This window comes from Bos indicus, chromosome 11 (genome assembly GCF_029378745.1).
Source record: "Bos indicus isolate NIAB-ARS_2022 breed Sahiwal x Tharparkar chromosome 11, NIAB-ARS_B.indTharparkar_mat_pri_1.0, whole genome shotgun sequence".
Taxonomy (NCBI): Eukaryota; Metazoa; Chordata; class Mammalia; order Artiodactyla; family Bovidae; genus Bos; species Bos indicus.
In genome coordinates, this window is record NC_091770.1 from 100579981 (window position 1) to 100684300 (window position 104320).

General features: G+C 50.1%; 2 protein-coding genes and 1 pseudogene across 4 annotated transcripts; 2 read left to right on the top strand and 1 right to left on the bottom strand.

Annotated features, from left to right (window-relative positions):
- Positions 1 to 18144: 18144 nt before the first annotated feature.
- FUBP3 (far upstream element binding protein 3) lies at positions 18145 to 67767 on the top strand. 3 transcript variants are annotated; one of them, XM_070799428.1, is made up of 20 exons: positions 18216 to 18298; positions 19195 to 20048; positions 30057 to 30162; positions 41449 to 41482; positions 43824 to 43873; positions 44209 to 44280; positions 45674 to 45731; positions 47743 to 47905; positions 48715 to 48813; positions 51436 to 51540; positions 52542 to 52644; positions 53676 to 53776; positions 56009 to 56150; positions 59921 to 60081; positions 60842 to 60915; positions 61238 to 61318; positions 61456 to 61532; positions 64107 to 64178; positions 65378 to 65505; positions 66403 to 67767. In XM_070799428.1, exons 5-20 carry the CDS (start codon positions 43861 to 43863, stop codon positions 66409 to 66411), a joined length of 1458 nt encoding a protein of 485 aa, XP_070655529.1. In that variant the 5' UTR covers positions 18216 to 18298; positions 19195 to 20048; positions 30057 to 30162; positions 41449 to 41482; positions 43824 to 43860; the 3' UTR covers positions 66412 to 67767. The 3 variants fall into 3 exon arrangements, with proteins under 3 accessions (XP_019826583.1, XP_019826584.1, XP_070655529.1); XM_019971024.2 differs by lacking the exon at positions 19195 to 20048 and having other exon boundaries at positions 18145 to 18298; XM_019971025.2 differs by lacking the exon at positions 19195 to 20048 and having other exon boundaries at positions 18145 to 18298; positions 41452 to 41482.
- Positions 67768 to 73340: 5573 nt separating this feature from the next.
- LOC139186052 (U6 spliceosomal RNA) lies at positions 73341 to 73441 on the bottom strand (annotated as a pseudogene).
- Positions 73442 to 87205: 13764 nt separating this feature from the next.
- On the top strand, positions 87206 to 102112 carry PRDM12 (PR/SET domain 12). The gene is made up of 5 exons (XM_019969768.2): positions 87206 to 87438; positions 89186 to 89376; positions 90904 to 91059; positions 99594 to 99705; positions 101709 to 102112. Exons 1-5 carry the CDS (start codon positions 87216 to 87218, stop codon positions 102110 to 102112), a joined length of 1086 nt encoding a protein of 361 aa, XP_019825327.2. The 5' UTR covers positions 87206 to 87215.
- The last annotated feature ends 2208 nt before the right edge of the window (positions 102113 to 104320 follow it).

Sequence of the window (104320 nt, forward strand, 5' to 3'; positions counted from 1 at the left end):
ATGAGGGAAATTGCTCTAAATGTGAATCCACCTGCGAGCCTGGGGAAAGTGATTTTGATCCTCATGAGCGGACAGCAGTAGTCCTTCTGTGCACAATGTTTTCAGCCTGTCTGCCTTCCAATCACTCCTAAGTAATATGTTTCATTTGGTGTGACTGCTCACAGGGGCCCTGCTCCACCCCGCACTGGCTGCAGAAGCATAACATTTCAAATCTTATCTGAACAACAAAATTCTGTAAAGCAATTATCATTCAATAAAAAAATTAATTAATTTAAAAAAATCTTATCTGCTTTTCATCCGTAATAAGCAAAACAGGTTTCAGGCTCCTGCAGCCATCTTGCCCAGCACTGAGACGCAGCTCTCCCCAGAATAACTTTGGGCCAAGCCCATTACTGAAGAGACATTAGTTGGCCCAGAGGGATGGACAAGAGAGAGCAGGAGGCTAGGAAACAGCATTTCTGGGTTCAAACCTTGAGTCCTCCACTTCCCAGCTGTGTGACTTCAAGCAGGTTGCTTGTCCTCTCTGAACCTCAGTTCCTCGTCCATGGAAGAGAGGATGAGGTCTTTGCCGACCCATGGTTCCTTTAACTCTGATTTTCCCAGCAAAGAACCAGTAGGGGGAGTTCTTGGTTTATTCCTTACCACCCGCCGTGACAGGGCTTCTCTGGTGGTGCTAGTGGTAAAGAACCCACCTGCCAATGCAGGAGACATAAGAGACACTGGTTTGATCCCTAGGTCCAGCAGATTCCCTGGAGGAGGCCATGGCAACCCACTCCAGTATTCTTGCCTGGGAAATCCCATTGTCAGAGGAGCCTGGTGGGCTATGGTACATACGGTTGCACGGTTGAAGCAACTTAGCACATGCCATAACAAAGGATGCAAAAGTCAGCTTCCATATTTGCACACCCATGTTCATAGCAGCGTTTTTCACAGCAGCCAAAAGGTAGATACAAGTGCCCAGTGACAGATGAATGGGTAAACAAAATGTGGTAAGCACACAGTGGAATGTTCAGTTCAGTTCAGTCACTCAGTCGTGTCTGACTCTGAGACCCCATGGACTGCAGCATGCCAGGCCTCCCTGTCCATCACCAACTCCCGGAGCTTGCTTAAACTCATGTCCATCAAGTCAGTGATGCCATCCAACCATCTCATCTTCTGTCATCCCCTTCTCCTCCTGCTCTCAATCTTTTCCAGCATCAGGGTCTTTTCAAATGAGTCAGCTCTTCGCATCAGGTGGCCAGAAGTATTGGAGTTTCAGCTTCAACATCAGTCCTTCCAATGAACACCTAGGACTGATCTCCTTTAGGATGGACTGGTTGGATCTCCTTGCAGTCCAGGGGGCTCTCAAGAGTCTTCTCCAACACCACAGTTCAAAAGCATCAATTCTTCTGCGCTCAGCTTTCTTTATAGTCCAACTCTCACATCCATACATGACTACTGGAGAAACCATAGCCTTAACTAAATGGACCTTTGTTGGCAAAGTAATGTCTCTGCTTTTGAATATGCTATCTAGGTTGGTCATAGCTTTCCTTCCAAGGTGCAAGCGTCTTTTAATCTCGCATTGTAGGCAAACGCTTTACTATCTGAGCCACCAGGGAAGTCTAAATATAGAATATATTTATATAAATTATATATTACATTTATAAATGTAAATATAAACATTTGGGAAAGGGAATACAATGATGGAGGAGATTTCAAAAATGAATAGAGGGGACTTCCCTGGTGGTCCGGTGGTTAAGAATACACCTTCCAATACAGGGAACCTGGGTTTGATGCCTGGTTAGGCAACTGAGGTCTCCCATGAAGTGAAAAGTGAAAGTGTTAGTTGCCCAGTTCTGTCTAACTCTTTGTGACCCCATGGACTGTAAGCTCACGAGGCTCTTCTGTCCATGGAATTCTCCAGGCAAGAATACTGGAGTGGGTAGCCATTTCCTTCTCCAGGGGATCTTCCCAACCCAGGGATCGAAACTGGGTCTCCTGCATTGCAGGCGGATTCTTTACCAGCAGAGCCACCAGGGAATGCCCAGTCAGGGAATGCCACCAAGATGCCCCATGCCTCTGGGCAACTAACCCCACAAGCCATAACTAAAGAAGACCTGAGAGCCACAGCAAAGACCCCACCCACCACAGTGAAGACCCAGTACAGCCAAAATTTTTTAAAAAATTGAAGAGAGCTGCATGTACAGATCTGGCTGATAAAATTGAAAATCTGGATGGAATGAATGATTTATGACTTCCAAGGCATTATAAAATTACCAAAGTTGACTTTTAAAGAAGTGAAAAATCAAATAACATATTAACTAAGGAAGAGATAGATAATTTTCTCAAAAAATTCTCTCCCTGGGAAAAGTCTCCAGGCCCTGAGAGTTTTATGTCTGGATTACTTCAGACATCCGTGGAACAGGTAATTTCAAGATTCAGATTCTTCCATAGCAGAGAGAAGAATGGAAGAAGCCTCCCAATTTATCTCATGAAATTTGTATAACCTCATTACCAAGTGGTGATAACACAGCACTGAAAAAAGAAAACCAGAGACTATGTCTCTTATGAATATATATGCAAAAGTCATGAAATAAATTCTGACAATCCATATATATTATGGTCATAAAATCAGGATTTGGCAACAATCATTGCTACTTTTCCTTTAATAACTTGCTACCTGTGCAAATCAGGAATTCATCTTCAAAAATTTCTTAATACATTTTTATTGGAGTATAGCTGATTTACAATGTCGTATAAGTTTCTGCTGTGCAGCAAAGTCAAAAGGTTATACATATACATATGTCCACTCTTTTTTAGTCTCTATTCCCGTATAGTTCATTACAGAGTATTGAGTTCCCATGCTATGCAGTAAGTTCTTATCAGTTATCTATTTTATACACAGCAGTGTGTACATGTCAATCCCAATCTCCCAGTTCATCCCTCCCCTACCCCACCTTTCTCCTTTGGCAATGATAAATTTGTTTTCTATATCTGTGACTCTATTTCTGTTTTGTGAATAGGTTCATTCGTACAAATTAAAAAAAAATGTTCAGTGCTTTTATGCTTAAAATGCTTAAAAGCATGTCTATATTGAAAATAGCATGAAAGGGATATAAAAATGTGAACTATAAAGTTGGTGTGGGGACTTCCCTGGTGGTCCAGTGGTTAAGAATCTGCCTTCCAATGCGGGGAACATGGGTTCGATCCCTGTTTGGGAAACTAAGATCCCACTTGATGCACAGCAATTAGAGAGGCTGTGACTACTGAGCCTGTGCTCCGAAGCAAGGGAAGGCCACACGTCCCAACTAGAGAAGCCCACGCACCCCACAGCCAAGACTCAGAATAGCCAAAATAAAAAGAAAGAAAGAAAAACAAAATTTGTGTGATAGCTCATCTCATGTAGACACAGGCGCTGCTGTGGAGGAAGCTTCTTACTATTTAGAGATAAAACCAAGGCCGCAGGGATAAACCAGAAGGATGTAGAGCTGTGCCTTTTCATAGATGTTAAATGCTAAAAACTCCTGGGAGAAGTAGAAGGCTATGAGGACTGGGCTGTTGCCGAGAAGCCTTGCTTTATTTCCTCATGTGTTTATTTATTCCCATGGGAAACCTAATTGAGCATCCACTCTTCTTCCTTCTGTAAAAATAATTCCTGAGCACTTACTCTGTGCCGCACACTGTTCCAGGCACAGGCTACAGTGTAAACAAGCCCCTGCCCTCAAGCTCCCACTCTCAGAACCCTCCAGCAACAGAGGCAGGCCTGGCTGGATTGGGAGCACCTTCCTGCTGCCGTGCTCCACGCTCCACCCTCCTCGGTCTCTGCTACAGAGTGCAAGTGCTCACAGATTGGGGGTTCAGTCCTTAGGACACAGCCCACAGCCCCCTCAGTGATGCCAATCCTAGTAATGGGCACTTCCGAGCATCCTCTGGCCATGGTTTGCCCGAGTGCTCTGTGTGCATCCCACGTGTGCTCCATAGAGTCTCTGGGACATGGCCATTTTCCAGGAGGGACATGTGGCTTCATCAGAGACTTAGGGGACTTGTCCAGGGTGAGTCAGTTATTAAGGGGACAGAGCTGGGACTGGGCCAGGTCTGACTCCAGAAACTGTGCTCCTAACCACTGGGTAACCCGGACTGCCTCAGTCCAGGTAGGGCATCTGTTGAAGGTTTCCAACCAGCTCAGGGCCTTTGGGATTCACTTTTCTTTTCTTTTCACTCTCTAGTGCATTGTCCAGGCTTCTCACTGCAGTGGCTTCTCTTGTTTCGGAGCTCAGGCTCTAGAGTGCGAGGGCTCAGTATTTGTGGCACACGGGCTTAGTTGCTCCAAGACATGTGGGATCTTCCCAGACCAGGGATTGAACCCCAGTCCCCTGCATTGGCAGGTGGATTCTTAACCACTGGGCCACCAGGAATTACGCCATCTGCTACTCAGACTACCGTATCTCCTAAGAATGTTAGGAGAGTGGTGGGTATGGGGAAAGGAGGAAGGAAAAGAAGGAGAAAGAGAGATACATCAGAGAAAAGAGGTGCTGGGAATCCTATGGGGTGAAGCCACAAGAATCCCGAGGGGGACTTCCCTGGTGGTCCAGTGCAGCTGCGATGTGCTCACCTTGTACTGACCTTGGGCAGATCCCTTTAGCTCCCCGAGTCTCAGGTTCCTCATCTGTAACATGGGAATAATTAATAGCACCCAACTCATAAGGTCATAAAACGTAGATAATGTAAGTAAACGATTTAACACAAGGCTGCTCCTAGTTCAGTAAACTTGACAACACCCTCACCATCATTATCACTTCTTACGATGAGGGGAAAATGACAGGTAAGTGTTCATTTCCATCCTTTTGTTATCTGACCTCCAATATACATTTTTCACCCACTAAGATATTCTCACTATGCCTTAAAGAATAACATCTTTTCTCAAAATTGATTTCTAATTGGGAACTGTTTTCAATGTCTTGTAATAACCTATAATGGAAAACAATCTGAAAAAGAATAGATTTCTATATGCATGTGTGTTAACTGAATCACTTCACTGTACATCTGAAACTAAGACAATCTTATAGATCAACTATACTTCGATTAACAAAGAAAAAGAAATTTTTTTATTATATGAGCAATTCACAAATACACACTGCTTGTTTTTCAAAAGCTACCATTAGGACTTCCCTGGTGGTCCAGGAGTTAAGACTCTACCTGCAAGTGCAGAGGACACAGGTTTGAACCCTGGTCCAGGAAGATCCCACATACTGCAGAGCAACTAAGGCCAGGCTTCCCAACTTCTGAGCCCATACGATGCAACTACTGGAGCTGTTGCACCTACAGCTCACACACCACAACTAAAGAGCAACCCCCACTCTCCACAGCTAGAGAAAGCCTGCAGGCAGCAATGAAGACCCGGGAGAGCCAAAAAGAAAGAAAATTCAAAAGGTGGTGTTATCGGTAAGACTGAAAAAAAAATAGGTGAAAGTGAAAGTCTCCCAGTCGTGTCCAACTCTTTGTGACCCCTTTGACTATATAGTCCATGGCATTCTCCAGGCCAGAATATTGGAGTGGGTAGCCTTTCCCTTCTCCAAGGGTTCTTCCCAACCCAGGGATCGAACCCAGGTCTCCCACATTGCAGGCGAATTCTTTACCAGCTGAGCCACCAGGGAAGCCGATTTTACTGACTGTCCTGTAGGTTCTCCCATCTCCTCACACCTTCCCTCCCTTCCCCATCCTTCTCTAAAGTGTGCGACCCCATAGATTGTAGCCCACCAGGCTCCTCTGTCCATGGAATTCTCCAGGCAAGAATACTGGAGTAGGTTGCCATTTCCTTCTCTAGGGGATCTTCCCAACCCCAGGATCGAACCCAGATCTCCCACAGTGCAGGCAAATCCTTTACCATCTGAGCCAACAGGGACACCCACCATTCTCCAAAGGTAATCTCTATTATCATTTTGCTGACTCTCCCTTGGGTGATTTTTTTCCTTGCATTTGCAAGCACATATACTTATCCTTTGAAATAAACTGGGTGGTTTGTGTGTGCAGTACATCTGATTTATTTTTACATAAAGGGATCGTACAGATCATATTCTTCTACTATTTGCTTTTTTTTTTTTTTTTCTCAGTAACACCTCTTGATTCACTGATATCAGTGAGAAAGGAAGGAGGAGAGGAGAGGGTTCCCAGGTCTGGAAATTTCAAGACCAAAGCCTGCAACTCGGACTAGTCATTTCACTGGGGCACTTGAATTTGCTGGGCTCGCCTTTGCTCTCCCCGTGGCTTATCTATTTTATCTTTACAAACAAACCACAATTGTTCTGTGTCTGAATCACCTGCAAGCCTCAGGTTCTGAAACATGAAAACATCTGTCTCTCCACTCTGTCAGGCCAGACTATCCATTAGACCTTACCAGTGGGAGGAAAGCTTTCTATGAGCAGCATTTATTTCTTCTTTACAAGATTATGAAAAGACAGCTCAGGGGCTGTGGGTACGCGGCCCAGGCCTGTTGTCAAAGCCTCTTTTCTTGAGCCCCAAGTCTTCGGAAGCTGTGATGATCAACAGGAAAAACCAGAAAGACATGTGTCACTGGGAAGCATGGAATACTCACCCAAGGGTTAAAAAGCAGCCTGTGCTTTGACCCTGGAGTCAGACCCTGTCCTGCGGATTGTGGTGAGAAAGATAACCCACCACCTGGCTTTTAGGACTTTTTGACCTTTAAGGCAATCCCAGCCACTGATTTTGTTTCCAAGATGAAGCGCCCTTAACCAGGACTGACATTTTGGTGAAAATGCAGCCAGGTTACTTCCTGCTGCCACATGGGGTAGAATTTTCTTTGGAAGCATCACATTTTTCCTGCTTCATGGCAGCCTGGTTCTAGAGAAGTGGTCATTGTTTTTCCCCCTGGCCTCCAAATCCAGAGCTGAGCCAAGTACAATACCAAGCTGAAGAGCAGAAAACCGGTATTTCTAAGATGGAGGTAACATAGGAGCAGGACACCCATGTGACTGGGAGAGAGAAACCTGCCTGCTTGCCATGTGACTGGGAGAGAAGCCTGACAGATATTTCCAGGCTTCACTAGGTTCAGCACACACACACACACATTTAACTCTATCCCTAATCTGTAGGAGCTAAAGACTTGAGAATCTCTAGAAATCTCCAGGTAACAAATAGAGCATATGCTCTGACAGTAACTGCTCTTTTCCTTTATAACCAGCAAGTGGCCCCCTCCCACCCCCACACCAGATGCCTACTTTATCCTTTGCAGTGTTCATCACTGCTACCACCGGCACTCCAGACCATTTCTGTCAGCTGACTCATGTCTCTTTCCCATCACAGATATCAACTATAGGCTTTCTTTATGGTTTGGTGATTATCTTCTGTCCTTTGTGACTCCTTCCTGGATTTCGTTTCCAGGCCCTGTCCTAACTATCTTGTTCCTGACACCATGCTGTCTTGGTGAGGATGGATTATTGCAGGAAGGGCCTTTCAGAGGCCATACCTCAATAATCTATACACAGGAAGAGCCTTTGTTGGGTGGATGAACAGATGGAAGGAAGGAGGTTTAATGTAACAAACCCTGCTGCTGCTGCTGCTAAGTCACTTCAGTCGTGTCCGACTCTGTGTGACCCCATAGACAGCAGCCCACCAGGCTCCCCCGTCCCTGGGATTCTCCAGGCAAGAACACTGGAGAGGGTTGCCATTTCCTTCTCCAATGCATGAAAGTGAAAAGTGAAAGGGAAGTTGCTCAGTCGTGTCCGACTCTTAGCGACCCCATGGACTGCAGCCTACCAGGCTCCTCCATCCATGGGATTTTCCAGGCAAGAGTACTGGAGTGGGGTGCCACCCTAATAGTCATTAATTACTCTCTGTGCAGGAAAAAAAAGTTTCACAGGCAATCAAATGATTTTGAGAAAGTCTAGCCAGGAAAGAAGCTGTCTGTTCAATGCATAGTTAAGGATGAGGAGGGCTGAATGTGTCTAGTGGGGTACATGTATTTTATTGACGTATAGTTGATTTACAATGCTGTGTTAATTTCTGCTGTACAACAAAGTGACTGTTTTATGTATCTATACATATACATACATACACACACATATATATTCTCTTTCATCTTCTTTTTCATGATGGTTTATCACAGAATGTTAAATATAGTCCCTGAGGGCATGTATATTTTTGAATGCTGTCTGAGCATGACCCATTTAAATTCATCTTCTTTCAATCAAATCTGTTTCTTCTCTCACACACTCAAACTGTTTTGGGGTCACTATTTTTAGTGGACAAGAGTTGTTTTTTTTCCATTGTAACCACTTTTCTTCTGGTATCAGCTATATTTTCTTCAAGCCCTTCATTCCCTTCTCAGGTCTACGGCTCTGAGATCTCTGAGATCTTAAAACACTATGGCTGAGATCTATGGCTCAACTTTCTTCCTCCAAGATGGCTGATGTAATCTTTTTGTCCCAGCGTATTATAACAAAAGTTTCAAATAGACCAAAATTGAAAGAATTTAATAGTGAACAACTATTAATCCCACCTCAGTTTCTCCTATGAACATTTCACTACATTTGCTTTATCTCCTGTCTATTCACTTACCTGCCCCTCCATTAAGCAATTAGTCCATCTTATTTTTGTTGCCTCCCAATGTAAATTGAAGACATCAATACATTTCCTCATAAACCTGTATCATTCAATACATTTCTTCCTAAATGTGTATCATTGATTAGAGTACAATATTTGTCTGCATGCTTTTTCTTTCATTATAAAATTTACATACAATAAAATACACCAGTATTGACACATGCTAAATTCTGTACATATTGTGCAGCCCCAATTCCTATGAATATACAAACATTAGCATTACCCCAGAAAGTTCCCTCATTCTCCTTTCCAGTCAACCTCCAGTCAACCTCCATCCTCCTTTCCAGTCAACCATCCATCCAATTTCAGAGGCAACTACCATCCTGATTTTTCCACTTGGGCTGTTTCCAGTTTTAGGCTATGATGAAGTTATTGTGATAGTTACTGTATAACTTTTTTTAATGGACACATGTTTTCATTTCTCTTAGGTAAATATGTAGGACTGGAATTGCTGGGCAAAAGAGTGGGCATATTTTTAATTTATTAAGAAACTTCCACTCTTTTTCTTTGGTTGTACCATTTTACAGTTCCCAAAACCATGTGTGAGCATTCCAGTTGCTCCATACCTTGTCAATATTTGATATCTTTTCAGTTACAGTTTTAGCCATTCTAGCCACCCAGCCATTCTGGGTGTGTAATGGTTTTAGTTTGTGTTTGTTTAATGACTAATAATGTTGAGCACATTTTCTGGGGGGTATTGATCATTTATTCATCTTCCTTTGTGGTGTGTCTAATTTTCTTTTTACCCCCTCAAAAAGATACATTCACTCCAATGTTCACCGCAGCACTATTTACAACAGCCAAGACATAGAAGCAGCCTAAGTGTCCACTGACAGATAAATGGATAAAGATGTGGTATATTTATACAAAGGAATATTATTCAGCCATAAAAAGAATGAAATAATGCCATTTGCAACAACATGGTTGGACCTAGAGATTATCATACTAAGTGAAGTAAGTCAGAAAACAAGACAACTATCATATGATATCACTTACATGTGGAATCTAAAAAAATTATTCAAATGAATTTATATACAAAACAGAAATAGACTCATAGACATAGAAAACAAACTTATGCTTACCAAAGAGGGAGGAGGGGGGCTAAATTAGGAGTTTGGAATGAACATATACACACTGCTATATAAAATAGATAACTAACAAGGATCTCGATGAAAGTGAAAGAGGAGAGTGAAAAAGTTGGCCTAAACTCAACATTCAGAAAACTAAGATCATGGCACCTAGTCCCATCACTTCAGGACAAATAGGTGGGGAAGCAGTGGAAACAGTGACAGACTTTATTTTGGAGGGCTTCAAAATCACTGCAGATGATGACTGCAGCCATGAAATTAAAAGACACTTGCTACTTGGAAGAAAAGTTATGACCAACCTAGACAGTATATTAAAAAGCAGAGACATTACTTTGCCAACAAAGGTCCATCTAGTCAAAGCTATGGCTTTTCCAGTAGTCATGTATGGATGTGAGAGTTGGACTATAAAGAAAGCTGAGCGCTGAAGAATTGATGCTTTTGAACTATGATGTTGGAGAAGACTCTTGAGAGTCCCTTGGACAGCAGGGAGATCAAACCCTGCTGGAAGGACTGATCCTGAAGCTGAAACTCCAATACGTTGGCCATCTGATGCAAAGAACTGACTCATTGAAAAAGACCCTGATGCTGAGAAAAATTGAACGCAGGAGGAGAAGAGGATGACAGAGGATGAGATGGTTGGATGACATAACTGACTCCATGGATATGAGTTTGAGTAAACTCTGGGAGTTGGTGATGGACAAGGAGGCCTGGTGTGCTGCAGTCCATGGGGTGGCAAAGAGTCAGACCCAACTGAGTGACTGAACTGAACTGAACTGACCGAACAAGGATCTACTATACAGCCCAGGAAAACTATACTCAATATTTTGTAATAACCCATAAGGAAAAATAATTTGAAAAAAGTAGATACATGTGTATATATAACTGAATCATTTTGCTGTACATCTGAAACTAACACAACATTATAAATCAGCTATGCTTCAATAAAAAAAAATTTTTTAAGGAAGGAAATTCTGACACATGCTACAGCATGAAGTAGCCTCTAAGACATTAAACTAAGTGAAATAAGCCAGTGACAAAAGAACAAATATTGTATAATTTCACCTAAAATAGTTAAATTCATAGAGACAGAAAATAAAGTGGAGGTTTCCAGAGCCTGGGAGAGGGGGAAACAGGGGATTTGTGTTTAATGGGTACAGACTATTCATTTGAAAAATGAGAGACTTTCTGGAACTAAAGAGCTTTTTGATGAAGGTGAAAGAGGAGAGTGAAAAAGCTTGCTTAAAACTCAACATTCAGAAAACTAAGATCATGGCATCTGGTTCCATCAATTCACGGCAAATAGATGGGGAAACAGTGGCTTTATTTTCTTGGACTGCAAAATCACTGCAGATGGTCTCTTCGGCCATGAAATTAAAAGATGCTTACTCCTTGGAAGTAAAGCTATGACCAACCTAGACAGCATATTAAAAAGCAGAGACATAACTTTGATGACAAAGGTCTGTATAGTCAAAGCTATGGTTTTTCCAGTAGTCATGTATGGATGTGAGAGTTGGACCATAAAGAAAGCTGAGCACCGAAGAATTGATGCTTTGAACTTTCATGTAAGAGAAGACTCTTGAGAGTCCCTTAGACAGAGGGGAGATCAAACCAGTCCATCCTAAGAGAAATCAGTCCTGATTATTCATTGGAAGGGTTGATGCTGAAGCTGAATTCCAGAAGTTTAGCCACCTGATATGAAGAACTGACTCATTGGAAAAGACCTTGATGCTGAGAAAGATTGAAGGCAGGAGGAGAAGGGAATGACAGAGGATGAGATGGTTGGATGGCATCACTGACTTGATGGACATGAGTTTGAGCAAGCTCTGGGAGTTGGTAATGAACAGGGAGGCCTGGCGTGCTGCAGTCCATGGGGTGGCAGCTGGGGTCATGACTGAGCAACTGAACTGAACTGAACTGAGATGTTCTGGAGGTGGATGGAGGTGGTGGTTGCACAGCAATGTGAATGTACTTAATATCACTGAACCGTACACTTAAAAATAGTTTAAATGGGGACTTCCCTGGTAGTCCAGTGGTTAAGACTTTGCCTTCTGATGCAGGGGGTGCAGGTTGGATCCCTGTTTGGGGAGCCAAAAAAAGCAAAACAGAAAACAGAAGCAATATTATAACAAATTTAAAAAAAGACTTTAAAAAATCTTTTTAAAATAGTTTAAATGGTAATATATGTAATCACAATATAAAAATTAAATATTTATTTTAAAATTGATCAGATTTCCAAAACTAAAAATAGTGATATAAACAAGTGTCAGCCAGGAGGAAGAGTAACAAGAACTCATCTGCGGCTGGTGGGATGTGGGTCCTCCTTTGGAAATATTGTCCACGTTGGAGAGCAATTGGGCTTCACCTACCAAAGCTGACGAGGTGTATTCCCTATCACTTCCCCCAACTCCCAGGAATTTCACCCCTGGGCGTACATCCTAGAGAATCTGCCAAACACTACATAAGCAGACAAGTTCAAGAAAGCTCATTGCCACATCATTTTGTCACAGAGAAAAGAAACATGGAAACAATTTAAATGGTGATCCATAGGACAAAGAATATATAATTTCTGGTTTATTCATATAAGGGAATCACAGAGTGGAAGTATCTAAAATATGGCTACATATTTGAACTTGCATACACCTCAAAAATACATGTGGGGCCAAAAAAAAAAAAAAAGACACAAATGACAGAAGGATATATAGAGCGTGATACTATTTATATAGTGTTTAAAAGCATTACACACACACACACACACACGAACACAGTGACCATTAGAATGGATTTGTATAATGTTTAAAGGCATTACACACACACACATGAATACAGAGACCATTAGAATGCATATCACCAAGTTCAGGAAGGCAGTTACTACTGGAGAGGGAAGGAACAGGCAAGGATCCATGGGGGCTTACACAGGGCTCTTCACTAGTAACTGCAGTGCTGATTTCTTATGTTGACATTAGGGACATGGATATTCATTACATTATTCTATATAATTTTTGTACGACCCAGATAATCACGATGGTGTGATCACTGACCTAGAGCCAGACATCCTGGAATGTGAAGTCAAGTGGGCCTTAGAAAGCATCACTACAAACAAAGCTAGTGGAGGTGATAGAATTCCAGTTGAGGTATTCCAAATCCTGAAAGATGATTCTGTGAAAGTGCTGCACTCAATATGCCAGCAAATTTGGAAAACTCAGCAGTGGCCACAGGACTGGAAAAGGTCAGTCTTCATTCCAATCCCAAAGAAAGGCAATGCCAAAGAATGCTCAAACTACCGCACAATTGCACTCATCTCACATGCTAGTAAAGTAATGCTCAAAATTCTCCAAGCCAGACTTCAGCAATATGTGAACCGTGAACTTCCTGATGTTCAAGCTGGTTTTAGAAAAGGCAGAGGAACCAGAGATCAAATTGCCAACATCTGCTGGATCATGGAAAAAGCAAGAGAGTTCCAGAAAAACATCTATTTCTGCTTTATTGACTATGCCGAAGCCTTTGACTATGTGGATTACAATAAACTGTGGAAAAGTCTGCAAGAGATGGAAATACCAGACCACCTGATCTGCCTCTTGAGAAATCTGTATGCAGATCAGGAAGCAACAGTTAGAACTGGACATGGCACAACAGACTGGTTCCAAATAGGAAAAAGAGTACGTCAAGGCTGTATATTGTCACCCTGTTTATTTAACTTATATGCAGAGTACATCATGAGAAACGCTGGACTGGAAGAAACACAAGCCAGAATCAAGATTGCCGGGAGAAATATCAATCACCTCAGATATGCAGATGACACTACCCTTATGGCAGAAAGTGAAGAGGAACTAAAAAGCCTCTTGATGAAAGTGAAAGTGGAGAGTGAAAAAGTTGGCTTAAAGCTCAACATTCAGAAAACGAAGATCATGGCATCCGGTCCCATCACTTCATGGGAAATAGATGGGAAAACAGTGGAAACAGTGTCAGACTTCATTTTTCTGGGCTCCAAAATCACTGCAGATGGTGACTGCAGCCATGAAATTAAAAGATGCTTACTCCTTGGAAGGAAAGTTATGACCAACCTAGACAGCATATTCAAAAGCAGAGACATTCCTTTGCCAACAAAGGTTTGTCTAGTCAAGGCTATGGTTTTTCCTGTGGTCATGTATGGATGTGAGAGTTGGACTGTGAAGAAAGCTGAGTGCCGAAGAATTGATGCTTTTGAACTGTGGTGTTGGAGAAGACTCTTGAGAGTCCCTTGGACTGCAAGGAGATCCAACCAGTCCATCCTAAAGGAGATCGGTCCTGGGTGTTCTTTGGAAGGACTGATGCTAAAGCGAAACTCCAGTACTTTGGCCACCTGATGGGAAGAGTTGACTCATTGGAAAAGACTCTGATGCTGGGAGGGATTGGGGTCAGGAGGAGAAGGGGACGACAGAGGTTGAGATGGCTGGATGGCATCACTGACTCAATGGACATGAGTCTGAGTGAACTCCGGGAGTTGGTGATGGACAGGGAGGCCTGGGGTGCTGCAATTCATGGGGTCTCAAAGAGTCGGACACGACTGAGCGACTGATCTCTCTCTGAAACATTTTGTAATAAAAATAATAGATCAGAGATTAAGATAATATGATGGGACATTGCCAAAAGGGTCTACTCATTAATTTACAGAAATCGTTGCTCTTTGAACGTGTACTTGGGCTCAATACTGGAGACACAGGGGCAAACGTGGACATAGCGCTGCTCTCTCTGCAGTGATGGTCACGTGGAAGCATTAGTCAGATCATCAGGTGAATGAATGTATGATTTAAAATAGGTGCTTGGATTTCCAGAAAGCGGATTGAGCATTTTCTATGGGGAGTCTAACTGGCCCAAGAGGAATGGCTTAAAGATGCTGACACTGGGAGATGCCCAGTTGGACCATTCTACACTGAAGTCCACAGTCAACAATCCTCACCTATGCTCACTTAATCACCCACTCAGAAGCATGAACAGGCCACCATGTATTCCCAAACATTTGAGGAAAGTCTGCACCATGAAAGATAGGGGCCATAATGCCTACCTACTTGATTGATAGATAATCACATACATACATACAATATGAAAACAGTGACCTGTAAGCCACATGAAATGTGCAATGAGAGTAAACTTTTATTTAAAGACTATCTTTATCATCCTCAGGGAGACAGGAAAGATATCCTATCCAGGAAACAAGAACAAAATGCTACTTTTTAAAGAAAGGAATGTTGGGAAAGCACGGAAGAGCTCTTAGGAATTAAAAACGTGAAAGCATTGATGAAAAACCCTACAGAAAGACAGGAAGATCACGTTGAGAGGAGATCTCCATAAAGAAGAGCAAAAGACAAAGAGCAGGGAAACAGAAAAGACAGAGTGGGAATGGCCTATTTACATGACAGTCTCATATGCAATGAGTAACCACAGAATATGTGATTTTTTTTTAACCTCCGAGAATCTTCTTCCTACCCAATATAAGCAAAATCATTCCCATTCATTAATTTCAGAAATATTGAGAGCCAACCAAATGCCAGGCATTGTGTTAGGTATTAGGGAGAACGATGAACAAGACGATACAGTCCTGGTCTCAGCAGAAGTGTTTTATTCTAGTAAAAAAAAAAAAAAAAAAACAGATAGTAAGTACACAGTGATTTAAAAGCAACTGCAATACAAGCTAGGATGATGAAGTCTAGGGAGTTAGTAGAACATAGAACACTGACCTGACTAGGTCTGGGTCATTCTCTTTTTTGGTGCCCCCAGAAATATTGAGAGTTGTCCAAAGCTACTCAATCACTAAACGGGAAGAATGGGAACCTCACTATCTTATTTAGGCATTCTGTGGTCTTTGGAATAAACCTTGAACTGTGTCTTATATTTGGACCAATCATCCTGTTTTCATTCAAAGGGCAAGCCAGCTGGAATTTGGATGAATCAACACGGTACTCAGTCGTATCTGACTCTGCGATGCCATGGACTGTACCCCACCAGGCTCCTCTGTCCATGGAATTCTCCAAGTAATAATACTGGGATGGGTTGCCATTTCCTCCTTCAGGAGATTCCAGACCCAGGGATTGAATCTGGGTCTCCTGCATCTCCTGCACTGGCAGATGGATTCTTTACCACTGAACCACGGGAAAGAAAAGTGAAAGTGAAGTCACTCAGTCGTGTCCGACTCTTTGCGACCCCACGGAATGTAGTCTACCAGGCTCCTCTATCCATGGGATTTTCCAGGCAAGAGTACTGGAGTGGGTTACCATTTCCTTCTCCAGGGGATCTTCCCAACCCACGGATCAAACTCTGGTCTCCCGCATTGCAAGCAGATGTTTTACCATCTGAGCCATCAGGAAAGGAACCATGGGAGAAGCCCATAAATCAACGTACTCAGCTCAGAATTTTTAAAAATATTCAAAACACAAGTATCACTGATACTGGGTCAGTAGAGCTATTCACATTTGGGAAGGTTGATGCCATATCCTTAATTTTTGTAAGAATAAGAAAGTTAAAACACTAGCAAACCCAGGCTGGACCACAAATAGATGTGTTGGCCTGCCTCATAACAGCACTTAAACAGCAGTGACACAGCCAGCTATGTGATTTCCAACATTTTGGCCAAAAGTGATCATCTCCAATATTGCAATCTTGCCGAATTCTTTTATTTTACCATAACCTGTGGAGAAGGAAATGGCCACCCACTCCAGTATTCTTGCCTGGAGAAGCCCATGGACAGAGGAGCCTGCCTGCCTCCAGTTCATGGGGTCACAAAGGGTTGGATGTAACTGAACAACTAACACTACACACCATAACCTAGCAATTCATCCAACTTGGTTTTATTCAATTCAAAATAAGTTTCTAAGTACCTAGGGATACAGGGAGAGATAAGACTCAGTCTCTGCTCTAAAGGGACTCATAGTGGAATAGTGAAGTCACTAATAAAGGAAGAATTGCTCTTGGATTATTGGCCAATTATGTCTCTTACTACTTTGCAAAACCTACAGTCTCCTATTAGTTTAACAAAAAGGCTCAAGAGAAGTCACACTTGATTTTTTATCTTTATTTTCCCTTTTTTAGTGCTCATCTTCCTTCATAACTTCAGATAGTGCACACAATGGTTGACAACATGACTCTCCATTAAAATTCAATTCCTTAGCACTATAGGGCTTGGAAATATTAATCACGAGGGTCATCTTGTTAGGCCAAAGAGGGGCACCCCAGTTTGGACCTGCCACTGACAAGATGGGACTTCCCTGGTGGCTCAGATGGTAAAGAATCTGCCTGCAATGTGGGAGACCCAGGTTCGATTCTTGGGTCAGGAAGAGCCCCTGCAGAAGGGACTAACTACCCAGTGCAGTATTCTTGGGGCTTCCCTGATAGCTCAGTTGGTAAAGAATCCGCTTCCAATGCAAGAGACCCCGGTTGGATTCCTGGGTTGGGAAGATCTGCTGGAGAAAGGAAAAGGTTATCCACTCCAGTTTCTTGCCTGGAGAATCCAATGGACAGAGGAGCCTGGCAGGCTACAGTTCATGGAGTCACAAGACTCGGACACGACTTAGTGACTAAACCACCACCGCCATCACCGACAAGATGCGTGTCAAGCCCCTAAATCTTGTTTCTTTGCAGGGGGAGGACGTTTGCTCATTTGTAAAAATCCACCTCAAAAGCTCAAGATGTCCCAGTATTAAGATTCCGTCCCTCGCTTTGAAATATCCGTTATCTAGTTACTTAAGCGTTCCAAGAAGCCCTCTAGCAATACTGTTTTGACTCAGCAAGCAGTGAAGCAACGATGGTCCGGTGCTATTTCCTGTTTCCCCTGAGCCCGAGTTCGTGAAGGAATGTGTCAGAAGACACAACCGCTGGCTTCCACAGAAGCGTCCTTTCAGAGCCGTGTCGCTAAGCAATGCCAGGTGTGGCATTAGCTCATCCTACTGCAAACTGATGACGCTGCAAGAACTCGGGCCCAGGATTCTGCAAACGTGGGGCACTGACATTTTTGTGGTGCTGTTGCTTGCCCTCCAGCCACCCTCTGTGTCCTCACGGTGCCATTTCAAACCGCTTAGTCTCAATATTCCTAATCGATGGTCACTTTCTGAGAGGGACAGCCAGGGTGCCGTCTAGGGAAAGCCACGTCACTCCCCTCTGGGTTTCCAAACAGCCGACAGCCGGGCATCTCGGACCACAGACACACGCCTCAAAAAGTCTGTCACGACATCCTCGAAGGCCCTAGATGAAGTCGCGTCTGGAAATGGCCAGGGAGCGACCGGTCCCCTCAAGACCAGACGACAGGACCCGCCCCTCCACTTCCGGCCGGACCGCGGTCACGTGCCCCGACCCAGCCCCGCAGACGCGGCTCCTCTCGCGTCGGCGAGCGTCCCGGCTTCCCTTCCGCCGGAAGTGGGGCGACTTTCCCTTTCCGGCTACGGGTCCCCAAGTGGAGCGGGAGGCCGGACAGGGGAGCCGAGCGGCGGTGGCGGCGGCGGCGGCGGCGGCGGCGGCGGCGGCGGCGGCGGCGGCGGCGGCGGGCGGCGGCGGGGGCGGTAATGGCGGAGCTGGTGCAGGGGCAGAGCGCTCCGGTGGGGATGAAGGCTGAGGGCTTCGTGGACGCTCTGCACCGGGTTCGGCAGGTACGCGCGCGGCCAGCCGGCGGGAGCACGGGAGCCCGAGGCGGGGCCGGTCGGGCCTGATGGGGAGAAGGAGGGGGGTCTGTCCTGGGGGCGGGACGTAAACCTGGGCTGACGCCCCAGCTGGGCGCTTCGGCAGTTTCTTGGGACGCCTGCAGCCGGGAGGAGCCATGGGATGAGGCACCAGTGGGAGGACCAAGGCCCAGACTGTCGGGCGGGTCTCCTAGGTTCCCGCAGCTGCTGGGAAAGGGTTGACCCAGGACGCCTGGGCCCTGTCGCGCCCTCGCGCCGGGGTGGGGGCTGGACCCGCAGCGCAGCCAGCCTGGGGTTCTGAGGTTTACAGGGGTAGGGAACTGGGGGGCTCACGGAGTGAACCCGGGTCTGGGCAGAAGGGGCCTGTCTCAGGCCCAGTAGCTTCTTAAAAGTGGGGAAACAGCCTGTTTAGACTAGGAATTAGAGGGTAGTTTACTTTTGAGGGCGCTCTGGGAGAGGGAGGTTATTAAGTAGATGTGGATGGTCCATAAGACATAGACATTCCTTATGGGCAATAGTTTTTCCTCTTTCAGGGAGCATGTGATAATGGAGTCATTCCAGCAGTGAAATTTGACCATCTGACAATGTCGTGCATTTTGTCAGAGTTAAATAAACTGGTTTTTAAGAGGTTTGCAAGCTTCCCTGGAGAATGAATATGGGACCTGCCAGAAATACTCTTTGGTTTCTGGTATGATGCTTAGAACAGAACCTGTATTGTGTGTGAAACTTAGCGATAAGTTAGCTCTAACACTTAAACTTCTTTGCTGAGTGTCTCATACTCATCATCTCTTCCTATTTAATTGTAGGCATACTAACGAATTCTTTAAAAGTTGGGCTATAACTAATTACTGCTTGATTCCTAACAGAAAGCTACAGGACCCATTGTATTAGAAGAAAGTCTCAACTTGGTCGCTTGAAGATATGGTCTTTACACCTCTTTCCAGTATTCCAGGGGAGGGAACCCTACCTGTTTCCCAGATACTGACTTTTCATTTTAATACTGATGCTCCTGTAGACATTACATTGGATCCCAGAAGTTTCCAAACCTGTGGTTCAGCCTAAAATTTTATCCGATGACTTGTTACTTACTGCCTAGGCACCAAGCAATATGCTAGTGAGTATCCATCTTACTTAGACTTCAGAGCCAGCCAGTGGCTGTAATGGATGAACAGTGCCATCCAGCTCCCCTTCCACCACTCTGCTTGCCGGCGTGTTACACTGCTCTCTACAGTACAGGGTCCTGAACCTTGTTTCTCACTGGCTACTAATATGTAATGGCTTTTCACTCTGTGCTGATGTGTGACAATCACCTTGTCGGCCTCTGTATCCAGGAAGAAGTATAGTCACTACCCTAAAGAGCTCAGATCCTCAGTTTGCAGAAGGCCTATAGTTGAACATAAAATGAATTTTGAACCTTTGAGAAGACTTTCTGCTTCTCTTGAGCCAGTGGTTGAACTCGTATTCTTGGACAACCTGCTCAAGAGGGAGAGAGACCCTCTGTTTATATGCTGACCTAATGTGGATTGTTGAAGCAGTGGTGTTTACTACTAGCAGAGGAAACTTCACTGGAACTGTTCCCAGCTCTGAAATGCACCATTGACTGGAGCAGTTGTAAGCCCAATGGAGACAGTGCTGTAAGTGTATCACTTCTGAATGTTAACAGCTGGAGGTCGATACTATCTCCAAGGACTGATGGCCTTAAAAACTAAAGAAAACACAGGTTTGTGGCTAATTTTAGGTTTATTTATAGATTTGCATTGGGCACGAATGGGATGTTAGAAATCTAAAATATTGTGTGCTTACAGTAAAGCTTACCTCAAAGGGCCTCATACTATTTGGGTATCTGATGGTGGTGTTTCTACTTTGCCATTGTATACACAGCATGTTACAGAGGTGTGATCTCTGCCCCACCACCCCCACCTCCCCACCCCCCCAGTAATTGGAGATAAAAGACAGTGAATTTCTTTAAATGATTGCAAAGCTTTCCCTTCTCTCAGGTACCCTTGTAAACACCAGGGTCTGTTGGTAAAGCCCTCCTAAGTTAGTCAGGGAGCACTGAGCTGTCTGATGCTCAGTTTATCCAGAATATCACAGTAGAGTCTGAGTTGACCCTGCTTGGATTTGAACCTGTGGTTTCTCTTCAGTCTGGTATGTGGAGTCCAGCACCTAATCCACTAAGCTTCCCTCCTAGCCTCTTGAAGCCTCTTTTCATATCCTTTGGACGCTTTCCAACAAAGGGAGCCAGTTGTTGCTGTTAGTTTGCCCTGAGCCTGGCATTCCTAGATCTGAAGGGAATCTCTGAAGATGTCATATAAAATTTAAAATCTCTGCAGCAGCATGAAGTCCAGTGAGTTAATAGTGTTTGGCCAAAGGGCTCACATAGCCATTTTGTAGGAAAGTACACACACATGTAGAAAAGTGTTGCAATTCGATCCCACTGGTGAAGATCTAAAACTGCTGGATATTAAAAAAAAATCATGTCCAGTTCTCAGAAGTCATTGATTGGTTAGCAAAATGAAAGTGTGTCTTCCGCTCATTGTTTAGAGAGCACAGGGTCCAGATAAGAATGGGATGTGGACTCAAAGCCAGGTTATCCTGTACTGTGGCCCCACTGCACCTCTACCCTGACTGCTGTCTCTCAGGCTTTCAAGGGAACTTCGTGGAAATGATGGACAAATTAGATGCAAACCTGTTTTGTCTTATTTCATTTTCCTAAAAATATAAAAGCATTCCTGGAAAGCCCACTGTGATGATTCAGTAGCATCCATGTCCAGGTTCATCCATCTGCATGTTACCAGGACAGTGTCACACCACTGTGTCTTAGAGGTCCCCAGCAGCCTTCTATGAGCTGGGCCAACCGCCTGCCAGTCGTCACCCAAATAGACATTCTTTTGCCAGACTGCCAGGGCTTTTTAAGGCTTTAAGGTCCTATTTTGCCCTCAACCCAATCAGCACCTCTGCACTGCATAACTCGAAAGGGTTCTGTTCCCATACATACAGCATATGTATGGTGGCTGATGGCATTGGGCATCTGGGTGCTTCTCCTTCCAAATGATTGTGACCAAACCAGTGGAGAGTCTGTGGAAAGTAACATTTTGACCAGTTTTAAGACCTAGGACCCATTCCTTACCAGCACTTTTTCTGGGAGCTGGTGGGCGGCACGGAGCCTCAGAAGTTCCACAGTCCTCCTGGACATGCTTTCCAGTGCCACCAGTTCACACTTTGAGCCTGAGCAGTTGATGGTTCGGCCCTTGTGCTGTGGAGATACACTGCGTGTCCTTTAACAGACTGTGTGTCCATCATTTAAAGAAAAGGCCTGTGTTCATTTCCCGCTGCACACCCCTTGAGAAGGGACGCCTTTGCTCACCTCATGTGTGATGTATGCACCTCACAACAGAGTCATGGGTACTCAATGCTCAGTTGCTGTGAGTTTACTCCACTGAGACCATCTCAGGAATGCCCGCTGGTTGAGGAGCTCAAGTCATCGTTTCACAAGGAACTAACTACGATGTGTGCATTCTTTTGAACTTTCTCAGACATGTGAAGAAAAGCAGTATCTGCAGGACATCTGTGGGCTGCTCGGTATTTAGAGGTATATAGAGGACCCTACAGGGAGCAAGTTCTTGGGTAAGGGTTTTCATGATGCGACTGAGCCCCTTTGGGTCACCAGACTTCATCTTTGGTGTTGAAAAAGGGTAGATAAAGAATGCATTACACTGGATGCCTCTTAACACTGTTCTCATTTTCAGCTGAGGCTTCTTTATCTTTCTTGTAAAATCTGTCAGCCCATGTGTATCATCAAATTAATGTTTCTGTTACATGTCCCAAATTCAAATTTGCCTAGACCAGAGTTTTCAAACTGGTGGCCTGTGGACTGGAGAAGGCTCAGAGTGGTCCTGCAGGCCTGTACTGTTTGACCACAGGGGTCCACCACTTGATAACCAGAACAATTCCATGCGAAAATGGAAATTTCCAGCTCAGCCTTGGCCACACTGCTCCCATGTTCTGCAGTGAGCTGGAGCTGAGTAGCAGGAGCTCAGTAGCAGCTGCCCCTTTGGACGTGATATTGACTCTCTGGTTTGCCTGGGTTCCCACCACCTTGCTTTATGCTGCCCATTGGATTGCCTGATCAGCAGCTTTGTCCCCTCATCTTTGTCCAAATTGTAAGTCCATACTGTTACTTGAAATTTCTAATGGCGAGAACTCTGGGTGGAGAGTTAGGACATCTGAGTCTTTTGCAAATAGCTACATGACCTGGGGCCAGCTTGGCCTTTCCCAGCGTTTGATCTACAAGCTGTTCATAGGTCTTCCATGGAAAGGGCTCATGGCCAGAGAGGTCTGGGGGATACAGGGTTAAATAAAGGTGAATTGGCTTCTTCACTTCAGGACTTGTCGGAGCCCTTGTTGTTACGCTCAGTCTTGACTAACTCTTTGCAGCCCTCTGGCCTGCCAAGTTCCTCTGTCCATGGAGTTTTCCAGACTCGAATACTGGAGTGGGTTGCCATTTCTTGGAACCCTAAGTTTGCTTCTATTCATAAGGTCATACTAGGGTTTGGGATATGCATTGTAAATATGCCTAAGAAGATCTGTCACTTCTTACCCTCTTTTCATGAAACCAGATCACCTCCTGTGGATCAGACTTTAGGAAACATTAAGCTAGATAATCTCAATGGCCCCTTCAAGCTCACAAACATTCAGAGCTTCTGTCTAGCTAGATCTGAAAAAAATTTTGATGGTATTATTTTGATTCTTTTCCTTTCTAATGTGTTGTGTTGGGTGTCTATTCAAGGTTCCCCTCTCCCTAGCTTTTCTGTGCAATTCTTTCACTCTGTTAAGAATCATCCCTCTTGAAAATGTTTTGCGTTTAGAGTTCAGTTACAAGGATACTTGGGAAAGAATAGCCAATACTTTTGGAAGCATGAACTGCATTTTTATCCTAATGTCAGATGATAGCAAATCACTTGCAAGACTGAGTAGCGTTCATGGAAATTGTGATGTAATTCAGATTGCCTGCCATTATTTGAGGATCTGCTGAGTCCAGGGCCCCTTGCTGGGTGCTGGGCCATTGTAATGATTAATAAGACAAGTTTACCACTGGTTTTATCATACCAGTATCAGCTCCTCACGACAACCAAGTGAAATAGTCAAGATAAGGGTTATAATTCCCATTTTATATTTGAAAATAATAAGCCAAAGGTAGATAAAGCAGTTTTCTCAGAAGCACGCAAATAATTAACATACGCAATAGTCCTTGGACCCTGTCTTCTGCGTTCTAAGAGCGACTTGGTTCCTTTGTAGTGGTAGTTTGGTAGTTTTCAATTTCAATGAGAATTCTGCAGCAGGGTCTTAAAGCATTGAAAGCACGCTGGTGCAATTAGATGGAAAATAAGGAAGAGAGGGCTTCCCTGGTGGCTCAGAAGGTAAAGAATCCATCTGCAAAGCAGGATACCTGAGTTTGATCTCTGGGTCAGGAAGATCCCCTGGAGAAAGGAATGGCTACCCACTCCAGTATTCTTCCCTGGAGAATTCCTTGGACAGAGAAGCCTGGTGGGCTACAGTCCATAGGGTCCCAAAGAGTCAGACATGATGGAACAACTAACACTACAGGAGAAAAGTAATGGTCATGTCATCTTTAGGGCCTTTGAGGGGGGCTCCTAGCTGGAAAAGTATTTTGGCCTAGAGCCTCAGCTGGTCATCGTAGCATTTTGCCTACAGGAGGCTTCTCTATATTAAATTTAGCAAAATTTACTGAGTACTTTCTATGTGCCAAACATTTTGCTGTGTGTTAGGGAGGTTCTTTAACTTTTTTTGGAGCGTGGAACTTTACAAGACTCCTGAAAACTTTGAACTATGTCTCAGAAATATTTAAATAGTTCTGTCTTATTTCAGGAGGTTTATGAATTCTCTAAAGCTAACCCCTGGAGCTCCCAGTCAAGGGACCTTTGTCCTTGGAGTACCAGGATGATTGAGAGGTCCATGCCTCAAAGAGCTCCCTACAGTGAGGAGAGTATAATCAATAACTTCCTCCATGAGATCAAACCACTTAAAGGTAGTTTACACAGTGCTTTGCAAACAGATAATAGAGTGTTTAATTCTCACCAAATGTGGGTGGCCTGTATTGTCAGGAAAAGCTACCAAGAAGAGCTGATATCGTATTCGATTGTTTTGGTTAATGCCAGTTAATAGGGCAGGATCAGACAGGGCCCCACCTCTAATGACAACAGCAGTAGCTCCCATTCAGTGAGCTTGTTGTGGTGTGTGCCAGGCAAGGACTTTGATACAGATTCTCTCATTTGATAGTTGCGGAATACACAGGAGGTAGTGAAGTGATTATTAAGATGACTGGATTCATTCTATATGAGTTCCAATTCTGGTTCTGAAAATTACTCGGTTAATGACTTTGGACAAGTTATCTAACATCTAAGCCTCAATTTTTCTCATCTGTAAAATGGAGGTCGTGGGTGGTGGTTTATATGTATACACACATACATATAAAACCACCATATAGATATATGTATATATTTATGGAATAGCTTGGGAGGTAGAGGTGGGTAGTGACTGAAAGGAGTTTGAGACCAGCTTCGAGGGTACCAGTCATGTACTGTTTCCTGATCAGGATGCTAGTTGCACAGGCATTTTTGTATATGAAAATTCAGGTTAACAACTTGCCTATGTACTTTTCCGTGTTATTATTAATTCAATAAAGGATTAAAATAGCAAGCACTTCTCTTTCCTTACGGTGTGCCCAGCATTGTTCCGGGTGCCTTACATTGTTATCTTGGTATCCCCTTGGATACAGTTCCAGCAGATTGGCTCCAAACCCCATAGAATTGAGACTAGTAGCTACTTTCTGAGGTCACTGAGGATTAAATGAGGGCACCATCAGACACTTAGTACACAGCAAGCTTAATATACAATCTGTCTTCGTAGTAACCTAGATAGTGGTCTTGACTCTATCCACGGCTCTAGACCCTGCTCTCTGGGACTTGCTCACTCTTGGCCACTGGGTTCCACTGCTCTGGCCACATACTGTTTTCTTCCAGCTGTGGGGAGTAGAGACTTTCCATCCAGCCTGTGAATTCACCAGGGGTGAATTCTCCAGGGCAGGGCCACTCGGGGCGACTTTAGAGCAGAGGACGCAAGTTGGGTTCCTTCTCTGCAAGTGGTGGTGTGAGCTGTCACCTCTGCTTGCTGGCCCCATGAGAATCAGCAGTGACTCTTGAGTAGCACGGACACAGCGTGTGGATGACTTGCTGCGGCTCAGATGGCCTTGCCTGTTTCCCTTTAGTGTGAAGTTTTACTGAATGTGAAGTTGTGAAAAGAGACACAGCTTTCTGTTTGGATTTATAGGGTGAGCTACTCTGATGACAGAACTTAAAGATGTGCACTGGGGTTAACTAATTGCCCTGGTTCTAAGTGAACCTTCAATATTCTTTTTACTTCATATTTTAAAATCATTGTAAAATTTAGATTTGCTTAAAATGTTTTGAACATTCATCCATGCACCTCCCCAAATTGCCTTGTGCTCCTTAGAAAACAGTGGTTTAGTTCGCCCCTGCATTTTTCAGGGAGCAAGCCCACTGAAGGTGGACCACTGAAGGTCTTGCCCAAGGTCGTACACTGGAAGGCCAGCTGGAAAGGCCGGATCATGACTGACCGCCGGTCCAGTGCTCCCCTTCGCGTCTCCACATTTCCACTAGCGGCTGGCAGTGGAGGTTAAGTGTCATGGCATTGATTTATAAATATTTCATCTATTATGGTGCTTAAAATAGCACAGGTAGTGAGGTAACCCACTCTTGCCGCCTTCCCTCCAGAAGGGAGGAAAGTGAATCAAGTAGCAGAAAATCAGTACCAGCGTTCCCTCAAGGTCGTGCTTTCAGATAAGCGTTGGCATGGCCTTGTTCTTGGAATATCCTGGCTTCTGTGGCTCTTTTCTGACCTACACCATTATTAACTGAAGATGTACCTTGCTTCCCTTAAGCAGCTGCTGTTCAGGATGGTCAGTTACAGGCATGACGAATTGCTGGAGTTCTGTGTACTGGAGCCCATTAGGCTTTAAGTCCTCGGGGAGTGACTCTGGTTAAGAAAGCATTAGGTGGAAGTAAGAGGGATAGTTAGCCTAGTGCTGTGATTAGTAGCATGGACTCGAGTCAGGCAGCCTGTGCTTCAGCAATGTTTCTGCCACTTAGAAGATGTGTGACTCTGGGCAGGTCACTCAGCTTCTTTTGAGCTTCGCTTTTCCTTGTCTTGAAATGGAAATAATACTGCTAACCTCCTAAAGAATCATCGTGAGAGAAAATGAGATGGCATCTTTAAACTGCTCTTGGAGTGCCTGGACATAGTAAGCACTCATAACACTTAAACTCTTACTATTTTAGAAGGCATTTAAAATCACTTCTTAGAACAAGGTTGCATTTGTTTGAATAAAGGAATACATTGTTTCTTTATTGCTGTAAAGAGATATTACAGATTATTGCAAAATATTACATTATAAATATAAAAATTACAAAGTGTATTGTAATATACAATGTAATATCAATGTAAACTATGAAATAATTGTGTATTATAATGTTCAAATACTTCTAACGTTTGTTTAGCCAGGGTTCAAGTGCAGTTATTGACTTCAGGGCTACAACTCTTAACCATTATCCTGTACTACTTTTCTCTTAGTGAAAATTTCCCAAATTTATAGCTGCCCGAAGCAAACATGATTTAAAAACAAATCTGAAATTCTCAGTCATGTTTTAGGAGGCTTGTTGACTTAATCAAAGGTAGGAGCAGAAAAGCTACTGTAACGTAATGATTTAATATCTCAGCTTTGGCAGAAAGTGACATTCTGGCAATATGTGAAACATAGTATATAAATTATAAGGAAGGCCAAGGACTCAGGAATAACATCTTGGCTACTTTGGAAGGAAGGAAGAAGCTCTGGGAGCCAAGAGGCATCAGCAGAAGAGGGTAGAAAGGGACTTCCTGGTGCTGGAGTGGTTTAGATTTTGCCTTCCAGTGCCAGGGTTACCAGTTCGATCCCTGGCTGGGGAACTAAGATCCCACTTGCCTCGTGGCCAAAAAACCAAAACATGAAACAGAAGCAATATTGAAAGAAATTCAGAAAAGACTTGAAAAATGGTCCACATTAAAAAAAAAAAATGGATAGAGTGTGCCAAATATGTAGAGCTTATCCTCTCTTTGAGAGTGATTCGGCATGCATGCTGTTGAGGGACTCCACTGATACTCACACCCTTTTCCCCTGTGTTTCGGGGTCCTCCTCACTGTCTCTTGCCAATATTTTGGTCTGTCTTTAAACCAATAATCTTGGAAAGCCCCGCATCGGCCATGTACCTGCTCAGTCCATTGTGGCAAATGAAAGGGTCTCCATGGGGGCATAAACTGCTGCAGTATTCTCGCCTTTTAATCACTTGCTTTCCCAGCTGAGTCCTTAAAGATAATTTTTGCATCTTAAGTAGCCAACTTTCCACTAGCTTATCCAAAACAAATATGGAGAGCAAGATTGTGAGTTGGTGGTAAAATGCTGTTAGGCAAGATTTATACAGTATTTTGTTTTAGAGCAAATGGCCACTTGCCTTGAAGTTTGAATATAGGAGATGAGGTTTCTATCAGCAGTCTCTCTTAACTTTGAGTGTTTAACTTAAAATAATACTTTAAAACAAGCACCTATCCAGGCTACCATCATCTGTAGCCTCGACAGGGCAAACTCTTTTTTGTTTTTTAAGTCCAGATATTAAATTATATACATGTATATGCTCTGCACAGCATATGATCTCTGTGAAATGGGTGTGGCTGTGTTCTAATGAATCTTTATTTACCAGGATAGGTAGTTCATCAGCTATGGCTTGCTGACTTCTGGCCTAGAATAATTCCTAAATGGCCTTGCTACTTTTGTCCCCTTTGAATCTATTTTCTTTGTCCAAGGGAATCTTTTAAAATCATAAATTAGCAAGTTACTTCTTTTACTAAGTCTTGTAGTTGCCTCCCATCACCCTTTATATAAAACCCAAGCCCCGGATTTCTCTGACAGTCCATTGGTTAGGACTCCACGCTTCCACTCCTTGGGGCACAGGTTCAATCACTGGTCAGGGAACTAAGATCTTGCAACCCAAGGGGGTGCAGCATTAATTAATAAATTAATTCTCTATATATACATATAATTCAAGCCCCTTCCAATGACCTCTAAAGCCCTACATGAACTGGCCACTGCCCACCTCTTGGAATACATCTGGTTCCTTCTATTCTAGTGACATCAATCTCTCTTTCAGGCACACACCTGCCAAGCTTGCTCTAGCCTCAGGGTCTTGGAACAAGCTATTTCCTCTGCCTGTAATGCTCTTCCTCATCATGCAGGTCTCAGATGCCAGCTGCCTTCCCTGGTCACCCCATTTAAAGCAGCACCTCCTGAAGGCTCTGTGTGTCCTTGCCTTTCAGTTAGTATTGTGTATCAGCAGCTGGAACGATCAGCTTATTGATTAGCTTGTGTACCTGTGACTCCCCCCTGACTCTTCACCACTGAGCCTGGGACATAGTAGGCCCTCAGCTCTTTGTTGGGTGAGTTGCCTTGTCTTACAGCTCTGATATTTGCGAAGTGCTTTCTCATGTGCAAAGCTCATTTGTGTTCAGAGTATGTTGTTATCTTTCCAGAAACTACAAAGCAGATGGTGTTATACCTGGAAGGTCTTAGGCAGAGAGGAAAAGTACTTGCCCGACATCACAGAACTAGTAAATGAAAGGATGAGACCTGATCCAGGGTACCTAACATTAAATTCTGCCTTAGGTTTGCAGTATCGTGACTGTCTTTGGTTGTTTATTTGTCTAAAGTACTTTATGTTGGTTCCGGAAGCTCTCAGACTTCTGGGCACATTTGGACAACCTCAGGAAAACTACCTCTGAAAGGCTCTGCTCTGGGACATCTGTGCTGGCTGTCCCTTAATCCACCCTGGCTTGTTAGGCTTAACTGAGGGACTAACATCAAGAGCAGTTGCAAACATTCCATTGATTGAATCAGAGTTAATTTATGTGACCATGACATTTATTCCCTAATTCCTAGTAGATACATGTAGGAAGCTGTCCACAGCATCTGTTTCTGGTGGAAGTTTAATAGCTGTGTTCTGTTCTTTAACTGACAGGTAAATATTAAAAGTTAAGTAGCACTCACAGGTTATCTTGATTTCTCCAGTGCAGGAATCCTTCCAAACTAGTCTGGACAGATGGTCACCCCCCTGCTGTTTGGACTTCCAGTGAAGAGCAGCTTGTTTTATGTTTCCATGTATTCCATCATCAGTTTATAGGGGTTGAAGTTTTAAGATGACAAACATTTCTAAAGAGCTGTCAGATTTGAACAAATTCATGGCCTTTTAAATATTGCTTGGGAATTTGCTCCTTAAGGAAACCCTGTGTTAAAATATTTTGAACAAAGTTCTTCATATTGTTGGCCTGCTTTTTTCCTTAAAATGTGGTATAGCTGTATTTTTTTAAGTGATGACTTAAAAATTTGCTTGTGGAAGACACGTTTTTGGAAGTATCATTTCAAAAGACACCTTATTACTAAGACTAAAAGAAAATTCAGGAGTGCAAAGTCCTTGTCCTGTAATGTTGTTTTAATTAATCTCCTTCGGGTGGAGAAATGGGGTAAAGCCCTTTAAAGAAGACTGTCTTCCTCCCTTGATGGAGCCATGACTTGTTACTGAGTATTTAAATCTGGTTCTCTCTGTAGATTGCTGCTAAAATTGACTCAATCCCTCACTTGAATAACTCCACACCTCTGGTGGACCCCTCAGTGTACGGCTACGGAGTGCAGAAGCGGCCCTTGGATGATGGAGGTAAGTTGCCGTAAACGCCCTGGCCTTTCAGGTGGTGGTGAGCCTGCCGCTTCAGTTGAAAGCTGTGTCAGCCATTTCCTTAACAGCTTTCTCCAGCGTCACTCTAAAGTAGAGTGGTTGAGGGGAAATATTTAAGATGATTTTCTCAGCAATTCTGCAGCATTTGAGTTCTTATTTGCCTTGATAATACAGGAAATCTTTTCAGCTGGGCGAGAGGGTAAAAGACAGTCTTAAAGCATCAGCTTGGAAGTAATTTGACTGCTTGGAGTTTTGCTTGATTTAGCCTCTGTTATTCTAGTGCATATGTAGGAATTGAAGTTCCCACTTTTCTCCAAAGAAAAACTGAGATTGGGGCATGGCTCTGAGGAAGCTATGACTACATACTGACCTTAAAGAAAGGAAAGAGGAGTCATGACCTTCCTTCAGTCTCTCTGCTGGGTTTGTTTGTTTGTTTTTCTTCTTCTTCAGCACTCCCCTTTATAACAGGCTCTTGCTAGCAGCATCCATTTCCCTTTCATTCATTCCTTTGTTTATTTCACTGGTTTGTTTATATACCCTACTCATCCCCAGAAGGATGTGAGACACTCAGAAGTGCGTATTACCAGCACTTTGGCTAAGAGACTCAGATGGGTTTCTGCAGAGCACATGGACTTCCTTTATCATGTTTCATCTCCCGCAAAGTAGGACTTGAAGGGACCCTGTAATATGCCAGTTTACGTGTGAATGTGCACGCAGTGGCTGGGCCAGTTCTGCTCTCCCTGTCCTCAGTCTGCACGTGTGCCAACTGTGTCGGGATGTTCATATTTCTGTGATACAGCATTAAATGAAAAAAATCAAGGTCTGCTGCTGCTGCTAAGTCACTTCAGTTGTGTCCGACTCTGTGGGACCCCACAGACGGCAGCCCACCAGGCTTCCCCATCCCTGGGATTCTCTAGGCAAGAACACTGGAGTGGGTTGCCATTTCCTTCTCCAATGCATGAAAGTGAAAGTGAAGTCGCTCAGTCGTGTCCGACTCTTCGCGACCCCTGGCACCCACCAGGCTCCTCAGTCCGTGGGATTCTCCAGGCAAGAGTACTGGAGTGGGGTGCCAGCAGTATATATTGTGTAATCTTCTTTTCTTAAAAAAGTGCATGTTTTATGTTCTCGGAAAAAACATGTAATGTGGCATGACTGATTGCTCTGGTCTCTGAGGATTCTAAAAGAGCTCGGCCATGGGTTTTATAAGCAGAGTAATTGTATAGACTCTCACAGTGCAGATTTTAAGGGCACAACACTCAATTTGGGTATCGAAATTCTTGTCTATTTAAGAAAATTATCAGTATTTATGATCACACACACAAACTCTTCCCCAAGGCCACTGGAACTAAGGTGACCATTTACACTGCTCCTCTGAAACAGTACACTGTGGTCGTCTTACGTTTGATTGGTATCAGTGATATCTTAGGCTAAATATGAGTGACTTCATTGTCTGCATTTTTGCCTTAGCAGAAAGCTGTCATGCAAAGTAACCTTTTCTACCTTTTCGGGGCAATCATGTTTCAGTTTCCCTTACAGGACATCAGTGTAAAAATAACACGAAGTATACAACTCTGAGCATATGTATCGTTAATGGACAGTGTCTCTCAGGCCACCGTTTCTAGAAATGGAGATCAGTGCATTCCACAACTCTCAGCCTTGTTTTCACCTACTGCATGGTGTTCAAGTGTAGAACTTGTGCTTACAGAGAATAGTATGGCTATGTCCTTTGCCTGATGAGGGCCTAAAAATTGGCAAATGGAACCTTTAGCATCTTGCAGACTTTTTTTCTCCCAGTAAGAGATAAAGGTTCAGTCCTTGGATTAGGAAGATCCCCTGGAGTAGGAAATGGCAACCCAGTATTGCCAGTATTCTCCAGTATTCTTCACTGGAGAATCCCATGGACAGGAGCCTGGTAGGCTACAGTCCATAGGGTTGCAAAGTCGGACACGATTGAGCAACTGAGCATGCATGCATGCAATCCTTTGCACACCCTTTTGGAAGAATGTAGCTAGTAAGTCACCAGCAAGTCCAGACTCTCATTTGAAACTCCAGTCCATTATTATATGTATATCGTCACCTCTTTTTTGAGAACCATAATTTTTTGCATGTCTGCCTTTGGGGGACTCAGTTCTTATGATCAGAGAATGAATGCAGTTTCTCTCCTCCTCCAAAATGTTAAGTCTACTTTTAGTAGGAAAGAACTGAGACAGTACCTTTTCACCTGGGCCTGGGTTCTCCCTCATCCACAGGCCTGTGTCTCTTACCACAACAACGCACTGTATTTTGAACTACAAGAGATTTCCCTCAGCACTGCAATTTGATAAAATTAATCCTCTCTTCTGTTTAGATAGCAGAATTTTTTTTTTCCCCAAGTTGGTCTCTGTGTAGAATTTGAGATGTGCTGAGGACAGAAATGGTATGGACCTAACAGAAGCAGAAGATATTAAGAAGAGATGGCAAGAATACACAGAAGAACTGTACAAAAAAGATCTTCACGACCCAGATAATCACGATGGTGTGATCACTGACCTAGAGCCAGACATCCTGGAATGTGAAGTCAAGTGGGCCTTAGAAAGCATCACTACAAACAAAGCTAGTGGAGGTGATGGAATTCCAGTTGAGCTATTTCAAATCCTGAAAGATGATTCTGTGAAAGTACTGCACTCAATATGCCAGCAAATATGGAAAACTCAGCAGTGGCCACAGGACTGGAAAAGGTCAGTTTTCATTCCAGTCCCAAAGAAAGGCAATACCAAAGAATGCTCAAACTACCGCACAATTGCACTCATCTCACACGCTAGTAAAGTAATGCTCAAAATTCTCCAAGCCAGGCTTCAGCAATATGTGAACCGTGAACTTCCTGATGTTCAAGCTGGTTTTAGAAAAGGCAGAGGAACCAGAGATCAAATTGCCAACATCTGTTGGATCATGGAAAAAGCAAGAGAGTTCCAGAAAAACATCTATTTCTGCTTTATTGACTATGCCAAAGCCTTTGACTGTGTGGATTACAATAAACTGTGGAAAATTCTGCAAGAGATGGAAATACCAGACCACCTGATCTACCTTTTGAGAAATTTGTATGCAGGTCAGGAAGCAACAGTTAGAACTGGACATGGAACAACAGACTGGTTCCAAATAGGAAAAAGGTACGTCAAGGCTGTATATTGTCACCCTGTTTATTTAACTTATATGCGGAGTACATCATGAGAAACGCTGGACTGGAAGAAACACAAGCCAGAATCAAGATTGCCGGGAGAAATATCAATCACCTCAGATATGCAGATGACACCACCCTTATGGCAGAAAGTGAAGAGGAACTCAAAAGCCTCTTGATGAAAGTGAAAGCGAAGAGTGAAAAAGTTGGCTTAAAGCTCAACATTCAGAAAACGAAGATCATGGCATCCGGTCCCATCACTTCATGGGAAATAGATGGGGAAACAGTGGAAACAGTGTCAGACTTTATTTTTCTGGGCTCCAAAATCACTGCAGATGGTGACCGCAGCCATGAAATTAAAAGACGCTTACTCCTTGGAATGAAAGTTATGACCAACCTAGATAGCATATTCAAAAGCAGAGACATTCCTTTGCCAACAAAGGTTCGTCTAGTCAAGGCTATGGTTTTTCCTGTGGTCATGCATGGATGTGAAAGTTGGACTGTGAAGAAGGCTGAGCGCCGAAGAATTGATGTTTCTGAACTGTGGTGTTGGAGAAGACTCTTGAGAGTCCCTTGGACTGCAAGGAGATCCAAGCAGTCCATTCTGAAGGAGATCAGCCCTGGGATTTCTTTGGAAGGAATGATGCTGAGGCTGAAACTCCTCACGCCTCATGCGAAGAGCTGACGCATTGGAAAAGACTCTGATGCTGGGAGGGATTGGGGGCAGGAGGCGAAGGGGACGACAGAGGATGAGATGGCTGGATGGCATCACTGACTCGATGGACGTGAGTCTGGGTGAACTCCGGGAGTTGGTGATGGACAGGGAGGCCTGGCGTGCTGCGATTGATGGGGTCGCAAAGAGTCGGGCACGACTGGGCAACTGATCTGCTCTGCTCTGAGGCGCTGAGGGAGAGCTGGCATCTGGGTCCTGCCCCAGGCTGTTGTCAGTTCTCCCCTGACAGGGCTGAGGTCACTGGGCCAGTTCTGTCCTCGTGAATAAATATGTGGATAAATAGAGCCCATCATGGAAAGAGATGCTCATGTTTATCAGACAGCGTTCTAAGGATCACAGTCTCACTATTTGTGAGGTAAAAGCTTAGAAAAGCAGAGACGACCAACAGGCAGGAATCCTGGCACTTTTTTCTTAGCCATAAAGATTTCCCGGGACTTTGCAGTTTTTTTGTTTGTTTGGTTTGGCTCGGAAATTTTTTGACAGAAGTTCAGCAGATCGCTTCAGCAGTGTGAACTTGCTAACTTTCCTGTGGAGCCGGGTTCTTTGACCTTTAGGAGGTTAAAGTGCAGTCCCCTAGAGGTTTTTTGGAGGTGTTACTTGGGTCTGTTTAAAAGTACTGCAACTCATAAGTCAACCAGAAAGAACTTGAGCTTAGGGCTAATTCGGGACTCTGGGATATGCAAGCTCATGTATGAACGGGAAGATTTTCAACAGTGCTAGGCAGTGAAACAGAAAGAAAGATTTGTTCCTGATGCGGAAAGCAATCTGGGGTCCTTGTGTTCCAAGGCAGTTTGGAGGTGTCCGTCAGACTGCCGGTTTAGGAGCCACTTGGAACCCAAGAGCTTCAAGCCCAGCTTCCAGGGCTGGCCTCGGTCCGTGGCCTGGGAAGCGCAGCACTCTGCTGTCCTCCAGCTTCAGGTCAGGTCCTTTAAACTCTGAACATCTTCTGTCGTGGCACCCACGCTTTCTCACGGTCTTTGAGGTGTGCCTACCGATTCGGGAAGGGCCCCGCAGGTCTCCATGTGACAGCGTTCCCATCTAGTACTTTCTTCAGGCTTCCGTTGGACTCACAGAACCAGTTCCATCTCTGGTCTAAGAGTCGTGGCCGCTTCCGATAACTGGGGGCCCAGCCCTCCCAAACGTGACCACCACCTCCTGCCCTCTAGGCTGGCTCCCCCATTCTGTGCTCTGGCCGCCTCCTCACAGGTCTTCTCTTTGCCTAGCTGACTCCTCAGTCTTGGAGCGGCCGTGGCTTCCTCCTAGAGTCCTGTCTTCCTCCTCTTCTATGATTCTGTCCAGTGTCCCACTCCGGCGCCGCCTCACCTCTTTGGTTCCCCCAGCCCTCCTGGTCACCCCACCCCATTCTCACACACCTGCCTCGGGAGGGGGTCAGAGACAGCGCTCCGCCCTCACCTTCGCCCTCAACTTTGACAGCAGGTCGCCTGTCCTCTTCCTGGGGCTCGTCCCGTATGCATTCTTTAGGAGGCAGAGACTGTCACCTCCTGGCTCCTTCCAGATTCCGCTTGCCATGGTCAGAGAGATGGTTTCTTGATTTCCCTGCCTCGCTCCTGCAGTGAGTAAACGCTCCATGTCCAAGTTCTCCCTCTGCGCATCCTGTGATGAGCATGTAGGAAATTTTGTGAAGAGTAAGCTCCAAATTTAAGAGAAGAGAACTAGGTAAGTGATTTAGAAGTGCAGATTTCAGTTTAATCTACATCAGAAGTTGGCAAACTTTTTCTCAGGTTTGTAGGCCATAGGGTCTCTGCACCACTCACTGAGCTCTGCCATTGGCACTCGGAAGCACTTGGACCGCTCCTAAACAAGTGAGCGGGACCGTGTCCCCTAACTGGTTGTTTACAAGAACGGGAAGCCGGCCCTCCTCCGGCCAGCCTTGTCGAATAATTAACTCCAACACTTGCTTAATCCTCAGTTAGGAAGGGGTGCGGGGGATCCCCCTCCCTAGTTTCCTTAAACCTCCCTGTCTCAGATTCCCCTATCCGACTCCTGACTGCCAGAGAAAGCAGGTGATTGCTGGCATTTCTGTGGAGCTGTCGACAGATGGACGAGACACCCCTCCCACTGTCTCCTCCGTGTTTCCAGGGGCAACGAGAGCATCTTACCCAGGTTTTTACCCTGGGAGAGATTTAGGTCCTCACGTCCCTGTGAGCTTTTTAGTTGAATCAAAAAGACCACACTGTCCCTGTCTCTTCTGTGAAGAGTGGCACCAGAATTAGAACCTGGGGTAAGTAAAGAGCTGTTCCTGCCATTGCAAGGGGCGGGGCTGGGGGGGGTGTCACACTAGAGATTTTGAAAATATGCCTTTGGTAGGTAAACCTCTGGTACTTTTGTAAGACCATTTTAGATTCACCACCATTTCTGTTCCTCGTGTGGTATGAAGGAAGGAGAGTTTTTAGGTGCGCTGCCAAATGAATCATTTACGGGAAGATTGGAAGGGGTGTGTGTGTGTGTGGTCCTTTCCAAGTTTCATTTCAGCACTGGTGGCATAAGGCAAGGAGAAGGAGGAAAAAACAGTGAGGAGGAAAGATTGTTTGAGGTCCCAGGCTTTTCAGAGAGAGAAGAGGGCTGAGAGGTGCCTGTGCTTGGGAGTGGTGAGGGCCGGTTCTTGCAGCCGCCTGGCTGGTGTGTCTAGACCCCTGCCCCTTCTCCTCAGGGTGGAGCCGTCTACTTTGCACAGACAGGAACATGTACCTCGGAGCTGCTGCTATTTTCCCCACGTCAGGGGGGTCATAGTGGATGCTGCAGGTGTGAAGAGCGGAGACTAAAACTTGGTTCCTAAGAGTCGCAGGGGAAGAAATCAGGGGTGTTAAGTAGTAGTCTTCAGGCCGAGGTGTGTGACGTCTGCCCGGGGTGGACGGGCTCACGGATCCTCCTCCAGCTCCTGCGCCTCTGTGCACCCTCTGCCCTTAAATGGATGGGTCTCTGAGAATCGTGTCTGCTGGGGACTCCACGTGGGACCTTCCCCTTTCCACACCCTTTCTAACAGCACCCTTCTTTACTTTGTGGTGGCTCATCACCAGGAGAGGCAAAGTCCTCAGACACCTCAAAAGGGGTGAGTCTGTGGGCCTTCCCTGGCGGTCCAGTGTTTAAGAATCCACCTGCCAGTGCAAGGGACGTGGATTCCATGTTTCCATCAGAACTAGTCATTGCACACTTACTAAAACGTGTGTAACTGTGTTAATAAAAAAGTTTATTAAATACGTATCCCAAATACGTATACACATATGGTCCCTTCTGTTTTCTATTTCATTTTGTAATAAAGTTGGTTGTGCCCCCTAAACTGGTTTCATTACTACTGGACGAAATGGAAATAAGCCAGAGTGCTGTAAATAAGCATCGCACACTTATTTTTCCTCTTAATTTTTCTCCAGAGAGCCCTGGCGGGGCACTGGCTCTGGGGAGGGGCGCAGGCGCACGCCTCACACCTCTGTGCCCTGGAGACGAGGGTAGCGGCCGCTCGTCGTGCGCCGTCTGCTGTCCTCACCAGACTCTCAGCTGGTGTGTTTGTGGCTGTGTGGGCCTTCGTTGTTGTGCTCGGGCTGTCTGGCTGCAGAGAGCAGGGGCTCGTCTCCAGTGGCCGTGCCCGCGCGTCCCGTTGTGGTGGCGTTTCTTGTGGCTCGCGGGCTCTAGAGCTCGGGCTCAGTAGTCCTGGCACACAGGCTTGGTTGCCCCAAGGCACGTGAAATCTTCCTGGATCAGGGATCAAACCTATGTCAGCCGCATTAGCAGGCAGATTCTTAACCGCTGAACCACCAGGGAAGGTGGAACTCGAAACTTCTTGAAGGCAAATATGACCTTGCTCACCATTTTGTGCCCAGGACCCAGTGTGGCACCCAATACCCGAAAGGTGGTACAGGGGTCACCTGGGCATAGGCATTCACTCACCTGTGCCCTTTGCTGAGGCACCTCCATCAGTCAGATGAGACTGGTGGTAACAGCCTCTGCCTCCCAGGGCACTTGTAGGACTGAATGGGCTTGTATCCGTGAGGCACCTAGAGAAGCACCCTCGGAGACTAGTGCTGGGCCTTTCCCATCACGGGGCATATTCAGCTGCAGCTGAGAGTGATATTTATTATTGAGATAAACTGGATGTACACTCACTTTTAAAAAAAATACTAATTTGCCAAATTAGTAGCAGGTTACTTGCCTAGGGACTCCCAGCTGAATTTAGCCTGTCAGTGTGTTGTGGGCCCTGGGGCATGAGCTGCTGCATTAGAACACAGGAAGCCTTTGTGTTGTCCTTGGGAGAAGAGCTTTTTCAAGCTGCTTTGAAAACTGCAGAAGTGGCCGCAGCTAACTGCTGCTGTGGCTGACACTGGTCAGAGTTGCGGAGTCGGGAATCCAAGCCCGGGCGCAGGATTGCATTCTGAGGCTGAAGAGGAAGGTTTGGTTGATTTATCTTGCCAGTCACTGCAGCACTGTGGGCATGTCCTCCCTGACCTGCCCTCTCACCCGCCCCGGGTCCGCTGCTCTGCGTGCGTGTTTTCGGTGTTACAAGCGATGCCGGGCACTGGGCCCCTAGGGCTATTTTGAGGTGGGGCTTGGGGATCTAACCATTAAGATTGTGTGTACTGTAAAGCCGGGTGTATTCCCCAGTGATATTTTGTTAGCACTTTTATGGAGCGGGTCGGGGGTGGGGGGTGAATGGAGACTATTTTTCCTCCTCTCTAAGGTGAAAAAAATGTGTCCAGTGCCTTATTTTTTTCAAAGATCATGACTGAAGTTGGCGGCGGATGACTCTCCAGAAAGGAGTTCTCATATTTTCTCATGGATGCTTCTCTGGGAAGCTTATCTTTGCATTGCCCAGATGGCCTCCCACTGTACAGCGTGCAGGATAAGTGAGAGCCGCACCTGTGTGTGTGCCTGCACACATGTGCCAGGAAGTCTGGAGGCCAGGTGAACCGTGGTTGACCAGCATGTGCCATTAAGAGGAAGTAGGACTGATTTTATTCAGCATTTTTCCTTTTTTTACAGTAAAATGACTATAATTGTTAAATCGAGGTTGTTCGACGTCCCCATATGCCTCCCTCGTCTGACCCTGTTCATCCTGAAGATGAAGAAAAGCCCCCCCGTTTGTTTGCCATATGAGTGTGGCCAGTGTCCCTTATCTAACTGCTGGCTTTTATTTTTAGGCACCAAATGGGAATGTTTCAGAAGGGAGTGAAACTTTAAATCACACTTTTTCCTCCTTGAGCTCTGGCATTTGCGTGGAGGAGAGAGATGATCCATGCTGTTAAATAAGAATTCAGCAACTTAAAGGGTTGGGTGTGGATGTGAATTTGATTTCACTCTTCAGTGGGGGGCTCCCAGCAGCCCGTCTGTTGGTGGGATGACAGTGTGTGCCCTCGTATTTTCCATCTCTCTAAGCACCTCCACTTGTCGCCAGAGCAGTTTGCTGTCAGAAATGATACGGTGTGCGTGACACCCGTGACACATACTTTGCCAACAAAAAGGAATTTCCTTTTTTTGATGAGAACAAAATTTCAAATGGCTTTTGACCAGGAGCCCTCCGAACGTCCTCGTGAATCTCATGAAGTCCTCTGTGGCAGTGTCACCCTCACTGTGCTGCCGCTTTTCTAGCTGAAGTGTCGGGAGACCATCAGCCTTGTGACATCTCTCACCAGATAGCGCGGCAGACCCTGAGCCAAGGTCCGGCCACGTGGCCCCAAGCAGGGACTAGTCCCCATTCTTCAGTATTTGCATCATTTCAAGACATTTCAGTTTCTTTGTCCTCACTGGTTACTTTACCCCTAAGAGAAGGAGTTCCGACCGTGAGCAGGGATGCTGAGCATGACCCTTAAATAGGAACAGGTGACCAGACTCAGCGGCACTGTGTCTTGGACCTTCTCCTCCCATGTGTTGTCTTCCCGCCTGCTGCCTTTGCTGTGGGTGATCCTCTCTCACAGCGTCCAGGGCCTGAGTGGGTGACGAGGACTCCTCTCGAGCTGGTGCTTGTCCGCTTTTCACACGGAATGGGAATCGTGGACGCGGCCTGTGCGGAGTGAGGGCATTTGTCATATTCAGACTGGAAGCACAAAAAGAAAATGTTTAAGAGTCGATAAAAAACAATGCTGTTATCTCTGAGATAAGGAGGGTAATGGTCTATAAGGTCAGGGTTTTGGCTGTGGACCGTTACTGTGCCATTGATCAAGGAGAAATGTGGTATTGACTCAGTAGCTTTGTGTACTTTTTTGCTGTGTGTTTCTCCAGGCTTTCTCCTCTCCTTTTAAAACATCATGATCTGGTTTCTTTTCCTTGATTGTTTTATGACCAGCTCCTCTGCGGTCCGAGAATGACAGAGTTAAGTTCAAGCAGAAAGAAGAGCTGTTGGAGCCCTAGATTTCAGATGTCAGACGTGTCCCTCTTTGTTCTGAGGCTGATGTGATTGATTCTTCCCCACTTAGCGTGTATCTGTCCTTCTTAAAACTTTGCCGGGAGACATAGTTTTGAATGCTCTTGTTAGCATTTTGTAAGATTCATTCAGTTCCTTGTGATGCACTTGGGATTTATACTTTTTCATTGTCTGTTGACTGTGTTTCCTGGGCTGCATTTTCCAAAGAGAAATACCGCAGATTCATTTTTTGCTGATGGCTGGTGGAGACACTCATCAGTAGCTGAAAGAGGAGAAATGAACAAAAAGCATAGCTGAAGTGGCGTTGCAGGAGTGTAACTGCAGACTTGGTTTTCATAATTAGAGCCTGTTGGGCATTGTTGTCTCTGTGAAATGGGCTTGAAAGACAGTTGCTGACTCCTAGCGTCCGTGGCGTCCAGACTGCGAGGGTGGCTCACCGAAGAGGCCCCAGAAGGGAGGAGGCCAGCTCCTCATTCCTCTCCTTGAGATGCTTATGCTCTTGGGAAGGTAGGCAGCGTCGGGGGTGATGCCCCGTGGCGTGGCCAGCAGGAACATATGTGCACGTTCTTAGCGACTGCAGCTGCCACGGAGCAGTCCTTAACAATGCTTCTGAACTAGGAGGTTAAATCTTCTCATTTGTTTTAAAAAGGGAAAGAAGGGACCCTGGCCATCTTTACATTGAGTTTGGATCCCAAGCGGGAGGGAGGTAGGAAGTGAGAGGGATTTAGCAAGCAGGATTTTCTCCCAGGCTGCTCAGCATGTGGACACACAGATCAATTTCTTATCCTGCGTTCAGCTGGACACTGGGTTAGAGACTGTTGATCACGACATCCCCTCCTGTTTCATATCATGTAACGCATTCATTTCAGCCACTGAGCCTAAATTACTGTTTGCTTTCTTTCTGCCTTTCTTTTTTTTCCCCCTCTGAAATGGTAAGAAGTCGTGTAAGGATGAAGTTAGTTTATCCGTGCTAATGCTTTGATTTTTCTTTTCTCTTTCTCTTTGCCACAGTAGGTAACCAGTTAGGGGCCTTGGTACATCAAAGGTAAGCGGTGGGTTATGTTTTATTATTTATTGATCATTTCTAATTGTTTATTGATCCACCATCTGTACTAGAGTGTTAGAAAGTCAGAGGTTGAGAGTGTGAAAAACCATGGGCTAGATTTCTTTTTAAGACTCAACTTTTTTTGTAGCCCTTTCCAAGACAGTGTAAGCTGAAGGGATAAACTGATACTTGGTATTAAAAATCAACCATTATTGTAAAACTGAACTTAAAAGACTTCTGGGATGTTGGAGCTGTTCTTTCTGCCCACATATGTTGAATTTAAAAGTAGAGAATGTGAAAATTATCCTCCTGATTTGATGGTTTTCCCCGTGTTCTGTGAATCATTCACCTCTTTGCTTGAAAAAAGCCATGCTAAAGAAGTGTGACTTGACTAGGCTTTCCCAAGATGAAGCTCATGTTGCTCCGGGAGTCAGGGCCCAGGATGTGGGAGTCTGGGTGCCCCCCCCCCCGCACTAGTCAGAAGCCTCACCCCAGAACCTTGGATGGGTGCCCCGTTGATTTCCCTTCCTCAGTTTCCCCCGACCACCTTCCCATCAACGTTGAGGATTTAGAGAGATACAGAGACCTCTGGGCTTTAAAAAGGCCAATCTGTAAGACAGGATATTTGTGGTCACAATGTTACCCTTCTAAAAGAACAAAATATACAGGAAAACCACAGGGGAGGGCTTCCCTTCCCTAAGGGGTGAAATTGTATGCTGCATGTTGTTACTATAGCATATTATCCTTAACCTTCAGCCCTAGTGATACAGTTAAGAGCCTCTTTATTCTCTGCATATTGGGAGTTTCTAGACATCACCAGGCACTATCCCAGTGACTTTTTTGTTGTTTCTTTATTTGCTTCGTTTGCTTGTTTTTTTTTTTTTTTTTAATGAATTGAAATACAGTCATGTAACTGAGGTTGTGTTAGGATCACAACTTTCCTATAAAGCCATAGTTCGTCAGGATTTTACTTTGCAAAGCTTTACTTTACTTTGTACCTTAGAGCAGTTTCAGCGTTGGGTTTGTAATAAGGCCTTGTCTTCCCGAAAGCCCAGGGCAGCTCATCTTAACTACATTTTTCCCTCAGAGAGAGTCTGCTAAAATTGTTCTGCGAGCCGAGGAGCTGCCTGAGTTTTTGAGTGGGGCTGGTGCTGAACACCTTCTAGGACATTCCCCAGGACTGTCTCCCAAGAGTAGACAGCTCTGTGCTGCGTGCGCAGGCAGCGGCCTGGTGGCTTCGCATCCGGGAGCATGGTTACCCTTCACCACCACCAGGGGACGTCCCAGCAGGGCCCTGGGTCTCTCGTCCAGTAGACCCTTCAGGCCAGCTGAGGCCTGGCATTGGCGTTTACAGTCTTACTGCTGAGGAAGCCAGGATTCACGTGTCCCCAGAGATGTAGAGAACCCTCGTGCATGTGTAGCATGAGGATGAAGGCACGAGAAGCCGGTGGGCTGCAGCGGCGGCGCTGTTCATGCCGCTGCGTCTCTAAGTGCTGTGCTTTCCCTGAGCACACGCACTGGATCCCGTGCTTTACGTGATGGGTAAAGATCCAGCTGTGTGAGGGAGGTTTGAAAGTGCTGGCTTTTTTTTTTTTCTTTTAAACTACTTGCATTTAGTTTTCCTCCTAAGGTAAATGTTTAGATTTAATTGCTTTCTGGGGTGTTGGGCAAATTGGATATTGTCCACAACACACTATATGGCAAAATTCGAAGAGTTGTTTGAAAGAACCAGTGCAGCGGTTGTTGTTTTTTTTTTTAAAGGCACATAATGGATGGGGTAGCATTTAACAGAAGTCCCTTGCGGAATAAGCAAGGTAATCATTCTGTACTGGTCAGCACCAGTTAGGCCTCAGCAGGACACTGGTTCCATTTGGGACGTCTCATCCCAAGAGGCAGATAAATTAGAGGGTGGCCAGAAAGCAGTAAAAAGATGGGGAAACAAGGACTGTTGACAAGTAGCTGTCTCTCTTCATCTGGGAGACCAGAATCGAAGGCTAAGCACACCCCACGCCTCAGAGGACCTTCAGGTGTTCAGCATTGCTGAGGGTAACTGTAGAAAGAAAAGTCAGTTGTTAGTGGAGCTGATGGTTTCATGAAAGAGGTTTTTTGCTCTGACATAGGGAAAGGGGAGGCTTGGGTCTTTGCAAGAAGTGATTGATCAAAAGGGTCTTTAGGGGGACCGCCTTTGCAGATGGTTGTAGACTTGTTGGCCATGTTGGCATGATTTATTTGACACCTCTATCCTCTTAAGATTGCCAATATGGGAAGTTTGGGGAGCCGAAAATGATTGCAGAATTCTTTATTCTATGTATTTTTCCAAAATGTTCTCTGTTGTTTTTAGGGCAGTAATAACAGAAGAATTCAAAGTGCCTGATAAAATGGTTGGATTTAGTAAGTACCCACGTCATTTCCTCTTTCCCTGATTCCTGTCCCTCGTGTTCCCTGTAATCCCCTTCGCGTGTCTGTCACGTGTAGTACAGTGCTTTGCACACTGCTTTCTCCGGAGCCCCGAAGCGGGCTCCACGCGGGGTGCTGGGCCGTGGGCTCCCCACTGACGTCAGCTGGGGTACCTGTCTTGTCTGCTGTGTTTCACGCACAAGTCCTGTGGCTCGCTGGTTTGCTGTGCCGCGAGCCGAGTATAAATGTTTGTTGAGTTAATGAAGTCGTCCGTGCAGGGTTAACTGTGGAGTAAGGGGTGCATCCTCACCCGGTTTCATTTGTTTCAGTTATCGGCCGGGGAGGTGAGCAGATCTCACGGATTCAAGCAGAATCTGGTTGCAAAATTCAGATTGCGTCAGGTAAGGGCTGCTTTTTTCATAGATCTCAGTGTGGTAAAAACCAGACTTCATTATAAAGTCAGATGTAGTACCTCTGCCTGTTGCTTAGGAGCCTATAGGGGCTTGGTAAGTATACGCGATGGCTGTTTTCCCTGCAGTGGAGCTGGCCTCCCAGGTGAGAACCAGAAAAACCAGAGCAGAAGCAGGTCCCGGCGAAGCCGCCCATCTGGCGTCTGGGGAGACAGACCCTCTGCGGCTCTGGGCCCAGTGTGGTCCCTCCCGAGCACCTGCTGGTCCCGGACCTCTGTTTTCTGCACCAGAATGTGATGCCAGGCAGAGTGGGGCCTGGGGGAGTGCTGCTGTGGCTCTGGGCTCACTGCGGGGGTCTGCTCACCACTGCCCTGGAGTCGATGGTCCCTGCCCTTCGTGGAAAGGGGCCGGCCAGAGGCTCTGGCTCTGTGAGCACGTGTGAAGCTCAGCTCAGGACCTTCCCCACGTGAGATGGAGAGACACAAACAGGAAGAAGAGTTGTTACTTTGATTTATAATTTCATCATCTGAGTTCGACCACTTTCCACAGCAGAGGACAGGATTTAGAGGACATTTGACGACGGACATGTTTGTTATTTTAAAAGATACTTCTACCGTGTCTCGAGGGCAGTTGCTGCTGTTAGCCATTTGTCTTTCATTTTTTGAATATGAATTTTCAGAGGCAGGTTTTTGTTGTTGTTGTCTGTTTGTTTTTAATTGGAGGAAAACTGCTTTACAATGTTGTGTTGGTTTCTGCCATCCATCACCATGGATCAGCCATAGATGTACACATGTCCCCTCCCCCTCGAACCCCTCTCCCGAGGCAGTTTTTATTTTAGGAACAGAATAAGGGTCCTGTGTGGTGTTGCAAAGTAAGGTTTTTTTTCCCCTCATCAAATGGCCCAGCACCAATTCCGCTTGGATGTCACTGTTCCCTTGTAATATTTGTGCGATTACTGGTAATAACTCTGACATGCATACCATTAAACCCCACACGAGTGTGCCTCAGAGCTGCCGGCAGGTACCCTTTAAACTTCCCTGCAGGTGGACAAACTGAGGAGCAGTGGGTTCAGTGACTCTGGCACTTACTAGCACACTCATGGGGCAGGTACGAAGCTGAGGCTGGTAATTGGGACCAACACAGAGCCCACGGCTGTGTCCTTCCCACTGCCCCCTGCAGGACTTGTTTTTATTTGGAGAATCCAGGCTGGAGCTCCTAGCTTCATATTCTCTCCGCAAGCAGGAGCAGACTGTTTTTCTGGGAGCCGGGGCTTCTGTGGGGCTGGTGTAGGAACCAGCCCGAGAGACAGTCTCTGCACAGAGGCAAAGGCGCACGGTTGCCTGATGCCCACCAACACACCTCGTCTTCTTGATTCTTCTTGTAGAGAGTTCTGGGATTCCAGAGAGGCCCTGTGTACTTACCGGAACCCCAGAAAGTATTGAGTAAGTTTATTTTATTTACTTTCTCCTTTTCACTCTTCTTCCTCCGTCCCCAGCCGGGGAGAAATGGAAGGGCAGAATTGTTACTGAATACTGTCGATCTGTACTGCAGTCTGGCTGCGAAACACAGATGCTTCCTCAGGGAAGGATCTGGGAGGCTGCCACGCCAGGGGAGTTGTTCTGTTATTTTAAACACATAAGGTATCACCGATTTTTTTTCAAACCCTACAGAATTTCTCACAGCTGTCATAACACCTGCTTCCTAAAGCAGGTCCTCCAGAGTGTCCGTTCACCCTGCCTGAATGCTCTCATTAACTCACTTCTTCCTTGTTAATAACCTCCTTTACCTGAGCAGGTTTGGATCAGTTAAGCCTCTCTCACTTTGGGAAGCGTTGAGAAGCCTGGCATCACGTCTCTTGCCTGGGGCTGGTCCCGTCGCCCTTCTGCTATCTGTGAACCCAATGAGTCTATTCTCTTGGTGGCCATTGCCCCACTCAGAGGGCCCTGTGGACCAACCAGAGGGTGTTTTGCCTCTTGGGGCCCTTAGAGCAGCCTTGGGACAAGCCTCACTCTCGTACATGCATGCCCAGAGGCCTGTACCACATGCGAGCCTCCTAAGTCCCAGAACCTCCTGGGAAGGGGGAGGTGCTCACCCCAAGTCTGCTCCGTCTCCTCTTTCCATCTACCAAGCAGCGTCGCGTCGGGGGACAGGGGTGCCGAGATTATGTCTGGCTCAGTAGGTAGGGCTGTTTTATTGTTTCCCTTTCTCAGGGAGTCTAGATGAGTTTAAATTCTCTTGTTCTGCTGTAACATCGCAAGCAGTGAACCAGAATAAACACCACTGGCAGGTGTGCATTAGAGGCAGGCAGGACGCTTTTGCTGGAGTCCAGGCGTTTTTCTTCCAACGCAGGTCAATCTAGTGCACAGGCAAAATACTAAAAGGCTGCTGTAACTGAGAAGATGCCCACGGCTGGCTCTACACAGAGGCTCAGGACTGCAGCGGGCAGCATCCATTTCCTGCTGTTCGCCTTCTTCCTCCTCTTCTAAACATTCCTGCTTCCTGTTCTGCCCAAGCAGTCAAGGCAGCAGGGTTATAACTTGAGTAGAAAACCTTTTTTTTTTTTTGCTTCAGTGCACAGTCCAGCCAGCCTGTTCAGTAGCTATTAAAGGAACCACAAAATAGATCATACGTGGTGATTCAAAGAACAAACACTGCAAATAACAGCCAGGGGAGATTCTGGTGCAGAAAAGGAGGTTGGCCCGACAGAGGACCTCAGTAGGCTGGGTTGTACTACTTCACCAGTACAATTTTCCTCCCCCCGTCTCCAGGTACATCAGCATAAAATTCCAGGGGAATGCAGGCTTTTGACCATCGAAAAAGCCCCAAGAAGGTGTACATGGCCATGCAGTTGCACCAAGGCCCTGCCTCCTTTTCTTCCCCACCCTTGAAACTGAGCTAGTGACTCCTAGCCCTAGCTGAAAAGTCACCCAAGCAGTCTGGTTGGTTATGGAGAAGAAATTCCGAGTTTGAGGATTCAGATGACGACTACTAACCCTTGCTTTCTTTCTTTCATCCTGTCTTTCTCCTTGCTTTCTCCTCTGCCCTTATTTAACCACCGTCCGTTGAGCGTGTGCTCTGTGAGGAGGGTTGTGCTGGACTGGGGCGCAGAGAGACGCAGGGGGATCAAAGGTAGGCTCTGCCACCAAGGCCGCTGACATTCGAATAGGAGACAGGCGTGTGTGTGGCATGCACACGAGACACGAGGGCAAGCGGAGGGCAGACGTGGAGGGGCTGTGGCGGGACGTTGCTCTTGTGGTGCGTGTTGCTTTCAACTTCAGCCCAGTAGCCTGGCGGATGGCAGAGCCCTCCCGGGTAGTGGGGGCAACAGCTGGAGTTGGCTGGAGGGCAGCCTTGACCCCTTCTTGTGTTTCCTGGGTGCTGTTTGTCCCTTCCTGGGCGCCCGGAGCGTTCACTTAACCACTGGTTCTCTTGTGGTTCTTCTCCCTCCCAAAGACAAGCCAAACGGCTCCTGGGGCAGATCGTGGACCGCTGTCGGAACGGACCCGGCTTTCACAATGATGTTGACGGCAACAGCACGGTCCAGGAGATTCCCATCCCAGCGTCGAAAGTGGGTCTGGTCATCGGCAAAGGCGGGGAGACGATAAAGCAGTTGCAGGTGCATGACCCCCGGCCAAGCAGCACTTCAGCAGGCCTCCACTTCCTTCGTCTTCCCAGCTCGGGAGGTTTGGTCATGGCTCTGGCTTGCCCGAGCTGGGCTGGCTGTGCATCACGGCGCAGGGCTCCCCCCGAACCTCTGCCCAGGGGCTTCCACACTTCTGAACATTTACTGTGGCCAGGCTTGATGCCAGCTGTGACACCAAGGCCTGGGGTCCCCCGGAACAGGCAGCACCCACTGTGGCAGTGAAGCCCTGTAGAGACTCAGATGAAGACCCTGTGTCCAGAGCTGGCAGCACTCCTGCTCATCAGCTGTCAGGCCATAGGTGCAGCCGTGTACTTTGCTAAGGCTCAGGGTCCTCGTCTGTAAGAGCAGGGAGGCGCTGCCCTCACTGTTGTCGTGAACTGAAGTAGTACCCGTTATCTTTATTTATGTGGGACCCTGAGCGAGGTGCCCACTACTGCGTAAATGCTTCATGAACTGCTCTGAGCTCCAGATTCCCTCATCTGAGACATGTGGGGCCAGGCGTGCTTTAGGATTTAACACCCCCAGCAAGTTCCAGGGCTGCACCGCGTAATCAGATAGAGATTTCCACGGCTGAGCATAGTCACAGTCACTGAGAGGAGGACTAGAAGGATGCTTCCGTGAGTTTGAGTTCGTTTTGCTGCCAGATTTCGTTAGGAACAAGCTCTTATTTCAGGGCTCAGGGCCTTTGAAGTTGCAGGTCGGAGTTGTGGCTTATGTGCTGTCTCAGAGCCCAGTTCTCGGAGGCAGAAGGCTTTCTGCTGAGGACCCATGTGCCCCCACAGGAGCGGACCGGTGTGAAGATGGTCATGATTCAGGACGGCCCATTGCCCACAGGAGCAGACAAGCCCCTTCGCATCACCGGAGACCCGTTTAAAGTTCAGGTAGGAGAGAAACCGTGGGTCAGGCAGGTCCCAGGTGTGGTGGCATCACTTGGTGGTATGCTTGTTGTGTTTTTGTCATTTGGGAAATCATAAGGGGGGTGGTCCTTGATTTAAGGTAAGCTATGTTCTCACTCCAAGTTTGAGGGTGAAGAGAACTGGGTCATTCTGCCCTGTACCAGGGCTGCTGGACACATGTGGCTGTTGGAATCGTTCATATTAAATAAAAAATGAGTCCTTTATTTACACAGGCCGTGTTTCAAGTGCTCAGAGCCAGCCCGTCCATGGAGGCTGCGGCAGGGGCAACGCATGCACAGAGCTTGTCCACAGCACAGACAGTTTTGTTGGCTGAGGCAACTCTGATCCGATGCAGTTTCTGGTGCTGACCTGTAGTCAGCTCAGGTGCAGGCTCCCTGTGGCTTTTATTTGTTCCCTCAACCCATTTCAATAAGACAGCTGGCTGAGGTGGGAGGTGACTAAAAAGATGCCTGGACCACGGAAGGCACGTGCATGCCATCATCGCAGGCGCCCCATGTGCCTCCGAGGATCGCCCCCAGTGCTGAAAGCGGGCAGGGGCTCAGGTCTCAGTCACCCAGGGGCTCTGCCCTCCAGCTCTGTGACTGTTGGCAGGAGTGGGCGTGGGCGCGCGTCTGTCCCCGAGAGACATGAACGCTCATTTTTCTGCCAGCCTTCACTGCACTTTGAATCTCTCCAGAGCAATACATCTTGGAGAGCCAGCCTGGCAGCAACAGCTCTCCTCTGTAGGGGCTCTGGGGCTTCGAGCTGGCCAAGGCTACCAGTCTCTGACAAAAGGTTTCCCCTAGTTCTTAACATGGTCATTCAGCTGAGCTCAGATGATAGTCCCTGGTAGATATCATCTGATAATACTTTTTTCTGGTCAAGGTCTTCATATAAAACAATGATTTGAAAACAGGATTGAGGTGATTATGGTGGCTGCTCTGCTTAGGTTCCGGTCAGCAACACGGCCCTTCACGCCCTCCCTTCACTCAGCCCCGTCAGGTCCCCCAGAGTTTCCAGCCTCTTTAAATGTAGAAGGACTGTATCTAACCCTTCTGCACTTGGCTCATCCAGTCCAGCCTGTGGCCTCCACTGCTGTGCGTCGTAGAGCTCTTTGGATGGAGGGAAGAACTGGCTGGACAGGAGAAAAGCCACCTCCCAGAAAACCTCCACTCTTTCCTTCGCTAGTGGAACATTTGGCTTTTGTCTTTTGTAGAAAAGATACCTGGGCAGAGAGCTTATTTCATTGATGAATTTGCAGGAAAATTATTATAATGGAAAGTTTTTAGTATTTATTTTTTAATTTTAAAACTTTATTTTTTTATTTGGGAGAAGCTGTCTGCTGTATTTAGGGTAAACTGTTCTTTGGGTTTGGTTTTTTTTTTTAATTTTCCAAATTTTTTATTATGAAAAACTGCAAATATAAAAGTTGAAAAGATGGTGTAATCAACATCTGAACACCCTCAACCTGCTTATACCATTTATGTGTGTGTGTGTGTATTTTTTATTTTTTTGCTTTACCATTTGTGAGTAAATGGCAGGTACCATGTAACTTTTCTGGGCTTCCCAGGTGGCTCAGTGGTAAAGAACCCCCCCACCAACGCACGAGATGAGGGTTCAACCCCTGGGTTGGGAAGATCCTCTAGAGACGAAAGATGGCACCCCAGTTCCAATATTCTTGCCTAAAAAATTCCATGGAGAGAGGAGCCTGGCAGGCTACAAGTCCATGGGGTTGCCAAGAGTCAGACGCAACTGAGCACACGCATATGACATTTTACCTCTAAATCCTGCAGTATGTATCTTCTAAGAATAAAGCGTCCTTTTTTATTATAAAGCGGCCTAGGAAAATAATAGTAGTACCATGACATCATCTTACAGTCAGTCCGTATTTCGATTTCTCCAAATGTCCTCGGACATTGCTGTTTTGGTTTTTCTTGTTGTTTGATTTGATTTTTTCAGAACTCTGATCCTTTCTGGGTTCCCACAAGACCTTGACTTGTTACATGTGGTTGCTCCTTCGCCCCAGCTCCTCTGGGACTGGTGCTGGCCCGGGTGGGATGGACTGACTTAGGGACCTCCGCGGGGAGAGGACCCTGGATGTGCCTTAGAGATGGTCAGGTGTGGGGCGTGGGCTTGCCAGTTGGGAAGAGACACTCGAGCTCTGCGAGCCGGCAGGTATTTGCAGGCTCCCAGGCTGACCTCTTCCCTTGACCTCCCCAGAACTTCTCTGCTGAGAAAGCTACCCCACAGTCAGAGCTCTCGGATACACCCTCTCCCCACAAGAAAGAGATGGCATACTGGAACATAGTGGGACAACCGTAATCGAGTTCTGACCCAGCCCAAGTGTGCTGACCCACTTGCGGCTGTAGCAGACAGTGAACCCTTGTCTGTGTGGACACTTGAGATTTTATATGCACGCCATGCTGCTCGGCAGCAGCCTGCCCCTGTCCCAGGTAACAGTAATAATCATACAACACAGTGAGTTTTCCCACAGCTGAGCACCTTCTGAGGCTTTGAGCCTAGCGTAAGAGGGTTTAATCTTTCACCTGGGGTCATGTGTTTTTTCAGGATTGTTTTCCTTAATGCCTTTTATCTGTGTTTATGCAGCAAGCGAGAGAAATGGTCTTAGAAATCATCCGAGAGAAAGACCAAGCTGACTTTCGAGGTGTGCGCGGTGATTTCAGCTCTCGAATGGGAGGAGGCAGTATAGAGGTATGCTTGAGTTACAGGTTAGTAGGCAAGCTTAAGGTTGAAGGTCATGTTCTATTAGCATTCAACCTTGAGCAAGTTATTTAACGCCTATCTCATCTGCAAAACCCGACAAGTATGCTTGCTTCCCTGGGGGTGTATGGAACGAGTGTCAGGTGTAGTGAGGGATGCCAGCTGCGTGCATTTCAGGGACTGGGGTCTTTCCCCCTGGCTTGGGGTTGTGCTTCAAAGCTTACCCCACTGCCCAGATAAAGACCAAAGTCCAGGTTTTCGCGGTGACCTGTGTTGTGATGGTATCTAACCGCTAAACCTATTTTGCTGATGAGGTGGAATGGGATTGTAATATATCCTTGATGTTGCTACAGCATGAGTGGATCTTGCAAACATGATGCTTGATAAACTCAGCCCAAATGCAGAAGGTCAGATATCATATGGTTCCACCTACATGAAGCGTTAGACTAGGCAGAGAGACAGAAAATAGAATAGAGGTTACCAGGGCAGTGTGGTTTCACAGATACTGACTGCTTATTGGGGTGATGAAAAGGCTTGGGGCATAGGCGTCGGACACTGTGATGGGGTTTAGTGCCATTGAAACGCCGCGTTTACATCGGTTAAGGTGATAAGCACTGTGTTACGTGTGTTACCACAAAAGAGTGAAGGACCATGTACCAATGTGTGTGGTGCATTTATGCTTATTTCATAGAATTTGGAAGATAAAGTTTTAATCTTAAATATTTTTTAAACTCTTTATCAGGTTTATTCTTGCTTTACTTCATTTTTGTAACTATTTTTGATCAAGTCTCATACCTGCTAGATGCATTTAATGGACAGGAATACAGTCATCAACCACAACATTTTTCCTAAGAGGAAAAAAAATATGCTTTATGTATCATTTCCAGGAATATGTTGTAATAAAAATGGTATGCATACACACTTACACCAGACTTGCAGAAAAGACAGGTTTGCAAGGAAATGCTGATGAGGTTTTGTTTCTCTGTGCTCAGGTGTCTGTGCCTAGGTTTGCTGTCGGGATTGTAATAGGAAGAAACGGGGAAATGATCAAAAAGATCCAGAACGATGCCGGTGTGAGAATTCAGTTCAAACCAGGTTGGTTTTGATGATTCTCGAAATCTTCAGCATTATGAAGAAGTAGAGAACACCTCACAGAACAAGGACTTTGTTTTGTTAGCCCGCTGTGTGTTCTTTGCTCTCTCTCTCACCTTTTCTCTCGTTAGCAACGTTCTGTTACCAGATTTCCAATCCAGTTTCTCCTCCGGCCCTCATTTCTTTCTGTGGATTTGCTGGCAGGGTCACCCTTCATGTACCAGAACACGCTAGCCCAGGAGTGTCCAGGCCTTTTTCTTTTTTTCTTTAGACCAGTAAAAGTTAAGGGAGTGGGGTTCAACATTAGCATTTCCAGCTTTTAATTTGCCAATTAAAGATTTAAAAGCAAACACCTTATTTTTTATTTCATAACATTAAAGATAAAACCATTTAAAAAAAAATCTTGGCCTTCCCTGGTGGTCTAGTGGTTAAGGCTCTGTGCAGGGGGTCCCAGGTTCTATCCCTGGTCAGGGAACTAAGATCACACAAAGCCCCGTGGCATGGCCAAAAAAAAAAATCTTAAGGACAGTTCTTTAAGTGTTACAAATTTACTTTTATGAGCAAAGTTATCTACAGTGTCTTTATTTTCCTCATCGCATGAGGAAAATCTTTGGAAAATATTGCCATAGCTCAAGTCTATTTTCAAGTTTAGTTTCTGTAACTTTTTTTTTTTTAACATTTATTTATCTGGCTGTGCTGTGTCTTAGTTGTGGCATATGAGATCCAGTTCCCTGACCGGGGATCCAGCCTGGGCCCTCCGCACTGGGAGCATGGAGCCCTAACCACTGGACCACCAGGGAAGTTCTATGATGCCCCTTTTAAATGGCTGTAATTGCGTAATGAGGTTTGACAGAGACCGTGCAGAAAGACGTAGCCGTACATGTTTCCCTACCTAAAACGTGTCCTAAATGTAGAGGTGTGTTCTTATCATCCCTTCAGTGGTGGTAGGAACACTGACTGCAAATCAGATTGATGTTTGTTTCCTTCTGAAGCAGGGCTTTTCCTAATCCCATCTCTCCCATCTTGTTCCACAGATGACGGTATTAGTCCGGAGAGAGCTGCACAGGTGATGGGACCCCCGGATCGATGCCAGCATGCAGCACATGTCATCAGCGAGCTTATTCTTACAGCACAGGTGGGTCTGGCTCTCCAGAGTTCTCCTGTCTCACCCTGGAGAAGCAGCCTGGAGCAGTCGCCCCCCTCTCAAGTCCCATTTCTAAAAACCAGTACTCTCGTCATTTACCTCCCTCCAGGATTATAGCCAGTGGCTTCTCTCCGTCTGTCTTTTAACTGCCTTCATTTTATTTTTTCCCTGCCAGTTTATTATTCTTCTACCTGTTTATTATTGCAGAATCTAGATTGTCTTCACAAAAGTAAGTTCCTGACTGTTTAAGCTACTTGGAGGATTCACAGTGTAGCTGGCCAGGTTTCGAACAGTTGGGCACACCTATTATAAGACAAGTCAAATCTACTCTTAGCTTTAGAAGGCACTTCGTGATCTGCCAGGATTTTAAAGCTGTCTTCAGGCACCACAGTCCATGCTCATATTCACATTTCTCTGGAATGAGAGCGGGCTCGTGTGACACCTTCCCCCCTGTGTTACACACTGCTCTGGGGAGCTACTATAGCTGGTGGTCGGCTGTCATGTCATGTCCCCCAGGTTTGTAGGAAAAGTCAGAGCAGTAGGAGCTGAAGAAAGAAGCAAGAGGTTAGAAGCCATCATCCCAGCTCTACCGTCTTTCATGTGGCCTTTGGCAGCCTAGCCATTGAGCCCCTCTGGGTATAGTTTTCTCAGCAGCAAGCCAAGGAGGTTGTTTGTACCTGGTGGTACACCCCACATGGTCCCGAGTCATCTGGGGGTATACCTGCTGAGGTTACAGATTTATGGACCACCCCCCACACCCGCCCCACCCCAGATTCCTGAATCAGAATATCCAGGAGTAGCTTGGGCTTCACCCATAGTCCCCAGGCAGTTCTTAGGATGAGGCAGGTTCAGAGAACAGTCACGGATTCCTTTCTGACATCCTTCTTCGTGGTAAGAACTGATGATCCCGGAACTGCGAAACTGTGAGATGAGGAGGAGACAGCCTTGTCTCCCAGAGCCCGAGGCGTACCCCTTTTAGCAAGTCGGCTGTGTGTGTGTGTTCTCATGTAGATCCCTAAATCACCTTGTTTGCTGGTCGTCTGTCGCTCATAAAAGCAGAGTGCCGCAGGAGGCATTCGTCAGTTCGGCTTCCTGCTGGTCTAGATTCCAGGTAGACATTCAGTTCACTCTTGGCCGACGGCATCCGGTTCCCTTACTCTGCACTGTGTCACGGGTCTGTCGAGCTGCCCCTTCCCTGAAGGAGCTCTCAGCTCCACCGGGTTTGCCATCAACATTGAAAAGGTTTTCAGGGCTGCCGCTCCTGAGTGCCTCACAGGATAGAGGCCAGAAGGGCTGCTTCCCCCTGGAGAGAAGGGGGTCTTCCTCTCTTGGCCGCCGGATGTGGGCCTTCTATCTGCTGGGTGAACGGTGAGAGCCCCTCCAGCCCCAGACACGGGCGGGTGTGCCTGGCTTCCCCTCCGTCTTTTGAGGAGTGAGATAACCAGTTTTGGTTGGTTTGCTCTTGTTTTTAATCCTTTTATTCCTTTTGCTGGTTGGATTGCAAGGTGCCGAGCTTTAGCCGACTCTTTGTGACCTCCATGGGCTGTAGCCCGCCAGGCTTCTCTGTCCATGGGGCTTTCCAGGCAAGAATACTGGAGTGGGTTGCCATTTCCTCCTCCAGGGGACCTTCCCACCCCAGGGACTGAACCAGCATCTCTTGGTTCTCCTGCATTGGCAGGCAGGTTCTTTACCACTCGCGCCACCTGGAATTGCAAGGTATTCTGATTCTCAGAGCAGTGTCTGAATTGTTCTTTATAGCAACCTTGTCGGGGGAGGGCCCGAAGTCACGCTTGCCACTCACGTGTCACTTTCAAAAGCCCACACGTAGCTCTTCAGCATCTAATATCAGGCTTCTGGTAGGCTCAGCACTGAGAAAACCAGCTCCTGATGCCTGTAGACTGGGGCCCAGTGATTAAAACTCCCGGGATCAGGGCACTGGGTTTCAGACTTCAGAATTTATACCTGACTGCCTGTTTTAGTTGGGTGTGTTTGTGCTGTTTATGTAACCATGTGATTTGTCTGCACACATCTCCGTGAATGTTCCTGTGATTTGTGTTAATTCTGGTTTTAAAAGAGCACTTCAGAATCTGAAATGTGGGAGAGGTGCTCAGGTCCTAATGTGTGGCTTTGATTGCATCCTGTCACTTAGCCTCCTCCCCAGAGAGGAAAACTAATCCTGGAGGCAGCGGCAGAAACGTCACTTGAGCTCTGCTTCCTTCCCAGGAAAGAGACGGCTTCGGAGGCCTGGCGGTGGCCAGGGGGAGAGGCCGCGGCCGTGGCGACTGGAGCGTGGGGACCCCCGGCGGCATCCAGGAGGTGACCTACACTGTGCCGGCCGACAAGTGCGGCCTCGTCATCGGCAAAGGTAAGCCGTGCTGTGAGGGGTTGGCGCTCCCCCTCTGGCAGCTTGGCCTGAAGGCAGACAGGCCACACGTCCAGTACCTCCGAAGCACGAGGTTCACACCGCTTTCTACACTTGACCAAAGGGGCCAGGCGCAAGGCTGCCGCGGCCTTCCAAGGCACCCCCCTTGCCTGGGCCTTCTCACGAGCCAGGGCACAGCGAGTACTTCATCACCGTGTGGAAACAGATGTTATATAAGGGAGACCGGCTGCCTGTTGAAGCAGCCTGGGTTGCTGGAAATGCACAGGTGAGGGGCCCCTGAGTGTTTGTCAGTGGACTGATTGGGGATTAACTCACTTCCAGGGAGCTTGGAGGAAGCATTCAGATCATTTCCGCCAGCGAAGAGTGCGTTCCTTTTTGCCTCACTGGATGTGGGTGTTTGGTCTGCACTGACACGACGCGTGGGAAAGGCTTTATCTTTTCAGCGCGTTCACCGCAAGTGACAGACACCCTGTGGAGGGAGACACACCTTGACTTGTCAGTTGTTTCTAGGTGTTTTAGAGAACATTGGGTCAGAAGCCCTTGTTACTGGCTAAATGTGGCTCCTTCCTTCAGTGAAAAGCAAGGGAGAGGGCAGACTGGTTTCTGGGCCATCTGAGCTGGCAAGAAAGGCTGCTGAGAGCAGGTCTGGGGCCTGAAGCAGTAGGCCCGGCTTCTCCACCCTCTAAGCAGAGCCCTGAGCTGGCAGGAGACTTGTTCAGCGTCGGGCTTTCTGTTTGCTTCTCAGTTCATTCCTTTTGTATGTATTTGACAACATATGGAAGATAAAAATACCATTTTCTCCCAGAGTTTCCCCAATTTCTGTGATCACCAGGCATCTTGTAGCTGTTGGAGGGGTGCTGGCATCCCACGGAACACGGCCCAGGGACATCTTCACCCCCAGAAAGCCGAGGCTGCTGTGGCCAGTGCCCCCGAGCCGGCCTTCGGTCGTCTCCCAGAGTCTGTTCTGGGCCCCGCTCTCGGACGCTGTGTGTTTTATGCTCTTTTAAAACGTTTTATCTCCTGTATCTGTGCTGTCACTTGGTTATTAGCCTCTCAGAGGTGGGAGGAGTGACGTGAGTTTGTTCTGATTTTCTGGCAGGGCGTATTCATGCTGGGAGGTGTTCAGTGGACATTGTTAGCTGCCCAAATGCTGCGATCATTCAGACATGTGACCCAGACTGTCAGCTGGCCTTCTGCCATGACGTTAAGTCCAGCTGACGCCTTGGAGTTCGAGAGTCAGATCTAGGTTTTTCTGTGCTTTTCGAGAACCGTCATGTCAATGAAGGTTTCACGGAAAGTGTCTTTTCCAAAGCTGGCGGAGCCTTGCTGCCGGTGCTGTGACAGTTGCTTATAGTCAGTGACGCCTCGGCGCTCACAGGACGGCCTCTCTGTCCTCTGTCCTCTATAAGGTCCTCCTGAGCGATCCCCAGAGGAAGGAGGCGGCAGAATGCAGCAGTCACAGACGCTGTGCCCTACCGCTCCAGGAGCAGCCTCAGGAAGCCAGGATGTATTTCACTGGGGCAGGAGCTGGGGTCTTTCTGTAACTCCCTCCCTGCAAGGGCTGAGTCTGAGGTCTTCCTGTTTTCTTGGGAAAGGCGCCAGGGTGAGGGGCGCCACACGCAGGCAGGCCTGCTCCCACCCCCCACCCCCCACCCCCCACGACAGCCCTTGGACAGACGCTGCGCCTCCCTGGGCCCCTGCTGGATTTCCATGATAAATACAGCAATGGTGACAGATAGTGTGGCCAGCCCTGCTCTTGTCAGCCAGGCCTTTTAGCAGGTTTGATTAATTGCTTTACGATTTCACGTCCGGCCGGGGGGCCACTGGTGGGTCGCTTCTGCCCCCCATCAGGTGGAAGAATGGAGCAGGCTGCTGAATGTGCCTGGAGACAGCCACCATGTGCCAAGCTGGTGACCTCATTTTGCAGGAAGATGAACTTAAATTAACTCCTTCCGGCCCCTCGCAGTTTTTCGGTGCCTCCTCACTGTATTAGCATGCGCCCGGCGCCTCGAGGAAAAGTCTAGGGCTGCAGGCCCGAGTCCCTGACCTGAAGGAGGGCCTGGCAGGGCCTGCAGGTTCTCAGTCCCAGGCATGCACGCCCTTTCGTGCTCTTGCCTCCGGGACCAAGCGGTCTGGGCAGAAGTGGGGTGTGCAGTAGAAGGGTCTCCCACCTATTCTTAGCTCTTCATCACTCCCCCAAACACTCTTGCCTAGGAGCGAAGCTGCTTACCTTTCACGATGCAGAGAAGATAAAATTCACAACCTGTGGGTAAAGGTCAGTAGTTCGGGGGCCGGGAGGGGCTTGTACAGACCCGGAAGTAGAGCAAAGCTGCTGAAGACTACAGCTAACCTAACCCTTGGCTAGCGCTGCCCCCAGGAGCACGTGTTTGCTCAAGGCAGAAAATGCAGGGACGCTGTCCTTACACTGTCGCGGATCTTCAAGAAAATCATCCATTCAGCCTTTGGGTCAGCTGGGCTTCTCTTTTTATGAATTTCCTTTTAAATTGAGCACCACCCTAAACCCAACTAGCATCCTGCCCAAACTGATGCTGAGCCAGGCTTTCCTGAATGCCCACAGCCGCCTGGTTTCCTTCCTGTGATGCCGAGGGCCGCTCACGCTGCCTTCAGGGAGAACGGCAGACCCAGGCCCCGTCTCTACTCCTGGGCCCTCGTAGACTCCCCTTGTGCTTTCAGGGTGAGATGAGCCGGTGCAGGCCGAGCCTGTTGGCCAGGCCCCTGCTCACCTTCGCCTTGATGCTTTGTGTACACGTGGCTTTCCAGCCGTGCGGGTGAGGGGCAGGCTGGGGAGGGAAGGGTTGTGGACACGTTACAATGAAATGACAGTTGGAGGTTAGTTTTGACTCTGGGTGGGGAGGGGTGACACAGAGACTGGCCTCTAGTCTTCGCTTTGATCCTTTGGGGCTCCCTGGTACCCTACTCCAGATTTTATACAGACTGTCCTCCTCCGGTTTTATAAAATCCTGTGCTCCAAATTCTCCTTGTATTCTGGCTTTACCCTACCCCAAAGAGCAGAGCGGATCTGTAAGTTCTGTGAAATCTGAAAGGAAGAATCAAACCATTGTTAATGCCGGTGGAGCTTTTGTTACGCAAATTTCATTAAGAGACTGGGACTCTCCCAGGTTTTCAAAGAGTCCAACTACATTTTCATTAGCCCTGCTCCACCCAGGCCTCTGTGACCCCCATCCTCAGCCTGCCTCTCCGTCTAGACCCGCCCCCACCCACGGTGAAGACAGAGACTTGAGGAGCGACAGGATGGGGGTATTAAAGGCCGGATGGGCTCTGGGTGTCGCTGGGCCTGTGGCTGTCAGTTTGACCTGTGGAGGGAGGGGACCAGCCCTGCGGTGACACCGCCCCCACCCCCCGCGGGGCCGAAGGCCCCCATTGTGCCAGGGAAGGGCCGAGCGGGAGGGAGCGCCTTCCCCAGCTGAGCTCATTGTGTGTAAATCTGCAGTCGGGCGCCTCAGCCCAGGACACAGACGGGGACCAGTGGCTTCTCTGTTGGGGTCCTTGCCTCAGCCTGGCTCAGAGGGCAAGACCAGCTTCAGGGTTTCACGCGTGAGACAGCCCTAGTTTTGACTAGAACCGTTCTCAAGCATAAGTGGACAGGACTTGTCAACTCCTAGGACGAGCGCTGGTGGGTGGAAAGCTCCCCCTGCTCCTCTGTGAGCTCCAAGCTTGGGGTTTGCCACACAGTTGCCCGCTTACCCTTGTGTCTGTCCTGCCGCCCACAGGGGGCGAGAACATCAAGAGCATAAACCAGCAGTCGGGAGCACACGTGGAGCTTCAGCGGAACCCCCCTCCCAGCACTGACCCCAACCTGCGGATATTCACCATCCGGGGGCTCCCTCCGCAGATCGAGGTGGCCAGACACCTCATAGATGAGAAAGTCGGCGTACGTACGTGGGCCCTGCAGCCTGGCTCGGGAGTCGCGGGGGTTTCTTTTGTCTGTCCGAGGTACCTGCTTCCCCCCAGAACCTCACACTTCCCGGGCCTCTGGGTCCTCTGGTGATGCAAGGGCCGCGGCCCCCTCCCCCGGTGCCGAGGGGCAAGGTCATGGTGCAGGGACACGGGCCAGGCCCAGACGCGCAGGGCTCCCCTGGCCACCGCTGCTCAGGCCCGAGCCGCGGCCCCGCAGGCTAGAGGAGCAGCCGGGCGGCAGCCTCCCCCAGCTCTGTCCCCGGACCCCCACGGCCTCGCCCTGGCGGCCAGCCCCTCAGGCCAGCCCCTCAGGCAGCGTTCATTGACTCTGGCTTTAGTTTCAGGCGCCTCAAAGCAGATAAAGAAAGGGAGTGTTGATGGAGGACAGATGGGCCACTGCTCACCTCAGAGGGGCCGTAGAGTGGCAGAGAGAGCCGTGGGCCGGCCTAAGTTGACGGGAGAGTCCAGCAGGTTGGTCCCTCCCCCAGGGCGGCACGCCAGGGCAGGTGCGGTGGTGCAAGACTGGCGGCGTGGCGCATCGGCCACCGGAGGGGCAGCAGCCACCCCTGCAGTCAGGCCCTTCCGCGGGGAAGGAAGGCTAGTGAGTGCCGCAGGGTGCCTTTACCCCACGAGTCTCTGTCTTCCCGGAGACTGTGGCTCGTCCCGGGGCGGGCCTGGGCAGAGGGCACTGGTGCGGCCGGCGGGCAGTGAGAGTCCCCTCTGTGCCCTGACAGGGGACCAGTATTGGAGCTCCTGGACCCTTTGGACAGAGCCCCTTCAGCCAGCCGCCTGCCGCACCTCATCAAAAGTGAGTCTTCCGCACCCATCTGGACTGCGAGAATTCCCTGCCCACCCAGGAGGCCCTCCTTTGCCGCTGCTTCTGGGGATGCCAGCCGGAAGCCCGGGGTGTGGGCAAGATGCATCCCTGTCATCCCTCTGGCCTGTCCATGGCTCACTGACCAGCACTGGGCTGAGGGCCTGCCCAGAGGGCAGAGGGTCCCCTGGCCCACCAGCATCCCCAGGGAGGGCTTCCCGCCCTGAGCTGGGTCAGGGAAGGGTGTCTTTTGTGAAAGCCCTTCGTATGTTGGGTCCTCAGCTCTTGTCTTTATCTGTTTCCCACTTTCTTTCAGCACCTTTCCTCCAAGGAGCTCAGGGTGCTTCCCAAACATTGCTGCTAAAGTGAACGGAAACCCCCATAGCGCCCCTGTGAGGTGGGTGGCCGCCTTTACTCTGCTCACTGGCTTCTCCGGAGACCTTGGTGCTTGCCTGGGGGTGGGAGGTGGGGTGGGGACGCTGGTGGGGAGGGGGTGTGGTCTGCCCTGGAATGAATGGCCCTTGTCCTCCGCAGTGGTCCTCCCGCCTTTCTGACCCAGGGCTGGGGCAGCACCTACCAGGCGTGGCAGCAGCCCACACAGCAGGTTCCAAGTAAGTGATTCAGGAGGAGGCAGGACCCCCGCTCCCAGACAGGCCTCCTGGGGCCTCGGGCACATCTCCAGCTGGGCGGGGACACAGGGCCTGACGACTCCTCAAACCTTTCTGTCCCACCAACCCCGTCCTCCTCCGGGCTCCAGTCTTCACCCCTGTTCCCTGCCAAGGGTCCAAGAGGCCTACGGCTTGGCCTGAGTGCCCCCGCCCCGCACCCCGCCTCCCCCGCACTGGGTGCCCACCCGCTGTCCCCTCTGGTCTCCAGGCGGCTTGGCCTGAGTGCCCCTGCCCCGCACCCCGCCTCCCCCCCACTGGGTGCCCACCCACTCCCGCGCTCTGGTCTCTAGGCGGCCTCCTCCCTGTCTTCTTTTCTGGCACCATCTTAGGAAGGGACTCTTTCTATCTCCTGAACTTTCAGAAAACACAAAGAGAATTTGCTGTCTTAAGAAAACTGATTGTAAAAGAGAAAGGTTGTTGGAATCATACCCACGCCCTCTCTCTAGCCCACATCAGCTTCAGGAACTCGTTCTTGAGTTCAGTTGCCGGGAGAGCTTATTTTTCATAGGCTTCCCCCCCCCAAAAAAAAACCAAAAGCCCCACGAAATTGCTTACCTTAGGTTCTTTTTGTTTTGGGACATCTGAAGGGCCAGCTTGGCGGTATTTGGAAAGCGCTCTTCAGCGCGTCGGCAGGCTTCCCTCGGCGCCAGGCCACTGGACATGCTGCTCTCAGGAGCTGGCCCCGGGGTTCCACCCCTTCCCCCCTGCCCCCCAGCAGAGCACTGGCTGTGAACCCTGCCCCAGGCACCTGTCAGATCCATAGCTAGAGAAGCACCCAGGAGTCCGGAGCCTGGCTGGATGGCCTTAGGCGTGTCCCCCTTTCTCTGGGGCTCCATTTCTTTTGTCAGTGAATTGAAAGATTTGGATTTGATTTCTAAAGCACACGTGAGCTCTGACACTGCATAGCTGTGTTCTTTACCTTCTCTTCTCTGGCATTTTCTTAACAAAACGTTTTAAACGTGCAGAATATCCTTAAGAACTCCACCACGAACACCTTCCCACCACCCAGGTTCTCCCCTCCCCATTGCACAGTGCTCGCTCACCCCACAGCCCAGCACATTTCCTTTCCTCCTGTTCCATCAGAAGGCACCCCCAGCATGGGAAGCGGCCTGGGTCAGGGCTCTCCCGTGCCCATCACCCAGGACAGAGAACCCGGGAGGAGCCCCCGACTGTGGGGAGACTGTCCCGTAAAGCTGCAGGGTTCACGTGCGTCTCCGAGGGGGTTGGGGTTCCTGCAGAACCCACCCCGCTGCTGCCCCAGGCCCAGGTGGGTAAGGAGTCAGCAGAGGCACTCGGGCCGAGTAAGCGGAGCACAGCTCGTCCTGGTGTTTCGCCGGCTCCATCTGTTCTGTTGCTTGTTTACTCAGGAATTGAGAATTGATTTTGGTCCATCTTGTCGAGAAGAAAAATCCTGTTGCCCACACCCTCCACATCTGAGCGGGGCGCCCCCACTGACCCGTTCCTCATGCCTGGCCTTCTCCGATCTACGGCCTCCTGTCATCAGCACCCAAGTCCGAGTCTGGTCCTGCCCCAGTAGGGAGGGGGCTCTTTCCCCAAACCCATGCCCCTCTCAGTCCTCAGTAAATTAACTCGGGGAAAGCATTTGACCATGAAACCTGATTTTGAGTACATTCTTCCTACCTGAGAATGTCCTTCCTGCCTGAGAATGAGATGGTTGGGTGGCATCACCGACTCAGTGGACATGAGTTGGAGCAAGCTCTGGGAGTTGGTGATGAACAGGGAAGCCTGGCGTGGGGTCGCAAAGAGTCAGACACACCTGAGCGACTGAACTGAGCTTCCCGCCTGCTGCAGGCGGTGATTCTAACCGAAAGAAGGACATTGGTGGGGCCTTCACAGGGGGACACACAGGCCAGCCCTCAGCAGAAGAAAGGTCCCGCCTTGTCTGTGGTCAAGTCTAGTAACCACCCCCCACCCCATGCCCCAGACAGACTGCTGCTGCTCTGCGCCTCCCCCCCCCAGCCTTTCCACACCCAGTAATTCAGAGAGGAGGGCGGGGGCCCCCCCTACACACATCCTCTGCCCCCCAGCCCACCCTGGACAGCGCGAGGCTGGGTGGGGGTCAGGTGTGCATTTTGGCGTCAGCCCCTCGCTGCGTGTACTCCATCTTGTCATCTTGAACATAGTTTCTGGAACTTTCCCTATGTGTTTCCTGTAATTTTCTCCTTGTCCAGAGGCAGCCATCAGTCTTTGAACAGTAAGGGCAGGGGAAGGGAGTGGTCAGTGCCATTTGGACTCTCTGTCCATCTGAGGGCCAATCCAGGGAGCTGCAGACAACGCTCAGGGCCTCAGGTTCTGGCCCCGGAAGCCCAGGTCTCTGACCCACGGGAGTCGAGGCCGCTCCTGCTGCTTGCCCTAGCCTCGCGGGGCTCAGTGGCATCCTCCCTCAGGCGGCCTGCCTCCCTCCTCCCGGGCCAGTGAGCGAGAGTGGAGAGCAGGGCCCGGAGCCTGTGGGCCGGGGAGCCCGAAGGCCTGACTGCCTTTGTGTTCTCCGCACAGGCCAGCAGAGCCAGCCGCAGAGCAGCCAGCCCGACTACAGCAAGGCCTGGGAGGACTACTACAAAAAACAGAGTGAGTGCTTCGGCCTCTCCACAGGGAGGCCCCGGCGCCGGGGCCCACGCCTGCGGGCTCCAGAGCCGTGGCTCCCGTCACCTCGCCGCGTGCCCTGTGTGCGTCCATCTGGGCGTCTGCCTGTATCTGCTCCACCTGCCCCAACCCTGTCAGCGAGTTGCGCGGGCGTCTTTGTCTTCCTCCCCTGCTCGATCTTCCCTTCTGGGCTCCACATGGGGCGAGCCTCAGCCTGGGCTGTCCATGTGAGGACCCTTGGTTAGGCCCAGGCCGGCCAGGGGCCGTCAGCCATCTCGCCACCCAGCCACTGCCCAGCTCTCCCTGGCCATCACGGGGCAGGTGAGGCAGGGAGGAGGTGAAACTGAGCGGGACCTCTGAGGCTGCAGTAGGGACTGAGATGTTTTCTTCCAAAGTAAGCTCCTCGCTGTGCCAGTTTTCTCCACTAACCCAGTTTTTTTAAAAAGAGGAGAAAACTTCATAACGGCAACCCTCCCCCCAATAAAAACTACCTCGAGTGAATCACTGAAAATGAGTCCTGAGCCCTCTGTGTGCATCCCACAACTGCTGAACCAGCGCGTTCAGGTGTGGTCAGAAGAGGTGTCTCGTGTCTTGAGTCTGAAGGATCTCACTTGCTGCTTGGAAGAGCGCGGCTCGGACACTGTCAGAGAAGCAGTCATCCTGTGTTTGCGATTGTTACCAGGCCCATAGCCCTTCTAGGGGCCGGGGCAGGGGTCAGAGGGGTCACCGTCCCCTGGAGCAGCTGGTGAAGGCACCTGTGCCCAGTCTTCCCAGACCCCCCCAACCCCCACGGTCCAGATCCTGGACCCCCATGGGCTGCGATGCCCCGTGCAGGCGCGCGCACATACACCCCTGCTGGGGCGCCTGCTTCCTTGCCCTCCCTCCTCCCACCCTGGCCCCGGGCACTGGCAGGGAGCTGGCTGGACAGACAGACGGACGCCGAGAACATGGCTGATGAGAGAAGCAGACTGTAGGTGTGGAGCGGGGCCCAGGCGAGAAAGCTCTGATAACCATGCTGTCTGCAGCCATGCTTGGGCAGACCACGTCTGGCCAGACAGCGTGGGCATCAGGCACTTCGTCCAGGCGCCCCCTGGGAAGCCTCCCAAGAGGCTCTGGGAAGGGGTTCCTGCAGGCTGACTGTGCCCTTTGCCTCCCAGTAACCGGCGCTCTGCTTTGCCTGTCAGGTCACGCCGCCAGCGCCGCGCCCCAGGCCAGCACCCCACCGGACTACACCATGGCCTGGGCGGAGTACTACCGGCAGCAGGTCGCCTTCTACGGGCAGACGTTAGGGCAGGCGCAGGCCCCTAGCCAGGTCTGTAGCCAATCGCCCGCGACGCCGGGACCACCCAGGCCTCCACTCCCCCACCCCAAGCCTTCTGTGTGTGCCTGACCTCGGGCCCCAGTGGTACAGAGCCACCACCCTGGCCCCCTCCTCGCCCCTGCTGGAACAAATTGGAGCCTCTTAGGGAAAGAATAGGTTAGGCAGACTGCCGGGCTGAGCGGCCTCGGTGTCTTCCTCTGGACCCAGGCTCCCAGTTGTAAGTGAGCCTGCCAGGCTGAGCCGGCCCTGGGCAGGCATGGCACTGCCCCTGGGGACTGGTGGCCACTGCCCAGTGCTGTTCTTGAAGAGGGTGGGGTGGCCAGGCTGTCACTTTTGTCCCCAGTCAGCAGTGAGGGGCAGCAGGCGGAGAGCAAGTCCCCCCCTTCCAAGGCTGGAAACCAGAGGGCTCTGTCCAGAAAGTTTTCTTCCAAATGTGGGGAAGACGGGGGACCAAGTACTCCTGCAAGCCGCATTCTAGGTGACCTGATGCCAGTCAGGTCCCTGTGCACAGTCCCTTGGTGACCACAGGCCCTGAACCCCCAGACCAGTCTGTCATCTCACTGGGAAACTGGGCCCTGTGGGGACAGGAGTTGAGGGGGGGAGGCGGTAGGTGACCAAGGAGAAGTGTCATTCACTCCCCTCTCCCCGCCCAGGATCCCCTGTGGAAGGAGGCGCCCAAGGCCTCATGTGTGAGAGCTTGTCTGGGCCAGATCCCGGGTGCGAGGGCAAGAAGGCGCTGAGACATTGGCGCTCACACACGTGTGTGTGTGTGCACGCCCAAGCACGCGTGTGCCAGTGCCCATTACCTCTCTGCAGACAGAGCCCCAGACGGCACATCAGCACCTGAGACTGTGCCCTCAGACTAACCTGTCCCCCTTCCTTCCACAGGAGCAGTAGGACCCGCGGCTCCCCTCCCTCAAAAGCATTGTGAGCAAAGACCTGTTTGTAACAGAGGTTTTTGGATTTGCAAACCCTTTGATGAAGAACCTTTGTTTTGTTCTGTGAAACACTATATTTAGATTAACAGAATTTTTCTAAAAATCAGGAGAATTAGTTACTAAAAATTGCTGACAATTTTTGTTTCATTATCGTTGTTCGTTACTTCAAATGCGTAAGCTCTGGGAATCTTTTTGGAGCAATACCTGCAGATTCTGGTACCAGAATGTGCCTCAGAGCGGTGACATTTCAACGTGGTGTGTTCTGGTTTTGTTTTGTTTTGTTCGTGTGTCTCTTTATTTACAGTTTTTTCTGTTGCAACAGAAAAAAGTGGCTTGGAAGTCTTAGGTGGTTTGTAACAAATTCTTTAAAAAAATTTTTAAACAGTATTTAAATATTCTTAAATGTGTAAATTCATTAAATGTTTTACTTCTAATTTCTTGTATCTTGGCTGTCTGGTTTTATTGCATTTTTTAAAAAACTGAACTATTATGTATTGTAATTAATTATGTGAATTCTGAATTGAGACAGATAATTGTATTGCTGTCCAACAGGGATCGGGAGGGGGCATTTTTTAGGGTTTGTATAATTTCTAGAGTTCTAAGGGGGTTAATAATATAAAAATGTTTTTGTGTGTTTAGCAGATGTTTTTTCATGTCTCCATTATCTACCGGTTGCAATTGTGTATCTAAGACCTCCAAGCTTGTTTTAAAAACAAAACAAAAAAACCTTTCTCTATTCTCTCAGAAATATAAATACTGTTATTTTTAATATTAAAAATAAATTCAATATAACTTTTAACAAACACTGTGGAACATTAAACCGCATAAAAATGTAGTAACTATTTTTTAATTCCAAGGTGTTTTTTGCTTTTTTCTTTTAAATATTTTCTTAATATTTGTCAAATTAACTAGATGAATAAATAAATCTAGCATTAACCGCAATATGAATTAAATAATTTTGATTTAATAAAAGGGATAATATGGTTTCCAATGTTTACTGTAGTGTATCTTGTACAGGTAACATGTATTTTTAAAGGAAAGAAAAACGGAATTGAAGCTATTTTTTTTTTCTTGCATTTTTCAATTGACCTGGGGGACATTCCGTTTGAGATGTACTGAAGTTACAGTGTCTGGGAGGTATTCTCCTTTTTTTCCTTATAATGCTTGAAATGTCTAACTATTAAAAAAGGCAATTGGAAAATGTTATGCATGTTGTTTTTTTAAAAAAAAAAAGACGTGTTCTTTTTATTTGACTGACAATTCATTTTACACTCTACATAATAAAATTTCCACAAGACATCTTGTGGGCAAAGTATTTTTCAGTCTGTTTGCTTCCGGTCTTGTTCCTCCCACGGCCCCTGCCTGCTGCCCGCCCCCGCCCACCCTTCCAAAGAAAGGCTTCTCGGTCCCATCACCTGTGCTGCCTGGCCCAAGCTGATCCGAGCACAGCCTGCGTTTGCAACTCCTTCGTTAAGCTAACTTTACGTTAATGGCTACGCATCATCTGACAGTTTTGACTTTAGAGCCTGGGTTACCATCAGCCCCCTTACCTGTCACATCTACACATCTCTCAATGTGGGTTTGACACCAAGAAGTCAATAACGGGTCTCCTTGCAGGGGTGCTGTCATCGTAAGTGGAGCCGGAAGATTCATCGAGGGCAGTCAAGATGGGGGTGGGGGGGGGGCCGGGGCGGGGGTCCAGGCACATCCCCGCACCTGAGTCAGCTCTCTCCCGCCCACCTACCTCCCCACACACCCCTCGGAAATCAGAACCTAAACGGGCAGCCTGGATGTGGCCCGGTGCATCGGCCGCCCGCCAGTTCCTTCCACGGCCCGGGGCCTGCCCCTTCCCTGGATGGGTGCCGTTTTCTGTCAGCCCACATCAGTGGTGGGACCTGGGCAGCTGGGAGAGCTGGAAAGTGCCAGGAAACATGCTCGTTCTGTTTCAGTGTTTTTATGAAGGAGACAAAAAGGGGTGCCCCTACCCCCGGGTTGAAGCCAGGGAGGGTCCTGTGGATTCAGGACACATGGGCACAGTGTGGGCCCTGGACTGGAGAGTTTTTGAGGGGGTAAGGAGATGGGCGTTTGAACTCTCCTTTTCCTGCCTCCTTTCCCATTGGTGGAAGTGACCAGCTTTGAACAGAGCTCTCCCCTTGACTCTGAACTCTCCTCCCTCTGCTGTGAGCCGTGCGCGTGAGGCACCTCTTGGTTTAGACACAGGGCTGCGAGGAGGACCCTGTTTAGAACCTCCTTATGGCTCATTCTCATGGCATGTGACTCCCGTTCTGGTCCCTTTTCTTCTCTCTACCCCAGGCGCTTAAGAGGAGGGGGAAAAAAAGCATCTGTGGCTCCTTTAGGCCAACAAGGGGTGTGGAGAGCCGCCCATCTGTAGCCATTCTGAGGCCTGTTGAGAGCCGGAAGACAAAAAGGAGACGTGGCATCTCTGACTACACCTCTAGAGAATCGACTTTGACGTTGAGAAATTGAATAGTAAAAGCCACTTGGAAAGAAGGAGGGGGTCGCGCCAGAGAAGGGCATAAACGCTGATGGTGGGAATGGGATTTAGGGAGACGGCATTACAGAGAAGACTTCCTTCTAATTCATCTTCCAAGCTCCGTGCCAAAACAGCATTTGGCATGGTTCACAGGGAGCGATTGTGTGATAATGAACCCTAAGGTGTCCCTTAATTGAAGACTGAGCATTGCGGTTTGTGCCAAGAGTCATAAATGGCGCAGGCTTGCGGGAGGATGCATTTTCTTAAATGTATCGGTAAGTACAGATTAGCGCTTGTCCCCAGTGAAATGCCCATACTATAAATTATGGAAATCTCTCTCTCTCTCTCTCTCTGATGCAACCTTTTATTGAGAGGGGGTGGGGTGCAGTATAGCAGGAGGAGGGGGGAAAGTTTGCAAGCATATGAAATTTGGCCTCTCATTAACATGGCGCCCACGGAAGATGGTTTTCATCAGCAGTCTGGTGTCCTGGAAGGCTAAAGTGCTTGAAATGTACCAAGTTCAGCGATTGTGTTCCATTAAGAAAGCTGCATGGTCATCACGGGAAGGACAGTCTGTGTGTTGGGGGAGGCGGCGGAGGCGGGGCGGGGGCCCAGGCTGTCTGCAGAACTCTCGCCTTGCCTCTGTTCTCCATCACACGAGTATGCCTAGTTTCTGCCAGCCACCTAAGCTCAGGTTCCAAGGACCCAGCCAGGCTGTTCCCCATCCATCCAAGAGTTTGGGCTCGGGGTGGCGAGTCCTCCAGCCAGGGTGCCTCCATCATACCCCTGGTCTCAGGTAGGAGGCGTCCTTCTCCAGGGGTGATCATCTATGACATCCTCACGCATTCAGGTTGGCTGGGGTACAGACAGCGTGGTGCAGGGCTTGGTCCAAGATGGAGTCTGGACACCATGGAGCCTCTGCTTCTGGCTGGCTACAGCAGTACTGTTTCCTGAGCCCATGTCTGGCCTGCTGGGACCCAGCTGGGGTTTTTTAAGATGGGCTAATGCAAATGCTCCTGATAGACTCTTCGAGATTAATGGCCAGAAAGTGGACTGACACTCAATTCCGCAGGGGGTGCTGGTCCGGGTCCACATCTTGGGTGGAAGGGCAAGTGAAGACAGCCCTGAAACAATGGGAATCTTTGCTGGCCTTTGTCTTGAGGGCCTGTGAGTAGCATCTCCCGAGAAGGTTCTGGCCCTTTTCCAGGCATTTCCTCTGCTGGGGTCTCCACACCTGGGGAGTCAGGCAGGTCCGTGCTTCCCCTTTCCCAGATGAGGGCTCAGAGTCAGAAGCGAATCAACCGCCTTTATCCACCCAAAATCATGGGCCTTCCATGCCGGGTTCTCTGCTCTGCTTCCCCTAAGACTTCAATCGAGAGAAACACAATTGCCCACCAGGACCTCATGGTCAAGGAACGGGGACCCTGCCATCGCCACCAAGTGAGATGCTTGGTAGGAGGAAGAAACGGTCGTGAAAGTCGGTGCCACGTGACAGCCACGGGCGAGGCCCTGCCGGTGCACTGCAGTCAACCATCTTCACTGATTCTGTATTTGCAAATCCACCTACTCACTAAAATGTGTTTATAACCTTAAGATCAACACTCACCATACTTTTGTGGTTATTCCTAACAACAAAAAAAAAAATTTGAGTTGCCTGGTTCCCATGTTCCCAGCTGAGATGAACCAGGCAAACAGTCTGTCTTCCAGTTCCAGCTCATCCCATAGCAAGGCTCCTTCCTCCCAGCACTCTCTTTAGTGCCGTGTATTTTGCATTTTTGCGCTTTCTCTGGGTGATTTTGCATTTACAACGACCCCTGAGGTAGCGCTGTCTAATGATGTGCTTTACAGAGGAAATACAGGTGTGAGGTAAGCTTTGCTCAAGCATGAGGTGCTGTTGGCTGTGAGTTCAATATTAATGAATCAACAATAATACTTTGGCCACCTGATTTAAAGAGCCACCTCATTGGAAAAGACCCTGATGCTGGGAAAGATTGAGGGCAAAAAGAGAGAGGGCAGCAGAGGGTGAGATGGTTAGATGGCATCACCCACTCAGTGGACATGGGTCTGAGCAAGCTCTGGGAAACTGTGGAGGACAGAGGACCTTGGTGTGCTGCAGCCCATGGGGTCGCTGCAAAGAGGTGGATACAACTTAGTGACTGAACATCAACTGTATATGAAGCAAAGTTATATGCCGGTCAGTTGATGAAAAAATGCAGTGGGCCTATATTTCCCCAAGAAGCAAGGGTTCAGTATTCACAGGTTCAGTGTCTCTGCAACTTTATAGAACATCACATTGCAAATAACAAGAACAGACTGTATCTCAGTTTCCTGCAAGAGCCCCATGGCTCTGGGTACCCACATGGGAGATGAGGAACAGGTTTGAGTAGGTTCTTGCCAAAGTCACACCCCAGATATGGAGACAGCAGAGCAGGGCTCAGACCTCAGTCCGACTGTAAAACCTGTCCATTGTGCCCCGCCAAGGACAGAAACAGACATGTTCGAGGGCCCCCTAAGTTCGTTCTAGAGAGATCTAACAGGTTCAGCCCACATGGGGAGCAGAGTGGAAGGTTTAAAGATACAAACTCAAGCTTCCATCTCCAATGCTCAACAGTCATCCACAGAGTGGGGATAACAGCTACCTCCCAGATCTTGGGGCTGAGTGGGGGGATCCATGACTGTATGTAAAGCCCTGGCTTATCCTGAGCTCTCAGAAAGTAGCAGCTTAGAGGAGTCACTGAGTCACTGGGAAATTGTGGAAACTGTGGAAACTGAGTCCACAGCTTTTGACTGCTTTGATGGTATTTTCTGCTCCTCTCTGAGGGCCAGGACAGGCTGAGATCTGAAACAAATTCAGCCTCAGCACAGACCCTCTAAGCTTCCCCTGGGGTCTCTGGGTCTCCCCAAGACACATGATCTGAGGCCCAGCTCATTGGTTCCCCGGAGTCTGGGCAGCTATAGGAGATGCATGCACGCTCAGTCATGTCTCACATTTTGCAACCCCACGGACTGTAGGCTGCCAGGCTCCTCTGTCCATGGGATTCTCCAAGCAAAAATATTGGAGTGGGTTGCCATGCCCTCCTTCAGGGGATCTTCCTGACCCAAAGATGGAATCCAGGACTCCTGTGTCTCCTGCATGGCAGGCAGATCACAAAAATGACTTTAAAGCTGCTAGGATTTTGATTGGGATTGCAATGAATCTATAGGAAGAATCGGCAACCTAACACCATTGTCTTCCAGTCTATGAACGTGGTATAGCCCTGTCTCTTGTTTAGTTCTTTGATTTTGCTCTATAATTTTCATGGTTCTCAGTATAAAAGTCTTGCACATCTTTCCATTGATTCCTGGGTTTTTGATATCTAGCTGTTATCCAAAATGATGTATTTTCCATTTCAGTTTTTTGGCTGGTGATAGAAATATAATTTATGCTTACACATTGACTTTGATTCCAGTGACTTTACTTGAATTCTTTATTAATTCTAATAACTTGTAGGTTTATGTAGCATTTCTATGTACAGAATCATGTCATTTATAAATAATGATGGTGTCTTTTTTTGCATTCCAATCTTTATGCCATTTGTTTCTTTTTATTTCTTCCTATTACTGGCCAAGACTGCCAGTACACTGTCAGCCAAAAGGAGGGAGAGTGGTCTTGTTTGCAGTCTTAGGGCACACTTTCAATAACTCGCCATTAATTATGTGTGTTGGACAATTGTCATAGATACATTTTATCAGGTAAAGAAGTTCCCTTCTGATTCTGTGTTGCCAGAAGTTTTATCATGAATGAGTGTGGAATTTTTCACATGCTTTTCCTGCATTTTTTTCACACTTTTTCATAGACATCATCACATGAATTATCTCCTTTTTAATTTTAATGAAATGAATCACATTGATGAGTATTCAATTTTTTAATTAATTGTTTGCTGTTTTGCAATGTTGTGTTAGTTTTTGCTGTACAGCAAAGTGAATCAGCTATCGGTTCGGTTCAGTCACTCAGTTGTGTCCCACTCTTCCTGACCCCATGGACTATAGCATGCCAGGCTTCCCCATCCATCACCAACTCCTGGAGCTTGCTCAAATTCATGTCCATCAAGTCGGTGATGCCGACCATCTCATCCTCTGTCATCCCCTTCACCTCCTGCCTTCAACCTTTCCCAGCATCAGGGTCTCCTCGAATGAGTCAGTTGAAAGAAATGCGAAAGTGTTAGTTGCTTAGTCATGTCCGACTTATTGCGACTCATAGACTGTAGCCCGCCAGGCTCCTCTGTCCATGGGATTTCCCAGGCAAGAGTACTGGAGTGGGTTGCATTTCTTACTCCAGAGGATCTTCCCAACCCAGGGATGGAACCTGGGTCTCCTGCATTGCAGGCAGATTCTTTACCACCGGGGAAGTCTATAAATATATAGAATGTTTCATGACTTTGTCATCCTTGTGCAAGGACTGCTAATCTTCTCTATATCATTTCAATTGTAGTGTATGTGCTGCCTAAGCGAGCCCGGATTTTCAAATGTTAAACTAGCCTTGCATTTCTAGAATAAACTTCACTTGGTGGTAATGTATTACCTATCCTTGCATATCATTGGATCGATTTGCTAATATTTTTGTTTAGGATTATTGTGTGCATATTCATGAGAACAATCTATAATCTATACCATAACTTAACCCATTGAAGACCAGAAACGTGCCCACCCATGCTCCTAGCTTAACTCATTCCCATTTGGGTTATACGCCCACTGTTCACATTCCTGATGAGGAAAGTTCTCACTCCGGACTTGGTCTTGGAATTCAGACTGCCACTATCTACTCTAGCAAAATCGTACCCAAAAGTTTATCACTCAGTTTATTACTGAGTTCCATGCTCGGTTAGAAGCCAGGCAAGAGGGAAATGACAATCCACTCAAAATCCCATGGACAGAGAAGCCTGGCAGGCTACAGTCCATGGGGTCACAAAGGAGTTGGACATGACTGAGCGACCAAACACACGAGACTCTAGCAAGCAGATCATCTCAGCATGGCCAGTAGACATTGTGCAGTTAATATTCACAACTAATAGCACTGGAGCACCACCTATATACTCAAGGCACTGACCTTGACCCTGGTGGTCAAGTTCTCCTGTTTCTCCCCCTACAGACCTTCTCGCCCTATAGAGCTCCTCCCCCTATAGAGCTTGCCCTGCTGGAGAGGGGCTCCTTTACCACTGGCCGTGGTTACTTAGCAACTCAACTTTGAAACAAAAAGTTCTTCCCACACGTTCTTTTTGAATCTTCTTCATCGGTTTTATTAAAGAGTTATCTAAGATAACAAGGTAAGCAGTTCAAATACCATTGTCATTAACAACTGCATATTTGTCTGAGTCAAGGTCATGCCCATACTGTGCAACTGATGCAGAAATAACGTGGATGCTGTGGCTTCCGTGAAACTCATCCCCAAACTCCTAGTTTAGATTCTATCACTAGCCACGGACTGTTGTTTTTGCTGTTTAATCACTCAGTCATCTCTGACTCTTTGCAACCCCGTGGACTGCAGCACGCCAGGCTTCCCTGTCCTTCACTATCTCCCAAAGTTTGCTCATAACTCATGTCCGTTGAGTCAGTGATGCCATCCAACCACCTCATCCTCTGCCGTCCCCTTCATCTCCTGCCCTCAGTCTTTCCCAGCTTCAGGGTCTTTTCCAGTAGGTCGGCCTTTGTGTCACGTCTGGCGAGTAAATATGTAAATATGAATTTAGCTCTTACTATTAAATGCCACTGAGTGTCTTTTCTTTGGTTTTCTGCAGTGTGACTGTGTCGTGCCGAGATGTGGTGTTTTTGTGCATTTGTTTCTGTTGTTTTGTTTCTTTTTGTTTGCGTTTTTTTTTTAATGTTCTCTGAGCTTCCTAGATCTGTGGTTGACTGCCTGTCAATTTTTTAAATTAAAGTAGAGTTGATTTACATTGTTGTGATGGTTTCAGGTATATAGCAAAGTGATTCACACACACACGTATGTATATATGTTCTTTTTCAGATTCTTTTCCTTACAAGCTGCTGTGCTGTTTGTGTGTGATCAGTTGTGTTCCACTCTTTGCGACCCCACGGACTGTAGCCCGCCAGGCTCCTCTGTCCATGGGATTCTCCAGGCAAGAATCCTGGAGTGGGTTGCCATTTCCTCCTCCAGATGAGCTTTCTGATTCAGGGATGGAACCTGGGTCTCCTGCTTCTCCTTCATTGGCAGGTGGATTCTCCATCACTGCACCACTTGGGAAGCCCTATAGGTTATTATAAGATGTATTAAGCATAGTTCCCTGTGCTATATGATACGACCTTGTTATTTATCTAATTTATACAGAGTAGTGTGTAGATATCGATCCCAAGTTCCTGAGTTAGGAGGGATAAGCTAGGTGCCTGTCATTAACTTTTGAAAATTCTCAGCCATCATTATTTCAGATATTCTGCTCTCTCGCTCTTTCTGCTCCTCATGGGATCCCAGCTTCACAGATGTTACAGCTTTGGAGACAGCCTCACAGTTCTTGGCTGCCTTTCCTGTTTTTTTCTCTTTGCACTTCAGTTCGGAAAGTTTCTCTTGACGTCTGTTCAGATTCACTGAGTCTTTCCTCAGCCGTGTCCAGTCCACAGATGAACCCACCAGAGGCACCCTTTACTTCTTCCGTTGTTTTCCATCTCTAGTATTTCCTTTTGATTCTTCCTTAGAGGTTCCATCTCTCTGCCTAAATTACCCATCTGTTCCTGCATGGTGCCCACTTTTTCTATTAGAACCCTTTATGTATTAATCAGTTATTTTAAATTCCTTGTTAGAGGGACTTCCCTGGTGGTTCAGTGGTTAAGAATTCACCTTCCAATGCAGGGGACGTGGGTTCAATCCCTGGTCGAGGAGCTAAGATCTCACATGCCACGGGGCAGGAACGCTCACATGCTACAGCGAAGAGCCCACAGGACACAGCCAAGACCCAGACAAAATGAAGAGCTAGTGCAGCCAAAAGCCTATCAATCAATCAATAAATTTCCTGTTTGATAGTTTCAGGCTGGTATCCTATCTGAGTCTCGTGCTGATCATTGCTCTGTCTCTTCAAATTGTGATTTTTTTTCCCTTACCTTTTGGCATGCTTTGCAATATTTTGCTGAAAGCTGCACAGGTTGTATGAAAGGATAGGAATTGATGGGTTTTTAGAATGAGGGTACACGTTCATCTGCCTAGGAGTAAGGCTATATGCAAAGCTCTCCATAGACGTACGTGCCAGAAGCTTCAAATTCTCGAGTGTCAGATTCCTCCCCGACCTCAGGGTTCCCTACACGCTCCTCCTCAGATAGAACCTGAGACCTGCAGCTCTTTCAGTGGCAATGCACCAGTTAGCATCAGTTCAATTCAGTTCAGTCACTCAGTCGTGGCCGACTCTTTGTAACCCCATGGACTGCAGCACGCCAGGCCTCCCTGTCCATCACCAACTCCCGGAGTTTACTCAAACTCATGTCCATTGAGTCGGTGATGCCATCCAACCGTCTCATCCTCTGTTGTCCCCTTCTCCTCCTGCCTTCAATCTTTCCCAGCATCATGGTCTCTTCCAATGAGTCAGTTCTTCACATCAGGTGGCCAAAGTATTGGAGTTTCAGCTTCAGCATCAGTCCTTCCAATGAATATTCAGGACTGATTTCCTTTAGGATGGACTGGTTGGATCTCCTTGCAGTCCAAGGGACTCTCAAGAGTCTTCTCCAACACCACAGTTCAAAAGCATCAATTCTTTGGCACTCAGCTTTCTTTATAGTCCAACTCTCACATCCATACATGACTACTGGAAAAACCATAGCTTTGACTAAATGAACCTTTGTTGGCAAAGTAATGTCTCTGCTTTTGAATATGCTGTCTAGGTTGGTCATAACTTTCCTTCCAAGGAGCAAGTGCCTTTTAATTTCATGGCTGCAGTCACCATCTGCAATTAGCATACTAGGGCCCTGCTGGGGCCCTAGAGAGGGGTGGGGGATGGGGAGTACCCTAGCATCTCCCAATTAAATATCAGACTTTTCTTTATTGTTATACTTTGGTTGCACTGGGTCTTCATTGTGGCCTGCAAGCTCTTCACTGAAGTACACAGGCTTCTCAAGTTGCAGCTTGAGCTTTTCTTGTGGTGCCTGGGATCTAGAGCACACGGGCTCAGCAGTTGCTACTAACCCTGGCATTGGAAGACAGACTTTGAACCCCTGGACCACCAGGGAAGTCCCCTAAATGTCAGTCTTTTAGTGCACCTGTGTCTCAGGGTTATTTCTTCCAGTGGTAGAGCTGTACCTTCTGCCTCCCCAACTTCTCTGGCTGCAGCAATTCCAAGCAAGTTCCTATCCTGTTTGTTTCCCCCTGAGGTGATTTGGGAAGTCTGGAGGTGGCTGCAGGGAGAATTCCCATTCCCCACATGGGATTGGGCTTCCCTGGTGGTTCGGATGGTAAAGAATCTGCCTGCAATGCAGAAGACCTGGGTTTGATCTCTGGGTCTGGAAGATCCCCGAGAGAAAGAAATGGCAACCCACTCCAGTATTCTTGCCTGGAAAATCCCGTGGACAGAGGAGCCTGGTAGGCTACAGTCCATGGAGTCACAAAGAGTCAGACACGACTGAGTAACTAACACACACACATGCACACACATGGGATAAGCCTCTTCACCAGGATTTTTCTCCTGTCCTCCCACCAAGGACTCTAGAGGGTCTTTACAGATCTTCTCCTGGAGAACCTGGTGGGATTCCTGGAGATAAAACCCATGAAAGTATGAGCCTTCCCCACCCCTCCCCCCCTGCCAAGACAGGAAACCCTGGGAGTTTCTCAGCTGGTCCACACGCAGCCTTCCAGCAATTCATCAAAATTACCACTCAGTGTTCCTACCAGCCTGTGGCCCCAGGGATTGTTAAAACTGAACAGACCTCAGCTGTGATCCTCCAGAGTTCCGTCTCTCCAGATGGCAGGGTGACAGCTCACCTTGCAACCTCAGTTCTCTGATGGGCCCAAGAAAAACTGCTGATTTTCCATTTGGGAAGGTGATGCAAACTCAGGGAGATAGTGAAGGACAGGGAGGCCGGGTGTGTTGCAGTTCATGGGATCACAGGGAGCTGGACACGACTTGGCGAATGAAGAACAAAAAAATGGTGAAGGTGATGATTTCCAGGTTTTCCACATGGCAGAGCTGCAACTGAAAGCCCTGTAACTGTGTTCTAATCAAATTCCTTCCCAAGATCTCACCCAAAGAAAGTATTTCACTGCTCACCCAGCATTCAAAGCCCCCCATCTGGGGGTGTGAGTGTGTAGCTTCTGGGACTTCCCTGGGGGTCCAGTGGCTAAGATTCCATGTTCCCAATGCAGGGGGCCTGGGTTCGATCCCTGATGGGAGAACTAGATCCCACATGCCAGAACTAAGAGTCCACGTGCTGCAACTAAAGATCCCTCATGCCCCAATGAAGACTGAATATCCCATGTGCCTCAAGTAAGACCAGGCACAGCCAAATACACACATACATAAATATTAAAAAAAGAAGAGAAAGTACAGCTTCGCACTTCATGGTGAGAAGAAATGGGCACGGTGGGCTGGTGGCTCCAAGCACTCCCTTCACGGGAGCTGTAGGGAGGAACAGGACATTTCGACCAGCGGGAGAACAAGGAGACGAAGCTTTTCTTCTTGAACCTGCATGGAGAAGGAGTCTCCATCTCTGGCTAACATCTCATGCTTGGTGTGGGCACGTGGATATGCCTGGCTTGCTCCGGAAGCATCAACATGCTGAGGGTGGAAACCAGCTGGGTCCTCTTTAGCCTCTCAGTGCCTGGACAGGGCTGGTGTGTGCAAGTGCTCCTTAGATGCTGGCTGAACTAAATGACCTTGAACCAAAGTCTCTGGAACCAGAAGCCACCAGGGCCAGGCTGACCCTGCAGGACGGGACAACCCTCACTCGATCTTCAGGTCCAGCCTGGCACCCAGCGGGCATGCATTAAACATTTGCATAATTAAAATAAGTACATGAGGGACTGTCCTGGCTGTCCAGTGGTTAAGACTCTGCTTTCCAGTGCAGGGGGCAGGGGTTCAATCCCTGGTCGGGGAACTAAAATCCCACACGCCTCTGGGCCAAAAAACCAAAACAGAAAACAGAAGCAATACTGTAACAAATTCAGTGAAGACTTTAAAAATGGTCCACAACCAAAAAAAAATCTTAAAAATAAATAAATAAAATAAATACATGATGATCTGAGAGACTGGGGTGTCCAGAAACCTCCAGAAAAAAAATCCAATTTGTGACTTACTGGATATCTGAAAGTGAAAGTCACTCAGTCATGTCCAACTCTTTGAAACCCCATGGACTATACAGTCCCCAGAATTCTCCAAGCCAGAATACTAGAGTGAGTTGCTATGCCCTCTTCCAGGGGATCTTCCTAACCCAGGGATTGAACCCAGGTCACCTACATTTTGGGCAGATTCTTTACCAGCAGAGCCAGCAGGGAAGCCCTGGATACTTGGAGCGGCACCTTTCCTTTCATTATAACTGTACCTTATTTGGAAAAGGAAATGGCACCCCACTCCAGTATTCTTGCCTACAGAATTCCATGGACAGGGGAGCCTGGTGGACTATGGTCCATGGGATCGCAAAGAGTCGCACACGACTGAGTGCACAGCACACACCTTATTTAACTGGTCTGCAAGTGAGTTTGTTTTTCCTGATTGCCAAAGTCTGCCATAAGACAAAGAGGAGGAGGGGTGGGAGGAGAGACATGAGTCTAACGTTAAGAAAAATCTCCATCCCAATTTGAAATGGATAACCAACAAGGACCTACTGTATAGCACAGGGAACTCTGCTCCATATTATATGGCAGCCTGGACAGGAGGGGAGTTTAGGAGGAATGGACACGTGCACGTGTATGGGTGATTCCATTCGCTGTTCACCTGAAACTATCACAGCATTGTTTTGTGTGTGTGTGTGGGGGGGTGGGTGTTTGTTTTCTTTTTTTCTTTATTCTTTTATTTTATGGGATTTTTTTGTTTTCTCTTTTTTAATTTTTTTTTATCACAACATTGTCAACTGGCTATACCCCATACAAAATAAAAAGACTTAAAAAAAATCTCCATTCAGTCCAGTTGAACACCCATTTTCTGATACATCTAGAGGCCTGAGCATGGGGGCACATGGAGGGTTTTCTTCTCTGGCTTATACTCGGGCTTATACACAGATATGAAGACACCACCCTGAGGGCTTTCTTCGCTGGCTGCAGAGAGCAAGGAAGGCATAGAAGGGAAGGGTCCAGGCTTGGAGAGCATCCATTACTCTTGCACAGCCTCCATTTCCTCTGCTGTAGGATGGGGTGACTGTGGAAACCTATCTTGCAAAGTTGCTACATAAGCTCTTCACAGTCTCCTCTGCACTGCCTGACCCAAGGCCGCAGAGGTGCAAAAGAAGCTCTCAGAGAGCAGCAGCCCTCAGCACTTTATACTCCATGCTGTGGACGGTTTTGGAGCTAGGACAGCAACGATGATGATCAAATGCTACGGGAGCAGCATCTCTCCGTGGATGAGATATAGGACTGGAGGCAGGAAGGTCCAGGGAGTCTGAGGCCCCAGCTAGGATGAGTAGGAGTGGGCCTGGCTTGCAGTCGTGGGTCTCTCTGGCTCAGCCTCTCAGGTCTGATGACATACATCCCACAGCCTCGTGTCTACCCAGATGGGAGCATCCGAGGCTGAGCCTTGGCATCTCCTCCCTAACATCCTAACTGGGGCCCAGGGTTCTGAGGATCTGGGCTGCCCTAGCCTGTTGGCTATGCTGGCTCGATAGCACCTGGAGATCCCTAGATGTCACTTCGCTGGGACAAAGAGGCTTCCTCATGCCGCCCAGAGAAGGTGAGCGAGTTCAGAGGCCTCGTGGTCCTTTGAATTAGTCCACACCAAGAAAGCTGAGCACTGAAGAACTGATGCTTTTGAACTGTGGTGTTGGAGAAGACTCTTGAGAGTCCCTTGGACTGCAAGGAGATCCAACCAGTCTATCCTAAAGGAAATCAGTCCTGAATATTCATTGGAAGGACTGATGCTGAAGCTGAAACTCCAATACTTTGGCCACCTGATGTGAAGAACTGACTCATTGGAAAAGACCCTGATGCTGGGAAAGATTGAAGGCGGGAGGAGAAGGGGACAACAGAGGCTGAGATGGTTGGATGGCATCACCGACTCAATGGACATGAGTTTGAGTAAACTCCGGGAGTTGGTGATGGACAGGGAGGCCTGGCATGCTGCAGCCATGGAGGTCGCAAAAAGTCAGACATGACTGAGCGACTGAACTGAACCGAACACCATCTTGCCTCCATCCACCCCCTTCATTCTTTCCCTGGCTGAGCATCCACTGTGTGTTAAGCCCCAGAGCTGGCCCCAGAGACCAAGGAAGATCCAGACAAGGTCTCTGCCTTCCAGGAGCTCCCAGTCTGATCATCAGGCTGTGAATCTGGCAGAAGGGAAGGTGAGCAGGTGCAGGGGCCCAGAGATGGTGGAGGAAGGGCCTCTGGAGAAAGAAGGGGGTATGAGTGAGTCAGGGACCCTTCCTTGGGGCTGGTCCTAGGCACACAGGAGGGGCTGAAAACTGGTGAGGGGCCAGGCCAGAGGGCCTGGAGAAAGACAGGCAAAGAAGGGTACCACCCATCTCCCACCTACCCCTGCCCCAGCCTCCTCTCTTCATCCTTCCTGCCTGCTTTCTCCAGACCCTCTCCCTGTACCCCAGTCTCTGTGTCCCAGGCACCCCCATTCCTGCCTCTCCACCGTTTCTCTGACTCTCAGAAGTCTCCCCAAGCCCCAGGCTCTTTTGGAATCCCTGCCTCCACTTCCTTCATTTCTCTGCATCCTTGGATCTCCAAAGTCTCAGACTAAATTTTATCTGGATCCTTCTCGGCCTCTCTTTGCCTCCGTCTCCCTCCATCTCGACCGGACTCTATCTCCCAAAGCCTGTGCCTTGCCGCGCCCCTCCTGGAGTTGCAGCTTGCCCACGTGCCTCACCCCTCAGCCCCGCCGCATCGATCTGCCAGGACTTCCCCGCTTCCAACCGGCGGGCCTGGAGGCCCCGGGCGTGGGCGATGAGGGGGGGAAAGTTCCAGGAGGCGCAGAGGAGGGGGCACTCGGGCCTCCACGCCCAGAGAGACTCGCGTGCCAGTCACCTGCCTGCCGGCCTGGGCGCAGATGACGGCGGTCGACCTGGGAACCCCCGGGGCGCGCCTTTGTCTCCCCGCGGCCACGGAGGCTAATTAGATTGGAGATGGGGGGAGCGGTCCTTTTTCACGGCGGTGCTGAGGCCGCCACTCCGCCCGACAGCCCCGCGCTAGCCAGCCTGAGTCACGTCTATTGAAACCGTTTCGGCGGACCGCGCCCCCCACCCCATCTCCGCAGTGGTAGCTTGTTTGCGCGCGCGAGCGGGGACGCACCCCGGACCCCCAAATCGGCCTGCGGGAACCGAGGAGACACGGGCCCCAGGCGAGGAAGGAATTTCCTTAGGCCCCGCGGGCTTGGGGACCAGAGAGACTGAGATTTAGCAGGAGAGAGAAATTTGGGGAGGAAGCCCAAACGGTGTGAGGAAGCTGGAGGGGTGGCCGGAGCGCAGGAGAAAAAGGAGAGAGCGCCAGGGACGGAGCGGGAGAGAAGGCGAGACGTGGATGGGGGCGCGCGACGGCTGCGGAGAGCTGGCGGAGCAGGGACGTGGCAGGAGGAGACGGGAACCGGCGTGCGGACTAAGAGGGGCGGGGGCGGGGGCGGGAGCGCTGGGCAGGGGAGGGGGCGAGGAGCAGCCAGAGGCAGCCGGACCCGCCGACCGCCGGACGCGCGGACCGCGCAGGGGCCCCACTCCCGCCTCGGGGCTGCAGCTCAGGGGGCCAGGGGACCGGGGTAAGCGGCCGGGGCGCCGCGGGTCCGCATTCTTCGTCTTTTCTTCCTCCGGCTCATTCCTGCCGATCGATACCTGCGCGGGCCCTGCCCCCGCCGCTAATATCTTTTTAATGAGTTCGCGGGGCTTAGAGCGAGTGCGAGCTGCCCTCCAGGGTGGATTTTCCCCTGGCAGATGTTTCGGGAGGAGGAGGCGCGCGGGGCCCCTGGGAGGTGGGGACAAATCTCTCCCTCCGAGGGGCGAGGCAGAAGACTCTCTTCTAAAGTTCAAAAGAAAGACGGGCTTTCACTCGGCCCCCAAAAATGTATTTCCCGGCGGACAATGGGCTCCTTTCTGCGCCTCCTAGGGCCGGCGGGGCGGGAGGGGCGGGAACCCGTGCGCCGCGGCCCCGCCTGACAGACGAGCGCCCCCTCCAGCCCGGACCGGGGCCGCCGAGTGAGGCCGCGGAAGCCGGGAGACAGGCTTCCCCTCCGGTCACCCCGGGAAGAGAACAGACCAGACCTGAGCGCACCGGCGAGAACGAAAGTGCCTTGCGGGCGGAGGAACGGGGCCTGGGGAGCCCTAGGCGGCCCCCCTCCAACCCTGTGCCCTGGGCCTCGCAGATGCGGCCACCGCACCCGAAGGGGCTCCTGCGGGTGCCTCGAGGGGAGGTAGGACAGGTCTCTGGGGTCGGGCTGTGGCCCGGGTTCTCTCCGCGATCCGCCCAGCGCGGGTCAACAAGTAGAAATCACCAGCCAGCCTCCAGCGGCCGCAGTGCGCCAAGTTCCGCTTCACCTGCCCGGATGTCCATCTGCCCCGCCCGCCCGCCCAGTGCCCCTCAGTCCGTGGGGTCGGCCTGCTCGCCGCCGCCTCCCTCTCTTCACTCCCGTGGGCGCGCGGAGAAGGGGGGACCCCGGGCTATGAGGATGACCTCCGAAGAGCCGCGGCCGATTGATTCGTTCCGCCCGGAGCCCGGGCCGCGTGAATAGGGGCCCGGGCTGCAGCGGCGGCGGCGGTGGCGACGACGGGGATAAAGATGTTGTCCCCGCCAAGGGGAGGGGGCGCGGGGCGGGAAGCGGGGCCATTCACTCCTGGCCCGGCCCCTGGGGAAGCCGCGCTGAAGAAAGGGGGCCGGGGCCTATTCAAGCCCTACGAGCCTCCCACAATGGACCGATATACTGGGGGCCTCTCTATTAACGCCCATGAATATTAAAGAGATCTCGGAGCGGCGGCCCGCGGGCGCGAGGGCGGAGGTGGCGGGGGGAGGGGGGACGCGCCTGCGAGTTCAGGCCAGGCCCGAGCTAGGGGAGGGGGCTTGGAGCGGACACACTCCGCGCCCGGGACCCCCGAAAAAGGACTCGGTTCATCCGCGGAGAAACCTCAGGAAATGCAGGGCTTTCCCTCTCAATCTCAGCGAGGGTAGATGCAAGTGCGGGGGCCTTGCTCCCCAATTCCAAGGGGCCCTAAGACTGGGGCGCGGTTGAATGGGTCGGCGCCTAGACACGAGGCACAAAATGTGAGCGCGCGGTGGAGATGCTCCCAGGCCGCTCCGCCTCCGCCCCGCCCACAGCACCGCTTTCTGCGTTCTTGGGTGCAGACGAAGGGAATAGGGCTCTCTAGCTGCAGTCCGAACCCTCCATCACTTCATCTTCTGACCCCGAGCCAAGAAGGTCCAGGACCTAAATGCTGCACCCCAGGACAGAGGGACCGCACAGAATTGTCTCGGTGGGGTGTGGCCCCTGGAATCGGCAAAATTCGCAGGGTATTCATTGGAAAGTGACCTGACCCAGAGAGACACAAGGCGCGAAGAAGCCTCAGTTCACAAAGTCCAACGCAAACCATTGCACACACAGGGACATCGAGGCTCAGAGAGGAGAAGGGCCTTCCCAAGGACGCACAGCAGGCGTCGATCCGCCGCTGTCTCCCGGAGGCGCTCGCTGAGCTTGGCTGCGGCTCCTGGGGGCTCTCCCCGACGGCGTAGTCGCCTCCATCCTGGGCGCATCTTGCTCTCCACCGAGTCTTCCTAGAAACAGAGGCCCAGGAGCGGGGGAGGCTCCCACGCCCTGAGTCCCTCCGCTCCCCTCGGAGTCGAACTCTCGGCTCAAGCCAGAGCCAGTGTGGCTCTCTGGCGACGTCTGGAAGAAAGTCGAGGTTCCCGGGACCCTGACCCGCGCGCGGGCTGCAGCTCGCTCCTCCGCCGCGCTGCCCTCTGCTGGCGCCACGCCCGACGGTCGCCCCTGCTGCCCGTTGCGGCTTCCCCTGAGGCATCAGACTCGAGGTGACCTCAGGCCTTGGGTCTGAAGAATAGGGGTTCCCGCCTTCCTGACTCTATGCCCCGATGTGCACCCTGGGATGACAGGAGACCACTGGGCCAAACAGGGTGTGTCTTAGTGTGTCAGTGGTGGCCAGGTGCGGGGCTGGCTTAGCAAAGACAGGACTTGGCTGTGAAAGGAGCTCTTTGCCAAGGGGCACAAAACAGTACTCCTTGTAGGAAACCAGGCCCCCTTGACCCTCTGCCCAAGTCCCCTCTCTGAGGACAAGGCCTGTAGGGGGGGTGGGTCCCATTCCTCCAGCTCACCAGTGAGCCCAAGGCACTGGCCTGAAGGTCCAGAAAACTGGTTATTGGAATCTGACATTGGTGGGGAGGGTGCGGAGTTCAGCAGATTGGGGTGCCCTCGGTGCTCCCCATTCCTCGTCTGTGGCTGGTAGGGGTTGGGGGGCGGGGCGGGACTTGAGACTAACCCTGGGCGGTAGCAAAGCCCGCAGGTTAGCGGTGGCCTTCCCGCTTTGGTTCCCGGCTCCCGGTTTCCCGAGAGAGACTGCGCTGGCCCTACGGGAAGCCTTGGAATCTTCGTGAAGAAAGTCTGCTGGCCGGGTCAGGTTGAGGTGGGGTGGGGAAGCAAGTAGGGAGGGAGGGAGTGAAGTGGGAGGCCAGAAGAGAAAGAGGTAGGAGGCAGGAAGGGGTGCAGGACACTGGTGGGCTTCCCTAGGTCGCAGCTGAACTGAAGGAATCAAGGGGCTCGAGCCTCAAGCCAAGGGCGCAGCGCGGCCCGGCCCCGGGGAGCTCCCGGCAGATATGCGGAGGGCGTTCGCTCCAGGGCACCGCCGTTCCCATTGGCGATGCTCCAGGGACCTCTTTTGATCTCTCTACATCCGTCAGGAAAAAGCCTTTGCCACGCGACCCGCGAATTTCGGTCTGTTGGTGTGCCCTTCCCAACCCTGATCTAGCCCCCCTAGGACCGGGAGATGTCTCCCGCGAAGCCGTCTCGGGACAGCCCCAGCCCCGACGGCGGCCGCAGCTCCGCCCCGCAGCCCTCTCCGCCCAGAGAGGAGTTTCGCCACCGGCTACCGGCAGCCAGCCGGGCGGTTGCAGAGGCCCGTTTGAAGCGAAGCGCCGGTCTCCGCAGCGCCGTCTGCGCAGGAGTTCAGCACCGGCCTGCGCCGGGCCGGCTGGCTCCGGGGCAACTACCGCTGGGGCGTGGACAGCGCGGCACCCGGCGGGCCAGGCGGGGCCAGGGAGCGCAGGGGAGGTGAGTGGCGGCCTGGCCCGGCCGGGTTGCCGAGCGCAGATCCGGCCTGGGATCGTGGGTGAGCGCGGGGCCCGAGGGCAGGCGTCTCCTCTTGCCTAGTCTTGGTCCCTGGAGTCCGAGCGAGCCTCGCTGCGCCCCCTGCCCTGCTCCGTTCACCTCCTCTCTTCGCCGCGGGCCGAGCCTCATGCTTGGCCCGGCGCTTCCCACGGGGAGAGGAGGAGAAAGAAGCGGGGGGGATGGGGGGGGGGGGTGGAAGGGCCAGGGAGGGCCGGGAGGAACGCGAGGGGGGGGTGGGTACCGATCCGAGCGGCCGAGCGCCCCCGCCCCTTGAGCTCTGGCGGCAAAGGCTCCTCGCGCCTGGGCCGGGTACAACAAGTCTGTCCTCCGACGTCAGGGGGTCATTAATAACCAATTAGGAGGGTCACTGCGGCTCCTATAAAGGCGCTGAGATTTTTTGCCAAGGGGAAGACCGTCCGGGCCGGGTGTGTGAGAGGCGAGCGCGCGGCGGAGAGCCCCTCGCCGCCCGTTTCTCTGCAGCCACCCGCCTCCTACCCACCCCGCACCGCCCGCCCCCGCCTTCCCGCACCCGCCTCCGCCTCCACCCCTGGCTCTCCAGCCCTTCGCGCCGCTTCTGCCATCGCTGCACATTTCTCGTCTCCCTCTGCCTTCTGCCTCGCTCTCCCTCGTTCACTTCCCTCCCAACCACCCCCTCGCCTCCCGCTCCCTCCTGCCCCTCTTCCTTCCCCATCACAACCCTCTTCTCCCGCTCCTGGGCTCCCCCCCCCCCCCCCCCCCAGCTCATCCAACACATCCCCCGCCTCGGCCGGGCCGTCCGTCCGTCCGTCCGTCCCTCCGTCCGTCCCTCCGTCCTCGGCGCCGGCGAGCCCCGGGCCGCCCATGATGGGCTCCGTGCTCCCGGCGGAGGCCCTGGTGCTCAAGACCGGGCTGAAGGCTCCGGGGCTGGCGCTGGCCGAGGTCATCACCTCCGACATCCTGCACAGCTTCCTGTACGGCCGCTGGCGCAACGTTCTGGGCGAACAGCTCTTCGAAGACAAGAGCCACCACGCCAGCCCCAAGACCGCCTTCACCGCCGAGGTCCTGGCGCAGTCCTTCTCGGGCGGTGAGTCGCGCCGTCGGGGCCGATCGCATCCCTCCCTCCCCGCAGCCCTCTGGTTCCCGGGCCCACACGCGCGGGCCACGGCGGGGACCAGAGGACGGTGGCAGCCATTCGCGCCCATCCGGGCGTTCCACACGCGGCCCGTGACTCAGTTTCCCGTAAGCCGAGCCGGGGCGCAAGCAGCCAAGCCCGGGCGGGGGGACGCCTCCACCGCGCTCGGCTCGAAGTCCGAGATCTGGGCGCTCCGGCTGTCGGGCCCGCCGCCCCCGCGCTTCCCCAGCCGCCCCTCATCCCCTTTGAGCCGGCGGGTTCCCGGCATTTAAAGCCTTACTAGGCGTGTAATAGCAGTTGACTCAAAAAGAAGGGGTTTTAAATTCATTTAGTTAACTTGGGCTTGACCCGCGAGAGTTCCCACTTAAACCAAGAACTTTAAAAGGCAGCGGGGGCTGGGGAGGGGGCGAAGGAGGGCGGACAGGAGAGAAAGCGGCGGAGAGAGAGCGAGGGAGAGAATGAGAGAGGGAGAAAAGTTTCTTTTCTTTAAGATGTCTCAAGTTCTTACTCCTCATTCATCAACCCGCAAACAATATCTTCCCCCGGCGCTGGCATCTCTGCGCGTCGCCCCCTTTTCCCCCTTTACGATTTCTGTTCCTCTCTTAATTTACCGTGCAGACTAATTCCACTTCCATTCACGCTATGTCAACCGTCTAATCCCCCCTTTTTGTAAGGGGAATTCCTCGGCCCCTTTTAAACAAGTCCCCTCCGCATTGAGCTACAATTTACTGCTACAGCATTCTTCCAGGGCTAATGAATTTAGAATTAGCAATTTCTTTCGAATGGAGCCGAATGAATGCGATCACTTTAACAGCGTGACAAATTGCCGGCCGCGCCGCAATGGACACCGTTTAACCCCCTCTTTCAGCCGGCCCGCTCGCCGGGTATTTTCCCAGGTAGCTTAGAGGGGAACCTTGTAAGACATGAAGGCCGCCCCTGTGCGCCTCGCCGCTCCCACCCCGGCTGCCCGGCCAAGGCAGGAGGACCCCCCCGGGGGGTTGCGGGCCGCCCCGGCTCTTATCCACCCTGAGAAGCGACTTCGCGGCTGGCCTAGGTCCGGGCACTGCCCTTCCTGGCACCCCCGGATCTCGCCGGGCAGCGAGGAACCCGGGCGCACGCAGGGTCACCCAGAAAGCGTGAAACACGGCCCGCGGCAGTCGTCCGCCTTTCTTTTGAGCCGCCTCCGCCTCAGAGCCCGACTTGCTTTCCCAGCGCGGTCGGCGCGCCGCGGCCGCGAGGTTCCCCGCACCCCGAGCGGAGTCAGAGCCCCTGGCCGAGCTCCGGGTCCTCCGACAGTGCCCTGCGCTCGGTGCGGGAAAGCGCAGCGCGCGCGGAGCCATGGGAGAACCGCCCAGAATCCGAGCCCGGCGAAAGAATCTTGGCTGGACCGTCACCTCCTCGTGGGAGAGGGCCTCAGTTTACTCATTGGTTAAGGCCTAAACTGCCATCGGCCCAGCAGTTCTTAAACTTGGCCGAAGTGGAGGCAAAGAGCGGTTGTGGATGTTCTGAGAATTCGTGGAGAGACCCCAAACGAAAACAAACACAAGAAAACCCTCCTAGAAATGAATCCCAAAGGCACCTCTTGCTTTCGGAGGCTCTACGGGTTGCTGAGCCTCCACCCCCGGGGGGGGGGGGGGGGGGAAGAGCCGGGCCTCCCTGCCTCCCACTCTGACTCAGTCCCCCTGCCTGGCGGCCACAGAGGTTCAGAAGCTGTCCAGCCTGGTGCTGCCGGCCGAGGTGATCATCGCGCAGAGCTCCATCCCCGGCGAGGGCCTTGGCATTTTCTCCAAGACGTGGATCAAGGCCGGCACCGAGATGGGCCCCTTCACTGGCCGTGTCATCGCTCCGGAGCACGTGGACATCTGCAAGAACAACAACCTCATGTGGGAGGTAGGCAGGGTCTCCGGGTCGTGGGGGTGGGGGGAAGAGCAGCGTGGACTGTGGAGTGTGGGATGTGGGTGGGGCCCTGGCGGCCTGCCTGACCCACCGCTGGTTCTTCCCTTGCTGGAAGCTGTAGGCGCTTTGGGCTGGGCCATGACTGGTCCCTGAGGTCGATTTCTACACCTGCCCGATGTCTGGAGGTTCCTCCCCAAATCACAAGGCGAAGCCTCTCTCCTCCTGCGAGCCTTGGGGAGCACTTCCGGGGGTGGGGTGGGGCGGCGCCAGGACCCAGAGAAGTCATGTGCCTTGCCTAGAGTCCCACTGGAGACCTGGGAAGCCATTCCTGGGAGCCACCTCCATTCCTGGGAGCCATCTCCCAGCCACCTGCATTTTTCCCCTCATTCCAGCAGCAGCAAAAGAGAGCCCCTCAGAGCCAGCCTTGGCCTTGGGGTGATCATGGCTGGAAGGAAGGATGAAGGGAGAGGGTGCTCCCTGGGAGTCAGCTTCTCAAACCAGGTGGAACAATGACAGTGAACATGAATGCCATTGAACTGGCACAGAGTCCGCTTTCTGAGCATGGAGTCAGCTTTCTGAGTGCCGGGCCTGCATTCCACCAGATTGTCTCAGCAGCCCAATGTATTATTATTCCCATTTTAGAGAAGGAAAGTGACCTTCCATCCAAGGTCTTCTGTCTCTCCTCCCTACAACAGTGCCAGATGCCAGCAAAGCGCTCCCCCCGCCCAACCCGCCTCAGGATAAAGCCACTCCGAGAGCACTTCCGCCTCCTGGGGCTCTCACTTGGAGGAGGTCAGCTGATGCACCCACTCCCTAGTGTCATTTCCCCTCCCTTCCCCAAGGCTCCACCATAACCCCCTCCTAGCAGATGCTCAAGGAGCCGAGTGGGACAAATGTTACACATGGTCACAGGAGCGGGGGAAAGAGGCCACGGGATGCCCCGCGGCCTCTCCTAACCTCACCTCCTCCCACACCTCTGGAGGCCTGAGCCAGCAGTTCCTTTCTCCACTGGTTGCTGGGTTAGTAAGTTGGGCTCCAGTAGATCTAGAAGTACTTTTGGTGACTCCCACATAGAGAGGCCAGGCCAAGGTCCCCAAGTGGGCCAGGCTTCCCTTTATAGGCTCCTCTGTGTCCCCCTCTGAGGTCCTGGCCAGCGCTCTCCACTACTTCCCCAGAGAGCTGGCTAGAGGGGATGCCGTTTTGGTCAGTGATCTCCTGGAGATCCCTTTTCGTCCAGGGATGGGGAGGCTGTGGCAGCAGGAGCCTGTGGAGTCCTGGAGACTGACTCCCTGTTGGCCACTTCTAGCCAGCTGGCCTCAGGCAAGTCGCCACACTGCTCTGAGCCCTCCTTTCCTCCGCTGGAAAACCGGGATTATAATAGCTGTGTCCACTTCCTGGGAGTGTTGGGAGGCTGGAAAGAGACAATGTGTGGATGGGCCTGGTGTGGGGCCTAGCCCTGGCCCCAGGCAGCACACACCACATAGCCCTGCCTCACCCGGGCCCCGATTTACCTGCGCCCAGGTGTTCAATGAGGACGGCACGGTGCGCTACTTCATCGATGCCAGCCAGGAGGACCACCGAAGCTGGATGACCTACATCAAATGCGCGCGTAACGAGCAGGAGCAGAACCTGGAGGTGGTCCAGATTGGCACCAGCATCTTCTACAAAGCCATTGAGGTGAGTGTGTGTATCATTGTGTAGGGGGCAGTCGGGGAGCAGCCAGGCTGGGGTGCAGGGCAGTTGTGTCCAGGGACTGAGGTGGAAGCAAGAGGGGAGTGTTGGGGAAAACGCTGGCCTAGCTGGCCCTGCCCAGGCTGGAGGACTGAAGCCCGAGCATCATGGTCTCTGGGAGCATGACCTCCAGGGCAAGCTTCCTGCTGCAGATCAGAAAGAACAGAACCTTTGACTGTATGCCATTGTGAACGTCATGGGTGCCTCAACAGCGAGGTCCCGGGATACCTGCTGAGGGCGTCCCGGGGTTGAGAAGCCACAGAGATGCAGAGTCATCAGAAAGCAGTCCAGTCCGGGGAAAGCATCTGGTGGGGAGAGAGGGTACCGCGTCAGCAGTGTTTTGGCTGTGCATTGCCCATCGTCCCACATGCATGGGCCACCAGTGACGTGTGGATGGTGTGGATCGCGACTCTAGCCTCAGCTATCACATCCTCATCACTTGAGGCGTCAGGCTTTTCCTAGATGTGGTACGAGCGTGATCGCATTTAATCCTCATGCATTTAATCTGCGAGGAAGGCTTCTGTGATCATCTACAGTTTACTGGGTCTCACTTGATAAGACTGGCAGACTCGGGAGCTTTTATGGGCATTGGAGTGGGGTGGGGGTACGGGGATGTTAGCATTGATATCTGAGCGAGTGAAGCTTCTCAGACAAGACGGAAAGTGAGAGATAGCAGGCAGATATATATTGCTTCCCATGATGGGGGTGGGGGTGGGGTGAGGAGCTGGCCAGGCCCAGGGCAGGAGGTTCAAGGGGGATGGAAAGGAGGTGTGAAATGCTTGGGCAGAGGCAGAGGCAGACAGGCTCATGCTTTTTGGGGAGAGGATAATGGCACGAGGGGTGGTAGCTGAGGCAGCCTGGCTGTTGGGACCCTTAAGACCTTGTCCCTTGGCAGGAAATTTGCTCAGTGTCTGGCCCAGGACGGGGGCTAGCAGCCTCGCCTCCCCATGGCAGGTTGGCAGCAAGTGGTGTGTGGGGGGGGTGGGGGGTCGGGGGGGGGATTGTGCGCCCACAATCCTCTGGATCCCATGCTTGTGGAAAGAGGCACTGTGCCTCTTGGGGTGGGGCTGGGCTTGGCTGAGTTTGGGGGTGTTCTGAATGACTCGCCCTTCCTTTAGTCCATTTTCTTCCTGCAACTCAGAGCCTCACGTCTTTCTAAGGCTCTGAGCGGGCACTGGATAATTGTCGCTTAATAACCAAACCCCAGGGAATTTCCCAGGGGTGTCAACAGAATGGCCTTTGCTTGGGCCCTGGTGTGGCCAGGAAGTGTGTTCCGAGGGCTGGACCTGAGGAGGACCAGGAAGGGTAAAGAGAGGTTGGGAATGCCCTGGAAGTCCAGGGGTTAGGGCTCGGCGCTTTCAAAGCCAGGCCCAGGTTTGATCCCTGTCTCAGTACTGAGATCCTACACGCCCTGCTGTGCAAAAAAAAGGAAGGTAAGCAGTTCTTAGACTGAAGTTTGCATGAGACGGGGTAGAGTGAAGACAGGACTGATCCGAACCCAGGCTGAGGGTGGAGGTGCTTCTTACAGGAGAAAGGCCAACCCTAGGATTGGTTTCATGTGTGGCTGAACCCCACTTCTGGCAGAGAGCACCCCCTTTCACCTGCTCGACCTCACATGCATCCTTAACATTTGTGCACTGCTTCTTGGCTACACTGAAACAGATGAGATGGGGGACACACATTCATTCCATCCCTCCCACGGAGAGACGCACAGACTCATATACACACACACTCACACCCACGGGAAACAGGGTAAGGATGCCAACGTGATTTTAGCAAAGGACTCCCGACAGCATCAGTTATGGAGACAGGCATCTCCTCTCACTGTTCAGGTCACTGGCTGAGCGCTGAGCAGAGTCAGGAAATATTAACAGACATTTGTACAGAAATTCAGAGTCAGAGGACAACGTGGCTAAGATGTGTCTCCACAGAGGAATCTAAGATTATCAGATTTTTAAAAGTCATCTACATTTGACGGGGAATTAAAATTGAAGAAAAGAAGGGAATTTCTTAGTGGTCCAGTACTTAGGCCTCAGCCCTGTCACTGCCGAGGGCCTGGGTTCAGTCCCTGGTCGGGGAACTAAGATCCCAAAAGCCGCCACTTGGAGCGACCAAAAGACAAAACAGAATAAAATACATTTTAAACATTGAAGAAAGAAGATTAGGCAAATATATCCTCCTGGATATGATCTAGATTAGTGGATATCAGCAATTTGGCTATCCATGCTTCTACAGAATTGGCAAGCCGAGTGCTGGAGTGAGGGATAAGAAAACACAAAATATCACCCATTTTACTTTAAACAAGTGATGTTGGACACATATTTTTTTTTTTTTTTTTGGTGGTGGCAGTTTTCTTAAAGTGATGCGCCAAAATGTCAGATGCCACTTACCGGACCAGCTGTGCGTCTGGGTGTGTGTGACTGACTGCCATGCAGCAGGGCTCGGCTGGAAGAAATTCCTGCTGCCCCAGGCCACTCCCCCCTACGCCTCTGCAGTGTGGGGGCTGTCTGTCCTGTGTTTGTGTGAGGGGGCCAAGAAGACTCTGTGCCATGACCTGTTTTCTTAATCTTCCTGTCACCCAGAACTGCTATGTTTATTTCATAACAGTAACCCGTTTCTTGCGAATAAAAGAGAAACAATGGAAAGAAGCATCTTCAGAAAATAACAGAATATACTAATGTGGTTCTAAAATTTTCTATAAATTCAAAAGGAAGGCTGTCCAAATGGAGACGAGGGTGATGGGTTTCTGGGGCCAGCCGGTCCAGGTGGATTTGGTATCTGGCTGGATTTGCCGGCATGTTATGCTAGGACCCTCCTCCCTTTGCTGTCCTCTACCACGGAAGAATTTACTGTAACCTCAGGTGCCTAAAATGACATTTCTAGAAATTGCCCAGCACATGGCACATGGGCACTACATGTTAATGCATAAGTCTTTCTCTGGGTGATGGGAGCTGGCTTGAAAGTGGACACACAGACCTGTTTCTCCCAGGAAAACAAAACCGGTAAATAAAACTGGCTGCCCTGCGAAGCAAGAAATTTGACCCCCAAATTCAATACAAATAAAGTATTTAGGAATAATTTATGCAAATTTTGGATTTGGGAACTGGGAAGAAACTTCTCAGGCTTTCCTCGCCCTATGTTTTGGCATAGGACAAATGCCAAATAGCCCTGAAATGTGGGCTCTTCGCTTGTTTGCGACTTTTATTCTCTTTCCAAGCTATTGAACTTCTTCTCCCCCTGGAGCCCAACAGCTCCGTCTCTCCATCCTTCTTTTTCTGTGAGGACAGGCTCTACTTTCCTTTCAACCTTGCTCACTGGTGGGTGCAGTTAAGGGACTTTGATTATTAATATTAAGCATCATTAATGATGCTACCATCCATGGACCAGTTACCATGTGCCAACACCATGCTAAGGATTTTCGCAACTTTCATCCCCTCAGCCTGGGGCTTTCCTTATCCCCATTTTAATGACGATGAAACTGAGGTTCAGGGGGATCTTGGGAGACTGTTGAGCTGTGGTTTGAATTTGTCTGATCCCCGAGCGGAGCCCTTGGTCACTGCGCCATGGGACCTCCCTGGCCAATATCTATTTGCTGGAACTCTATTAATTGCTATGTCAGGACATCTGTGGTACAATGGAAATTGATATTCGTCCAGATGACACCGAGGTCCTTCTGGACTAGGGTTTCTGTACTGCCGGGGGCCGGGACAGGGGGCATTAGAGCCTCCTGGGAGCATGTTCCATGTTGTGACATGAATTTATATTAGGAAAACAAACCCAAACCCCCACACATTTTCAACTGATAATAAAAATTCAGAAATGGGTCAGGACAAAACTTCTGGGCTGATAGGGAAGGTGAAGAAGCACGCGTTGGGAGATCATGTAATTTGTCAATTAAAGAGTCAGGCTCTGAAATTCACCCAGAGTCTTGATGATGCGAACTTTATGGTGCGGCATTCGTCTCTTTGGGAATTGCTTTGTTTATTGTGTGTCCCGAGTTAGTCTCCGCTCTCCAGAAAAGTGAACAAGCAGTTGATTCTCATTCTCTGAGCCCTAGTGGAGAGCCCCGGCTGGGCCAGGCCAGAGTGTTGACTGGAAAGAAATGGGGCTAGGGTCTTCCCAGGCTGTCCAAGGGTTAAGACATCACACTTCCACTGTGGGGGGCGGGGTGTGGGTTCGATTCCTGGTTGGGAGACTAAGATCCTACATGCTGTGCAGTGGGCATCTCTTCAAAAAAAGGAGAAATAGGGCTTCTGAGGGCACTGGGGGGCCCTGCAGAGGACCGTGGCTATTCTTTGCTCTCAGGCGATCAGCATCCAGGAGCCTCCCGCCAGTGGTACTAAGCTTTCAGGGAACAGGCTGCCGGTTCTTGGGCTCTCCTGGTCTCCATCCCTGGGGCCACTGGGAGCAGGCAGAGGCCAGAGGTCCAGGCCAGGAGCTGCTGCTAGTTTCCTGGAGCTCTGATGGGTAGAGAGAACCTTCAGTGCCTCCAAGAGGTGAGGCTGCCTTCCCCAGTGCTGCCTTGAGAACTGGATGCTTGTTTTTTTTTTTTGTCTTGACCGGGATAACCTCAAATACGCTCATGTCATCAGTTCCGATTAGTTTATTTTTTAAACATGTTTAATTTTGTACCGGGGTACAGCCAATTAACAGTGCTGTGATAGTTTCGGGCGAACAGCAAATGGACTCAGCCATACATACACATGTATCCATTCTCCCCCACACTGGAAACTTCTTGCTGTCAGGGGATGTGTGTCATTGTCAATTCTAGCAGGTTCTTTTTAATAGATTTTCTTTAAAAACTGTTCTTTTTTGGGACTTCCCTGGTGGTCCAATGGCTAAGACTCCACGCTCCCAACGCAGGGTGCCCAGGTTCGATCCCTGGTTAGGGAACTAGATCCCCCATGCTGCAACTGAAAAAAATAAAAATAAAAAAGTCCCTCTTGTTGCAACTAAGACCTGGCACAGCCAAATTAATTAATTAAAAAATATATATTATTTTTGTATAAAAGTAATATGTGCTCATTAATTCTTAAAACATCAGATGCAGCATGTAGAAGATGTAAGTCAATTTTTATCAACATTAAAAAAAAAAGTCTCAAAATGACAAACCCGTCTGAGGAAAGATTCGCAGAAAACCAGAAAACGTGGCTGGGCACCTTGGTTGGGAGAATTACTTTTCCCATTATGCTCCTTTGTGTCTGTGTCACTGTTCTAATTTTTAAAATCCAGGAGTAAAATTAATTTTAGTCCATTTGAAAAACGTGTCCATAAATAAATGACTCAAAACAGTCAATATTAAAGCTCTTATTTTAAAAATATTGTCCCCAACCACCATGTTGAATAATAATCTTCAGAATTCATGCATTTCCAGATGCTCTTGGCTCTTCATTCACCACCATGATTGCTATCACTGTTATATTTGTTTTATGTTTCATAATGGTTGTCACTGTCAATTCAAATGAAAAGGCTGGTGTTGACTTAGGTATTTGACTCCCGGACTGCAAGTCTGGAGATGGCGATGCAGTTTTCAGAGACATCGTGGGGGCTTGCTGACCCCTCTCACCCCACCTCTGGGCTTTCCCCTCCCGCTCAGGGCAGATGGGGCCAGGACACGGTGGCACCAGCGTGGTATTGGTTTCCTGGGGGCACGCGGGCCAGCCTGTGCTTTTTTTGTTGTTCTGCCTCGTGGCATGCGGGATCTTAATTCTCCAGCCAAAGATTGAACCTGGCCCTCGGCAGTGAAAGCACCAAGTCCTAACCACTGGACCGCTGAGGAATTCCCCAGCCTGTGCTTCTGATGGTCACTGAAGGCAGAGCCACGGGCATCCTGGGCCCCACCTCGCCACACTGCAGGCTCCGTGGGGACAACCGGGGGACCCAATACCCCAGAGGTGGATGTCCAGCAGAGGTGTGGTCACTGTTTTACAGTTGAGGAAAGTGAGGACTGGGTATAAAAGGCCACTTGCCCAAGGGGGCACGCTCAGCAGGCGGGGAGCCCAAGTGGACCCTGACCTCTGTGGTCCCAGCACCTGAGCCGGAACCCTTGGCAATACCACCTCCTGAAAGAAGGGGCATGTACAGACAGCTGGACAGCTGGACCAGACAGCTGGTCACTTTAGAAGAACCATGATGTACAAAGATCTGGTGTCGTCTGAATATTGAAGCCAGTGGCTGGAACAGTGTCAGAGGTGACTGACAGAGTCTTAGAATTGGGGGGACCTCAGAGATCATGCTCCCCACCACCCTCATTTGAGGAGACCAGCTTAGGAAGGCCGAATGCTCGCCTAAGGTCACCCAGGGACCCAGGGACTGAAGGCCCACCGGCACCATCTCTCAGCAGCTTCCTTCACAGTGAATTTATCCTGAATACTTTAGCTCCATCGCCCTCTTTTCTAAGGGGTTCACTGAACCTCTCTCAGCTTTTCCAGCAGGGCCTCCAGCTCTGACCTGCTGGCCTCCTTGACAGTGGCCGTGCCTGTGAATGATCAGAGGCCATGAGGACTCTTGCTGCAGTGCCAGATTCTCATCTATCTGCTTTTAGGCATGGCCTAATTTCCCTTGGCTTCTGAGACTGCCTTTGATCTTTCCATATTTAAACCCCATCAATCTGAACAGGCGTGGTACCCTCTGCCAGGCTCCTTGTCACTCAGTGACCATGTGGCTTGCCATGACACCCCAAGGGCTGTGGGGTCTGTTAGAAAGGGGCATGGGGACTTCAGGCCAAGTCATTGGAGGATGGACATCGCCTAGGCCCCCTGGAACTTTGCTTCTTCCACTCTCTCCTCTCCCTGCTTCCCTCCCCTGCAGGGTAGGGCAGAGCTGGCTCTGATGGTCAGAGGTTCTTCCTGGCTCAGACCAGAGGAACGCAGGTGTGGCAAGCAGAACGGTTCTGTGATTGGCAGGGGTCTGCAGGCCAGAACCAAAGGGAAGGGGTGGGGGCTTTCTCTGTGACCCTGGAAGCCAAGGAGAAGGGTCCATTCTAGGGTGATTTCAGACAGCCTACATGGAGTCTTGTGTGATTTTTTTGTATTCACTTCAACTAAAAGAGGACTCACCTGGGGACTTCCCTGGCGGCCCAGTGGTTAAGACTTTGAGCTCGCACTGCAGGGGGCACGGGTTCAATTCCTGATCCAGGAACCAAGATCCCACATGCCACGTGATACAGCCAAAAAACCAAAAAGGGCCCACTAGGAAACAACCAGCTGTTGCCTGGAGGTGTCTACCTTGCTCTGGGCCGATCAGAGAGTGACCCCCAGTGGGATCCACCCAGTGGGTGCCAAAGTCACTCCTCTGGGGTCCAGGCCTCAGGAGGTGATGGGCCTTGCCCTCTCACCTTTGCTCTAGCTGGCTAGGACCAGAGGGTTCTTCACCTTGAGTAACTGGCTGCCACCAGAGGGGTGGGGGACCCTGGGATGTCCCAGAGGAAGGGGTCAGCGCCACCTCAGGCAAGAGCCTTCCGCAGCCTCCCTGGATTGTCACTGCAGAGCTCTCCCGACGGCAGGCCCCTGTAGCAGGTCCTCCCCTGGCAGCAGCAGAGCCCCGTCACTGTGGAGTTCTCTGCCATAGACCTATCGTTGCTTAGTTCCCAAGTCATATCCGACACTTCTGCAAACCATAGGCTATAGACCACTAGGCCCCTCTGTCCATGGAATTCTCCAGGCAAGAATACTGGAGTGGGTTGCCATTTCTTTCTTCAGGGGATCTTCCCGACCCAGGGATGGAACCCTCGTCTCCTGCACTGCAGGCAGATTCTTTACCTCTGAGCCACCTGGGGAGCTGTGCCACAGGCCTATGACATGGCGAGACAGATCCCATTTAAGGCTGGGTGCCCTGGTATGTCTGGAGGCGGAAGCATTCATTGATCTGAATGCTTCTCTTTTAGCCATTTGCAGGGAGTCATACAGAGGCCTGTGACGGGGAGAGAAGTATATGTGACGTGGTGCTGCCTCCTGGGTGCGCTGGTTGAGAGATGTTTCCAGAACACCGTCAGGCAGGGTATAACTGAGAACCACAGGGCGCCCCACAGCCCATGCTCCTTGGGGATGTCTGGCTTAGCCCTGCAGACCTGAGGGCTGGTTGGCTCTGATTCCCCTCGGAGAGAAATGACAAGTTTTCTAGCTTTCCTTCTTCAGTTATTTCTGCTTGAAGCATGGTTTCCATCCCATTGTTGTCAGTATGGGAGAGCGGCCAGGAGACAGCTCTGGTCTCAGCAGCAGAGCCAGGATGAGATGGTGAGAAGCCTGGGCAGAGTGAAGCAGAGGGGCGGAGCATCCCAGGGCCTCCCGTGTCTGTGAAGCTTGTTGGAGATAGCCTGGTAGAAAGGGACCCCAGTGTGGCTCTCTTGGGGCTGCAACTGTATCCACATGTCCATGGTGGGAGCTAGGACAGCTCCTCCTGGCTGTGAGGGGACATTCTCCCCTGGTGGGGGGACAGGGGACTGCTGCCTCCCTGACTTCCTCTTGCCTCCTTCCCTATAGATGATCCCTCCAGACCAGGAGCTGCTGGTGTGGTATGGAAATTCACACAACACCTTCCTGGGGATCCCTGGTGTGCCCGGACTGGAGGAGGAGCAGAAAAAGAACAAGCATGGTAGGTAGTCCCATGAGTCCACAAAGACAACGGACCCACAGAACTCAGAGAGTGAGAAAGTAAGGGTGTGTGTGTGTGTGTATTTGGCAGGGAAACTCCTGGCCTCTGGGGACCTTGGTTCCATCTTCAGCAGCGTCAAGCACATGACACTTCCTGGTTTAAGGAGGCTGATGCCCCTGGAGCCGCTGCCATGGTCCAGGCATGGATGGAAGACAGTTCTTATTCTGGACAAAATAGACTGTCTGGGGGCAGATTGGGTGGAGGGAGAAGCAGGGTGTGGCAGAGAAGCAAGGGGCCAGGCAGTAAGGACACTGGATTGAATTCCAGTTCTGCTGTGCAATCTTGGGAAATGGCTCTGTGCTCGGTTTCCCTACCTCTAAAAGAAGGATGCTTGTTGGGCAAGATGATGTCTAAGTGCCCTCCCCGCTCTGTCCATGGTGCTGGACCTGGCACAGAGTAGGTGCTCAGTGTGCCTGTGTTGAATGAAGTCTGAGCAGAGTGTGTGCGCGTGTGTGTTTGTTGGGCGGTGGGGGCTGGGGGCGGGGGGGCGCAGCACTGATCACCATGGTAGAGACCATTTGCTCAAAACCTATTTCCTGCCAAGTATTGGGCTAAACCTTTTACAGGTATCATCCCACTCGGGTCCTCATAAAACCTTTGTGATATTTGGTCATTTTTATTTTTAAAGGATGAATCTGAGGCTCAGGAACTACTGTCTATACAGCCCTTGCTCTAATGTTTCACAAACCATTTTTTCTGATCCTCATAGCAACTTTTTGCTATGATAAGCAATGATAACAATGTCATCATTGCTTTCATTTTGGGGATGAGAAAAGTGAGGTACAGTTCACTGGTACATGGTTGAAAAAGTGCAAGTTTCTCAGTCAAACCCAACTCTTTGCAACCCCATGGACTGTGGCCCACCAGGCTCCTTTGTCCATGGAATTTTCCAGGCAAGAATACTGGAGTGGGTTGCCATTCCCTTCTCCAAGGGATCTTCCCAACCCAGGGATCAAACCCAGGTCTTCTGCATTGCAGGCAGATTCTTTACCATCAAGGCCACCAGGTACATAGATGGCACTCAGTAAATAAATGTGGGATAAATAAATGAGAGGCTTTGGGGGAAGAGGAGTAGTTATAACAGTTACTACCATTTATGGATGGCTGCTGTAAGCCTGGTACTTCCTAAGTCCAGGCTTAGGCAGGTAAAGTGCTCTATACAGAGTAGCCTTTGAAGATGTCAGCTTTTTTTGTGATCATCTCAGGAAGATCCCCTGGAGGAGGAAATGACAACTCACTCTAGTATTCTTGCCTGGAAAACACCGTAGACAGAGGAGCCTGGTGGGTTACAGTCCATGGGGTCACAAAGAATCTGACACGACTGAGAACTGAACACACGCACTCAGGTGTAGCTGTGCGTAATCCCCGTGAGGTCGTAGTAGGTTCCCATTTTAAAAAATTATTTTTCAAAATGTACTTATTTATTTTAATCGGAGGATAATTACTTAATACTGTGATGGTTTTTGCCTTACATCAACATGAATGGGCCACGGGGCATCCATGTGTCCCGAACCCACCTCCCTCCCCACCTCATCCCTCCAGCTTGTCACAAAGCACCTGGCTTTGGGTGCCCTGCCTTCACGTAGGTTCTCATTGTACTGGATGAGAAACTTGAGGCTTCCCCGAGAGGCTAAGTCACTAAGTCCCCGAGATCTCGAAGCATGGGTCTGGAGTCCGACTCCTAACGGATGCCAGGTCAGGGCGCTCGCTGCCCCTTCCAACCCCTGTGCGGTGGCCCCAATCAGTCTGCGGAGCGGTCACCCCGACGGATCGATGATCCGAGGCGGCTGAGCCCCGGGAGGGGGACCCTCGGGGAGGCGTACGGGGGCGGGGGGAGGGCATGGTGTCGAGCCGCCGGCCTCGGGGATGCCAACGAGGCTGCTCTCTCTCTCTCCTCCTTCCCGCCTCCCCGTCCCCCACCCGGACCCCGCCCGCGCGGCCAGAGGACTTCCACCCCGCGGACTCGGCGACGGGCACGGCGGGCCGCATGCGCTGCGTCATCTGCCACCGCGGATTCAACTCGCGCAGCAACCTGCGCTCGCACATGCGCATCCATACGCTGGACAAGCCCTTCGTTTGCCGCTTCTGCAACCGCCGCTTCAGCCAGTCGTCCACGCTGCGCAACCACGTGCGCCTGCACACGGGCGAGCGCCCTTACAAGTGCCAGGTGTGCCAGAGCGCCTACTCCCAGCTGGCGGGCCTGCGCGCCCACCAGAAGAGCGCGCGCCACCGGCCGCCCAGCGCCGCGCTGCAGGCCCACTCGCCCGCGCTGCCAGCGCCGCACGCGCACGCGCCCGCGCTCGCCGCTGCCGCCGCCGCGCACCACCTGCCGGCCATGGTGCTGTGAGCACCTGCGCCTGCGTGCGCGGCCCCGCTCCCCGCGCGCGCCCCCGCTCACCCCCGCGCGCCCCCGCTGCCCAGACCCCAGGTCGCCGCAAGACACCTGCCGGCCTTGGTGCTGAGAGCGCCTGCGCCTGCGTGCGCGCCCCCGCACCCCGCGCCCGCGCCCCCATACCCCAGGCCGCCGCGCAACACGCGGCTGTCATCTCTCCTGACGCGACCTCTCGGCCGCACGCGGCTGCCGGACCCGGCTCAGTAGGCGCGCCCCAGAAATGACGCCGAGGCTTACCCTCTTCGCCCCAGTTTCGCACACGAGGACCCTGAGGGGCGAAGTTCCTCTCCCGGGCTTTCCCTACCCCCTCCCCGACCTCGGCCACCTCTTCTTCAGACGGTCCCCGAGTCGCACGCCTCTTGAGTCGGCTGATTGGGATGATATAGCCCCCTTGTGAGTGGCCGGAGAGGGGACTGAAAGCCTCCGAGGGTCCTCAGCGAGGGGGAGGGGAAAGGGAGACCCCCACCATCCTCACAGAGAGCCGCGTGTTGGGAATGGAGAGTGAACTCCCGGTCCCAGGGTGGGCATAGCGGGGCTGGCACGCGCCATCTCTCTCCTCCTCCCTCCTCAGGGACTGCTATCCTGCAGTGTCGCCCCCTCCTTGAGAGCTGGGGGCTGGCGGGCTCCGGGGCAGCTAGAGGAGGCCAGAGAGACCTGCCCTTCCCTGCCAGGACGGGGTTGGGGGGCTTCTCTCCTTCGGGCCACCTCCCCCCCCCCCCGCCCCCCGCCATGGGCTCCCTGGGGACACACAAGGCACAAATGTGCCAAACAGGCTGAGAAGGAAGGCGAAACCGCGGTGGCTCAGCGGTAAAGAAGCTGCCTGCCATGCAGGAGACCAGGTTCGATCCCTGGGTGGGGAAGATCCCCTGGAGGAGGGCATGGCAACCCGCTCCAGTATTCTTGCCTGGTGAATCCCATGGACAGAGGAGCCTGGCGGGCTACAGCCCACAGGGTTGCAAGGAGTCGGACAGGACTGAAGCGACTTAAGCACGCACCAAGGCAAAATAGAAATCCACTCCTTGGGATGAGGCCTGCCTCTCTTTGGGCCTACGCTTCCCCTATCCCCATCTGTAAAATGAGAGAACTGGACCAACCCCGCCTCGCTTTCAGCTCTAACGTCAAGCTTGGAAAGGGGATGCCGGGCCCTCCTCGCCACCCTTCGGTACCAGGAGGCCAAGACTGGGTTTTCTGCCCGGAAAGCATCTCCGAGCTGTGCGGGATGCCAGGAGGTTCCGCCCTGGGCTCTGTCCGGTTTCCCCACGCTCCGGGCCGTGGGCGCCCTCTAGTGTCGCCTTTCCCCACCTTGCAGTCATTTACTAGAATCCCGCCTAGGGCGTTTTGTAAAATTAATTATAATATTGATGAAAAGTATAAAATGTATAGAGTTTTCAAGAACCTGTGCTCTACTTCCAGAAAATGGTCACTTTAACTTTGTAAATATTTATCTTAAATGATATTTACGAACCTGTGATATATATTATTTGATTGTACATGTACAACTGTAAATACATTTGTACCTCTCTTGTATTCTAAAATAAAAATTACTTGGGACATTTACCACTTAGCATCTGAATGGGTCGACGCTTTTGTCTGCATGAAAGGGAAATGTGGAAAATACCTAGGAGTTGGAGAGCGGGCAGGAAGAGTTGTTTCACCTACTGGTTTTTAAAATAACCATCCTTGTCGCAGCTGGGCCATCAGCTCCCGGAAGAGAAGGCCACAGTATAAACCAGTCAAAGCTCACAAGGCGCTGGGCAGATTCCTCCTGGTTTCCAGATGACTCTCAAATATCAGTGTCTTGCTTTGTTACTGCCCCTGAATCTTTGCTGCTTTTTTTATTAATTTTCATGGACAGCTTGAAGGAATCCATGCAGCCTGTGCAGGTGGACCAAGATGGACCTCAAGTGCCCTCCCAACGCCTAGAATTTCAAAATGCTTTGGTGCCCATTTCCAGATCCTCCTTCAGGAAGAACAAAGGGCAGGGAGGCCATCAGTGTAGAGCCAGGCCCTGGCTCTCCTCTCCAGGACCTCCTGGCCAGGAGGAGGTGCACAAACTGGGAAGTGTGAGTTCACGCCTGTGCTCTGGCATGTAACAGCCGTGAGGCTATCACCCTTCCAACCTGCTGGCACCCATCAGGCCCGCCTCTCTGTGCATTCTAGCTG

Excerpts from the sequence above, each read along its gene's own strand:
- FUBP3 (XM_019971024.2), top strand. The coding sequence starts at position 18,215 with ATGGCGGAGCTGGTGCAGGGGCAGAGCGCTCCGGTGGGGATGAAGGCT. Across the intron at positions 18,299-30,056 it reads CTCTGCACCGGGTTCGGCAG|ATTGCTGCTAAAATTGACTC; the intron begins GTACGCGCGCGG and ends TTCTCTCTGTAG. Across the intron at positions 45,732-47,742 it reads GGAACCCCAGAAAGTATTGA|ACAAGCCAAACGGCTCCTGG; the intron begins GTAAGTTTATTT and ends TCCCTCCCAAAG.
- PRDM12 (XM_019969768.2), top strand. The coding sequence starts at position 87,216 with ATGATGGGCTCCGTGCTCCCGGCGGAGGCCCTGGTGCTCAAGACCGGG. Across the intron at positions 87,439-89,185 it reads GGCGCAGTCCTTCTCGGGCG|AGGTTCAGAAGCTGTCCAGC; the intron begins GTGAGTCGCGCC and ends TGGCGGCCACAG. Across the intron at positions 89,377-90,903 it reads ACAACAACCTCATGTGGGAG|GTGTTCAATGAGGACGGCAC; the intron begins GTAGGCAGGGTC and ends ACCTGCGCCCAG.